Genomic DNA, 126,107 nt, shown 5'->3' on the forward strand with positions numbered 1-126,107 from the left:
TCTTATGAGATTTATTTTAAAAACACATGCCGAGAGGAACAATATACACGACACCTATACATGATTGGCAATTTACACTATTTTTTTTTAACTTCACGATGTGATTGGAGGGTGCCTTCCGCCAGCAGGAACTGGTACTGGCGGGGTGAGGACTGGGCAGACTATCGCAGGATGTAATACGTCAGTTTGTAAGCCATTAAAAAATTACTGTCAACTTCCCTGTCTTGAAGAATCATTTTTTTTATAATACAAACTCATTTTCAAATTTTGGAGCCTGCATGTAACTCTTGTAAAAAAAAAAAAAAACAAAAAAAAAAACAATTGTGCTCTCAATGCCATGTGACCGGTGTGACCGCAGGCACTGGTATTGATGTCTACATTCCGTGTTATGTTACGGAGAGACCTTTACGTAACGTCTTACTTTTTTTAAACACGCTGAAACGTTTTTGTGGTGGTAGAGAGTAGACACATTTTCTTTCTTAAATAAGAATATTTTTCCGTTTAGAATAGAGATAAACTTCGTAATGAAAGTATGTAGTTAATAATTAGTTTGAGTATTGAAATTTGGTTATGGCATATTTTGACAGATCTGTCATATTTGTTTTGTATTTTAGGTTGAAAATCGTGTCAAGGTGATGACAAATTAAGTCGCTGAAATGGCTAATATGAATACTAGCAAGATCCAGCAACTATGGGAGCTTTTTATTCAAGCTGATGCGGCTACATATGAGGTTAGTGTTTGTGATATTTCTGTTAAAAATATATTTACCTATATCTGAAACTTTTTGTTTGTTTGTAAATGTTTCTTGGTAATAGTAAGCCAAATGAGTTATTCTTATATTTTAAGAACTTTGACACAGGAAGTGAAACACTTGAGTATAAGTTAGCTTCGAATCCTGTATTCATTTCCGTAGAGGTACCATAGTTACAGAACCGTACCACAAAATTCGGGTGAGTCCACGAAGACTTTCGTGCAAAACAGGCCTAACACAACATGATGGATAATAAAAGGTTCTCTTTCGAAAAAATGAATTAGTGTAATATATGTCAATTACCTAACTTTAAATGAAAACGTTTTTCTACCTTATATAGATATAGAGTACCTTAACGTACACACACGTGGGTGTAATCCAGTGTATCAGCTTCGTGGGAACCTACTCTGGTTTTTATTTTAAGGCGCCTTTAATGTGGCACTTTATACCTCCATCAGAAAATAAATTGCCATGTTTAGGACGCCTTAAATATTATAAACAAATTTCTACATTATGCAGGCATAGTGGATATTTCCCATGATGGTTAAAGTGTGATACATAAAATTTAAACTCATAATGACTAGTCCAAATCTTATAGGTATTATTAGTGAGTTTAAGGTGTAGTGCAAAGTTTCTATAAACATTTTTGGTAAATATGTAGAGTAGCGGTATTTGCGAAAAAAAATGCAAAAAATCAGAAAATACTTATATTATATGCTCTTTCACTTCCTCTTTTCATTAAACCTGGCGGAGATAAGAAATTCCAAATACTTTAGGAGATATCGCCGTTCTTATTTTGCAATACAAGACCTGTGCAATCATTCGACTGTTGTGATTTTTTATTTTGCTGTGTGTTCGTGAATGCCTAATTAATTAAAATGGTCGATTAGGTCAGGTCAGTTACATTATAAATACTTTCAAACTAAGCGGACATTAAAAATAATGTGAAATAATTTTAATGGTTGTTTAGTTTTAAAGTATTTATAATGTAACTGACCTGACCAAACAAACCGGGAAAAAGGATGAACATTAGGAACTCATGTATTATTTTTTTTACTTATTATTTGAGCAACAATATCCAAATAACATATAAAACATTAAAATTTGAAATGTTAAAAAATTAACCTAAAATAGAGGCGGGTACAATTCCTTTGCAATTAGTAGAAAATGATGTAGTCGTTCACTTACGTCGCGGAAAAAAAAAATCATACTTGTAAACAAGAAACAATGTAGAACGTCGCATGAATGCACAGGTAGTGATGAAAATTAAAAAATTCGATATCTCCTAAAGTATTTGGAATTTCTTATCTCCGCCTGGTTTAATGAAAAGAGGAAGTTAAAGAGCATATAATAAAAGTATTTTCGGATTTTTAACTTTTTTTTTCCGCAAATACCGTCCAACTACATATTTACCTCACGAAAAATCACGTGACATCATTACCCAATAAAAAAAGTAGATACTCGTGCGTAAACAAGAAACAATGATAATCGCCACATAAATGCACTGGTATTGTGATGAAATTTAAAAATTCGATATCTCCTAAAGTATTTGGAATTTCTTATCTCCGCCGCTTTTAATGAAAAGAGGAAGTTGAAGAGCATATAATAAAGGTATTTTCGGATTTTAACATTTTTTTCCGCAAATAACGCTCAACTACATATGATGAAATTTTAAAATTCGATATCTCCTAAAGTATTTGGAATTTCTTACCTCCGCCTCTTTTAATGAAAAGAGGAAGTTGAAGAGCATACAATAAAGGTATTTTCGGATTTTTAACATTTTTTTTCGCAAATACCGCCCAACTACATATTTACCGTTCATGATAGGCCAGAATTCAAAGGAACCAATACGTGATTATTTAGTTTATTTATTGTTTAAAAGGGTGTTTAATTACCGCCTCCAACTTAGGTGAGTTTTTAACGTTTCTAATTTTAAAGTCTTATTTGTTATTTTGATATTGTTGCGCAAGTAATAAGTAACAAAAAAAATTTACGTGAGTTGTTACTGTGCATCCTTTGTTACGGGTTTGTTAAGTAAGGTCAGTTACATTATAAATAATTTAAAACTAAAGAATAATTAAAATTAATTCACATTATTTTTAATGTCGCTTAGTTTGAAAGTATTAATAATGTAACTGACCTGACCTAATCAACCATTTTATTAATTACGCATTGACGATTCACGTATTCACGAACACACGGCAAAATAACAAAAATGGCGTCGCTCGAATGGTTCCACAGGTCTTGTACTGCAAAATTAAAAAATTCGATATCTCCTAAAGTATTTGGAATTTCTTATCTCCGCCGCTTTTAATGAAAAGAGGAAGTTGAAGAGCATATAATAAAGGTATTTTCGGATTTTTAACATTTTTTTTTCGCAAATACCGCTCAACTACATATGATGAAATTTAAAAATTTGATATCTCCTAAATTATTTGGAATTTCTTACCGCCGCCACTTTTAATGAAAAGAGGACGTTGAAGAGCATAAAATAAAGGTATTTTCGGATTTTTAAAATTTTTTTTCGCAAATACAGCCCAACTACATATTTACCTTTTTTTCTCTATTTTTATTGCAAATATGCAATACTCAGCTATTCAGAATGCGAGTGAAATGAGCAAAGGGCATGCACACATCCTCCTGCTATGTTTATTATTTGGTTCAAGTTTTAAAATGAGGAATAAAATGTTGCAGGCTGGTGGGGGTACCTTCCATGCTTGCAATTCTTACACTTAGGAAACTAGAGTGGCAAAAATTTGTTATTAAATATAGGGAAAACCTAGTCCCAATTTAAAAATTCTTTTTGCAGGATTATTAACTTAAGATCAGCAGCTTCTTCTTCTATATTATGTAATCTGAAAATGCATTATTTTTTTTTATGACATTTCTAATAATTCTGTAAACTGGCATTTAGTTTTGCATTAGTTTACTGTTTTGATGTTAGGTTAGTTCACCTACATAACAATGTATTATGTACCTACTTGTTTACATACTACATAAATTAAGTTATTAACGAAGCCGCCCTAACACAACGGATATTTATTTTTGAAACAATTAACAACACATGCAAAAATCTAACTTCAGATACTTACATTAATGAAATAAAACTATCACCAATACTACAAATTTAGAAGAAACATTAAATGATTCACATTTTCAATGACTTACAACCTCTCACAAAGTCCACATTTAAATTGACTTGTGAACGTCTTTTTCCAAGTATTTGAAATGGTGGAAAACATATCCTTTTGTGCTTTTGTGTATCTATATATATGCAACTAATAAATACGTAATTGTGTCTTGGGTAGTAATTTTAATACTGTTGTAGATTTGCCATTATACTGAAATATTACAAAAAATTCAGGAGTTAAAAAAAATGTGTATTTATAGACACACACACACACACACTAGCTGCCCGACCCGGCTTTGCACGGCTATACTAATGGAAAAAAATTAAGCCACATCTCCCATTTATAGTAATGGTAAATAAAAAAAAATTAGTGAAAATTTATTACAATGCTGTATAATGTACCGTAGAGAAAATTAATAGCACCGATGGTTTCCCGACTCATGCACGCAACGTACAACTGATGTACCCATACTTCGCTACGGCAGTCTACAGGCAGATCACTCTTGCGCCGCTCATTATACATGCCCCTCCTTGTGGGTACGCCACTGCCGCGCGATGCCCGTTGCCATGGAGACGCAGAAGGCATGAACAATGCAAAATCATGTTTTCATGCAGACAAAGTACCCACTGTTGCCTGGTTTTAACCACTAATGGGATATAATTTTCGGAAAATGTCATCCTGCGTAACATAAGGAACATTACTGTGAAGTTTCAAGTCTGTAAAATATATACACTTGAAAAAAAGGGCAATAAAAAAACAAATTAAACACAGAAAGAGGAAAAAAACAATAGTGATAAAAAGTATTTAAATACTAATTGAACTCTTATGAGGGTTCTGATTGCTTCGTTGTTAATATCACAGGGATGTTTTTTACTTGTATGGGAAAATTAAGAATGATAAGGCATCTAGTGCATGGCAACAATGTTAATAGGTAATAGGAAATAAACTTCTAGCACCTGCGGCATTGTCAACACACACTTTGTACGTGTACTGCATGTTGTATCTAACCCCCTCCAATGCATTTGATTCTAAATTGGACTTTTAGTAAGGATCCCTAATGTTATTGATAATATAATATAGCCCATAGCCTTCCTCGATAAATGTACTATCCAACCCTGAAAGAATTTTTCAAATCGGACCAGTGGTTCCTGAGATTAGCGCTTCCAAACAAACAAACAAACTCTTTAGCTTTATAATTTATAATATTAGTATAGATATGTGTATAGATACGTTGTTTTGCCATATAAATTATTTCTAGGGAATTTCTAGCTGCAGTACCCGGCGTTGCCCAGGCTGAACACAAGGTGAAGGGTACCTTTTTCAAAATCAGATGTAGTTAGTAATTGTCTTCATAATTTGAATGTCAAGTGTGCAAAATAATTTATATCACTTTCAGATCCCGACAGACATTCTGCCAGTGTATAGTTAGTTACCTGTATATATCTAAAAATTGGTGGTCTGTATGTAGTCTAGACTCTATAAAGCACTATAGAAAAAAGCTGAAAAATAAGAGGTTACTAATACATATTGAAAAGATTCCATTATCTAGCTAATGCTCGGCATGCATTGCAATTCCTCATTCAGTTTTGTTTTGTAATATGTTTGAAGTAGTTAGTTACACATATACAAATCATATATCCATTTCTCTAAAAATATATTTATCTCTATCTACATCTTTATATATCTATGTATCTCTCTATCGCTTTTTATCTTTTTATATCTACATATTTACATATATACCTCATACTATCTCTATCTCTTCTATATACAAATCTCTATATAGCTCTATACATCTATATATCTCTTTATCTAACTCATTTCATTCTCTATACCTTGCTCTATCTCAACTTATCTCTCTCTCTCTCTCTCTCTCTCTCTCTCTCTCTCTCTATCTCACTAATATATATATATATATATATATATATATCACACTATCTCTGAATCTCTTTAATATTTAAATAAATTGTGTCATGCGTGCGCACTTATACAACAAAAACAGACAAAGTGCAGCTATATAATATGAAATAAACACATTTTTTGAAACGATTTGTGCTCCAACTATTGCAAAATGGTTATACCGTCTCAGAAACCTTTACGGGCATGCGCATAAAAACTCACCAAAATTTCATCACAATTGGATGAATTGTATAGGAACGCATACGGCCCAAACAAACGAAAATTAAAGACATGACAAACACATCAAACGATGGTGCGTTTAAAATTCAAGGCAACTAACTCTTATCTATTGACGAAGTTAAGAACAAAACTGTTATGAGCGCCTTTATTTTGCTAGCCGCTGCGAGCTCCACTAAGCGGACTGGTCTCACCAAGGAGAAAAATGTGAATTTGCCAGACCTTACTATGTGTATGATCGTGTGGCAGACATAAAGAAATGACACTCATTCACTATTTGTATGTCTATGACCTATGATTTTTTCTGTTATAAAATGAAATTATCACTTTTTCACTCCCTTAGGAATGAAATTTCATATTAATATGTGGTCTATGTGTTAATCCAGGTAATTAGCTCGCTGTAGGCGGTGAAGGTTGATCAAGTGTTAATAGATCAGCTATGGACCGGGGTTGAAAAATATAAAATTCTATTAAAAATTAGGGGTTGGTGATATAAGGGTGAAAATTTAGGGTGGTATGTATTTTTTAATGCCACATTATTAAAAAAATAAAATAAAAAATTTTGTCCAAAAATTAAAAAAAAATGTTTGGGGTGGACAACCCTTATCACTTAGGGGTATGAAAAATAGATAGTAGCCGATTCTCAGACATACTGAATATGCATACAAAATTTGATAAAAATCGGTCAAGCTGTTTCGGAGAAGTATGATAACTAACACTGTGACACGAGAATTTATATATATATATATATATATATATATATATATATATATATATATATATATATATATAGAGAGAGAGAGAGCAAAGTACTTGGTGTTTTTTGTACTCACAGTGGATTTAGAAATACTCACTAGTGGGTAGAAAATAGAAGTTCAGAATATTATGTAGAAAATATACATTGTAAATGAGAAAAAAATTGATTTTATTTTTCAAGATAAAATTTCAGTGACAGAGATTTCAATAATATTACATATGTTTACTCATTCATTTTTAATTTGCTAAATGACTCAATTGTCTTTGACTTTTAGGCCCTTCTCAACTACTGAGTTTCCCAGAATCCCCTTGAAACAGAAAAAAAACAAATTTGCAAGAAATCATACTGTTTCATGATTTTAGAGTATTATATCATTGAACTACCTTAACCAACCTTCCACGTAGATTATGATCACCTATACGTACAGAAATCCAGAGTTTCGGAAAATAAATAAAGAATTAATATTTAAACAACAATTTTACATGTTATTCATATAACTGACCTAACCTAACCAAACTTTCACTTTAGTTATAATCACTTAGAAGTACAAACACCTACTTAGGCATCTTAAAATTTTTTTTATTGAAAAACATAGTCTTCTTGAAAATTAACACAACGGGTGGGAATGTAAAATAACATAAAAATTCAACACACATAAAAAAAACTCACCTTTTTCGAAGTTGCTACCAATATTTAGCAATGCTCATTATACATTAACATATGTTGAAAAAATTATGGGTTTTTACACCATTAATTTGATCAAATATTAAATAAAATATGGAATATCACCCAAATTCACACAATAACTGCTGTACAGAATCATTATAAATTGCACTACTGCCTATCACAGTCTCTCACGACCATCAAAATACGAGAATAATTTTCAAACATATCAATTTTGACAACTCAAATCAATATGTTCTTTGGATGATTCTTGAAATAAAGGAAGGTTTGATTTAAAACTATTTTTGGTGATATTCCTTTTATGGTTTACACGGTGTCACTGAGAAACCTCAACAATGGCAAAGAGATGTACACGCAAACACATAGAAACCAAGCCAAAATCAGTAAATGTCAAAAGTGAAATGCATAGACAGCAAAGAGAATTCAGTGGAAGGAATAAGTCAGAAAAATATCACATCACAAATGAACACTGTGAACTGACAACGACGAGACAGGTCCATCGTGAACAATAATTACAGACAAACAACAACAACAACCTTGTACAACTCAGCAACGAACACAGGAATCCAGCGATGATACTAAACAGATAATCTGAATGATACAGCGATACACAAGTGAACCAAGCGATGAGACTATGCAGATATTCTGAACAACACGACAACAGAACAGACCAACACTTAAGCTATTCTGTTGTTTTGTTCACAAGATCTGTTTAGTCTCTTCACTGAGTTCACCTGTGCATATTAAAACCTAAAATATTGTACATCAAAACATAATTATTAACCAGCACTATTTTATTACTGTAAAATACATACATAATTATTTCTAACCTGTTTGTAAATTTGGCAACAGTTTTTTTCTTATTTCCATTACAGAAATTACAATGGCATAAACATTATTTACTGTATTCTACGTGGTGCTAATGGTACACTTATATAAACAAATGATTGAAAAATAACTTTTTCTCAGATAAAAAAAGTATTGCAATATTGCAATTCCTTTTTACAGAATCATCAAACATTATCTTTTTGTTCATAATTGTTACATTCATAAATTCAGATGCCCTTATTTTCTTGACAATACTGCCTTAAGAATTCCTCAATTCAATTCCCGCTTACGCTCTACTCTGTGTACTCTTCTTACTAATAATGATATTAGTATTTATAGACTTATAGCAAATTACAATAATCTATATTTGAATTCCAACAGTGTTTAATTATAAATTCTGATTTATGTCTGTCATAGCTATATTATTTTTCCTTCAATCTCTCTTAACATTTAATAATATGATTTTACCTATATGTTTTATGTGTTTGTGTAATGGTTCATTTACCTTTGTTAGTGTTTTGTCTGTTCTGTTATTATCACTACTAGTGTGTGGTACTCTTACTCTCGTTTGCTGGCCATCTGTAGATTTTTTCCTCTTATGGTACCGACGGAGGTAGGAGTCCATACACTGGTAGAGATAACTGTGTTCCTGTATTGCATGTAGTGCCCATCACTAAAGTCTACGACTGTTGGTGGGCATGTGACAAATTCAAATAAATAAATAAATAAAAATAAATAAAATAAAATAAAAATAGTAAAAAAAAAGCCTATTGTCAGAATATTATAAATATACATATTTTTAAAAAAGATAGTTAAGTTTAAGTGTTAGCTTTTTTGGGTGCTTTGAATATTGGTGACTATCCCACAAAAGTGTTTGTTTATTCTCACTGGTTTGTAAGAAACTCTATAGAGGAAAGCGAAGTTCAGGAAGTACAGGGAAAGTTTGGGGTAAAAAGTATGAAAAAGAGTGAGTCCAAAATCTTTACAATTATCATCATCCATGCAGTGAAATGACTTAAAAATCTACAAAAAATAATAAAAATATATTTAAGGGTTTTTAAATGAGTTTTATGTCCTGTATTTATCACAGATCTGTACCACTGATACTGTAGGTGTTCATGGAAACTGTATATTTTTCAGAGATCTCTTTGGTTGGATGTGTTTCTCGCTGAATTATTGGCAAATCTCAAAGATGGTGAGAGTAAGGAAGAGATGCTATCATTTGGGTAAGTGCATTGGAACGAGGGCAAGTAGGTAGTTCTGTATTTCACAGCTTTCTTGAATTAATGAAATCTATTAGCAAATAGTTCAAAAGTGTTCGGATTAGCTGTAATGCACTATAAAATAGCTCTATTAAACTGGGTAATTATTAAAATAATTTTTTTTTTCCTTTGAAAGTAGGCAAATTAATGAACTATAAAACTACAGTGAATTGCTACCTGAATTGTTTTGTAAGGAATTGTGGTGTTACAGGCATTATTTTTACCTGTAAATATTTTATTTTCTGGTAGTTCATTTATATTATAAGATGGCGGCCATTATATTGTCCACTTGTGATTGTAAAGCTTAATACGCACAGCACCTTTGCTTATTCCATAACAACAACATGTATGTTCATTCGACTTAGTGCAATTTAAGATTATTGGGAATTTATGTAATAATTCAGCTATCATTTTTTACTAATTTTATTGTAGGCCTATTTTTTTTTATTATTATTTTGTGCAATAGTTTCAAATAGGGTAACTTCAGACGGTGTTAATTGGTGAACAAATTATTATTTTTTGGTAATTTGAAGGAATGGCTCTAAACCATATTTTGATTTATATTACAAATTCGGGGTAAATTGGTATTCAAGCAACCAAAAACTTTATATGAAACACATTTTTACTGAGGAGGGGAAAAAAGTATAGAAAAATAAAAATTTAGATGGTACCTAGAAACATGAAAAAAAAAAAAAAAACAGATACTAACTTTTTTTTATAAATTCTATAGAAAGTTTTTGTACAGAAACCTTTTTTATTGATAACAAATGTAAACAACATTTGGATATATTTAAAATTAATCTAGTAATATAAAAGTGTGAAAATATTTTTTTAAAAAATCTCAGATTCACCCCACCACTGATTTACCCTATCCTAATCTATTTATTTATTTTCTGATTCAAAGATTTTGTGAATAATTTGAAGTTTGTTCTGGTAAATTCAGGGATGTGCATATATATCAGGTTTCTACTTTTGTATTTATGGTCCAGAGGCAAAAGGTGGTTTTCAAAGTTTGGGAACCATTATTTAAGGTATCAGAAATTTACTCACTGGTAATGCTCTACATAATTTTAATGTTTCTTAAACTATTATGTACTATTTTTTAAATAGAGTGCACACTACTTCCTGGTACTTTAATGAAACATTACCAAGAATTACTTCTTTTTTGCATTAGATGAGTGTTTTAGATTGTGTGTGTTTATTAGATATGCATATAAGCACATAAAAACAAATTAAAACAAAGTAAAAAAAATTAATACTGATCTATAAGAAATTTTATTACTCAATATTTAACTAAATAAATTGTGCCTGTCACCTTTTGATTGCTCTTTTTGGACAAAGGTGCATTATGAGACAAATCTGGACAAAATTAACCAACAGATGAACAGGTGTAAATATTTTTGTAACAATTACTGTACATTATAGTTATAGGTTTTTTTGTAACTATATTTTGCAATTTAAATTTCTTACACTGCTTTGTTCACATTTAATTTTAAATGTTTAAAGGTTTACCTTTTTTTAAAATATTAAGATGAACTAAATTATATTTGTTATTCCCTCCCTTGCAGTGTACCAGTACTGCTCCCATCGCATGCTTCACTGTGCACTGTTCATTGTAACAAACATTTGTGAAAGGGAGAAATAGTTAACATACAGTTATCAAAATTTTACTAGGCATACTCTATTTAACCCAATACAACACTTCACATTACCAGACTAAATCTTAAAATGAATAGTTACTTTGGAAAATGATGAATAACTCCATTTGTCATTAAGGATTTTTTTCTTAAAGATGATTATTTTCCTTAAAAGAATCTCTTCTATTGCAAATGCTGAAAACATTCTTGACCACATTTGACCAAAAAGTACATAGTTTTCTCAAAATGTATTGTCACTATTGATTTTTTTTGTAAATGTATTATTAACTTTGGTTAGGAGGAAACAACTTAAAAGCAAACAATTTGTACATTATTTCTTCATTTGCAACAACTTGCACTTAAAAAATATTTTGTTAGCTGCAAGGTATAAGTAATACTGTGACATCGGGATGGACCCAGTGGAACCGGAATTTCCCACATCCAGCTACTTGCTAGCCCGTTTTTTGTCATGTTTTATTGGGTTGCCACGCGCACTTGTGGGTTTGCTGAACATGGTGTGATGTTACTGGAGGTTTGATGAACATGGTCTGAACTGGGCCTATTGTATTTGTTTTTGATTTATTGTACAGAATGGTGCAATATTAAAACTTGTGTACAGATAATTTGGTGGAATGAGTTATAACAGCGAGTGTTGCTGTGGTGTGTTATTCCTAGTGCGGTGGGCAGCATGGCCACTCTTATCGGATGTGAACTGATGGCTGACATTCGACAGATCTGCTCTGGGCCAGGGGACAGTGATGATCTTGCACCGGTCTTGCACTATTGCCTCGAAGGGCGAGGCTGGAGGTGTCTTGCAGCACTGTGCTGTCTTGGTGTTGAGGTAGGAAGTTATTCGTGCACATCATTACAGGGTGTCGCCACAGAAATAAAACCAGACAGGTCTTGAATTACATCATTACTGATTTCTGTAGGCTCTCTCATAATTTGTGCATGTGATTTACATATATTTTGCAGTCCGTTTCTTGTTTAGTTAGAAGCACTTGGTAATTTAATTACATATTATTAGCAAGACAAGAGATAGTAGACTCCTGATTTTCCGGGTGTGGTTTATCCAGTTTGCTGATTAACCGAGCTATATTTTAACTTCCATAAACCATAAAAACAAAAATAATTTTTGACTTTTTAATTCCGCAGCGGCACTTGTGTAACATTAAATACAATGAAATGTATTAGTAATGCAATTAATTAATAATGGGACGAATCAACAAACACTATTTGGCTTTTCCTCAATAGCTGTTCACTTCTTTCATTGCATGATTATTTTTGACGACGCCCAAGTGTTCAGCAAACGTTTTTATTCCGTCATCCTGCATGTCAACCACAACTCTGGAGACAAAAGCCAGAAGCTTTCAGGGCTAGTTTACCTTCGCCACTAGGATGCACTAGTGTCAGATGTGCTATTGGCAGATCATGGTAGACACACGTTTAGTAAACAACAGAGTTGGGAATTATGTTAACAGGTTAAATAATTGTTTTAATAATGGAAAGTGTTAAGTTCATGGTTTTTAAATTCCTATTAGAACTGAAATATACCTCCTATATCAATAACATTATTATTTTGTAACTCAGAAATGTTGGTAGTGCTTACATAAGGGGAAAAAAATGTTATGCCCAAGCCCTATTATGTAAACAACACAGTATGTGAATTTTTAAATTTAATTTTAGGTTGTTTAATCTCTAAATGTTATTAAACATTAAGTTCAATGTACTTCAAATGTATTTAGATACGTATTAGTACTGTAAATTAATTTTAACGGGATTAGTGTCTTAATTCAAATGGAGTCAGCAGTCATACCTATCTATTTGGAAAACTAATTTTTTTGATTAAAATACTCTCATAGGAAAAAAAGTATGACGAGCATGTTTTGATTAGCACCCTGTTTTACTGGAACGAATTAGGGTGTTACTTTGAGGGACGGGTGTTACAGTGTTTGTCTAGATAGTAGGGATAAAAACATTGCAGTTTTTTTTACAGTGGTTTAACTATTTTTTTCGTTATCCATGGACCTCTTGCCAGTCATTACCCTGGATAATTGGGAGTCTTCTGTATTTGACAACTGTTCAAAAATTTTTCAAAGAGAATTTTTTTATTTAAGTCACCAAAACAATAATTTCTGAATATGCATGTGTTGCCAATTATATATTCCATTTATGTACTATGATTTACCAGATCCTGTATTCTTGTATATCTTTATCATCACCTAATAATTTTACACAGATATTTAGAATCCTTGTTTCCAAAAATTGTAATTTAGCTATTCTTCTTGAGTACTTAAGAATTAAGAAATATTTTCAAATTAAAAACTTATAATTCTATGGTTGAATGTATTAACTGATGCTAGGTTTGTCTAGTTTTTAAATAGAAATTTCACGTTCATAGTCTGTATCTTTGTTTTCAGTGCATATAATTTAAAATAAATATTTAATAACTATTAAAACTCAAACACAGAATATATTTAAAGTGTTATAATTACTGTAAACAAAGTGTGTTTGTGCAAATAATGTGAATAAAAACTGTGAAAATAGTTGTAAAAAATCATAATTTATTTGTATGATACTTGTACAGTAGTTGATACATATTGATGACATCCAAATATTTTAGCTATTAGTCACAGCATATTAATTGCTCTAGCATATTTTATTTTGTTCATATTTCATTCAGTATTTGGGTGATTCTACAATAAGAGGTAATTTGTGCGGCAATCAGTTTAAAACAGTTTTTTTTATTTTATATGTTGCTATTTTTTACAGTAAATCACATCACCTTAATGTATTTTATTAAATAACATCACTATTAAATGCCTAATTAAAACTTATTTTTCTGAAATTCCTTACAAAGTCTAAAAAAGTCTCTACCCTGGCCTGTCCCCTTACCGGTTTCAGTTTAACTTTCAGATAATACATACTTTTTTGTATCAGATGCTAAACTAAAGTATGTTTAATAGGTATTTAAATAATTATACTTTAGTATTATTCAGATGGAATAAATTAATTTTGTTTATTTTCAATAATTTTTACACTTTTGTCCCACTTTTTTTGTATATCTACCCTGCCAAATTTCGTTCCGCTACTACAAACATAAATTCAAGACGGCCATATTGCAAATAGCGCTCAGGGACATCTATCTACGTGAAGTTGGCAATACTAATCGCGTAAGCCGTTACAGCGTCGCCATTTTTTAGTTGTTTCGACGCGACCGTGCAGTGCAGTGGTTTCGCATGGTGGTTATGTCTTTCCACTGGTAAGTCATAAAACTTATATAATATTCATTTAATTTATTTGCATTTACTACCCTAATTTAATAGTACTGTGAAAATTAAAGTGAGATATACAACTAACCCAAAAAATAAGTCTGCTTATTAAAACAATTGAATTGGTCATGAAAACGTCTCTCCCCTGCCGTATTTCCCCTGTCAAGATAACTGTCTGGGGAGAGAGCCACTGATCAAGGGAGATAATATTCATCATAAGATGTTTTTAAAAACTAATGCAGACAAAGCTAACTTCTATTAACGTCACTTAAACGATTATTGCAATTGAAAATTGTTATGATAAAAAAAATAAAGGAGGGTCTTAGTTTATATCTTTATTATATTATTGTTATTATTACAGATTATGGCACCACGGAAAAATTTAACACTTGATGGAAGGTTACAGAAGAAACGTGAAGCAGGGAGGCTACGATATCAAAAGATTAAAAATGATCCCAAAAACTATGAATTGCAAAAGCAAAAAGAAAAGGAAAAATATTTAAAAAAGAAGATTAAAGGAACCTTAAAAACTGTCGAACAAATGACTCCTAGAGAGCACCGTAAGACAAAAAAGACATGGAAAAAGAAAGCAAGAGAGCGTAGGCAACGACTTGTTCTTCAAAATATAACTAATATTCCAGCAACACCATCTATTTCAAATTTTGATCATCAGATGCCGCAAAGTAATTTCCGTAGAAGAGTTATTGCCAAACTTAAATCAGACCGAGCTAGAAGACAAATATATTTAATTAATAAAAAAACGATGAGACTATAAATAAACTAAAGACTAAATTAGCATGTTACAAAATAAGGTTACAAAGAATTTTAAAATATGATTAAAACAGGTTCATTTAATGAACCGTATACCGAATGTGGCCAAAGCGCATAGGCATAGGCAATATGAAAATTATCCTAATTATCCAAGTCTGATTATCACTTAAAAAGCGCTAGTCTACTTAATTAGTATTAATAAAATAATATTTTATTATTTGTTGAAGATAAAATGGCATGTTAATTTATATATGTGTATTTTTATAAGTGAGACGTTCTTGTTTTAGAAAAAAAAGGCTGTAATATGATAGTCTGATTAATGATTAATATTATAGTCTGATAAAAATTATAGTCTGATTATATGTCAAGAACAGTGTTTAATAAAAGTTGATTTTATTGATTATATTCATTATTTTATTTTGTCCAAATCTCTCCCCTGGTGAATGAAATTAGTATCTACCCTTATCTTGATGTCTCTCCCCTGCCTGATGTATTTACCCTGGTCTTCGAAAAAGTAATAAAATATGTATAACTATAAAGTTACTTGCCCTTACGTGAAAAGGTACCTAAACAGGATAAAAATCGTAATCTAAAGGTTATGTGAAAAAACACCAACTTTTCTCCTTGGCCGTATTCTTCTCTATAGGCTTGAAACCTCCTATCGTAGAACTACCCATTTACACCTTGTAGTTCATATTTGGACAAAGAAAGCTGAATATGTTACCTTGTTGATGTGGATTTTAATATGTTTAGGTAAAGGTATTGATGACATGAAACATAATGTTGCTATTTAACTAACGTAATTGATCCATCACTGTAGTTTTGATTATATATTAAGATTGTTGTAGTTGTACTAACATTTTTTTTATAAAAAATATAAAATTAAAGGTTAAATAGTATTATATAATTAAATTAAATAATCTGTAAAACCTTCTATATGTTAGTGTCCATATCCTGCATCGCTTTAGATGAAATAATGGTAACAATCATTTGTGTACCACTTGGCAAGCCATTATTGTCAAAGGTCTTATATTAAGTGAATAGCTATGAAGTGATTGGTTTAGGAGACTTGGTGCATTAGTGTCCTAACTTTTTCCTTTGTTGTTCTCTACAGAATATGTCATGTGCTCGAGAATTGGCGGAGCTTCTCATCTTTATCTACCCTGTTTGTTTCGAGACTGGACAAACGAGACCACCTAATGAAAATCCGTACCTCGGGTATCACCGTATGAGAAACGTAGAAAATGTTTTGAAAACGAGAGTTCCTTTGAGACACAAGTTCCGCGCAAGCGGCCACTCTTCTGCGGCGGCTGTCTGCTCCCCTCGCGCCGAGTTCACGCGCAGCTTCAGCATCTCGTCGACGGGCCGTGCTCGCCGCGTCAGGACACAGAGCAGCAATGACGGAACCAAGAGCAGCTTGGCGGCTGCCACGAGTGATTCAGAACATCAGGGTGAAGACATTGACTTGTCCAGAAACAAATCAAATACCATCAAGATACGTCTGGATCCTTTGGATTTTGATTACTTCACGTCCGTCGTGCGAAGTGAGGATGAGGCTAGGCTGGACAGCATCAACTACACGCCTCATCGTTTGATTCACAAGCACAAAGAGTCTAAAAAGTGCGCAGAAGATTTCATGGATGAAAGAATTGAAGCCGTACTGAAATCTAAAGTAAATGCCTTTGAATTCATGCAACTTGTTATTGAAGTTCTCCAAAATTTATGTAGTACAAGTTTGAGTGTGTCAACAGATAACAGTCATCAGGTGTCTGTCCAGGTTATTAAATTTGCCCAGAAGAACCTTTGCTCTCTCCAGTTTGGTAATTCACCCCCGGAGTTTTTGACATTTGCGGAAAATGCGGAGCTCAAATCGGCGATGACTTGTTTGTTTTTGAGTGCCCTTGAAAAGATTTTGCTCTATTCTGAATTGACAACTACTGTGATTCATAATGGCATCCTACCAGTTATATTGAAGATTCTTGAAGATGCAATTTCAAAAGTAAGTGCATCTATCAAACTAAGTGAAGAGAATTCAGTGATGGATTGTGATGATACCTCATCCTGTGGAAGTTTTTTGAATGGCACAGGTGTGAGGCCAATTTTGGCAGTTGAAGCAGATAAAGTACAGGAATTCATTTTTGGAACCATCTATGGGATAATAACCTTTCAGTACTGCCTCCTTTTGCAGAAGTGCACAATTGATAAATTAAGAGATTTCTTGGAGATATTTCAGCTCTTCATGGAGAGCCATGGCGGGCATCTTGTGGAGAAGACAATAATTGTTATACTATCAATACCTTTTGTAAATCCGCAAGTTTCAGAGTCAAGGGCTAAGAAGGTGATAGACTTGGTAGGCCAGTTAATCGTAGCTTTGAAGAAGGTGCGCAGCGATATCATCCACTCCCACCAGTGCCATAGACCTAAACACAAGCTGTGCAACAACAATTTTTTATTGGAATACCATCACCATCAAGATATATTCGGCAGTGTGTATAGTACCTATGTGATGTCAAATACACAACAGTCTTGCTGCATTGCATTCCTCTTCATGGTGTTAGCGAGACTGCTGCAGAACCAAACTGTGCGCGTGGAACCTCGTATACTGAGAGTCATGTCCATGTGTGGAACCTGCTGTTGTCTGCCAGTTGGTAGCCTTATGCATACCTTGGTAGATTTGTGTAGGACTTCTAGCAGGAAGAATCGTGCGCTCATCTTTACACTGCTCGAGCAGACAGTGTACCCTGAACTGGGAGCGTTCGCAGCACCCAACAGTAAGTCGTCCTGCATCATCTGTAGCAAGAACAGTGACAGTAGCGTGGCCACTATGAAGTACTTGGAGTCGGCAGAGTACACAGTTGGAGAGAGCTTGTATGAGACTTCCCTAAAGAGGAGCATCGATGGCATTGTGATGCCTGGTGTTTCTGGTGGTGATTCATCCAAGGGACCCTGGAAATGTGTTGAGATATTTAAGGACCTCTTGGTGTCCCCCAACTCGAAACTGTGCTATGCCATAACCTTGCACCTTTTGAAAGTGGCTCCCAGATGCACCGTGTCTTTCAAGAGGGAGCTTATCTTTGGAGTGTTCTATCCTGTGTTCCTCTCTGCGAAGAATGATTACCTGGCTACCAAGTCACACATTTCCAAGTTCACAATCCTCTCTTGCCTGTCCATGTTCTCCTCGCTGCTGAGCAGCATATTATTTGCTGAACACTTCATTGGGAAAGGTGGCTTGATTCACATTCTGGAGCTGATCTCCCTGCCTCCGTTCTCAAAGCTCTGTTGTCACGTGCTGGAGATAATGGCGATAGTGGAGATAGCCAGGTTGGAGTGTGACTGGAAGAACCAAGGCAGTGTAGCTGATAGCGGGAAGGCGGATGACTTGAAGATGCTGCCTTCGTTGTCGATGCTGCAGCGAGCGCTCCAGGCGTCATGCAAGAAGGTGTTGGCTATGCTGGAGAAGGATGATCGTGAAACTATTCCTGTGGCCAGGGAAGTGGCTTCCTCCAGCGAAGGAGAAGACTCCTACGTTGATCTCCTTGGAAACGTGTCTGTTTTCTGGCGTTCCTGCGCGAACTTGGCCGTGTACAGCCCACTCTATCGACACCACCTTCTGGACGAAAATCTCTTGGAGGAGAGTTATCACATCTTGTTCCTGATACTGCGCAGAATTGTTTCTGGGAAACTTGTGACTGGTGAGTTATAGCTAACATTTCTTTCAGGGTTTTTGATAGAAGTTTAAAAAAATTAAGTTTAGAAACTTTATGTTCTACTTGAAACTTTTGCAGTGTACTCAGGCTGCTCATTGGAACATTACAGTAATGGAACTTCCTTCCTTTATACTGTAGTTAGCTTACTTGTGAGTCTCACAGTGTTGTTACTTTTTTGTACATTAGTTAACTATAATTACAGTATCATTACAACTATTAGTGTATCAGTTAGAACTATGTTAGTAGTTGAATTTATTGCCTCTCACTTTGGTGACCTGGGTTTTAATTTGGGCATATGTGACTAATATGTTTATGGATATGGGAAATATAGTGAATGTTGCAGTGATACACTAGTTTTTCTCCCCCAAGCACCACCTATTGGAGGGGAAAACTCAGGAAATATTCCTATTCGTAGTAAGTAGCCAGTAGATTAAACTATATAGGTTACACCTTCAGCTAAAACATAGTAACTGTAAAATTTAACATCAGCCATATCTAAAGAGAAAAAAAAATTTGGTTGAAATTTTTTTATAAAATTGGTAATAACTAAAGAAATATCTGTAGAACATAATTTATATCCTGTAGATTTCCATTGAGCTTTTAATACAGTTTCTCTGTGATGGAAATGGAGCTGTCATCACTTTTTTAATTTATTAATGTTTACAGAAATGTTACAAGAAATGTTTTATTTTTCATTTATTTTATTTTTTGTTCTTAGACCATACAAGTGTCTACACACTATGATATTGGGCATGCCACATATCAGTTTGTTACAACGTATAAACATTATATACACAATGTACAAATTATATAAAGTCATAAAACTAAAATAGTAATTCAGATGATACATAGTTACAATGTCCTTTCAGACTTTATAAATTATGCAGGACTAGGGTTTGTAGAAATTGACAAAAAGAAACAAAGTGCAGAAAAATTAGTATACTTTTATCTTATTTTATTAATTTTCCTCTTTGAGAAAAAAGAAATCATCATGTGAGATAGTTGTGCTGTGGTAGGATGTTGGAAGTAGTTAACATGAGGACTTAAGGAGTTTGCTTCTTTCGTACAGATCATTCTGCGCGCAACGTTGAGATTCATTTGCACATGAAGATGGTGGAGGCAACACTAACTGTCCTTATGTGTGGTACGGCTGCTAAGTCTGATGACAAAGGTGAGTGCATATTTTCAGTTTGAGTTGGATTTTACCACGATGGCCTTGCATTATATTTTAAAATGTGCATCAAAACATAGGCAGGAAAAATGTGATCATGTTACAAAGATAATTCTGAACTTGTTTGGTTTTGCCAAGAAAAGTAATTTGTGCAAAACATCAAGCCCAGAAGCCAAGCTACTTCATCAGGAGGGGTTGCCTTGCCTGGAATCTGATTTAGATTGGCTCACATCTTCGGCCAGTATGAGAAGCTAACATTTAATTTTAAATCATTACTTAACCTATTATTGATGAGAATTACAACTCATACTATTTACAATGGTGTGTGCTTGTTGCCACTGTTCGAACTCACTGCATGTGAATATAAATCAGTCTCTTCTTAGGGTTTTTGTATTTACATTAGTGAATTTTAATATGTTGGTAATGTTGAGATCTCTAAAGAATTTGCATTAAATGCTTGCTTTGTATATTATTGTGAATGTTACACTGAAGCAAATTTTTCTCTATGCTGGTAAAATTTGGTAAGATTTTGAATGATTGTATGTTTATGAACAGATGCACATATTTAAATACATCTGTTGTGAAAAAGCAAACTAAAAATACTAAAGTGATTTGTGTATGTGGTTGTGTGTGGTTTTTTTTTGTGTGTGTGGTGTGTACACACACACACACACACGCACGGGGGGGACCCCCATGAAATATAAACTTCAAAATCTACCTAAAAGCTTAACAAATTTGAATATAATATTTAAATTCTTTTGTGTGTTTTATTTTAATTGTATGCATTAAATTTTTTTTATATCTATATCCATCTGTCAATTAGTGAATCCATCTATTACATATAATTTAATTGCTGAATTAATAGATAACCTAATAAATGAACAAATATATCAATTATACACTTACACATATAGTTTCTATTGATTTAATGTATTTTTGTAGTACTTAAGTATTTAAAACACTCATTTAATTATTTTTAATATTTTAATGAACAGAGAATCACAGTTTAGATGTGTACATTTGGATCTTGATACATTTTGTATTGGCATTGTGATATTTCGATCTTTGCATAGCATCAAATTATTCCCTTTGAAGTGTTGAACTTCAGATAAAAATATTATTGATAAATTGATACACATAACATGTGAATATCGTGTCACACAGTCCAAGGTACAGCATGAATTAATGCTGGTCAGCTAGACTTGGGAGTAGAGAAAAATAGAAAAATTATTTGTAATGAGGAGAGCAGTTAAACAGCACAATGTGGTGGCTGCATATACAAATATAATAAAGTGGATTTAAAGTCTTTGTGTACAGTAAATATACTTAAATAATGGTGTGGCAGGTATGAGAACTGTCTCTCTTTTGCCTTCTCTTGCTCTCTCTCTCTTTCTGTCTTACGCACACACTCACTTCTCTCTTATTAATTCTTCATTCAGCTGAACATGTGTCGTGCTGGATTATGGTAATTATTTTAGTGGGAAGTTTGCTGCATCAGATGGCATGTGTTAGTGACGTAGCATCAGTTAAAACCACAAGACTAGTGACGTTCAGGGGCGTGCTATTACCAGTGCTTGAAACGTGCGTTCAGTCAGTACCTTATTATGAGATATCTAGAGTAGTTTCTCCTAGCTGTTGAGTTTATTGCGTTCACAACTTTTTTTATATGCTGCAAACTAGAAGTGATTTGGATAATTCTGTATGTTTTGATGTATTTACACTCAAGAAAGTTTTGTATTTAGTAGGGCTTTGAAGTTTTTTCACAACAATAATTTTTGTTGATGAGTACCTAGAAGGTAAGTATGTAACACTACAATTTAATTTTTTTGATTTGTACATAGCTTATAAATATATTACGCTGATATTCAGTATATATAAATTATTTAATAAACAATCAATGTTTTTTAAATGTAAAAGAAATGGGAATTAATTAAAAACCAAAGTTATTAGAAACCTGAATATAAATTAATAATGTTGATTTCCATACTGAAAATACATAGGTGTTTTACTTGCAGGTAGATCATATATTGCAAGCATCTTTCATTCTGAATATGTTGCAGTAATGGCTTTGCATGTTTTCACTATGCCATCCACAGTATTCTACCTAAATTTTGGCGTAAATACATTCTTTGTTCATCACGTGGAGTTTTCATCTCTGAAATTATGCAAGTTTAGCCTACATTGATAATGAGACTCTGTGACTTGAGCTTTAAAGACAATTTTGTTTCCAAAGTATTTGCCTTCAAATTTTGAATCAATTTAATGCTAAATATTTCAAGTATTTTTTTTATATTTGGGTTAAATTATTGTATGTTTTTAGCTTCAAAATGAGGTATTTCACAGAAGATTTTACAGTGTAGTTTGCAAATTATTGAGTGAATTATTAGGCAGCATGTAATTTTATTTTTATACACAGGTAAGAAAATTTGTCAAATTTACGAAAGATTAGCTAGAACTTTGCCTGTTACATTAAAGACTCCCTTCTGGACTGGGCATCACTGGTTAAAAGTTAATTATTTATTGCTTGATCATGATTGGTATTGAAGGGAAGGGTGGCATATTAGGGCTATTTTAAAGAAAAAAATGATTTGATAAATTATTTCAGTATTTTTATAACAAAGATAACAAAGATTTAAAAAAATTGGTTTTTAGGGTGAAAATGCTTTGTGTTAGGTACAGCTTTGAACTGGGATTAAGCACATAGTTTTTTTTTGTAGGAAGGTTCACTCTAAAGAATTTTTACCGTATTAGGGAACATATTATAATGTACTGTTTCTCCAAAATGTTTTAGAGGAATGCATTGTTTTTAGTTTCTATTTTTTCCCTAGTGTGAATTTAAGATTTTTTTGCAGACAAGATATTAACTATCAAATAAATGGGTAGTAACTTTGTTCACCAAAAATCCTGTATTGTTAGTTATGAATGAATGCTCTTTCATAGCTTTGAGGAAAAGACATATGTGCTTTTGAACTCCACCCCAAGTCAAATTTAATTTCATATTAAATTTTTTTATAGATAGTAAAACTGAGCCAGTTTCTTCATTTAAATGTTTGGACACCTACATGTCAGTGTATATAAAACTTTTAAGTAAATGTCATGTAGTTTTGTGAAATTTAAAGGATCATAAGGGCTGATCATGTGGCAAATATAGTAATGTAGATACCCGATACACTTTCATTAGAGTGTATTGTTTTTTATTATTGTTAGGCTCTAGAAGTGACTTTTTTGACAGCTGGACAATTTATATGTGGAATGTGTTTTTAATTTATTGGTTATTTATATTTTTGGTGAACATGTAATGTAATGTTCTGTAAATCTTAAAAACTACTGTTGCAGCACGACAGTTGGGCACCATGAGGACTGGCTTGGGAGGTGGTTGGATTGGTGGGAGATCGATGGTGGATGGAAGGATTATGTTTGTGCAGGGTGTTGACGAGAATGAGTCGTTTTTACTGGGGATATAACTCAAGGGGTTTCATCTAGGTAATATTGTCTCATACGTGGTTTATGTAAGTTTTCATCATACTTGAGTTGTCATACCGCAACAAGGTAGGTTATTACTGCAAAGCCATCCATGTGGTCTTGCTGCAGTGAGTCACCCGTGAAACAAAGTGGATACATAATATATTATATTTTAAAAATGTCAGTTTCTTCCAACTTTTGGCTTCGTTTAATCCATGGGCACGTAAGTGAAGCATTCAACAGTAAATATATTTGGGTAAATATCTACAAGCAGCCAGGGCACTCTGGTGGCTAAGTCTGCCGCTTTACAGTGAAGGACGTATCCAGGCAGCAGGTTTTGGTTTTGGGAGGTATGGGGGGGGGGGGGGGGAGTGAATCATACGTTGTATGTTTAATCAATTTTGTAAACTAATATCCCTTAATAGCATTCACATAATGGAATTGGTTCTTAAACTTAGTTAAATAGTTGTGGTGCTAGTTTGAATTTTTATTTTTTAAAATTTTCAGTTTTTTATTTATAAAATTTTGTAAATTGAAAAAAAAAGAAGAAAAAAAAAGAGGCCTGACATTTAGATGCAACTTCGATGACAGCAGCCATGAGAGGAAATGAAGTAATAAAGACGTACTGTTTAGTGTTATCAGTGTCGGATGAACGCGTGTGCTGTTGCAGGTGTCGGCATCAGCAGAGAGATGGTGTTGGCCAGCCTGCAGGATGTTCTCCTCGGGGAGGAGCTGGTGGAGCAGGTCCACCTGCGGCACTTGTGCGACGCCCTGCTCCGCTGCTCTGTGGTCGAGTGCAGCAAGGAGCCCGTCCTGCCCCCGTGCCGGAAGCCCAGGGTGAGCCGGCGTCGCTGAAGTGAACATTACGTTCAACTTCATTCAATTATTTTATTGAAAATAAGTTACAGATGCATCAGAAAATAAAATCCTTATTAGAGTGAAAGCACTGTCACGTTTGACTTGTTGTAAGTTTTTGGACATACGCCATTGCTTAGCACATGTATGTCTGTAGAAGAAAACTACAAAAAACACAAACGACAAAAAACACAAATTAAGCAAAAAATTGCTGTTGTCAGGATTTAACGCCACACAATACTCCACAACAGGAATATGGTCAACAAACAAAGAAAAAACAAAGAAAAATGGATTAACAGAACGAAAAAAAACCCACAAATGATGACAGCACAAAAATACAGAACCCAAAAAAATCGGCATTTTTGTGCTGTCATCATTTGTGTTTTTTTTTTCGTTCTGTTTGTCCATTTTTCTTTGTTTTTTCTTTGTTTGTTGACCATATTCCTGTTGTGGAGTATTGTGTGGTGTTAAATCCTAACAACAGCAATTTTTTGCTTAATTTGTGTTTTTTGTCATTTGTTTTTTTGTAGTTTTCTTCTACAGACATACATGTGCTAAGCAATGGTGTATGTCCAAAAACTTACGTCAAGTCATGCACTCCCATTGCACAAATCATTGATAATACTGTCATGTTTGTTTGAAAAGAAAATGTTTTCCTTCAATGCCCTGTTTTTATTTATTGTGCATCATGCTTTTTCGAACATTTGGTTCTTGTTAGATTAAGCGCATAAGATGTACATTGTAGCATTGTAGCATGTAGCATTGTTTTAGTATAAAAATAATGCTAACAAATTTTTTTTTTTTTTTACCCTAATGAACAAACACACATTCTGCACTCAAGTTGTTTGAAAACAAACAAGAATATGAAAGTTCTGTCACTGTAAAACTTTCTGCGTAAAGGTGTGCAACATTTAATGCTAGTTGTAAAAGAATCTGTGGTGAAGGAAGGGGTAGATTTTTGTACTCTGCGTTCCCATCTGTGTATAATTTGTAAGTTGTTCGTAACCCACCTCACTGATTTCTCACTAGTATAAACTTGAAGAGAGAGGAACTTTTGGTAGTCATGTATGTGGTCAAATCACTAGCTTCCTACTGATGTTATCTAGATTCAGTTCCCAGTAGGGTCAGGTCAGAGGGTTTTGATGGTGGGAAATTATGTGGATGTTGCGGTTAGCCAGTGAGTGAGATTCCCTGGAGCATTCCTGCGGACCTCACCCATTGCATTCTATAAATTCTTCATTCTCTTCTGTCAAGGGTGTTTGAAGGTCAAGCAAGTCACAGAAAATGTAAGGAAATCTTAAATAAATAGGAATGGCTGTCAAACAGTTCAGCCGTCCTTTGCATTTATTTTTTTGATGCCCAACTTTATAGTTTATAGTCGCACTTTAAATTTAAATTTTTGGAGACAGTCCTATTTAATCATATGGAAAATCATCCCTGAAAAGGTTTTAGCTTGATAACCTAAAAATAACTACGTTACTGCGTGTAGTATTTCTGTTTATTACTACGTGCATTTGCTCATGTTAAATTACATACCTGGAAAATAACAGTGTTAAAAAACATTAGAAAAAGTCATGGAATTGGTCGACCGGGAGTGAGCGAACATTCCGTTTGACGCCCCTGGAGTGCTGGTTGACTGGTGACGTGGTGCGCGGCAGCTGCCGACCCTGCTGGAGGCGACGGCCTGGGACGAGGGCCTGTCGGACGAGGAGGAGGAGGCGGCCCGGGACGGCGGGGGGCCCGGGGGCAGCGAGTCCAGCTCCTGGGAGGACGCCTACGTGACCGCGGACGAGGGCTACGAGGCGGACGTGGAGCAGCTGGAGGCCCGGGGCCGCCCGGAGGACGACTCCAGCACCGCCAGCCTGGAGGCGGCCCGAGTCCCGGGCTGGGGCAGGCACTGCAGGCAGCCGGACCTCTGCTCCCTCGCCGTCCGACTGCTCGTGCACTACACCGAGAGGTGCGGTACCTCTCCGCAGGGGCGTAGCCAGGGCCCCCCCCCCCGCCTTAGCACCAAATATTTAATTACTTTCTTATTCATCACTCAAACAAATTTCATATTAAAATAGATAAAATTTTTTACCATTACAATATTTAAATTTAAGTACCGAAAACTGCTAAAAAAAAAAGCACCATTTTACACTTTATAAAATCCAATTTTTTTTCCCGGGGAGATGACCCCCCCGGACACCCCCCCCCCCCCCCCCCCCCCGCTTTAATACCCCGGGGGGGGGGGGGGCGGCATACTTCTCAACACACACACCTCATACACAAATCCTGGCTATGCCACTGCGCTCTCCGGCTCGGGTTCTGTGGTCTGCCGCTTTGGTCGAGTTTGTGCATCACTTAATCGTGACGTACATTTCAGGCAATCCACTCACACAGTCTTTCTGACATCCATTTCAGCCCCTCGTGACACGTGAAAGAGAAGTTTGTAAATCGTGGAAAAATTGCAGTAGGCCGACGGGACAGCAGCCCCTCTATTCCTTCACCCCCATTTGGAAAGATACTGCTGCGTTGGCAGGATTTCTCCAGCGTAAACAAAATAATTCTTTGTGCTGAGATCCTGGAATCCGATCCGATCCATTTTTTTAATCCCGCTTTTTACTTGGAGACAGAAATGATCATTTTAACTGAAAGACCCGTGGAAAAATAACACCGGTTCAGTATATGTACTTTTAAAAATTTAAGATTAAAAATAAACTACCATGATTTATCATTGTCTTCTACTCATGAACTGTAGGTGTTTGCTACCACTTCTGCAGCCCTACTTCACTTTTAACTCAATCGACAAATCATGTTATACCCCTTTTTAACAAACCTTTGTTAAATTTAGGGTTAAATCTATTACCCATTATTATACATAACTTGCAAATGTTTTGGTGTGCTGCTACTGCTATAATAGTTTTTATAATTTTTTTTAATAATTTACTTAATCTCTTGTGAAGAGATGTTTACATTTTTTCAAGCAATTTTTTATGAGCCTAAATTAAATATTGACTCAGAAAAAAAAGTTTTTTTTTACATTATCTAATATGTATTACTAGATTTTTCTCCACCACAGGATATAAGTTCTGTGCTACTGTAGCCACCTAATGAACATGAAGCACCTGTGCTACCTAAGTGCTAAGTGACTTCTTTGTGGTAAAATCATGCTTAAGTGGGGCATTTAGAAGTCGTATTGATCTCTTAAACATGCCATCTGTCAGGACATACTGTATCCTGTATCTTCAATGTGATTGGAAATTGTGTGAGAGTTAACTTGGAATCGAGAACTGATTTTAAAGAACCGGAACCGAACAGAGAACTGGGGTAAAGTATAATCGACACATCACTACTACAAAAATTTAATAAACATATTAAGAAGGAAGATTGCTTCCATAAAATTTACAAAAAAACTTAAAACATTGTTATCTTACAAAAATGATTTTCCATACAACTAGTTACGAATAGATTAAAATGTGACAGAATGTGCTGGTTGGTTAATATGAATAAAAATGTGATAAATGGTTGGTTACAAAGAATTTGCATAAAAGTCAATAATAATATCATTACTGATCCTGAAATAATAGCTAATCATTTGGAAATTACTTTTTAAATGTGTTTGTTAAGCCTAAAGTTAAAAGAAAACCTAACAGATGTTGCTTCTAAAACATCTCAGTATTTAACTATTCCCAAAATTACAAGTATTTTGGTTTTCTGGATAATAAAAAGATTGAAATCTAATAAAAAAACTGGTTGTGATGATATACCTAATAGCATTATTAAAAAAATGTGCTAATTATTGACAGCTGTACAGTGAAATTCCGTTACAAGGTACTTCAGAATAAGGTATCTTTCAGTTCAACATATTATTTTAAATTCCCACTCAAAACACCAATGTAAACAATGTAAAAATATTTCACTTTAACATTAAAAACGTATCCTACCTTTCAATACAACGACCATTCTTTTCCAGTTATCAGGAAAATTTTACATAATTGTTACTGTGTTTGCGCCGGGGTTCTTTAATATAAATGTACATTATGATTAATTTTTATCGTTTTCAAGAATCGTTAACAAGTATAAAACATAAACAAACAATGTCTCAATGATTCATAGAATCATAGTACAGTATAACGCGCCTTTCTTCCTCCTCCATGGATCACACACTTTAGTGCACGAGACGATCTAAACAATCAATTGCTGTCTGGCCCCTCTTCAAGACAATTGTTTTTATCTGCGCAGCTTTTGGTTATTTGCAGAGCAAGTTTTAAAAGTTTTTATTAACGCAGATACAAACGTTAAATAAAAATTATATTTTAACTTATATCCAATGTTAATTTATGCAGGTTAAGTTTTGAACTGTTTGGTGTCACGACATGGCCGACACGCTTTAATTGTGTTGCCATGAAGATAGGAATGTCGCCTGGCACAGCCATGCTCGTGACGCGCACTACTTGTGCGGCACTATGGTTATCTATGGATGCGAGGTTTGTTTACGTTTGACGTGGCGCGAGGCAAACAATATTGTTGATTGAATATTTTAATCAGGATGGATGGCCGAAAAGATAAAAAGAAACTCAAGCAGTTCACATTGAAGGAGAAATGCAGATGTGGCACGGTCATTTGGTTTGGTGCCCACTGCACTGTCAACAATAATAAAAGATTGCTAAAAAGTTATTAAACTGTACGAACAGTCATCTTTATCTGCTGGTCGCAAGAGACTTCGCCTAGGAGTTAACAAGGGAATTCTGTCCCAATAAATGTACATATCTGCAAAATAGTTTAACCCATTTGTCATTTTGTGTTCGACAGATATAAATTTTGTATTACATATACATTCATTTAGGCTACCTACATTTAGGCTACTGTATTAAGTTCAGTAATTTTTTTTTTAAATTCTTGTTGTTTTGCAAATATTTGCTTCCAAGCTAATGTAACATTTGATCCCCTACTACTTTATTTTTAAAAATTCAAAAATACTACCTTTTTAAGGTAAATATATAGACTTTCAGAATAAAGTACTTTCATTACTAAGTATAAAAGTTGGGGCTTTATTGATGTACTTTATAACGAGATTCTACTGTACTAGTACGTATTGTTAACGCAAACTATTCTACTGGAATTTATTCTGAAATTTGGAAAACAGCATTGGTCATCCCAATTCATCAAAAAGGAGACGAATCTCACTTTAAACTCCATTTATAATGATTTTGAGAAAATAATATGTAAGAATGTTTCATTTCATTACAAAAAATCTTCTGACACCTCTGCAACCTAGTTTTTTAACAAGCAGAAATACCAGCCTTTGATACATGTCAATACTTATTGATTCTACAAAAGATCTCAGCATTTGATTTTTATTAAAGTTATATTAAATGGTTTCAAATTATTTATCTGACATATTTATTAAGGTCAGGCCAACTTCATATCTAATAAATATTGTGTTATTTCTGGTGTCTCACAAGGTCACCCCTTTTCTCTAAATTTTTTAAAATGATATTGTAGGGGTTATATTGCATTCTCAGATCTCGTTAATATGCTGATGATCTTAAACTGTATAAATCCATTTCAATTAATACTGATCACTTAAAACAGCAATGTGACATTAATTCTATTAAAAAATGGCATCACATTTTAAACTTATTATTTGGAAAATAATATTTTCATCTAGTAAAGAATACCAAGAATAATGTGTTCAGTGTTCATGTATAAAAATTCCTGTTACTATCGAAGAAACCTGAAAATAAAGTTGAAACAAATAAAAAAACTTGCTCTTCTGAAAAATTAGAATTTTGTTTCATGGTGTTCTTTAACTTCAGGGTACAGGAATGTGTTCTCTTATTTATGTAGGCATAATGGTGTTGTAATGTAAGTTAAGTAAAGTAGACTCTCAATTATCAGAGATAAAAACTGGCAAGGGGTCCACGGATAACATGCTCTTAAAGCAATGTAAAAAAAACTGCTTGGTTAAAAAAAATTATTTCGACCTTCTAGACAAACATTGTATATGGTTGTATGTAATAGCGTAATAGGTATTGAATAGTTGGACATAATTTTCAGAAAAAGATGTAGTTTATTACTAAAATGTAGCCTAATTTTACGCCTAGCTGGTCAATAATTTTTAATTTTGGTTGAATATCAAGTACCATTTGCTTGCGTTTATTATTGGACATTACTGTATAAAGATTACGACAGAAAAGAAAATAGTGCTGCGTTGTGACTGCTGCCTTGAAACTACTCGAGCCAGTTATCGCTTGGTGTGAGTCACGGAACAGCCAACCTGAGTGCGGTTCACAAGGGCTCGTGGAACGCAAGCGCGCACAACTTACAGGGGTGCTTTCATAATTTACTCTAGCAGTTTCGAAGTTGATGCATACTAACATTTAACAATGCACTATGCACTATGTTTGGCAGCTTATTTCGTCTTGAATTGCAGCATAAAATGATCTTGTCACATCAATTCATCACAAAAAAAAAATATAGTCTAAAATTAATCTTGTGTTCATGGTTTATGGAAACGAAATGTGGCTTGGTTAACCCGAAAACCGGGTAATCCGCACCCGGATAATCGGGAGTGTACCGTAAACATGAATAGTGGAAAATGTGAGGATCCAAAGTGGCGCAGTAGGTAGGCGGTGGTCGCTTGTAAAGCTGCAGTCTCTTGCCTGCACGCTGCATCTATGTGGTGGGTGCACTGTGGGGCAGGTTCCCAGGGCTGCCGGAGGACTCTACCCAGGTGTCGGCGGTGGTGCACTGCGTTCAGCGGTTGGTGGCGCTGTGCCGGGACAACTCCCAGAACTGCGTGTTGCTGGCCAAGCACGGCCTCATCACCAAGCTGCTGCAGGGCTTCTCCCACATTCTCGGCGTTAGGAGCCATAATTTTGCAGGTACTGTACGCCACGCCTGCCATGCATTCACGCTAACAAGCATTTCAAATATATGGAGGTTTTATATAGAAATATTACAGCGAAAAATTATTTTAGGCCTGGAGAGGCGATATAATTTTGTCTGTGAGTTTATGAGCATTCTGTGTACATCTTAAAGTGCAAAGAAATTAAGGGTGATTAAATTTTTTAGGGGTGGTAGTGGTTACAGATAGTAATATTTATTTATTTTACAATAATGTAGTATTTTGCTGTAATTTAACATTAGTTAATTTTTTTATAATTTGTATTGTTTTTTTTTCTTCCCCAAAATATATTTTGTTGCTGTTATTTGTTGTTGTTTCCACATAGTGATGATTTCATATTATCTCTTTCCTTTCCACGTATTATAATGAATCAGCTAAGGAGTTCATAAGAAATGCAAGATCAAAAATAGTAATATAGTTGTTTTATATGCATATTTTACATATATTTTTGTACAAACTTCAAACCAAAAAATTATAATTATTGAATCAAGTATATTAAAATATTAATTATTTAGCTTTCAGTTAAGTTTTTTAAAACAACTTGTAATTTAATGAATTTTAGTTGTATTTCAGAGCTATATGGGGTATTAATTTTCATTTCAGTGTTATATAAGGTATACTTTTTGGCATTATATAGTTTATTGATGTATTTTCCGATGTTATTATCGCAATTCACAATATAATCCTGGTGTCACTTTTTTATTTTATGATGTGTAAACTTCTTAGCTCTCTGTATACAGCATTTGGTAGGAATAATTCTATGAAAATTGAACGGAAATGTGACAAATATGGCGGACCCATGTGTAGACACATGAATCAGTAAATAGTAGTCACTTTCGTGAACATTAAGGTATAAACCAAACATATTTGTATGCCAAATGAAACTTTATGATAGTGAACCTATAATGGAATATACATGGTAAACTAAAATATTTTAGTAAAAAGTAATCTCAAGTTTTAAAATGTGAAGAAAGAAAACTGGCATTACAATGTTGATAATACATAGTCTCTCTTTCCCTAATCTCAATTGTCTCTATAGTGCAGTGATAGAACATGCGGTTGATAAGCTCAAAGTGAAATTTTTGATGTGGTTCAAACCTTGTCACTGGAAAAACTTTTTTTACTTTTTTTAATAACAGATAATCTGATTATATATATTGTGCTTTATGAATATATATATGAATATATATGTGAATATATATATATATATACACACACACACACACACACACACACACACACACACACACACACACACACACACACACACACACACACACACACACACACACACACACACACACACACACACACACACACACACACACACACACACACACACACACACACACACACACACACACACACACACACACACACACACACACACACACACACACACACACACACACACACACACACACACACACACACACACACACACACACACACACACACACACACACACACACACACACACACACACACACACACACACACACACACAGAGTAAACTCCCGGTATACCGCGCCCCGATAGATCGCGGAATCGGGTATATCGCGGGTCAAACCATGTCCCCCAATCATAAATGAATAATAATAATAATAATAACAGTAGAACCTCGTTAATTCGTGATGGTCGGGACCGAGATAATCACGGATTACAGAATTTCACGGACTAGTGATTAAAAGCCCGGAAGGTCTTGTCAAGCTTCTCAGACACCGGCGTGCAGCTGGGTTAAGGCCAAGGTCATGTGACGTAACATCTACCGAGGCTTAATGCGCCTTGGCAGCAGATGGATAAAAAATAGTAAACGCTCCATTATTCGTGTTAATTGGGACCCGCCGATGCCCGGATAATTAAAATCCTGTAAAAAAAAGTAATAAACCCGGATAATCCGTTCACGGTAAGGGCCGTCTTCGAATTAGTCTCGGCTTAAAAAAATACGGCACTGCCTAGCCATTAGTTCACGGTCATTTACAACAGCCGAAGAGAGAAAGATAAGATCGTGCTGAACTTGCACACATAAATTTTGGGTAGCCCCCCCCCTTTCTCACTCATCCCACTTTGTCCAGCCGAATGCCAGCCAGACACGTCACTCGCCAGGCGCCTGCCGTGCGTTGGCGGGTGGAAACAAACAACGGGAGACGGGAAGCAGAAGTCAGGACATCCCCCTCAAGTTTAAAGAGTGACAAATGTGACAGCTGAAAGGGGGACGACACAAAGGGTCGGTACAAACAGCGTTGCAGAGTTTGGCGGCCCATGCGAAGGCTTGCAGTGTTTGCCGGGCCGCCGGCCCGCGTGACGTTAATTTTAAGCGCTGACAATTTTTACTTCTCTTTTTTTTTTTTCTGCACTTTTAAATCGTCCCGGATTATCCGATTCCCGAATTAGCGCGTCACGGATTAACGAGGTTAAAGCATCGGCAGGGGACCCGATAAAGCCCACCGTCCAGCGACATTATCCAGCGTGACTCGGCTGGGGATTGATTTTGGATAGGTTTGGTTGACGGCAAGCGCTGGGAGGGGAGAGGCGAGCCGAGAATATGCGACCAAGACACCCGGGTAGACGGAAGGAGTGGAATATAAGCGCCAGTGATGAGAGGGGCGATTAAGCCGAAAGGGGGGAAGTCTGGTGACCTTGAGTAGTTCACTCATTTCCGTCGGCACACTTCTCGTGTTCACGTGTGTTGACAAGCGGAGACATATAAATGTTTTGTTATAACTTGAACCTACAGACGTAATATTATTCGTTGTATTATACACGTTCATCTTTTTACTTTGGTATAATGTTTTAACATTAAATAGTAAAGTAAATCAGCTAGCGTATTTTTAATCTTTGCCGAGGAATTCCCAGTGTTCCAATACTTACGTGAACCATACTGTACCACTTTTGCCGTGAAATAGTAAACAAGCCCCGGATATGTTTATGTGTAGCGGCCTCCCGACCTTTAACCAGAGGCTAGGGAATATAACACTTGCCGATCCGAGCCACACACACTCAGCAACTCGACACAGCGTTTGATGGAATAAGTAAAGACAACGTTTGACAGACTTTTTAATATGGCGCCACTGATTGCGCTAAAATTATTTTGGCGCAATTTTTGTATCCCACATGTGACCATTTATAATTTAATGTAAGCATGGATAACAAAGTTTAACCACTTTACACAATAGACGATTCTTTATTTTATATTGTACGAATGCTAGAATCATTTTTCACGTATCTGCTGCATACTTCTGCAAAAGACACGCTATCTGTAAGTACGTAAATCTAGAATTTTTATTTTGTCAATCAAACTCGGTACCTTGCGATTCATATTCGGTTTGAAGTATTACTATGGCCTTTCTATTTAGAAGACTTTGACCACAGAATCGTGTGTAACTGCACACACTGCACTTACGTTTTTACGGACACTCAGACGAAGCAGATACTGTGGCTGACACCACGAGACTGGCAGCAGCTTGTGTGCCGCACGTGTGTATGGCGGCGTGTGACGCGCTCGTAGGCCGTGCGACAAACTGTGCGCGGCATGCGGGAAAAAAAAAAATTCAACATTTAATATTTATCTTTAAAATTTATTATTTTTATTTTTTCACCCGCGTTCAGTGAAAACTGCGGATGCAAAGTCCGCACAAAGGCGGGCCGTCTATACTGTGCGTGCTTGCCGACCTATTAGAACACAGGCGGTGTTTTATGCCTTTTGACCTTGGTCACATCGAAACATCGCGGTTATGCAACAACGCGGGTAAAAGTTATGTCCCCCGACAACCGCGTTAAATAGGGAGTGTACTGTATATATTTTAACCAGATGGGCAGTATTTGAATAAAATTCCTTGTCAAAAATCAGGTATAAAACCAGGGTTTAGTATTTTATCAAGTATTTTTTTGCTTTTATCGGAGCAGTTTCATTAATATAGTTTCGCTCGGCAAATCAATTGATTCAATAGTTGGCGTAGCTATTCCGGCAGCAGATTCTAGCGGAGAAAGTGGAACTATGTGTGATTTGTGTCTAGAAATTTTGTTGAAAACACAATTTGAGAGTGTGTATTTATCACGCTCTGTATTATTTTTAAGATTTATATGTTAAAGTTTGTGTCTTGAGTTTTGTACAACATGAGAACACATGTATTTGCTCATTACCTAGGTTAGATATTTGCTATCACTGGTGAGTTCTGAAAGACTTTTTCACATTTTTTTATTAATATCAATGCAATTTTTGAAAATGATTTATTACAGATATTCAGAGGATAGTGTTGGAGTTGGTGGGTCTTCTTGCAAAGCACTGCATTACTCCAGAAGAGCTTGCACTTTACCTCAGTTTCTTCAAGACCAGGGACCCGCCAGTGGTGAGTGTGATCAAGCCACCGTAAATTTACTCAATTCAAATTTTTTTTAATATAAGTGGTAGGATTTTAAGCTCAATGAATTTACATGTTTTAGTTAGCTAGTAAGAATATTTTTATGCCATGAAATGTAAAAAAAAAAAATTAAACCAAAATTTTTTTAAGCTGTTAGTTCTGTTGTCTTCAATTTTCATATAAATTGTACTTATCATATGATGCATGTACTCAAGTGTTTGAAAATTGTTGTCAAATACTGACATTAATGACTGAATATTATTTGTTACTACGAATATAGTTTGATGTACTGTTCATAATATTTAATTAGGTACTGCAGTTTGTTTCGGAGTTCATATTGCTTACTATAACATTAAAATATTTATTCATAAAATATTTGCATTGAATTTTGTAACATTTTGAAAATTATTATATATTTTTTCACTTCTTGGTTTATCACAATGTATTTATATTCGGTTTGCTGTCTTTAAAAATTCAGTCTTCGTTAATTAAATGTGCCAATTGCACATAACTAAGTACAGGATGTTAACAAACTGGAGAAACAAAGCAGTATGTGGAGAGTACAGTCACTTTGGTGAAAACTGAAAAATAATTTTATCTCTGAATTAGTTTTTTTTTTACATGGATGATAAGTTGTGTTTGAGAGCTGCATTTTATCAGGTTTTCGTATATTTCATGTAACCTACCTTGATTATTTGTTATGAATACTTTAGGGGTAGTGCAGCAAGGAAACTTGGGGTGTGGGAGTGGGTGGAGAAGGTTGTTAAGAAGAGCAGACAGGCCAGGGCATTTTGGGATGGGTGTTTAGAGGGGAAAGCAGCATTATAAAGGAAAAGGCTTGTACATAGCACCATGGTACACTCCATGCTGGAGTATGCTGCAGCAGTATGGGATCCATATACAGCAGTGCTTGAGGGGGTGCAGAGGAGAACAGCTTGGCGGGTGAAGGGTAAGTGGGGGAGAATTTATCTCGATGAAGAGGAAGAGTATTTACAAGACCAATAGAGATGATGAAGAAAATGGAGTGGGAGAGTCTAAAGGACAAGGCAGATGGAGAGGTTAGTTAGGATGTATCAAGTATTAAGGGGTAGGAAGGTTTTTAAGGGGAGAAGGAGAATGGAAAGGGTGGATAAACTCAAGAACGATAGAGGAATGGAATGTATTGGATGAGGAGTGTGTGATGTCAGGTAGTGTGGCTCAGTTCAGGAGAAGAGTGTGAGGAAAGTAGGGTGAATGCTTGCCGCAGGGCTTGTGCCCAATTGCAGCAGTCTTAATAATAATAATAATAATAATAATAATAATAATAATAATAATCCTTATCCAGTGCTAGTCACTATAAAAATAATTACTGTAAACCAAAATATAAGTGAATTGTACTTCTACCTACTCCTAATTTTTATGTTTTAAAAGATTTAGATATAAAGATACATAGTAAAGTTTACACAATCCGTGGCGGCGGGGGGGGGGGGGGGAGGAAGGTGGTGGAGAAAATAACATGGAAATAATTAAGACATAAGAAATGTGGTGGTTGGGAGGAGCTTACAAGGTTATGAGCTTATTGATGGTGTGCTATTGACACTAACCACATTTTTTTTTATTACAAGTATTGAAAGGGACATGAGGGAATGCTGTTAAAGGATTGTTTTGCATAAAAATTCATGCAAATTGCTTGTGCACAGTAAACTGCCATCACGTATAAAATTTTCTTTTGCAATATATACTTGTTTACTCACCGTTGAGACGGCAGTGTATTCAGATTTTATCAGGGGCTGAAAATATTAAAATGCAGCCTTCTCTTTCAGGTACTGTGTTCCTGAAACAGCCACTTTATGTCAAACAAATTTCCCTAAGTTTATATGTACACCCAGAAAAACTCCTTTAAAACCTAGCGCTTCCATTTTATATTTTTTTGAGGATACAGAATGCCAATAGTGTTTCATAGTGTATGTATGTAATGTTTGCGCTGGAATACGTGCTATCTGGGGGCACAACCTTGCAGGAAGTAGTATAAGCATTTATTTTTTGTGCGAAACGCCGTTGTTGCGAAGCACCAGCGACTTGTACAGCGGAACAAGCGCTGTAGAAGACCACGGCACAGCTGGACTAAGCGGGCGCGTGGGCGTGTGTGCAGGACATGCTGCTGTCACCGCTGGTGAACCTGGTGGTGGGCAGCGAGCCGCAGCCCAACTACATCCTGTGCTTCCCCGCGGACCTGGACGCCGCGGAGGCAGGCTACGCCGTGCCGCCCGCGGACGGCACTGGCACGGACAACTTGGCCAGCAACCTGGCGAGCTCCGTGCGCCAGCAGCACATGCAAGCAGGTCAGAAGGCGCTGCCGTGCGTTCCGTATCGTAGCCGCATGCGAGGGATACTTTATGAGCTAGTCAAAAAAATTTTACTTTCTAGCCATCCATGCATTTTGTTATATTGTATCTATGCTTGGTTGTTAAATTAGACAGCAAAGAAAACTAAATATAAAATAAATATATTCAGTTTCGTGCTCTATTAGTAGAGACCCGGAAATTTCGTGGATTCACTTAGTCGCAAGCTAGAATGCAAACCTTCACACTCTCGCACTGTGTTCATGATTGGCACGCAGTTGTTTGGACACACCCCTCTACGACCGTGAGCCAATGATGCCCAGCTAGGAGAGAAGTAACCGAATCAGGTAGTGCCAAATAACAAGAATAAAAATGTTCTCGCTAAGAAATCAACCAATGGGAAAGTAAACATGGGTCGAGCACACCTATAACTTTGAATTCTATCCTGAGGCCGGAGGAATCCTCGAAATTTCCGGGTCTCTATCAGAGTTTTCTCGGTCACAGAGACATTGAAATACAAACCTAATTGTCCTACTATGATTACTGTAAATCATGGGTGATTCTCAATCTCAAGGTTTGGTAGACCATTCTAATGTGAATCGTTTCGTTCGCTGCGTTGCGCGTAGGGGTATCTTCATCTTGGTTGAATTGCGCGGTGGCCCTCCCCATCAACACGGACCTGGGTTGGTCCATGTGGCTGCACGGCTTCTCCCTGTCCATGTGGCTGCGGCTGGAGAGAGGTGGTGTTGTCGACACGGCGAAGAGCGAGTCCTCCGAGTCCCCGGCCTCCGAGGCTACCAGCTGCTCCTTCTCCGATTGGGGGATCATTTCCGACAACTGGAATAAAGAAAGTAAGTCTTCAAAGGGCGGTAATTTGTGGGAGGGGTAGTTTCCAGGGTTTGAAAACATTTTGTGATTTTGAATGTAATTTTAAATATTCAGCTGTAAGGTATTAAATTAAAAAAAAAAAAGGATTTATAAATGAAAATCAACTTATTGCAAAAAAAAAAGGTTTGTTCACTCTAAATACCAAACTGAAGTTTTGGTTGCAGCGTAGGACTGTTGAGAGGGAGAGTGATGGAGGTAAGTATTTTGATGTTCAAAAAATAATTTTTACACCCCGAAAAAATTACTTTGTCTGGGGAATAAAAATCAAGACGGATTAGAGTAAGTGCATTGTTAAGGAAAATTACCAGTTATTGGGAGAGATTGTGAAGGGGCAACAGTTCAAGGGCAGAGTACAGTATACGCCATATGAATAGCTTGATCCATAATTTCAGGACAAACTGCATGCTGAAGCCAACAGCTGTGCTTTTAAAAAAATATAAAACTATAAATTTAATTACTTTTTTATTTTCCATTTCAATAAACTGAAATATCTGAGAACCATGAACTATTGTAAAATTTCTCACATAGTGTGTGAGAATGTTAAATCCATATTTAGAGAATTATGGGAATATAGATTCATAGGGTGTGAAAACCTGAACATGTTTAGGAAAAGGAAAGAAAGTATGTAATTGATACAGTTTTATTTTCTACGTTACATTTTCAGTGGCCGTATACAAGCCTTCATCAAAACGTTTGTATGTATTTATTTCCAGAATATTTGATAGCATTTATGTGATTCCTATAAGTAATTGTAAATATTTTGATCATATTTACTTCACAGTAGATAATACACTCACTGCAATATGCCGACGTTTCTGTTGCATGGTTTCTCTGCAGATCCATTTCAGAGCTGCTCATCCATCTCTCCTAAGTCATTGGTGAACGTCTCACAGCTGCACTTGTTCAGCATTGGTTACGAGACTCTTATGCTGGAGGCATGGGTGGACACTACAGTAGGTAAATATAACTATGTATCTCCTTTGATAGCTGAAGCAGTGCTTGTTCTAAAGTTGAGCATTAGAAAGGAGCAAAGCATCAAGTGGGTAATCAGATGTGCACATTTAGTTATTATGTAGGAACATACTTTCACTTGGTAAGATGTGGCATGCATTTTGTTACCGGTACATAGTACAGTAGAGAATTACTTTTACAAAGGACCAAAATAATTATTTATTAGTACTATACTGTAGTGATGGGTGATACGGATAAAAACAGATACAGAACCAATTACCGATACATTTCTTTAACAGATTCGATAGATACAAAACTGATTTCAATACTTTTGTAAATAATAACGGTGAGAATCTCCAGAAAATAATATTTGTATAAAAAAAATCAAAGAAAAATAACTGAAATGTATGGAAACGTTATCTAACTGTACATATCAATGTAAAATAACCGAAATAATCAGAAAGGAATCAATTTAATTTGAATCGAATTTCAATGATACGAATGTTTGTATTGTAACGTAATAAATCAAAGGAAAAAAAGGGGGTTGTCTGTAAAGTCAGTTTATGGACGATAATTTTACATGATAACGTCATAAGAAAACATTGATGAAAATTTGCATACAAACCACATTAACTTTTCACTTCACTTTATAAACAGTTGACAAAACAGTTCACGTGTAGGTTGTGTGCTGCCGCTGTCTCTCTTCTACTCGGACGCATCGGCCGATGGAGTGGAAGAGAGATAGATGCGTCACAAGCCGATCATGACTCTCTATCGCTTGTTCCGCACTTTTGCTTGCACGCTCTGCTCGGGCGGAACGTGACAATGAGTCATGCTTGTTCGTGCGTGCAGCCGGCGTTCATCGATTTATAAGACGTTATCACGTCAAAAATAAGTCAGTACCTTAACATTCTTTATTAAAAGAATTTTTTTATGCAAAAAAATTTTTTCTTCAGCATATAATTTGTGCATAGTACAATACCCACTATACCTTGACTAATTAACAAATAAAACCTTTAAGTATAGCCTTAAAAAAAGCCCAGGAAAATTGAAGTAAAAGATGCCCACAGAATTATAATATAAACAAGTAAATAAAAAAAGTGGATGACACTTGAAGGATAAAATTGTTCTTTTTTCATGTGTATCAGTTTTTGAAGTATTGGTTGGAAACAATTACATTGGTAATCCAGAAAATTGGCAACATTGGCAGGTACTAATACTAAAATGATAATTTGATAAATCACTACTATACTGCGTGAAATTTCATTATATGGAATTTGTTCCATGAATAATTGCTAAAAAAAGCTAAGGATGAATTAGGGGAAAAACATTATTTAATTCTAATAGCAAAAAAATATATATTAATTAATATACATGGGCTATTTAACTTTAAAATGCAGGGCTCTTGTATTTCCAAATTATATATTGGAACAGATTTAAGACAGTCTATATTTGAGTTCCATCAGATATTGATTAGCATTTTTAGTTCATTGTGTGTATACAAATGTGTTGGATTAGAGGTTTATCTCACATATTGTAAATTTTCAACTATCACTTTTCATTTTTTTTAGTTTTACATTGTGTATATTTTAAGTAGTACATTATTTTGTGTCATTTTTAATTGGTACAGATTCGCTGGTACTCAGACTGACTCGCCCTGATTCCAAGAGCAGTGAAACCATAACGGAATCGACAGTAGAAAACATCCTGCCTTCGGGATATTGGAACCACTTGGCAGTCAATGTCAGGGACTACATGCAGAAGAGGAAGAATGTCATTGAGGTTAGTGACACTCTGCAAACAATTGCAAATATTAATTTCTCACTACTTATTTTGTGTTGAATGTATCATTACTATTATTTTCTTAACAACTCTTTCAACTTATACACACTAATCTTATTGAAATGTGTGAAGCATTTGAATTTTTTTTATCCTTATGTGATTTTTTGCTTAAAGATATATGTAAATGTGAGGCAAACTTTGAAAGTAAGTCTCAATCTTCTACAAAAGGATTTAAAAAAAAGGGAAATATATGTAATTTAGTTGTGCGTAATGAATACATCCTCACGTTATTTACCTATATCATCAAAATTTTGTTCCCAACACTTTTATGATGTAAAACAAGCTTTTTCAATATATTTGCAAAAAAAAATCCACTGCTTGGGAGCTCAGCCAGCTTTATCTTGAAATTTACAATTTTTCAATTTTCTTGAATCATTGCAATGCTTGCCTCATTTCATTTTGTTTGTTTGTGAGCTTTAATTTTTGTATAAACTATTGTATTTACCCTCTTAAGGATCACAGATGTTATTCTGATTTTTTTTTTTTAGTAAAATGTACTGCAATCCATATGCAAAAATTTCCATTTTGGGTTAAAAAAAAATAACTTTGCATTGTTTTGGTTGAGAGTATGTTTAAATAACTAGCCTGTGTTGGTTTTTAGTAAATATGTCACGAGTAAATATAAATTGATTAATTAAAATATCTTGGCAGTGAGTGTAAAGCTTCATGAACTGCGCTGTTAAGCTACGTCTGCCGTCTGTCGGGCGGCTACCCAGCCGGCGCCGGTAAGTGACATGGCTGACTGCTGCTCGGCAAGGGGGGAAATCTAAAAATAAACCAGCCAGAGAGAAGGGGGGGGGGGGGGGAGAAAGAGGGGAAGGGTGTGTGTGTGTGTGTGTGTTTATGATTTTCCCTCCCTCTCTCACCGTGAACTGGCACCATACACAATTATCATGCAACTGTGTCCAAACATTGTTTTTGCGTTAGATTTCCTACGCCTTTTACTGCAACATTTCATTCATGACAAAACTGCTGTAAAGGGTGTGCTTGTTTTTATTGAAGAAACTTTCAAAAAATTGACAAGGAAATAGCCTGCAGTCTTTTCTCTCTTGGGAAAACGGGAAGGGAAACATAGGTATAAAAAAATAACATTCTTTTCCTTTGTATTTTTCGTTAGATAGTGCTAGGGTGAAGGAGGAGGGGGAGGAAGGGCCAATAAAGGATGGAGAGGGGTAAGACGTAGGACATCAGTGCCCTTTCTTACGCGGCAATAAGCTGGGACACGGATCCTAGAGATATCACTTGTATTCTACTGGATACAGTTACTATATGGTGCGACTCATATTCGAGGGCGACCCTTATGGTGTAAATGTAAGAATTTTTTTTCCAAAAATTAAGGGTGCGACCAGACCGATGCGAAGGGGCGACTCTTCTGTGGGTAAATACGGTAACACCTATGTTAGTGACACACAGGATTTCATTAAAACAAAAATTTAAGATTTCTTGTGTAAAATGTCTATAAATTATGATATTTCATTTTTATACTGAAATGTCAGAAGATATCTTTAAATGCTATTATGTGCCTCTTGCTAGAGATTTTGTGAATGTTCAAGTGCAGTGGTGACTTTTGATTGACTACTTTATGGTGATTATTGCAAACTGCAGCTTGCTGGGTGAACTGGAAGGAAAAGAAAAAAAACATGCACTATTGAGAGAGGTGTTAACACAATTCATTGACACATTGTGGGTCTTTGTATGGTCATAGGTTGCGATGTTTGAACTGTTTTGAACTATGGAACTAATCATTTTTTCTTGTTTTATATTTATTTTACTGTTTATTCAATACTTAGCATTGCATTGTGTGAACCAGTCATGTTTGGGTACCTTAAAACTTGAAATTAGGTTTTTTTATATCCCTGGTTGAATACTCATGGAAAAATAATACAGTGTTTTAAGAAAAATAACTTGGCATTTTTCATAAAAATGAAAATCCTTAAGGGCATGTCATAACGATCCAATAATCCAGTAGTGTAAGTTGGGAAGAGAGGGTACCAGAAATCTACATAATTTGGTGCTTTATTGTAATATACTCTTGTGCCTTGTATTTGAATACTTATGCGATAATGACAATTTCAGTGACACAAACCAGTTTAGTTGTTTTGTGTGGTCGCCAGGTGGTGTTGATAGTGAACGGCTACCGCGAAGTGAAGGTGCTGATGACGTTCGGAGGCCTCCTGGTGCGCAAGAGCCGAGCGACGGTGCTGCTCCTGGGGCAGACGTCCCCCGCCCCGCCGCACAGTCCGCCCCTGGGGGCGTGCTACCTGGGCAGCGTGATGCTGTTCCGCAGCCCCGTGTTCACCCGCGAGCGGGCCATGTACCTGGTGGGGCTTGGCCCCAACCACATCAACCTCACGGAGTGCGACGTGGACCGGCGCAGCCCCAACTTCACCTCGCTCTTCGGCCCCAAGACCCTCAAGGCCGACATCGACTGGGAGATGATCCTGGACGGCAAGAGTGGCAATCTCAAGGAGTTGCAGGTTTCAAAGTTCCGTTCCATCGTTCGGCACGTTCTGTGATCTGGCTCTTGTGGGTTCTTGGCTGCCAGGTTGTATTACTGTGCTGTCAGCACTTTCAGTTCGCTCTGAGTTTATTGGATGTGTGTTTTCATATTGGCACAATTTTTTCTGTTGTCTAGCGGGTTACATTTCTGTTATGATTTTTTTTTGAAAAAAAAAAAAAGATCGGTATTACGGATGCAATTTGATATTAGAGGTTTTTTAAACTCTAAAGCTTGTCTGTATTATTTTAAAGTATAGTGCAGCTTATTTTAAATATCCTTGTACTATATACTAGGTTTTCTTTGTTATCATGTTAAAACTATGCAGACATTCCATAATCCAGCAAAATCGCTAATCTGGAATGGCCATGGTCCTCAACGTGCTGGATTAAAGACCTTCCACTGTTCATACTTGCAAGTTTTGTTACTTAATACTGTTCATGAAAAATAATGTAGCCTGCAATGTAGCTTGCCTAAAAGATCTTGATGTCATGTTATTCAGTCTTAATTTCTAAGTACCTTAAAAAACTTCTTAACAGGGTTTTAGTCTATTGTTTTTGTAAGTTTTAGGATGTAAACACGATTTTGATAAATATTGCCCATGAAGTCATAATGTGTGCTACAAATCATGCCTAATTTGTATGGTTTTCTGAACCTATGTAAAAACCTACTTAAGTTTGTAGTTGTTTCTTAGTAGTAGTTGTTAATAGTATGTTTCTTGTTCTTGTATGTACCAATTTATCATGTTGAGTTTCATACTTCATCAGTATTCACTCTCTCCTTTCTCCCTATCCTATGTCCCTTATCTCAAAACACATACCCTCTTTTATCACATAATCGTTGCACGCGCATAATTGTTGTACCTATATTTTAGGGCGTCCAAATTAGGATAAAAAAACCTCTCGTGTCAACGACGCATGATGTTTTTGGTCCCGCTATTAGATTCCGAGCGCTTTGTTCAGGTATTTTTTTTCGTATAAAACGATGTATTTTAAAGTAGAAATCTTTTATTTATTCGGACATTACCACTTACTTATTTAATTAATGGAAATACGAAGTTTTCTGATGTGTAAATTTTCTTTTAAAGACGTTTTTAAACGTTATAACCTTTATCTGTTCGTTTGCTTCGCCGCAGTGTACTGCTTATAAAAATGTAGCCAGTGCTAGTTGGCATCATTCATGTTTGGTTATGTTGCTTCCCGTATAGAGCATTCGCATGTAGTCGAATATCGATATCTCGCCAATTGCATGCAACACACGCTCTCTGTCAACTCCCGAGTTAGGTAACTACATTTGATGGCCCGCACTCTTTCGTGGTAAGTGTGTACTACGATGGTAGTTATGCGTTCGTTCAGGCTCGCATTCGGATCGCAGATTTTGTTTTTCTATTTAAAATAGAAGAAAGGTTTTTGTTGCATGACTTATTAATTTAAATTGTTTGGCGTGCTCTTTTATACTTCACTTTTTAAATAAACATACTTTAAACGTACTTTCCATGAATGGGTTTTGTTTTTATGAATAACATTACCTAACAAAAAAATTTTTTTTCTCACTTAAACGTCACACTCCTACTTTTCAAATTTGATTTTAGTATAAAATGTGCGACGATGATGCGATAAAACACGTTAATATGTTTTGACAGCACATTTGTAATTTTTACATATTACATGATTTCCTTGGGGAATCATTACTGTACTCTATTAAATGCAGAATTGGGTCAGTATAGTCGAAATGAGTCAATAATGCATCGGATATCTTTGGAACTAAAGTTATGGTATGTATTGTTTCCTTGTTGCAGGATAATCTACTTCTAATCTACTCTGCTCAAAACCCAACAGTCGTCAGTGTTTATCCTCAGGTGGTCACAAATCCCAACAGTAAGTTTCTAGCTTTTTAATACCAATGAAATACATAAGTATATTTTTAAAACACATTCTACAAAGATATTGGCTTTTTTGTTTATAGTTAAGTGAAAACTGAGTTGTAAAGAAACATTGATTCTAAACAAGTTGTGCTAGTAAAAAATGTTTTAGTGAAAAATATTTAAAGAGAGACATGATTCATAGAAAAATATTCTATTCATTAAAATTGTGTATGGACATATTAAGATCAGAGCAGGTGTATGAGCAGAGTATTTTACATCTATTTCATTTTGTATGTAGAAGGTTATGTGACTTTCATGTTGAATGATATTTTGTGCCTATAACCTCTGCCCCTCTCCTCATAAACTCTTGGTGGAACTGCAGTGAGGAGTGTTGTGATAAAATACAGTGAATAATTAATGAATAGTGGGAAAGGGTTTCAGGGGCACTGGCCTGCACTGGTCTTAATTTCAGTTATAAAATAACAAGGCATTGGCTACATTCCCAAACACCTAGTAGATTTAAACTTTGATGAAAACATGCAACTTAAACTTGGTCAGTTTGTGTTCATTGTAGATTGCATTGCGATCTACTAGAACGCAAGGCCAAAGTTAAGAAAATGATTTGAATTACTTTGATTGGGTTTCATGTAAGTATAGTCATTGGTTATGCTATTTCTGTAATGGGGCACCAATTGAGACTTCACGTTCAGATTTTTGGTGTGAATGCCAGCCGTTGATCTTGGCTGCCAGGTGGCGTTACTTTGCTTCTGGCTTTTTTTTGTTATTAATTTTTTGAATAAGTGATCTAAATCACGGATGCAATGCGATATCAGTTTTTGTTTTAACCAGTGCTCATCTGTATATATTTCTTTTTATATAGAGCACTTTGTTAAAACTTGTTTTGAACATCATTTCACTGTAAACTTTCTTTGCATTCCTCTTAAAACTAAGTTGTTACTCGATAATATGAGGAAAATGCTAGTCTGGCTCGGCCGTAGTTTCGAACGTGCTGGTTTTAAGAGCCGTTGCTGTAGATCCGTTGTAAACGAAGCTGCTGCTGCTGCTGCTGCTAGGGGAAGGTTGGCCCTTCATGTGACGTGCAGGCGACTGTGACGCAGGCATGGTGAGCTCGTTCTTCCCCGGGCAGCCGAGCTTCAGGGTGGTGACGCCCGACCAGCGGGCCAGCCAGCAGCTGCCCCTGCCGGTGCAGCCGGTGCAGTTCGCCGCCCTCAACTCCCACCAGTACCAGGGGACGGTCGCCGCCGCCACCCTGCTGGGCGGGACTCCCGTCTTCCTCTTCCTGTTCGCCCGGGTGAGGCTGGGCTCCCGTCAGCGCGGGTGCTGGTTTTGTCCAGGGCGAAAATAAACTGTGACGGGTCGGATCACACGATTCATGAATCCCTCTCATCTCCTCTTCAATCCCAAACCTAAATTTAAAGAGTAACTAGTAAAATGATACATGAGGGGAAAAAAAAACTTTTATTTTTATAAAAAATTTTAACTTATTTTTTAATGTACAAAAACATATTCATACGTTTAAGATCTAAATGATAAATTTTGTTTTCTGTCACACATATTGTCTGCAATTAAAAACATAAGAGCAATATGTATGCTGGTGGCAAACACAAAAATAGCTTCGATAGTTTCTTTAAAAGTTAATTTTTTTTAAAGTTGTTTTTCATCAACTGGCCCATCTCTGGTATAAAGTTATTTCTTATTTGCATTCGAGAGTATTCACATTCATAGTTGAGTTCGAGGAACCTCAAATAAAAGGTTAAGCCATTTTATTGACTGAGAAGACATGATAGCATTTGCATTACACATACTACTGAAATGTAGGCCTGTGCGAATATATGTTTTTTTAATTTGAATTGAATAATAATACAATTATCAAATCATTCTCGAATATGAATATTGAATTTTAATAGTAAGAATTAGAATCCCACTAAAAAAATTTTTTTCTAATGGAAGAAATACTTACTGAAACAAAAAGTAAATGTAAAGTGTAGTTTATGGGAAATTAGATAAATACATAATACTAAAGTGTAAGGTTGGCTAGGTTAAGTCAGCTACAGGTCTCTATCAATCTGGCATGGCAGTGGTCCAGAATGACCTGGGTTTAAGGTCTTTCACTGTATATGCATATTGCCATTTATGAAATCGTGTATGTGCAAGCAGGGGATCGTCCATTAATCACGTGAGGCTTGTAAGGGGGGGAGGGGGCCGGGAAAAATCACGAAATATCACAAGGGGGGAGGGAGGATGTAGAGAGATATCACGTGTACTTATTTTTTCGCCCGATTTCTACTAAACCGAAAAGGGACGCGTGACCTTGACTCGCCATAGCCAGGCAACAATATCCCTGCCCGCCGCAAAATGAACCACCCGGCTCGGCTTGCCAGTCGCCAGTAAGACTGTGATTTTGGCGTCGAATACATGTGTAAATCACATATAAGCCTTTCCTTTATTATTTTTATGCTAGTGAGAATAAACCTGCAACCTTAATGTGTGTCTGGACATTTTTATCACTGTGCTTAATTTTTCAGAATTAAATTAGATTATACCTATATTTAAAGATAATATTCTGAAATTTTTAAAAATATTTTGTACCAAAAAAAAATACACATTATTTATTGGGGGAGGGGGGGTAGTCTAAAACCTCACCACAAAACACTAGGGGGGAGGGGGTGTTAAAAATTTGCTAAAAAAAACATCACGTGATTAATGGACGACCCCTAAGTATATTTGTTAAAATCGGGAACTTAACTTTCATAACAATGTTAAAACCGAAATTTCTCCGCTCTTGCTATTCTGATCCGATATTCGTATTCGAAAATGTTTTTACACTAGTCACGGCCGTTGCAAGTTTCCGTGCTTGCCTCTCAGTGCAGCATGTGTGTGTTGAGTGGTTGTTCCTGAAGCCGCTCGGTGCGTCGACGGGACGGGCTGTGACCGCGGGGGAGTGGTGGTGTTCAGGTGGTGGAGTTGGAAGCCAGCCAGCAGGACCAGGCCAGAGCCCTCTTCCTGCTGCTGAAGCTGGTGCAGTCGGACAGCGAGCTGTTCTCCCAGTTCGTGAACCAGGACTGCTACAAGCTGCTGCACAGGGTGCTCTCCTCGCCACGCTGCACCGCCGGCCACCACGTGCTCAAGGTCAGCTCCACAACTCGCTGGTTCGGTTCCAGATCTTGTGCTGTGCCACAACACGCAACCAAATAAAATAAAGAACAGTCATTTATAAAGTGTGCAAGTTGCAATCATACAACTTGAAATTGTAAAATGGTGGAAAAACATTTTCTATTTTTCTTATTTTGATAGTTCATGTTTGTCATGAAAACATTTAAAATTATCAATAATGTGTGTGTGTGTCTGTTGTCTCTCTCTCTCGCTCTCTCTCTCTCTCTCTCTCTCTCTCTCTCTATATATATATATATATATATATAGAGAGAGAGAGAGAGAGAGATTATATATATATATATACAATATTGAATTATATTAAATAGATCACTGTGGCTAAAAACGGCAAACAAAGCCACGTTATCACTGAAAAATGCTAAAACTATTGGTCTCGTCAAAATATGACGCTATGCCGTATGCATATTATTTTTTTTTTTTCCACAGACTCTGCAGCAGTACTATAGGAACAGGTTAGCTAAGAGCAATGAAAATTTTACACTGTGAGCGTATGGAAACAGAATTCATACAGTGATACAGAGTCAGCAGTGAGTTAGTCAGCGAGTCAGAAATTTATATTTAATATGGTATTTATATTTTGTAGTATAAATAAAATAATAAAATACTATAGTACTTTTAATATAGACTTTCGTGGCTAGGGTCACTGACTAATTCTTGGCTTCTGGTCGTGGGCCCAACGCAGAGGCCAAGGAGTTACTTATCTTTTCTTCAGTTGTGTAACGCACGCAGCTTGTTTGTGAGTACGGACCGGGCGGACGGCGTTCTCGCACGATGTCCCCACAGGCAGTGCTGGACACGTGCTGCGACAAGCCGGTCCTGCAGTTCCACCCGGGCCTGCGCAAGTTCCAAGTGGTGCAGCAGTCGGACGCCATCATCGTCAACTCCTTCCTGCTGTCGACCATCGTGGGCTCCTGGCGGGACTGGGAGTCGACGGACGAGGCCTGCTGCGAGGACGACGGGGAGGGGGGAGGGGTGCTGGGGACGCTGTTCCGGACCCTGCACGTGCTGCTGCGTGATGACCACCCCTACCGCGAGTTCAACGCGGCCCAGCTTAACCGGGTGCGCATGGTCGACGCTCTGCTGCTCTTCTGCAAGGTGAGCCGGATGCAGCAAAACCCTCGTTAATCGAAAATGTTTTCGTAGTCCCAGGAAATAAATATTAGCTATAATGCTAAGCTGTATGTTTGATACAGAGTATGGCGGTTTATTTTTTTTGTTGCACTGGTCAACAATTTCGGTATATGCGTTAAAAATGGATAGTACTAACATCGCAAGATGATGATGAAAAAGAAAGGTTAGTGTAGGATGGGGAAAGATCTTAAAAAAATTACACATTAAAACAAAAATAATGGTTTGTCCCTTCATAGGTAATACCGTTCATATGGGTCGCACCCTTAATTTTGGGCAAAACAAATCTAACATTTTCACCTTAAGGGTCGCGCCTGTGTGGGTCGCAGCACCATATATCTGACTTCACTAGAGTTCCGTGGTACATAAGAAATACGACACTGGCATTGACCCTCGGTTTGTCTTTGTCTGTTTACTACAGGAGGGTGTGAGGCGGCCATTAAACTCCCACCTCCCCCATATTGACGACCTTTCCAATTCCCACATTTCCTACAAGACAAAGGAGAAGACTGCTATTTTTTATACCCTTGTTTCCCTTTCCTCCATTGTATTTTATTTTTTTACCCATCCCTTTGCCGCAGGGAGAGAAGAGGCGCCAAGCTACTCTTTGTCAGTTTCGTCTATAAAAACTAGCTCACAGTGTACCACGAGGCTGGAGGAATGTAAAAGGTGCACTTAGCACTTATAAACACCAGCTATGACTGCAGTTTTGTCACGGTATGTTCTGTTGAAAATGGGTGGAATCTCATTCAATAACAATTATTGGGCACAGTTGTATCATGAACACAAGATAGGCACGTTAATTTGTGTGGGTGCCAGTTCACGGGACATTTACATAGAAGAGAGGGAGGGAAAACAGTCAACACTTGTCATATGGCCTCACATACGCACACACAATTGTACACACACACACACACACACACTCTCTCTCTCTGGCAGGTTTATTTTTAGATCTTCCCCTCCTCGCTCTCCCCACGCAGCACAGCAGATATGTCACTTGCCGGCACTGTGACCGGTCTTGTGGCAACACAGCCCACGTACAATAAGTGCGCTGTTCACGGAGTTTCACACGACTGCTGAGATATTTTTATTAAACAGTTTATACTCGTGGAGTTATATTTATTAAAATCCAACATAGGTTAGTTATTTACGCACATATTTAACCACCCAGTACAATATTATATTTTTCTATCTCAAAATTTGCTTATGGGTCACAGTTTTTACACTAAAAATTGGTATAAAATATGCTATCCATATGCGGGTAAATAAGATAGTGAAACTGTATTGCATTAATGCCTGTTAACAATACTTAGTACAAAAACACTTTTTTTTAAAAAATTTTGGTGTAATTTATTTATACTTTTTTTTGGATAAATTATACAAGTAGTACCTAAATGAGAAAAAAATATTTGTAACTTTATTTGAATTTATTATAGAAATTACTTTTGGATTTAAGTACAGTAAACTCCCGGTATACCGCGCCCCGATAGATCGCGGAATCGGGTATATCGCGGGTCAAACCATGTCCCCCAATCAGAAATGAATAATAATAATAATAATAATAACACAGTAGAACCTCGTTAATTCGTGATGGTCGGGACCGAGATAATCACGGATTACCGAATTTCACGGACTAGTGATTAAAAGCCCGGAAGGTCTTGTCAAGCTTCTCAGACACCGGCGTGCAGCTGGGTTAGGCCAAGGTCATGTGACGTAACATCTCCCGAGGCTTACTGCGCCTTGGCAGCAGATGGATAAAAAATAGTAAACTCTCCATTATTCGTGTTAATTGGGACCCGCCGATGCCCGGCTAATTAAAATCCTGTAAAAAAAAAAGTAATAAACCCGAATAATCCGTTCACGGTAAAGACCGTCTTCGAATTAGTCTCGGCTTAAAAAAATACGGCACTGCCTAGCCATTAGTTCACGGTCATTTACAACAGCCGAAGAGAGAAAGATAAGATCGTGCTGAACTTGCACACATAAATTTTGGGTAGCCCCCCCCCCCCCCCCCCCCCCCCCCACCCACTCAATCATCCCACTTCGTCCAGCCGAATGCCAGCCAGACACGTCACTCGCCAGGCGCCTGCCGTGCGTTGGCGGTTGGAAACAAACAAAGGGAGACGGGAAGCAGAAGTCAGGACATCCCCCTCAAGTTTAAAGAGTGACAAATGTGACAGCTGAAAGGGGGACGACACAAAGGGTCGGTACAAACAGCGTTGCAGAGTTTGGCGGCCCATGCGAAGGCTTGCAGTGTTTGCCGGCCGCCGGCCCGCGTGACGTTAATTTTAAGCGCTGACAATTTTTACTTCTCTTTTTTTTTCTGCACTTTTAAATCGTCCCGGATTATCCGATTCCCGAATTAGCGCGTCACGGATTAACGAGTTTCTACTGTAATAATAATGGAATAAATGATTGACAGCCGATTAGGATAATTTTGCGTTGTAACTCACAAACTAAGCATCGGGCAGAAAAAAGCCTAGGCGTAGAAAATGTCCGCAGTGAAATTCTAAACAAGATATCTCCGTACATTATTCCTCTATCTTGTAGTGTTTTCAAATTATGATCCAATCCAGACCAGTGTTATTTTCTGAAACATTAGTTCTTAACATTTTTTTTAACCCACAAATAAAGCATCGGACAGGGGACCCGATAAAGCCTACCGTCCAGCGACATTATCCAGCGTGACTCGGCTGGGGATTGATTCTGGATAGGTTTGGTTGACGGCAAGCGCTGGGAGGGGAGAGGCGAGCCGAGAATATGCGACCAAGACACCCGGGTAGAGCGGTAGACGGGAGGAGTGGAATATAAGCGCCAGAGATGAGAGGGGCGATTAAGCCGAAAGGGGGGAAGTCTGGTGACCTTGAGTAGTTCACTCATTTCCGTCTGCACACTTCTCGTGGTCACGTGTGTTGACAAGCGGAGACATATAAATGTTTTGTTACAACTCGAACCTACAGACGTAATATTATTCGTTGTATTATACACGTTCATCTTTTTACTTTGGTATAATGTTTTAACATTAAATAATAAAGTAAATCAGCTAGCGTAATTTTAATCTTTGCCGAGGAATTCCCAGTGGTCCAATACTTACGTGAACCATACTGTACCACTTTTGCCGTGAGATAGTAAACAAGCCCCGGAAATGTTTATGTGTAGCGGCCTCCCGACCTTTAACCAGAGGCTGGGGAATATAACACTTGCCGATCCGAGCCACACACACTCAGCAACTCGACACAGCGTTTGATGGAATAAGCAAAGACAACGTTTAACAGACTTTTTAATACGGCGCCACTGATTGCGCTAAAATTATTTTGGCGCAATTTTTGTATCCCACATGTGACCATTTATAATTTACTGTAAGCATGGATAACAAAGTTTAACCACTTTACACGATAGACGATTCTTTATTTTATATTGTACGAATGCTAGAATAGTTTTTCACGTATCTGCTGCATACTTCTGCAAAAGACACGCTATTTGTAAGTACGTAAATCTAGAATTTTTATTTTGTCAATCAAACTCGGTACTTTGCGATTCATATTCGGTTTGAAGTATTACTATGGCCTTTCTATTTAGAAGACTTTGACCACAAAATCGTGTGTAACCGCACACACTGCACTTACTTTGTTACGGACACTCAGACGAAGCAGATACTGTGGCTGACACCACGCGACTGGCAGCAGCTTGTGTGCCGGCGCGCTCGTAGGCCGTGCGACAAACTGTGCGCGGCATGCGGGAAAATAAAAAATAAAATTCAACATTTAATATTTATATTTACAATTTATTATTTTTATTTTTTCACCCGCGTTTAGTGAAAACTGCGGATGCAAAGTCCGCACAAAGGCGGGCCGTCTATACTGTGCGTGCTTGCCGACCTATTAGAACACAGGCGGTGTTTTATGCCTTTTGACCTTGGTCACATCGAAACATCGCGGTTATGCAACAACGCGGGTAAAAGTTATGTCCCCCGACAACCGTTTTAAATAGGGAGTGTACTGTAATTTTGCTTAAGTTTTGTTTGTATTAACCAAACTTAACAAAGGTTTGACCGTATATGTTGAAATTACTCCTCAACGAGGAAAGCAAATACAAGTCGAGGCTAGGGGTCATGGTGGTGAAGTGGTCAGATGACTTACTTCCTGTAAAGCTGATACGAGTTTGATTCCCTGTGGGGTTGAACTCGGGTGATTTGCAATTGGTAATTGTGGCGTATGTTGGCTGTGAGACTGTGGGTTTTCTCAGAGTACTCCTGTTTCACGTGCCCGTTCATTCTGCCAAAGCTCCATTCTCTTCTCATCGCCCATCATCGTTTCTGATGACCTCAGTGTCCATGAGACCTTAAGTCTTAATTCATTTGTTCCAACACCTGCCAAGGTTTGTATTTTCCACATAAAAACACTGACTTAGGAAATTTGCAAGAAAAATCTGAATATGTGGAGCGACAACTGCTGTGGACAAAACAAAAACAAAATGATAGTGTTACTTTTGATTTATCCAGTGACAAAGGGCTATTTTAAGAACATTAATCACAAGTTCCTCGTGTCCGGTCACTCATTCTTGAGCTGTGACCGTGATTTTGGGTTGATTGAAAAGCAATAAAGTCAGCAAATGTATAATGCAAAGAGATTTGGTTGAGATGATTAGTCATTCCAGGCCTGTACACCCTTATAATGTCACAGTTATAAACAGCGTGGATTTCTATGACTTTAAAAAGGCAGCTGAAAATTGCATTAATACTATCAAACTTAAGATATCTACAGTGCAGTGGATTCCGATGTCTGCTGGTAACCCTGGACTAACAAAACCACATTGAACAATATGGAATCGTGGCAAACGTTTGACGTCCTGAAGAAGGGAGTAACCGTCAACAAAATACTATCTATGACATTACTGCAGCTGAAACCAATATTTCTGAAGAAAAGAAGAAAGATCTCGATCTGAATCCATACTTTGATTTAGATGAACAGCAGACCTTTTATTCCAACATCATCAGAGTATTGAAACTCTTAATTAGCTTCAGACATTATTTTGACAGTGTCATATACAGACTTATTTTAGAAATGACATGTGGACTTTCATCTTTTCAATTTTTCTGATGTTCTAATAGATTTTTCTCTTTTTTTTTTTAATTTTTAAACCATACTTTGTTTTCCAGGTACATTAAATACCAACTGTAATGTTTAAAATGCTTTTTTGAAATAAATTTGTATTCTGCAAGTGTTAACTTGATTTTTCTCATAATGTTTATTTGGCACTTACAGTTTTTTTTTTAATTTCCAGTCTTCATTTATTAAACAACAGAGTCAAGAATTATGCTAACAGGTAAAATAATCTTTGTGATATTAGAAAATGTTAAGTTTTTGCCTTTTTAAAATCATTACTGAAATATGCATCCTAAATCAATAACATTATTTTGTAATTCAGAAATGTTGGTAGCGCCTACTTGGGAATATTATGCAAACAATGTGGTATGTGAATATTTAAATTTAATTTTAGGTTGTTTAATCTCAAATTGTTATTCAACATTTATTTAAATATACTTAAAATGTATTTAGATATATCTTAGTACTGTAAATTAATTTTTAACGAGAAGTGTCTTCATTACAATGGTAGTCGGCTACTTACCTGATTGGAAAATGAAACGTTTTGATTAAAATATTCTCTTTTGGAAAAAACTTATTTGTCCAGTGCTGATTTGATTAGCGCTCTGAAACAAATTAAGGTGTTATTTTGAGGGCGATTTTACAGTGTTAGTCTAGATAGTCAGGATAAAAAAATTTTAATAATTTTTTTTTTGACATTGCTTTAACTGTGTTTTTCAGTAATTCGTGCACCCATTGCTAGTCTTTACCCTGGATAGTAACTGTACCTACTTTGGTGTTCAATGATCCAGCAAATTTGCTAATGGCCGGGGTCCCACGTATGTCTTTATTTTACTAAGCAACATTCTTGTGTTTTTAGTAAAATACGTATGTACTTAATTTTCAGGAGCGTTTTCTCTACGACGAGTCGCCCCAGCTCCACACCTCGGTTGCTTGTTCGTTGGTGGAGCTGGTGCGTTCCCTCATGGGTGCACCTCCCGAGTTCTGCCACGTGGTCGCGGTGTCGGACTTCCTGGTCTTGCTGCACCGCGCCAGTGCCACGTACATCACGCACGCGCGCTCCAGTTTCTACTTCCTGCTGGCCCCGGTGCCACCCAGCCACCCCACGCACGGCAAGAACTTACCAGGTGACCAGCATGCGTTAAGGCTCTGTCCCGCGCGACACGTTTGTCATTGTATTTGCCCGCAGAACGGTTGCCCCCTGCATTTGGGTCTCACCTGTCAATTTTGGACGTAAAAAATTTAACCTTTTTTACTGTAAGGGTCGCCCTTGAACAAGGGTCGCACCATGTATCTGTCTTCACTAGAGTTGCATGTACAAGTAAAGTCTGTGTGTTCCGTGTCTCAGCTTATTGGCACGTGAGAAATGCAGCACTGGTGATGATTTTTAAATAACAATTTTTTTAACAATTTTTTTACTTAAAAAAATAGTTGTATTGAATAATTGTTACATAGGTACTGTACTGTTAATATTATTAACAGCAGCAGAATTTATTTTTTTATTTTCTGAATTGATGGTGTGGTACCACTGTATATTTAGATTTTTTGTGAGCAGGTTTTTGAAAGTAACTTCATGTATCTTTGATGTTTCTTGTAGGAGTCATGCAAGCATCTGATGAAGTAAAAGGGAAACCAAGCCAGAAGAATGCTGATAAGCAGAGTGTTGGTGACTTCACTCAGGCAATTGATCCGCAGAAGCTGAGCAAAGCTCTTACAAACCTGCAGGTGAAATATAGCTCACAATTGCAATTCTCTAATGTGCATGTTTCCTTTTTAGAATTTTTGAAAATAATTATAGTTAAAAGCCATTAAAATTTTTTCCTGTATTTCTAGTAGTTTTGGCAATCTGTGGTAAATTAGTGAAACCTCGTACATAATTCTTATGCATAGTAAGTACAGAAAAAAAATTATTGGGATGAATTATAATTACTTGAGGGTAAAAGTAACTAATTTCATGTAAAAAATCTCCTTAGAAAGTAATCAATAAAATTACAAATACTATTAAAATACTTTGCATTAAATTCAAAATTGGTAGTATTTTTAAAACAACTGTTATTGTTTATTCACTACACAAAATAAGTACTTTACAGTGCTTTTTTTAAAAAATAGAATCTTGTTTTAGACACTATTATTTTCTCTATAGTGCTTTCCTGAATGTTTAAAAATTAATTTGGGTTGGTACACTTAAAAACATTTTTTTCCCTCATCGCCAAATTCTTTTGGTGGATTGCAAGAAAATCGTAATATTTTATTTAAACTGATTTCTACAACTGGTTTTGCAACTTAATTAAGTTTGGTGAATATAGTTTGATCATTATGTTTTGTATTTTAATACAAATATAAGTATCTTTATTTTATAATATGCTTGTGAAACATAATTACCTAATTCTGTGTTTATACTTATTATGTTATCTTTTCAATTAATAAACACCAAGTCATTTTGTCTTTTTATTATATTCTAAACTTTCCAACATATATTTTTTGTTCCAAAGACATATTATAAATATTGTAATAGCATAGAAAAATACCTGACAAATTCAACCAATTTAAATAGTGATTGAAGCTTCCCTTAAACAAAACAAAGCAGCACTTCAAATACAAAGTTTTACACATGTCAAAAATAGTACTGAAATTACTAACAAAAATAGTACCAAAATTCCTGTAATGATTAGTAGGGCCACGATTATATGGTGAATCGCTAAATCACGAAATTTTCCGCGAATTTATATGGAAAATGCGAAAAAAGCGATTTTTAAGAAAAACCGCTAAATAACACCGACATTACACAATACAGGTCTCTTATATTTTAATGTGAAAAGCTTGATAGTCAAGACTTGCCCGGGTCCTGGTTGACAAGCTGGAAGAATTTCTTGCCTAGCATTTCTAAGTGCTTCCTCTAATCAGCTTTAGGGCGCCGTCGGGTCAGCGTGCTCAATGGTAGTTCTAGCGCAAGGCTCTGAACTGGCGTGCAGTCATCTCATTCCCGTCAGATAACTGTGAAATTTGAGCTATGACCGTAAAATTATATGGCGTAAAAATAAAGATAAAGGTGTAATGCATTTCCCTCTGATACTTTCAAGAAATTTGTAACGGGTTTTTTACACCTAAAACTTCGAAAACATGCCTTTTAGCCATTTTATCTCCTCTAAATCCTCTTGATCCGATATCAAAAGAACCAGTTGGGCATTAAAAAATTCTTAAATGCTTTTCGTAAACAGACTCCAGTCGGATATCTAGTGTAGTTTGGAAATCACGTAGGTTTTTCGTGGCTGTGCGCGGCACACGACTGTAGTTCATGCGTCACGCGCCGAGAATGTTGTCCGGCAGGAAGGGAGAGTATAGTTAATTTGCGGTAAAAATGAATACTTTTACGTCCCTGCTAAATCTTTCTATTAAAGAAATTTTGAAGTTTCAGTGATTTTCCAGCAGAAATAATGTTGTGTAACTAACAAACAAATTGTATCAAAACAATTAACGGTAAATGGCTGTCGTGGGGACCCTTAAAAAATTTTCATTTTACCATAAATGGACTATACAAACCTGGATTTCGTGGCACGCAGTTTGGAGAAGGGGAGGAAGGATGTTGACAGTTTCACATGCCAAAGGAAGATAAGGGAGGAGGGGGAGAGAGACACGATGGTTTGTATGCCTGGGAGGGATGAACCTTGAAGTCTAGAGAAGGGAAGGAGAGGTAAGCCGTATGACGTCATGCATCCGCCGCCTGTGCTGCCGCCAGCCTGTCTAGCCGGATTCCCGCGCTCCCACTTACGTTGCACAAGCTACTGCTGCCGTATTTTTAAGCAGAATGTCCGATTATTTTTTTTTCTCTTCTTATACGAACATTCGTACAATTATTATAAACCCACACAAAATATATGCTGCGTGTTAAATAATGGCTTTTTATAAGCTTTTATTGTGAGTTTTACAATTTTTTACCCAATTATTTTTGTTTCAGATTTTTTTGACGGTTCCTGAGAATGTATGGTACTTTTTAAGAGAAAATGTTTAACCATAACATTAAAATGTTAATTACATGTGATTCTAAACAACACAATAGGCCCAACTGCTATTTTTTATGTCACAATCGTGAAATATATTGTGTAAGTACCATGAATAGCTTAAAAAAGCCATATTTTTTTAAAAGACGAAATAACGACGAAATGTGTGGTTTTAAATGACGAAATCAGGTTCAAAATAAAACCATATCATCTTGGCTCTAATGATTAGGAATTATTACCGGGAACATGATTACTTGAAATTTGTTGCATGTCATCACTGCCCGTGATGTAACAACCATCTCTCATACGAGTGAACTTAACTGCAGTTCTGGCACAACAGCTTCTATGTCACCACAAACCTATTAAAATAATTATGCATTAAGTGACTGTTTGGCTTTTACTAGAATTCCAGTTCTGTGTGATTTGTTAATTAATACTTCATTTTTAAAATAACCAAGGAATAGAGTTAACCAAATGCAGGAAATTGTTAACAAGTAAATTTAATATTATATGATGAACATTAAATAAGTCTACAAAAAATGGCAAAAGGGAAATTGAAATGTGTAAAATTAAAGCTTGATGAGCTAGAAAAATGTTAATGTGTAGATAAGTTATTAAAATTTGAAGTTTATGTAAAATTATATTAGTTTATAATTTTTTTGCACCATGTGTGTTGTAGATCAAGCAGAACTCTGTAGACACAGCTCTTGATGACTCCCACATGAATTCCTCGTACAAAGTTCAGAGGACCATGTCACTGCCCGTGGACAGCAACAGGGTGGAAGACAGTGGGAGGAATGTGGACTCGGGCATCTCTGGCAGCTATCGGGAGAGCAGTGTGGGGCTCTCTGGCTTCATGGGGAAAGTGTCGACCAGCCCAGACCATGATGGCTTCGTCCTCTTCCCTTCGATTGTCACTGCGGACATGAAGGACAGCGCTATGTCAGGAAAGCTCAGCCACAAGGACATGAAGCAAAACCACAACGACCGTGAGAAATTCACCAGTGAGACAGAAATGGTACACGGCATATTTATGTACCCATAACCACTTCTATTATTTTATGATCAAAACTTTTGAATCTTGGATCTGTCAGATTTGCCAAATTCAGTGGGTTTGATTATTTAGGTTTTAATTTATTTTTTATGTGAAATAGCAACCACTTTCAGGTGAATTATTAATGATAACAGGAAACTACCAGAGACAACCAAAATAATGTGCTTAGGACCCCAACGTTTGTAAATAAAATTACACTAAGGAAGAGCAATGCTAAAGTTATTTGTAAAAGTATGAAAATATGATAAAATTTGTTGTATCAATTGGGAAATTATATGTGCCATGTCATTTTTCCATAGCAATTTTATTTAATTTAAGAAAAGGGCTAATCCAATATTAGGTATATTTTAAAGAAATTATACCTTTTGTAGCCGTTACGATGGTGCGGCTTTCGGAAAATTTTTATGGAGTTTTTCCATTTTATGGTCCAGAGACCTCAAAACCATCGGCAACTCAAAAGTTTATATTTGTGTGTGTGTGTCTATATGTATGTATGTATGTATTTATGTGTGTGTGTGTGTGTATAATCACAATTTTCGGAACATGATAACTGTCACAATTTTTCAAAAATCACTTCCAAATTCATTCATAAAATCTAGTAGTGGAAAATCTTGGTCGAGATCATTAGTGGGCAATATCCTACCAAAGGGGTAGAAATGAGGAAGGTTTTTTTAAAAACAGAAACATCGCTGTAACTCCCATAATATGAAAGAGGTTTAATAAACAAGTGTTGGAGGACAAAAAAAAATCATAACTCTCTTCGTAGGAACAGCATCAAATTTTTTCAGATATTTTGTAAATATTTTAATTTTTATCTAAACTTTTGTCTGAAACAATTTTCAATAATACAAACCATTGGAAGGAGTTGAAAAAACCTGGGGTTGGAATGAGAAAATAAATAAAATTCCGTACCCAGTTCACTATCGAATCCATTCTATTTTTATTTAACTGTCTAAATATTGACAAAAATTATTGTTAAAATACATTTTTGTTTACTGAAACATCACTGCAAGGGGGGGGGGGGGGTGGAAATAACAAGATTCTTTAAATAAATATACTATCATATCCATTATAATTTATTGTATGAATCCTAAATTTCATCTAAAACTTAGCTGAAACAATTTTTTATGAAACAAATTATGTATTACTGTTAAAACATGGGTTGAAATTAAAAAAAAAACTTTCTTAGTAGTATCAAATTCGTTTTGAATTTATTTTAAACCATCTTAATATTATCCTAAACCTTGATGCGAAGAAAATTTTTATACGACCACATTATTAGTGGAAGGCCAAAAAATAATTAAATAATTACCTTAGTTTGCATATAATATGAAATTCGTTCTAAGCTATTCAATGCTGCGTTGTAAACTATTGAATGCTGGATACATTGAGTTAGAAATATTCGTAATATTTTTGCTTTATGGAAAATGAGCAAATAAGAATCAGTCATTTTGTAATATTGGAGAACATAAATATGTTATGTACGTTAAGTTCTTAAAATGTTCTGTAGGTTTATAGAAGTTTCCAAAATATTTCCAGAGTAAATAAGGACTTCTATATCTACCTACACTTGTAAGCTGTGCCAAAAGGATTTTTTTTATTTCATGTCAGAATCTAAATATCAATTTTGGATTGCAAAAGTAGCAGAAATGTGTGAAAAATGCAGAAGTTCCATTTTTTATAAATTACTAGCTGATGAACTCAGTGTTACCCAGGCTTACCACATTGTGAAGATACTTCTCTTAGTCAAATAAAGATTTATAAATACAATAATGCTGTAGCCGTTGCCACAAAAATAAAGAAAGCGTCAAAATTAAATTTTGTAAAACTTACCGAAAAACGCGAAATTGTAAAATTTAATTGCAACTCCCATTGGCAGCTGATTTTCGTAAAATCCGTTCTTAGCGTATATAGGTCTTATAGTTCCGGGGAATACGTAATGAGTTTGTCAGTGAGTCAGTAAGTGGTAGTTCACTTATATAAATTCTTGTTATCCTAACACTGTGCAACATTGGTTTACGATTTGCAAATATTACTATTAAATTTAGCTGATGCAAACAATGAAATGTACATTTCTTTACAAACAAATTACAGAAAATGCTTATTTTATGTTAAAATCAACAAATATAAAATGGTATTTTGACACAGAACATATTTAAATGCACAAATTCACTTTAGTATATAACCACCCAAGTCTAACGACTGTCGGTGGGCATGTCACAATTCTAAATAAATTTAAAAAAAATAAGGCTGGAATGCATACTCATTTTTTATAGCTAAGAAGTCAAATATAAATAAAACATACTGAAAGATGCAAAGCAATTTTGCTCAGTTTTTAATATCTAAAACACAAACCAAAATCAGTAAATCCATATAATCTAGCCAGGTAAATTCAATGTTAGTTTGTTCTGTCACTGACGTAAACTTAATGAAAATACTTCTGTCACTAAGGTAAAATAAACTAACTGCTAATCCTATACAGTTTTATCTAACAACCTGAACCAAAATACGTACTACTGTTTTTTTTTTTAAAAATACTGTTGTTTATTCCTTCTTTGAAATAAAATTGATAGAATAGATGTGGGAATGCAGTTTATGTATGTATGTATGCAAAAAATCTTAGCTTCTTTTTTGTCATTTGCTGCCTTATGGATAGACTTGTGTTTCATAAATACAATTTTTTATACAGCTTAATTTTTGAGTTTAATACCACAGTAGATGTAGACCTAAGTTTTTAAGAACCTACGAGCCGATGTAGGATCGACGAAACCAAATACTATCTGCTTTTTTTTAAATCCTGCCTGTATTTATTCGATGTCCGGACAGGTGCGGTGTGTAGCGGCGGGGACTCTGCCGTGCTTCACGGGAGTAAGTTGTTTGCGTAGAGCGTGGAGCTGGCGGCGAGCGGCGGCGACCAGGAGAAGTGGGTGGCGGGCAGCTCCCAGTGCCTCGTCGTGGAAGGGCTCCTGATGCTCCTGCGGGACACCCTCCTGGTGCTCCCGGACAACATGGCCCACCAGGTGCTGAACCACGTGGTCCGGGCGGAGTCCCTCCTCGTCATGGCCAACCACGCCGACCCCCGCGTCCGCACCGCTGTCGTCAAGGTACCATCTTGATTTATTGTGCATGACTTGTGGAACCTCATTATTGAAAAACCCTGTTAATGAAAGCTCTCATTAATTCAAAATGTTTTCACGGACTCTAAAAAAATTTACATATTAATTATAGTGCTAAGTAATATCGTACTGTCAAAGTAATACGTCCACATGTCAAAAGTAGAAACTTTTAACACAATTAAACAAGAGGCTACATTATTGCAATAACATGGTTAAATTTCAGACTTGCGTCCATCGCAACATCGTGTTTTGACCGTTATTTTTAAAAAAAAATTCAGGTATGGCCTTATTACATTGGTAAGATTAGCAGATGTTGTTTCCAATGGCGATCTTAACTCAATTTCACATTTTTTGAGATATGGCTCTATTACTTCGACAGTGCGATATGTTTAGTACAAAAGTATGGTCATTATGTGATACAAAGTTGTTTTTGTTTCAAGGGTAAACAATTATATTTATTAAAGGATTGTTATTGCAACTAACCCAGAATAATGAATAATGTAAAGAAATAATGTGAAGTTCCAACTTAAATAATATCTACTGATGCCATTGCTTGTGTTCATTTTTTTTGGGTGGTCAAGGGGGGGGGGGGGGATGTAGGAAAATTTGTTCTTCCAAAATGATGATGATATGTAATTTTTGTATATAATGTCTTAAATTATTTTAAATGTGATACAGAAGAAGTTATTTTTTTTTGTGCCACAGGTGTAGCCATTATAACATTGTATTTTACAATCCTTAAATTAAGGGGGGGGGGGGGGGGGGGAATAATCTGGTGTGGTATAAAATTGTGTGCAAGTTTTAACTTTAATTGAAATTTAATTTTGAATTCATACCGAAAATGTGATTAAATTTTGTAATAGTTTGGTTAGTATAAATCTCGTTATTGTAAAGTGACAAAATTATGGTCCCTTCAGGTTTTGTATATTGAGGTTTTACTGTTGCTATTTTTTTTTACAATTGAATGGAAAGAATGCATGTAAAGTTGTCATTTATTTGCTAATGGGTTTTAACTCGTAAACCCAACATAAAAAAAATCACATTAGTTGTCAGAAACCATCCGCATACTTGCCAACTTATACAATTTACCCGTAAAATATATGGAAAATCATGTACGATTGTATGACCATATATATTATTTTTACTTGTTTTTCAGACATTTTTACATTATTAAAATAAATTAGAAAGAGTTTGGTAATCCAGGTTAAAACAAAAAAATTGGTTGTCTGTAAAGTCAGTTTACGGACGATAGTTTAACGTGACAACGTCATAACAAAACATTGATGAAATGATTGATCCAGAAGAAAAGGAAATATCATATTCGGCCTGAGACTGAGCCATAATAGGTTTTTGCAACCAAACCATTTAGGCATTAAAAATATTATATTCTTTGAGGAAGAATTTTTTTTTTAATTTTTCAATCTTTTGCATGATAAAATCTGCCTCTGCATACTTTTATGAATAAAATTGAATCATTTTTATTGAATAATCACTATTTTGTATGGATACAAAGGAGTGAAATGAAATGTGCAATTGAATTAATAAATTTACTTTTATTTGCATTCATTAATTCAAATATATTTATTACTTTTGAAATGTTGCGTGCGCCGTATTTATTTTTACAAGTACCAAAAAAAAAAATTTGCAGCTGCCGGGTTTTGAACCGACAACAACCTTTAGTTTAACCGTTAGATACGCTAACCACACGCCCACGAGGCCATACTAAAGTAATGTAGTTTCAGATGTTATATATATTTATAAAAATTTTGTTCACGGTAGGGTTATAATATTAACACGATTTTATAATAAATATGCATCCCAAATACACAAAAACTTATTTATAATGTGTTACAATATTTTTTTAAAACATTGTGCAAAAGATCCCGGGTGTAATTTGAATTATGTGTAACTGTAAAACACCATTGTTGGTTCAAAACGTATTTGAATTTTCAACATAACTTTTAAATAACCGTACCGATTTTGCTGAAAATCGGTGGACGATTGTTAAATTACATAATATTAATAATTCAAATGACGAAAATATAATTGAAAAGTCAAATCGATGGTTGTTCCAATCGAGTGGAATTGAGATGCCTTGCATGCGTACAATGAGCATGAGTAGAGATGCCACGCATGCGTACAATGAGCAAACAGAACACATCCGTAGTGGGACATCCGTAGTGGGACACTTTTTCGTGCGTGCAGCCGGCGTTCATCGATTTATTAGACGTTGTCACGTCAAAAAAAAATCATCTGTGTCAGTGTCATTTGGCTGCTACAAGCCAGTATCATGTAATTTCATTTTTTTTGTTTATCTTTTGGCTTTGGCTGTTGGCTATCTATATTTATCTTAAGTCTTTGAGTAAATTATTGTGCAAAATGGCAGTGTTGTTTGGATAAAAAAAAATTAAGTTATATAATTGATTGTTTCATTTAGCTTGCATAAAACATAATGCTTAGTGCTATGTGAATAATTATTTTAGAGATGCGGTTATTATAACCACATTTGTGGCATCAGTAAGACTATGTATATAGACTATATTAATGGTCTTATAAAAATCAAGATATAGTATAAATAAAAAAAAAATGTTTAAATATATTACGATAAATGATGTTGTACAAAATAAGATAACTACCTGGGTAGTTACAATGTGGCAACAGTGTTTGCCAATTACTCTGTACTGCATTCTTAGCGTGGAACAGACTGTAGTATAAAGCAAGTATAAAAAAAGTAGAGGTTGCTTTTGGTGTTGGTGAATGGTTCGACGTGGTGCGTCGACAGGTGCTGAATGCGTACATGCAGCGCTCGACGGATGAGGAAGTGAACAAGTTCGTGAAGATGAAAGGTTTCTACCAGCTGGCCAACCAGCTGGCCATGTACCCCGCCACCCTGGACCTGGTGGAGGCTTGCGTGTGTCTGGTCACTCGCTGCCACACATCTCTGGAGGACCAGCTGGAGACGGCCCCGTACCTCGCCGACCCGTCGTTCCTCCAGCTCAGCAGCTTCCCCCCGCTCCTGGCGCTGCTGCCGCGGGCCGTCCACGACGTGGCCTTGGCTCACAACGTCATAGTCTTCCTCCGGGACATCGTCTCCCAGGTGCGTGTCTAGTTCCCCGGTGATGGCCAACACGGATGGAAACTGATATCACCAATACATTCCTTCAACAGATCAGATAACCGATACAAAACTGATTATATGCTTTTTGTGAGTAATATCAGTGAAAGTCTTTAGGAATTCAATATTTTTAAGTAATAAATCAGTACCTTAATAACACTCCTTATTAACAGGAAATGTTGGTCGATGACAAAAAAGTATTTTACGGCTTAAAATTTGGACGTAGCGCAATACACACTATGCCTTCAACTAAATTATCAAACACAACATTTAATTATAGCCTTAAATTACGGACAAATTGGAGTAAAAGATACCTACGGAACTATGAACTGGTAAATGGAAAAGATAGGTAACACCAAAATTGTACTTTTTTCAGTGTATTGGTTGGAAACAATTGCATCAGAATTCTAGAAAACTGGGATTATCAGCTGTTACTAACACTAAAACAATTACATCCGTAATTCACTAAAATTAACACTAAACCTTAAACCACGTTCAATGTGATATGAAGAAATGTTTGCAGTTTTCTTTATTACATGTTAACATGCTGCACAAAAGATTAGTGCATAGAAATATATCTGCCTTTAGCAGCTGTCTTCAATTTTGTGAATTTATGTTGTTGGCATGCACTTTGTGATTGATTATAAAATGCATGGTGACTTTATAATTATTGATAGCCCTTCTGCAAAGTAGGTAACTGCAATGTAGACCAATAAAATCTGTTCCCAAATTTTATCTAGGCAGCACCGTAGGGTTAATGAAATATTTAAGAGAACTAATGACCAAAAGTCAACATACACTTCTTTATTTTTCCAATAGGTATGTTGCTTAGAATTAAGTGTCTCATAAATATTGATAATTCTTGTTTTAAAGAAAGTAAGAAATGAAAGACTAGTGTGCTTTAAAGTTGGCGGTATTAGATTCAAGTAAATACAATAGGTACTTCTTATTTAGTTATTTTATCATTTGAGATTTTGATTTTTTTTGTGCAAAAGTACAAAGTTGCATGACCAACCTTCTATAAGTTGCTACCTCAGGATTCCTGTTTACTGTTCTCTTTGGCGCTACACAGAAATGATCCATAAATAGTGTACAGCATGTGATGGAAATGAGCTGCTTGGATTAATGGTATGTATTTTGATGTTTTTGTATTCTGTAATATGTTTTGTGTTTACTTTGTCTTAATCTATTTACAGTTCCTTTGAATAAAATTTCGTATTTATTAAGAGAAAGAAAAATTCTATCCGTGAACAGATGAATTTGGAAAGTGTGTGTTACATTTGATTTGTGTGTGGTGCTAGGGCTCTGCAGTTCACCAGTTAGAAGCCGTGTTGTGTTCAGGTTCCGAACACCATGAGGCCTCTACTGGATTGTGGTCTGACGGAGGTGCTGGTGAAGACTCTGATGGCAGTAGCCCACGGCTCGTGGGTGCCCACCGACGTGTGCAATGTTGCGGAAGAGGAGCATCTGATCAGTGACGTCCACATGTCCCTGGTGTCTCTGGCAGGTGTCGTGCTGCTGTCTCCACAGGCACACCACACTCAGGTTAGTCAGCGCCATGTGTAGGACAGGGCTGTCAGTTAGGCAGCATAAAGCATATGTTTCAATTAATTGGATTTTCCCTTTTAAATATGGAAGCGTGAAGCATAATTTTGTCGGTGAGTCCGTGCCACAGTTGTGAATCAGTTGATACCATGGCGGGATCAAAAAAATATGTTCACGACTCTGATTTTTTTTTAAATCCTTGCTATGTTCATAGTTTTAGTTTTAATAATATTTTAATCTTAATTTAATTATTTTTACTAAATTTTTAAAGGCAAATTATAAAAATTATTGCTTAGGCACTGTTTAACTCCAAGTAAATAGAAATGAAGATGTATACCCAATAAATAAGTGATGCACATTTTTCAATAAACTTGCTTTGAATTTAGATTTATGAAGAAAAAAAATAATTTCTCTAACATACATAGTTTGAAAAATTGTTTCAATTATATATTCACATAGTATGGCCAATTTGAGGTATTAATAGAGCTATAGGTGTATTGGTAGCGGTATTTTTTTTGAAACCTTGCCTGCAGGACTGATTTTTTTTTTTTTACAACAGAACTTAAATGATTTGGACATATGTTATTTGAATTTATATTTGATTCTAACTTTTCATTTGACCCCTTTAGTCTGATTTGTAAAATGTAAAAAGACTATCAATACTAAAACTTTTTCAGGTAGGTAATTCAAAATAAACAATTACATATGTTAATCATGAAAAGTAGTTTTCTGAATGCAGTAAATAACATTTCACTACTTAAAGTAATTTTTCCTCCTTATCCACATTTAAAAATTTTTCAATAAAATCGTTGATCTGGACTAATAATTATAGTATCATTACTCAAAAAAAAAAAATTTCTTGGGTTTTAAAATAAATGTTTGTTGACTTTTTTTACCCAGGTGTTGAACGACCTCCTCCTGCAGTTGACCTTCGTGGAGCAGTGGGAGAGGGGGTCTTGTGGCGTGGAGTCTTTCTGCGTGACTATTGCCCGCAATGCTCAGTGCGCAGTCCTAGAAGGAGCCTTGGATATCCTGTGGGACAAGCTAACTGCCACGTTTCAGCCAAACTCAAACATCAGGAACAACGTCTTCCTTGCTTCAGGTATTTCATCTCTGCTGTAATTCATTTGCGAGTTTTCAGCTTGTTTTATAGTTCAGTTTTAGAATGCTCTTGAATATCTGAACATCTGAAAATATTTTTTTTTTTTACTGCCGTATTCTCAGTTTCTTTCCGTTGGAAACAAATAACCGGATGGTTATAAATTTAAATTAATGCTCATTTCTATCTATGTGAATTTTTAATTTATGTGCATGCACATTGGAAAATACACCTGTGTCACATTTAATATGATGTAACAAATTAATATTGTTATGAATCAAAAAACAATATCTTACCGTTTCCTTAATAGTAATTCCCTTCCTTCATTACTTACTTTTTTAAGGCCAATTAAAAGGATACAATGATTTATAGTATGCTGAAATATGTTTGACACCCGAGTGTACTGCCACCTGGCTAGTCAGCAGCAGCTCTGATGAAAAAAGCCAAAAAATTTCAGGTCAGGTTCACCTCACGCAAACAAGGATGTTCTTGTGCCAAGTTATGTGGGTAGCAATTCAAGTGTTATACGTAGTTGGCAAGCATGCATTTAGTAAACAAAAAGTGTCAGTAATTACATTAATTTCATGTTACATAATCTTTCTGTTAATAGAAAATGAAAGAAAATGAAAAGTTTAATGTGGGTGCAGTTTTATTAAACTGATCGTCAACAAAAACATTTTAGTTTTTGGCAATGTTGGGAAACGTATTATTTTAATTAACATTCACTTTCCAGCATGATTTTCCTGGAATGAATTTGAGCAAGGCATAATTTTTTGCTGAAAAAATGGATACCCACATAATTTGTGGCTGTGAAGTTTGGTAACTAGTTTTCATGTATCTAAGTTTAATCAGGGTAGCCAGTTGTTTGCCCTGTGTATCAGTTTGATACACATAACTGGTATTTTGAATACCGTTGTACAAAATTATAAAAGTCACTTTAACAAATTAGCAAAGGAAATAGAAACTTTCAGTGTAAGGGGGCACAAAATAATTGTGTGGTTGAATTTCTGCCCTCCAGTTTTTCCTATTTTTTTGTTCCTCATCCATAATTGTTAATAAATACAAGAGAACATATGAACATTAATAGATCTACCTTGTGTTAGAATTGTTCGCTTATTGTGTACCTTAATAAGGTTCTGTGTTTCAACACACAATGTAAATTACACTTTGATAACACCACTATGAGGTTCACTTCATTGGATCTGGAGTTTATTTCATTCTAACTTGAATGTTGCAGTGTTATCAACAAGCTATGATGAGTTGCCGTTACACTCTGCCAACGAGAGACTGAGCAGCATGTCTGTCGCGTACCGGAAACCAGCATTCTCGTCCCAGTCCGGGAGCTACTCCAGCTTCATCAGTAAAACACACGCTCACAAAGAAATACCACGCTCGGAGCTGAATGAGCGATTTAAGTCTGTACTCGTCAAAGCAGTGGATTTTGTCATCAACATAGGTGTGTGTGTGAATAATCTGGTAGAATTTTATGTTTCCATCAGAGCAAATTGTGAAATGGATTTAATTTTAAAATTGGAGGATTTAATGGTTTATGTAGAAAGTAATAGTTTTGTTTCAGTTTCATTGCATGTGCATATAAAATAATTTTAAAATGTCTAAAATACATTTCAGAAGGTGTGATAGTGTGATGTTTCACTCGTTTCAGCCAAGTAATTTTGAAAGTAGAGACGAAAAGTGTCATAGGCGAGAAAACCGCAGGAAAGTTGTGCATGTGAGTGTGAGAGTGGAATAAGAGTGGCGGTGACCGGGTCGCAGGGTCGGCGGACGGGAAGCGCCCCGTGGCCAGCACGGTGGAGCAGAACTTCTCGCGCCGGCTGCTGTCCACTCTGCTGCTGGCGGTGGGCGGGGCGGCGGAGAGGAGGAGCCCGCTGTGGGCGGCGAGGGACGTCCTGAGGACGCAGGCCGGCCGCCTGCTGGCGTGGATGCTGTCCCCTGTGCAGTCGGAGCGCACCAGGATGTTCGCGGTCCACGCCCTGCGGGGCGACCCCAGGGCCCGTGACCTCCTCACGGCCTGCCTTCGCACGGGCATGCAGGTGCGCTCCTCTGACCCTGATCTGTGGCAGAACCATGGACCGTGCTGGATCTTTGTTTCCCCACCTATTTCAGATTTCATCATTTTAACCATAAATAGTAGAAGGAATCAGCAGCACACTATGTAAGATTTAAGTCCATTTTTTCCCCATTTTATTCTTTTTTATTTTGCACTGTGGCATTTAGGCTTAAGTAACTGTTGGATTTGTAAATAGTGCTTACCCTAGATTTATATTAACTAATCCAAGTGTTGGATGCTTCAAAATTCAAATATGGCACCATTTTGCTGCCATTAACTCAAGCGATCCTGGTGGCCACCAGGAAAGACTCAGTGGTTCATCTGGTACCGGCGTCATCCGACGTTCGGCTATCGTTTTTGATTTTCATGATATCTGGTAACAGTTTCATTACGAAACAGTAACTATTGCTAGTGTACCACACCCCTTGGCCCATGCTTCCCCTCTACTGCCTGTGTGCAAATTTTATTTATTTTAAAATATTACTATATATATTTAGGCACAGGGGTTGGGAAACCCTGCTCTAGACTCATCGTGTCTCACACTGAGGCCACAAACAATTAATTTATTTTTAATAATACAGTGAAAGGTGTCATTCCAGCACGTTCAGGACCACGGCTGTGCTGGGTTAGCGATTTTGCTGGATTATCGAACGCCATCGTAGTTTTGACGGGAATACCAATTGTGAAAATATGAAATGTAACCTACTAGAAAACAGAATACACCACTGAAATGAAAACTTATGTAAAATGATATAATAACTATGAGTGAACTAAAAAAAAAAGACAGCGCAGTAATGTGACTTGGCGGCTAAGGTCAACGGCTACCTGAAAAAAAATCTCAAAGCGAGCTATTTGATACTTGTCAGATTTTAGAATGAGCCATAGATTGCTGGAATAAAGACCCCCTCACAAGTGCAGATTTCAAAGATTTCCAGAATTGTGTAATGTCCATGATTAACCTTCTTTCCTTTCCCTACCTTTTCTTTTCCCTCTGCAATTCCCAGTTCGTAGGAGTAAACACACATTTCAGTTCTGACACACTGCTGACCACATTGGGAGGGATCTGTGAGCTCTGGGTTGTGCCAGTGGCTTCTGGAATTCAGTCTGTGCTTTTGTCCCTATGACTGAACTAATTCAATTTTAATCAATCATGAAAACAGTCTGTATATGCAGGTTCAGTTATCAGTCCTCCAAATTTTTTAATTTTTAATTTTATTAATTTTATTGTATTGTCATTTAAAAACAAAAGTGACGGATTGTGAATTTTATGTTTTAGATATTTTATTACAGCAAACCATTAAATAAGTTTAATTGTGTTGGGTATTTTTTAATTTATTTGGTTATAATTTTTTTTTCTTCTTTTGTTTCACATTATCGACATATTTGTAAATGTCAGTTGTGATACTCTACAGTGATAATAACTTCATCACAGTAATTATTTTAATTAGTTTCTCTTAGTTAATTAGTATAGTACTGGGCAGTGATTTTCATCTGGATGTTTCTAAGATTTTAAAGTTGACCTTACGTATTTGTCGAAGTCGTCGGATTGTTAATGCTACAAATACAAGCCCGTGTTTTGCCTTCACAGATGGAGCAACTGTCTATGTTTGTGTGGGAGCTGTTGCACAACTCTAACCTGCGACTGAACAGCTCAGAGCTGCACTACTGCCAGGAGTTGTATGATCGACTCTTGGTGTGGAATCTGGCATCTTCCATTCTGATTGAAAACTCTGTGTCTGACCTCTGCCTGGAAGAAGTTAGACTTCTGATTGGAGAGATGGAGAAGCAACACATTCTCTGGCAAAAACAGATCGATCTGGCTGTGTGCAGGTGAGTCACCTGTATTTGTTTTTTAGTTGTTTTGGCATTTGTTCTTTTATCTCGAAGCTATTTGTGGGTTTCTGTGGGTGAGAATTTGAGAAAAGTTTGGGAGTTAAAATGGTGTTGGACTTCCAAGAAAGTTGGGAAATGTGATACATACTTGTGGTGTTGCACTAACACTGTGACAAATTAATTGTGAATTCTACAATTTGTAGCCTACTTATTTTAAGTGTACTGTAGTTGCTTTGTCAACTGTAGGGTAGTGGCAGTCTTAAGATTAGTTATTTTTATTAATGCAAAATCTTTACTGGATCAGTTCCTCTATGATCCTAAAATAGTTTGTAATAATAATGCAGGTACCTGCATATGGGATGCACATTGAATGCTAATTTTTATTTAAAAAAAAAAATGTTGTACCATTCTTATGCAAGTTTTTCAATTTAAAAAAAAACTGGACTGTGTGGTTGAATAGTTGCATAAATGACTAGGTAACCTATGTTGGGTTTTAATAAATTTGGTTAATCAAAATATCTCAGAGTAGTATGACGGTACGTTAGCAGCGCAGTTATTTTATGTCTGCTGTGTCTGTCGCCAGCCCAGTCGGCGCCGGCAAGTGGCATGTCTTCTGCTACCGGTTGCTATCAGTGTTGATTTATTTAGTTTACTTTGTTTCCTCCAATATTTTTCTTGAAATCTTTTTCCCTGAATATTGAATCTTTCGAGTACTAAGTAGGTATTAGAGGATTTGAGGATTTTATTGGTCCATCCGTAGTATAATAATGACCTGTTGGCCAAGGTGATCACCCGGAATCCACCCGAGAAATTCTGAATGTGAGCAGCTCGATTGGCGATGGATGACAAGAATGTGTGGAACCATAGATTGCCTAATTAGAGACCTTTCAGTGTGCCTGTGCTGTAGTTGGCAGACTTGCTCAGCGCAAGGAAGCGTCCGGCTGTGAGTGGGAACGAGGAGTTGCTGCGTGCTTGCAGGAGCGTGTACAGGTTCGAGAGTCTGATGAAGGCGGTGGCGGACTGCGCCATGGCCATAACCAGGACGGTCGTGGAGGCCCAGAACAGCGAGCGCAAGGTCTTCATGGAGCACATCAAGGCAAAGTACAGCGAGGACGTTCATGTGCGCGTCAAGTGGCAGAAGATCATTCAGCAGCTCACCCACGAGAGAGCAGTCTGGTTCTTTCCTCAATCTTATCCCAGGTGCGGCGTACAGGTGTTAGCATCTGCAGTAAAACTTTGCTTAGTCGTCACTTGTTTAGCGGTCAGTTTCTGTTACCTGTCATAATTAAAAAAAAAAAAAAAAAAAAAGTGTGAGTATTAACAAAAAAAACACATCTCTTAAATTGTCCATGACTTATTTTAACACTCTTCTGTATAAAGCTGGATTAGTATGTATTATTTATTTTAAAAGTATTTTACTATCATTTTGATCCCAAGCCTGCAGTGAAATCATGTTACTGTACATATGTATTTACTATATATTTCTGTTATCATGTCCCTTCGGTTATCGGTCACACCCGTTGTCTGGACGGTGACGGTTATTCAAATTTTTACTGCATGTCTGAATTTAGGGAACTTGAAAAATTTTATTGCTTGTTTTACTACAGTCACTTTAATATTTAATAATGCTGCATTTACAATAGAAAATTTCTTTTCACAAGACATTAGCCATATTATGGTGTATTCTGTGAACTCTTGTTTTGTGTAAGATGATAAATTTGCTAAATGTTTGTGTACATATGTGTACACATTTTTCTTCGGTGCATATTTTAGTCAGTCAGATTGTTTAAAATGATTTTTCTCTTCAAACTATTTCTTAAACACTTAAATTCTTCTACAACATAGTATGTATATGTAGCACATTTTGAGTTAAGATTAACATTTTTGAATGGAAGTGTGATTTTATTGTTACATTTAAAAAAAAAAACATCTTTGTTATATTCTAAAAGAAAGTGTTTCTACAAATTTTGTTTGTGAACCTTTCACAGTTTGAATAGGTACCAGTTCTTTCTTGCAGTGTAATACATTGCAACAAGATTATAAGGTGAATTGCGATAAAACCGAAATAACATCTAAAAGCATGCCAGTACACCACCTAACACCAAAGAATAAGTTATTACACCGTAAAGCACCAAAATGCAACTGCTATCATGAATTAATCAGCAATTTTAATCAAACCTCAACTCAAATCACAGAAACGTGGCATTTAATATATTAAATTCAATTAATGTAATTTTTTCAGCATTAAGTTTTTTTTTCAAAAATATACATAGTAAATAGGTTGGAAAAATTTATTTTACCATTTTTTTTGATATTACAACTGTTATTAGTAACTTAATTCAACATTATGACATTGGTACATTTTTCAAACAAGTACTGGCAGATTTATTTGTATGCTGTTAAAAATAAAACCTTAAAATCGATTCTGTAGTAATACATTTTTGTCAGTTTATATGTGTGATGTAATTTGGTGACTGGTACAAGTAGCTTGTCCATCTGTACAGGTCCTGGCAGCTGGATGCAACAGAAGGTCCTGGCCGGGTGCGCAACAGACTGCAGAGGTGTCACCTGAACATAGGGAAGAAGTACCTTATGTCTTCAGCTCACGACAAACTGGGTACGGGCATGTTTTCTTCACTAGTTAACAAAATATCGTAATTACTTGGTTGTTCCCTCAGTTGTTTTTTTCTAAACAAACAGAATATAACTGATGTTAATAATTTTTATTTTTTATTTTATTTTATATATTTATTGTAATATGTCTGTCCACAGTTAAAAAAAAAAAATAAAAAAAATAAAACATCTGATAGGCACAACATGAGCAAACAAAGCACTTGTACGAGCGCTCTCCAGCAGGACAGAATCACAATCATGACCTTGAACCGAGCCTTTAATGGTGCAGTTCATGATGCTTACACGCACTGCTGAGAAATTGTAATTAAACAATTTACGGTGTTTTATGGCATAATCGTTGCACGCTCATAATCGTCGCACCGTTATTTTAGGACATCATTACAGTAGAACCCTGTTATAATGTTTTTCAAGGGAGCACAAGAAAAAAACATTATAAGCAGGAAAACGTTATAAGCAGGAAATCTCAATTTAGCACTTAACAATGTTCCAGCTTTGTACCAATGGACTCACCAAGCTATGTAAACAACTTTAATGTTAAAACCAAAGATAGTATACTTGATACATGAATTTTCTGAAAAAAAAGCCAACAATTTTTCTACTTCATCTTGTTCCCTGGTTAAATTTTGTTTGTCTTTAAAGATACACTGCCACATTTTTTTTTAAATCGTCTCACGATTCATGATGACAACATTAAGAGTGAGAACGTCTACTCCTTTGCCATCTGAAAATGTTTAATTTTGGGATTCCTACGTATGAATGAAAAAAAAAAATAATTATTTGTAAGCAATAGAAAACACTTTTAGTTATGCCCTCGCTCAATGGTTGGCAACTTAAATATCGTAGGACTATGTACGTGCATCTGAATACCCACTGGAATGGCAAGGAAGAGAAGAGTTGACTAAGGGTGCCAACTGACACGTAACTATGAACATTGTGTACCTTCAGTATATTGCATAAAATTGTATTTTAACAAACTTCATGTATTGTATGGCAGTGATTGTAAACATAAACATACATAAAGGAAACTTTTTATCATAAGTGTTGGAATAATGTGGTTTTAAAACATTTTTTCCCCATTTATTGAATGTTAGAAAGCTAACATTATAAGCAGGAAATTACACTATTTATGAACATTATATGCAGGAAATAAATACATTGTCCTTATGGGGGAAATATTGGGACTTTAAAAATATGACATTATAAGCAGGAAAACATTATATGCAGGAACATTATAACAGGGTTCTACTGTATTTTGAAAAAAAATTTTTTTCGCATAAACGTTGCATGATGTTTTTAGATTTCAAGCGCTTTGTATAGGTAGTTTTCCCGTATAAAACAATGTATTTTAAAGTTGAAATCTAATATTAATTTGGATATTACCGCTTAATTATTTAATTAACAGAAATACGAAGTTGTCTGATGTGTAAATTTTCTTTTAAAGACTTTTTCAAACGTTATAACCTTTATCTTTTTGTCTTTGTCGCTGTTGTGTACCACTTATAAAAATTTAGCTAGCGTAGTTGGCATCATTCATGTTTGGTTATGTTGATAGCGTATAGAGTGCGCGCACGTAGTCGAATATAGATACAGATAGCTCACCTATTGCATGCATAGCGCGCGCTCTATCCAGTGCCGAGTTAACTACATTTGATAGCCAGCACTTTCTCGTGATGTGTACTATGTCGATAGTTATGTGTTACGACTCACGTTCGCGTTACAGTTTCGGTTTTTCTATTTAAAGTTGAACAAAATGTGTTTATTGCATGACTTATTAATTTAAATTGTTTGGCGTGCATTTAAATAATCTACTTTTTAAATAAAAGTACTTTCCATGCATAGGTTTAGGTTTTGTTTTTACAAATAATTTTATCTAAAAAAAATTCTTTTTTCACATAATAGTCGCACCCTTACTTTTCAAACTTTATTTTAGTATAAAATGTGCGACGATTATGCGATAAAACAGGGTATATTTACTCATGACATATTTATTAAAACCAAACACATTCTATTTCTTTAAGCACATAGTGAACCACAACAATGCAATTTTAATTTATTTTTAAATAAAAATGGAAAATTTGCATATGGAGAACATTACATTTTACTAAACAAAATATCAGCATAATATTTACAATCCATATGTGGGTAATACGGAAGTACTGTTGGATCACTGGAAACAACACTGTTAACTTTTAGCGCATGTTGTTCATAAAAACTGACTTTCATTCATTTATCAAGGTACCAAAACTGTTTGGGGTTGGTCTTGTTTTGTTTAATAGTCCTGGTCCAATTAATTTTTATATGCTTAATTGAGGTCTTGACATGCTTCTGGTAGAGAGAAAAAGTAATTAGTAATACATGTTATTATTTCTTTTGTATAGTTTATGAAATTATTTCTTGGATTTTAGTGCTAGAATTAACTTACTGAAAAATCAGCAGGGGTAAGTAGGGGCTTTTTTTTTATAACCGGAATATAGCCTTTGTGTTAATACATGTACAAGTGGTTAATTGTTCAACGAGATGGTTAGGATCAGAGGATTTGTAAAAGTTGGACCAATCAAAATTTCTTATGGAATTATAAATTCCTAGCTAATCACCCTTTTTGAAGGTCTTATAGATAGTAGATGGAGTGATTGTGCAGGAAAAGTTGTCCCATTATAATTTTTATTATTAAGGTAGGATGATACATGTCTTTTTTGACGAGAGCTTCATCTGCTTGAATTACTGCACACTGAGGCAAATTTGTAAAACAAAGATCTAAAAGATTTTCTGATACTAAGGTATTATTTCACTGTAATTGATCAAGACTTGATGAAAATTTAAGCAAAGACTGTGCCTTATTTTTTGATGAACGTATGTGTGATATTATTTGTCTGTTTATTGGATCAATCCACACCAGGAACTTTAAAATCACCAAGTATTACTTTATCATCTTATTAACAGGTAAGTTTATCTTCAAGAGCCTCAAAATACAATTCATATGTATTTTTAGTTGTATGAGGAGGTAAATATTTCCAAGAATGACAAATATATTTGACAATGTTTTAATTTTAACCCACACAGTTTAAATTCTGGGGTGATCGAAGGTATTAAAAATACCTCAAAAGTAGTTTTGTTTTCCAAATCTAAGTGTCAAGGGTCAAAAATAAAATTATGTACAAGAAATTAAAAATATTAAATTTGGTGTTGAAGCATTCAACCCTTTAAATTTTTGTTTCACAAACTAAGTTTCCAGAATAAATAAATGTTGTAATTTTATTATTTTTATTTATATAATTACGTGTCATAAGTACAATATTTTGTGAAATAGTAACAGGATAGGCATGAAGAAAAACGTTTACCTGCCTAGTAAACTTAAGAGGTTATCAGTGTTGAATTATTTTAATTAACTTTATTTCTTCTAATATTGTTCTTCAAAATTTTTTTTTGACGTGCGCATTGTACGCTTGCGCCGCATCTCTCTTCCACTCGATTGGAACAACCATCGATTTGACTTTTCAATCACATTTTCGTCGTTTGAATTATTAATATTATGTAATTTAACGATCATCCACCGATTTTCAGCATAATCGGTACGGTTATTTAAAAGTAATGTTGAATTTTCAAATACGTTTTTGTATGAACAATGGTGTTTTACATTTACACATAATAATTCAAATTACACCCGGGATCTTTTGCACAATGTTTTAAAAAATATTGTGACACATTATAAATAAGTTTAGTGTATTTGGGATGCGTATTTGTTATAAAATCGTATTATAAAAACAAAATAATATTCCCCTACGGTGCTGTCATCTACGGTGACGGTCGCAAACCGAACGAATCGCGCTATCTATTCGCTTCCGCGGCAACGAGGCACTCGTTAATACATATTTTCATTTGTTTATCGCGAGGGGCGTTATTATTAATGAATTATAAATAAAATTTCGTGGCCGGGGCCACAATTGCATATCATTTTGAGCACTGGAAGACATAAAAACGTAAAATATTCTCGACGAATTTTAATCTCGGCCCCAGCACACCACGTCTGGGTTGTAGATTAAAGCCGAAATTCTTTCTTAAACTTACTAATACTTATTTTATTAACTGCAAGGGCATTTTTATTAAATTCTACATTTAATTTCACGACGAACAAACTTTGTCGTTAAATGTGTAATTGCGAAAAAGCGTAAAACATTCTCGACGATCTTGAAGTTAAATAGCAAACATGTATAAAAGTTATAGTTAAAAAAAATAATCTCTTCCTTAAAGTAATAAACATATTTGAATTTATGAGTGCAATTTAAAGTAAATTTATCAATTTAATTGTAGATTTAATTTTACTCCTTCTTTGTATCCGTACAAAATAGTGATAATTAAATAAAAATGATTAAATTTTATTCTTAAAAGTATGCAATCATTTTATCAATGTTTTGTTATGAAGTCACGTTAAACTATCGTCCGTAAACCGACTTTAGACAACCAATTTTTTTCCTCCTCGAATATTGAATCCTTTGCATACTAAGGATTTGATGGGATTTGTAGAAGTGATGGACCCAAATTCCTGTTTTCTCAAGTACGAATCTCGAATTTGAATCCCAAAGAGTACCTCGAATTTACCCCTCAAATTACAAATGAAGGGTAAAAAAGAAAATAATGCACAAGAAATTAAAATGTTAACTATGGTGTTAAAACATTTCAACCTTTCAATGTTTGTTTCACCAAATAAGTTTCCAGAATTTGTACATATTTTAATTTTATTTACATAATTACAAATTAATTACAATATCTTGGTGAATAGTAACAGAATAGGTATGAAGAAAAAAATTTACCTAGAAAACATGAGGTTATCAGGATTGTATTTTTTAATTAATTTATTTACCTAGATAATCAAATCCTTCGAATACTAAGGATTTTATGTTAGTCGAGGATTCGATTGGCTCATCCCTAACACATTTGTTTTAAATGCCTTACGGGAGAAATACGCATGCACTCAATGAAGCAAGGTATTGCAACCGTTGTTGCAGATGCTGCGAACAAATCACAACCTCTGGCATACCTTTTCGAGAGAGATAGCCAGTCGTCCACATCGTCTGTCCTCATTGAACGGTTGCACACAAATGAGAAGATCCAGCACATGTGCACTGCGAGAGTGGTCACGCCAGCCAATGAAGTACCTGGAGAGTTGCTGATCGGGGAGTCGTGCCTGTACTTCGTGGCTGATGACAGTGTTATTGACACTGACTTGCATCAGGTGTGATGTTTGTTTTTTCAAAGTTTGTGGGCAGTGAATAGTGTCGAATCCACCCCTCTCCAAAATAATCTAATTATTTTTACCAAAACAGTTAATCTAAAAGGAGGTGTCACATTAAAATCACAAACATACAGTACCCGTCAAAAGTTTAGGACCATTATGAAATTCGTACAAAATGTTCTTGTCCTTAAACATTTGGTGCAAAATTTTGTAATACATTTTTCTATCGTTTTAATTATAGAATTGTTTTATAAATTTTAATGATTGAAATTGGTTAATTAATTTACAACTTATGAAATTATATAGATTTTACAAAAGCTTTATTATGTGGAAAAATATGTAGACACAATAGATTTTCTGGTATCATAGTGTTATATATTTTCATACGACCCCTTGATATGTTCTTTAAAGAAAAATTAAAACAAAATTGGTCACTCTTTGCTTTTGTAGTCAAATACTGTGCATTGAAAAGTGAAGATAGCATTGCATAATTTCTGCCCCCTGCAAATAATAACACTTTAGCCAAGAGTGTGTTTGTTATGTTCTTTATGTTTTCTTAAGGTTTCATAATAATTCTATGATTATTATGCTTATTATGCTTTCATCTATTATGCTTAGGCATCTAAGGTAATTTGTTGGGGAATCTTAATTAATAATTATGCATTTTGGTTAGGTTTTACATAAAGTTGAGTGTATTTATTATTATTATTATTATTATTATTATTATTATTATTATTATTATTATTATTTTATTTCTCTATTAGTTTGGTTAGTTAAAATTGTCTGCTTGTGTATTTTTTAAGACTGTAACATTCTAGAAGCATAAAAAAAGAAAAATGGGCATGACACTGTGGAACCAACAAGTTATTATTCTTTTCTGTAAAAAGTGTGTTGCTGGGAAAACCCAACAGGTAGGCACATGACTGTGCAGCAATGGACCAGTATGTTTGATAGGCACTATTTAGGCAGCCAATCGGGATGGACTATGCTGTGGGGTGATGTGTCTTTCTAGACTTTCAAGGAACAATTTTAGCACATTTTTTTTCCTATATGAATATGTGTCTTGTGATTGGTGGACTTGCATATGGGGCTGTTTTCCCGTTGTTTCCAACTTTGTAAGTGAAGACAGCTACGTTGCCAAGTCGTCATACCAGTAGCTCATTTCGTCTGCAACTTGCCGAATTTACGTACGGAAATGTGTTGGGATAATTTCACGTCTGCTGGTCGGGGACAGGCTGAGTTTTTAAACTTTTTTTTTTATTTATACTTTTGGACTTTTCACAATTAGAAATTCAATCCCAGTCATTGGTATCGACCCAGGGTGACCATTGTCGACCCCCAAGGACGTAAAATCTCGGAAATCCTGTACCTCAGGTAAATAATTTTACTAAGGGATTTAATTTTTTTTATTGAGCGACAAACGACAATTGATGTTGAAAAAAAAAATCATCTGTACTTCTTATGTAAATAGTGATCTACATTTTGTTTTCTTAAAATAATAATAAAACAAAATATTTATCGAAACTATTTTATTTGACTTAATAGAAGTATGATTTTTTTCCATTCAACTAACTTTGGGAAAAAAACTAGCCTAAAAATAATTTTCATAGACATTGCAAGTGACAAAGTTCAAAAACATTTACTCAGGAATAAAAAATCAGGGCTATGTCTGCTGTATCGTACTGCTACTGTGTTACATTGACATGTGAATGTGTGATGTTATGACAGGTGACAGCTGGAAGCCTAGATGTTTCCTCAACTGCTTGGCAGTTTGACAGCATGAAAGAAATTCATAATCGCAGGTACCAGCTTCAGGAGAGAGCTTTGGAGATCTTCCTACTTAATGGAAAAACATACCTTATTGCTTTTGAGTCTTCAAAAGTAAGGTTCAAGCAACATCATTATTACTTATGTTTAGTATTTGTGTATTTTCTGGGCTGTGTCATATTTGCTTTATTTTAGAGTTTTTTAATATTATTTATTATGGAAAAAAAATTGTTTTCACTTGCTTATTATCTCAAGTACATAAAAGTATGTATATGCTAAACTTTCTCAGCAAAAATTCTATTAGTGCGTGAGCTAAGAAATCCTTGGTTATTTATATGTACCTAAGAGTCATATGACGGCTTAAATATCTATAAACATGAACATGTATTTGAGTAAATACTAAGAAAGTAACAAAACAACAAAACTCAATGTTTTTGTATTAAAATTAATAGTAAGTAATGATATGTTAGTCCTGGTTCTTGGTTCGGTTGGCTTGGTTCTTAAAAATTGGTTTGCATTTGTAGGTTTAACTGAAAACCATTTCTAGTCGCACCAAAGATACGCTGTGGCCTTATTAATGGCATGTTTGTGTGTTCAGTACGACTTATCAGCGCCGCACTTTACCATGATCTGACCACAGTCATGTCACCTAGCACCTAGGTAGCACATTTGCTTCAGTCTCACAAGGTGGCTAGAGCAGCACTGTACCTATATCCTGTGAGCATATTAACTATTAACAACTGTTTTTTGCTGGGTCTATATTTAATTTGGGGACCAATACAAAATTGCTGGAGAAAAAAATATATATATATTCACAAAAGATTAAGCGAATTATACAAAATACATAAGTAATAATAATGAATAACAGTAACAACACACCAAAGCCATTGCAAGTTGTTTATGTATTTTTGAAATTGATGTAGGTGCTGCCAAATAAAAAAAAAAAAAACTACAGTTCTTTAGTAGCAGTTATTACAACTATTGATCATTTAGTTTATTTTTAAATAAAGTACACGGAGAACTCTTTTGTTTACATTGTGACATTTCCCCGGCTTTATCTTTTTCCTTTCCCCATCTTGGTAAACTTTCTCTTGGTGGATTTGGGGGGGGGGGGGGGGGGAGTGGCGTAGAAGGAAAGGAGCTGGAGACTGCTAGCTGTCACCCATAATTTTCAAGGATTTATGAACTTTTACTTTCACTGGGTGCAGAAGTGTGTACGTGCAGATAGTGTCTATTCATCAGCAAGGGAAGTTAGTAAGACATGCACATGTATTGCCCGCAATATACATTCCCTTACAATGGCGTGACTTATAAGAAGTCTTCTCTATTTTCATTGGCAAAGGTTTGGCTGTTAAGATTTCCGTGGTACCGGGATTATACTGACGGTTTACAGTGCCGGTGTGGTTGATCAGAACCGGTTGAACCGAGAACCAGGACCGACACTCCACTATTAGTAAGAACTAAGTCATTAAAATATAATGAAAGAAATAAACATAACTGGCCCATGGTGTTCCTGCATGATCTAATTTTATATTCTCCTTGTTATATGGTTTCAGTTAGCTACTAGAAATTTTCATGAATATTAAGGACTTGATTATTTTAGGCTCTTTTTCCATTGGTGTTTCATGTTGTTGTTTTTTTTTTTTTTTTTCAAACACACATTTTCCCTCCCAACTCATGGCAATTGTCCAAAAGCAATTTTATTCTCTAGTTATAAATTGGGTAAGAGGTACATAAAATAAAACTGTAAATAAATGTTATAAATAATTTTTTATAATCAAATGAAATATATATACAATGCAAATAAAGTATGTTATTTAATAGCACAACAGCATATTAGATGTATAAATTATATCTAGTGTTAAAACCCATTTAGTAACAAGAGCTTTACAATTCTTGTCAGTGTTAGTGTACTTACTGAAGCTTACATAGAAAAATCAATTTGTAAATGTTGCCATCCTGTGCATAACACTTAATGATTCTAGTTAGCTGAAAATTCAGTCATATTCCAAAAGCAAACAACTTGCATAATCATTAATCAAACATTGTTTGGCAGGAACGGGACATGTTTGTTTCGGAGCTGTCGCAATGTCAGTGGATAAATCGGCAAGCATCTACAGGAGACAGCCTCTCAGACATTGTCCAGCTTTGGCGGGAGGGACTGATCACCAATTGGGAGTACCTCACTCAACTTAACAAGATGGCTGGTAGATCATACAACGATCTCATGCAGTATCCTGTGTACCCTTTTGTGTTGGCAGACTACCAAAGCAAATTGCTGGACCTTACCAGCCGCAGTGTGTATAGGTAACGTGTATAGCTTACCTGTGCTTTGTAATGTGTGTTACTTGCTTCAGTGTTTCAGTGTGGGAGTTAACATGTAAAAATAATTTTGTGTTGTAAATTTTAGTTCTAAGCATGGAACCTTTAGCTTGTGAGCTGCTGTTCAGAATTTATTTCTTTAGAGGTTTTATCTAGTGAAGTCTTATGAGGCATGGTGCCATGACATTTTGCAATATGTCTCCTTTATACGGTTTTTAAAACTTTAAAACTTTATACCATCAGTTCCAGTTTATGATTTGACACTGCAGCATTTTTATGTTAGATTGCCTCTTGGTCTTATGCATATTTATTTATATGGAATAAAAAATATTTAGGTAGATTTTTATATGGAAAAATGAGTGTTAACTAGAGATTGCTACCGGGCGTGTGTGAGGGAACGCGTGTACATTTGTAGGAACGAATCTGATGTCATATCTCTATGTGATGTTTTTCTGGTCCAAGACTCTTTTTTTCCAAGATTTCCTCTTAGTGCACATAAGTGTGCAGTAAACCTTAGTAATTCACTAAAATTATTGACAGATTTTCATGGATTTCCAAAAAATCTCCACAGCTCCAAGCATGTCCACACACTCCAAAATCAACATAAACCAAAATATCAAAACAAAACTGATAAGATAACCTGCCTAAGAGGTTACCACAAACAACCACAATACTACCAACATCACTTTACGAAATTTTCTAAAAAAATGTTTCAAGTTAGAACAGCATCCTAAGTTAGGGCACTTTCCTGTACTTTTTATTTATTGATGTTACAATTTTAATTGTATTCAGGGTGAACTTAAATCATGTGGATAGCAGAAAAACTTAGTTTTTCACAATTTTAGATCATTTATTTAGTTTCAAGATGATGCTGTTTTTTTTTCTCCAATGTATCTGGGAAAAGTGCCAAATGCTGCTGTCGACCAAGTAGTTTTTATAAGGTGTTCCAATTTTCAGTTTCCCCCACCTATGGCATTCTGCTGCTTTTTGAACCCCTCCACATCTCTGAACTCTGTTTTTACTTTGTTAGTGTTGTTGCTCAGGTTTGTGTTATGAATTTTTTTTTTTTTTTTGGCATATGTAGTTATGAAATCTATAAACTTTGGAAATGCCTTGTGTTGAATTCATAACATTACAATTCTTAATTTGAATCATTTCTGTTTTAGAAATTTCAAGAAACCCATGGCTGTACAGGATAAGAAAAATGAACAGCATTACATAAATTACTACAATGTAAGTTAAATAATTTGGATGGAACTGTTGATCTTTGCTACCAACATCCCAAGTGTAATTTTTAGTTTAAGTAATTTTAGTGATTAGCTTATCTGTGTTAGATGATTAGACATTGAAATTTTAATTCCAATTGGGGGCCATGGTGGCTGAAAGGTTAGATCACTCGCCTATCTTTAAGGTAATTCAGGTTTGATTCTCAGCAAGGTCGAAACCGCAATTTTTTGCAAGTGGGGAAATGTGGCAGATATTGCTGTGAGCTAGTATTTTCTCCCGAAATACTTCTTTTGCTCCACTAACGCATTCCGACACCGCACCATTCACGTCGGAAATGACAATGACCTATGTTCACAAGATGTTAAGATGCCAACCATTGATTCACTCCTTCTTTCGTTAATTCTTTCTTCGTTCATTCATTTTAGTAAATACTGTACTGTTTTGCAGTGGAGTTTTAGGATGTAGTCAGTATTTCTCAAGAGGTGAAACTATGTGTTGCTTGAGAAAAATCATTGCTGGTTTCACCAACTTGTTCTAAAAATTGGTGTCTAATGTGAGCAGTATGAGAGTGATTTAAATTGAAATGTATCCATGTACAAAAATGTGTGTAGTTTTAATATACTCTTTCATAAAGTACCAATATAGATAGGTGTTAATCTGCCTGTAACTGTGGGAACTAAATGTTGACTGGGTGTTTTGTGATGTTGACAGTACCTGAAGCAAGAAATGATGGAAGGACCCAACCTCATGTCATTGAACCAGGAGCCCCATCACTATGGATCGCACTACTCAAATTCTGGCACTGTGTTGCACTTTCTAGTGCGCCTTCCCCCCTTCACACGCATGTTCCTCTCGTATCAAGGTAATACTCCATTTGTGATTGCTCTGGGCCGATAACTGGCAGCTGATTCTGCAAATCTTGCAATTGTTTTCAAAACTACATACCTAATAATAACTACATCTGTTTTGAAAATTTTTATATACTCCAGAGTATAAGTAATACATAAGAGTGTAAATGAGTCCAATGCTTCATAAAACTAGAAGTCTGAAAATTTTTTGTATTGAGTCTATCAGAGTTGAGTTAGCTTGCGGAGTTGCATAATATTTGCAAGTGATAAGAGTGGTGACATATGCAAAATAAATATTTAAAAAATTAAAACTAGTGTATTTTAGTTTTTCTAATTATGTACTTTGATTATTCTGTAGTAGTGGCAATTTGGTTTTATTTGATACAGAAATTACTGTATGTAGTGTTAAAAAATACGGGCACACACAAAAAAAAATGAATTCACCATTAACAAGCTGTTAATAGAACATGTCAGTTATGTATTGCAAACTAACCATTTGTCTGCAAAAGTGAGGTATTTTTTATTCAATTTTGTTCTCTTTTATGGAGTAGTTATGCATAGTAAAAGAGAGAGTAAATAAATTTTACTGTTTTTATTACACCTCAGGATAGTTGTCAATGATTCTGAATAATTATCTCCGAAATGTTTCACAGACAACAATTTTGACCTGCCAGACCGGACTTTCCACTCGATCCAAACCACGTGGCGTCTCACGAGCACTGACTCCACCACTGATGTCAAGGAGCTCATCCCGGAGTTCTTCTACCTCCCAGAGTTTCTGGTGAACATGGAAGGTTAGTTATGAACAAAGTTTAATGGCAGTCTGTCATTCATACAGTACCTATTCAAGAATAGTGTAAGCATAATTTGTATAAAAATATGTATAAAGTTTTGTGCTTGTTATGAATTAAATGTGTTTTTATACATTTTATCCGTTATAAACTGTTTGTATTCAAGAGAGATTCACATGCTCCATCTTGAAGTGTTTGTAAGTTTTTTTTGCTTTAACTTTGATTTTGAATTATCCATCCAAATTTATAGCAGGATTTGACATATCATCTTCCCAAGCTTTTATTTTTGTTACTACTTGAAATTTATTAACAGGTAACTATCTAGAACTGCTGGGAGAAATTAACATTTTGTTTCACGTGTGGGACTACAATTGTTGTAAACGTCATTCCATGGATGTCAACTTCAACATGTGCCTATTTACTGAGGGGTCTGGGTGGTATGGAATAACCCCATGAGAGAGATAGAGTTTTGGTGTCCTGCCCCATAAAATGGGAAAAATTAACTGTTTTAAACAGCATTTTTAAACCAATCAGGAACTTAAATTTCGACAATAGTTTTGCTTATTTATTTATTTATTAAAATTATAACAAATGAATTTTAAGAATAATAAAAATGATTCTAACATGATTTAAATTCAGTAAATTACTTTATATTATATAATGCATAAAGATCCACAATTTAATAACATACATTTACATTATAGTGCGTCGATGAAAAAAAGGCCGGTTGCCTGACTCGCCTGGCCCTGTTGCTGCCCCTTCATGCTGTAGTTCTAATAATGGGTGGTTCTATTCCCAGGACCTAGATGCCAACCCCTAGATTTATCAAATAAATGAAAGTCAGTTTTATACTTTTTATTTTTTGGCATGAATCTTAAATATTGGTTAGCCAATGGCTATATCACGTGTTTTTGAGCCGTAGTAAAACTAGGTTACAAAAATTTGGTACTGAGCAGTCTCGCCCCCACTCTATTTCTATATTTACTGTAAGGCATTTGTAAACCATAGAAGAGGAGAGAAGTTTGACCTGCAGGTATCTAATGGGTGGTCACACCTTTGGGCAAGAATTAATCTCCCTGAAGTAGCAGTAGGTGTAAAGCATGGATGTGTCTCGCGATCCTCGTAGACTTCAACTTTGGAGCCCGCCAGAACGGAGTGTCCGTGAACAACGTGGAGCTGCCTCCGTGGTGCGAGAACAGCGCCCGGTTGTTTGTTCTCATCCATCGCCAGGCACTGGAGTCTGACTACGTGCGCGAGAACCTGCCTCACTGGATAGACCTGGTGTTTGGCTACAAGCAGATGGGCAAGGCTGCCGTCGAAGCCATCAACGTTTTCCACCCGGCAGTGAGTACCTGCTGATAACGTTGAGTTACATTTGCTCCTTGCAAAGTCACATAACCTTGGCATTAGCACAAACATTATTATTTTTTGCAAAAAGAATATTTATTTATAACAACTTCACGCCTATTGCATAACTTAATTGTAGCCAATGATAAATTGCATGTCTCTCACTATCTACCAGAAAAATATTATACTTAGTATTTAATTTTTAAATATATTGTACCACTTTTATACACAGTCTTTTATAATTATGTTATAACACTTATTTACATTTTGTGATGGTTAAATTATTTTTTAAAATTTATTTACTAAATTTTTATATAAGATTAGTTATTGGTGTATTGGTCCCAGTATACTAATCAAAAAGGGTTTTTTCCAGACATATTATGGCTTTGACCTGGAGACAATCAAAGACCCGTTGGAGCGAACTGCTTGGGAGACCATGGTGAGGACGTACGGACAGACTCCAAGACAGTTGTTCCGCTCCCAGCATCCGATGGTTGTTCAGTCCCTTTCGACCAGGGCGCCGTTGTTCGTAGTGGTGAGTGTATGCCAGTCTGCATTAGCTGAGCTGGGTTAGAACAAGTTATTTTGTATAATGAACCTACCTTCAAGGTAGTTTGCTATGAAATATTTTAAGTATAGCTGGATGAGATAGAAAATATTTATTCCGAAAAATTTTGGGCTGGAAAAAAGAATTTTCTGCAGGAATCGGCGCTGTATTGGGAATTATTTGAGTTTAAAAATTTCAAAAATTTCCATTTTATTTAAAAGTAAAAATGTTGTCCTATTTATTGAGTAGACCCAAATCTAGTAATTATTAGGGATGGGTTAAGTACACATTTTTATCGATTCCGATACCGGTACCGATTCCTAAATTTCGATTATCGATTCCGAGTCATTCCAGTTTTCGATTCCTGGTAATTCTGGTCACATAATTAAAACTACTTAAGAATTGAATGCATTACATAATGATAATAACATGTATAAAGGATAATTATAAAGTTAGGATTAAATGTTGAGGTTTTTTTTTTTTTTCAATTACCAGTGAAGCAGCATCTTCACATAAAGTTTGTTTGCTAGTAAGTACTAGGCTGTGCACAAAGAAGTTCAACATTTAGACAGGGTTCTTTAACAGGCGATAACGCCGATAACATATCTTTGTTCAAAATGGGTTCAAAGGTAGCACTACTTTTTTCTGTGGTACCTTTTGACTTAGTTGGTGACAGTGCTGTAAACAAAAGTTTGTTTTTCTTCAAAGACTATTTTTTCTGGTAGTAATGTGTGCCGGGATTTCAAATGCTTCATTAAATTGGTTGTAGATTTGTAAGTACCACTCCGTGAAATTTGCGCACTACCATGATTACAAATTGCATATTTGTCATTTTCACTATTGATGCAAAAATGTTCCCAAACTTTAGACATGTTGATACAATATCAGACCATTCGCATCGTAATTTGAAACGACAGTCGGCGAACATTTTTTTTACTAACAAACTAGCAAAACACTTGAAAATAGTTTTAGCAAAACAATATTTGCCGTAATTCACCGTCGTGCTATTGAGGTTACTGTGAATTGTTTCGCATTTATGCTATTTATTTGGCACAAATATTGTTTTGCTAAAACTATTTTCCGTAATTCACCGTCGTGCTATTGAGGTTACTGTGAATTGTTGCGCATTTATGCTATTTATTTGGCACAAATATTGTTTTGCTAAAACTATTTTCAAGTGTTTTTCTAGTAATTATTACGGTTTTCCTTTGCAAGAAATAAACACGAACCTCTGTTGGCGGTATGGCCAGAGAATTCTTTAAAATCGATTGTTTCTTTCATTATACAATTTGTCCCGTACGCAACGAATCGATACGTTTCGACTTGACTTTATATTTTATGGCCACCAGAGATTTTGTGGAGGCCATCATCCTTGAATGGCTCACAACTAAAATGGTGACGACACGTGATGTGATCTCGTTTCATAACCGTCACTTTCTTCACAAAAAACAATGGACTTTTCTTAACTGCAAATAAAATTAATAAGTCTTTTTACAATTTATTTACGTCTAATACATGAGTGAGGAATAATGTTCTTCGATCGTGGAGTTTTAATTAGAGGTTAAACATGCCCGGTAACATTGTTTTTATTTATTTTTATTCGTATAAAATTAATATTTAATAATAATGAGCATTATTAGGAATTTTATGCGCATACGGCAGGTAAGATGTATTAAAATAAGTAAGTAAAGTTCAGACGAAAATATATTACTTCTGTATTTTCTTAACTTAACCGATTCCTAACCTACCTTGCCCTTTTTTAGTACCCGATACTGAGTACCCAAATTTTTTAATAATCGGTGGTATCGAGGAATCGGAGAATCGAATCGACCCATCCCTAGTAATTATACATTGGGGCAGATAAATTTCAAGGATCACTAAATACCACGGATAAGGCTTACCTTATTTAATGTTATGATAACTGCGAAATTAAAGTAAAAGCCTAATTGTTAAAATACTGACTAATTCATATTTACACTTTTAACTCCAATTATTCACGCTGAGATATTTATGATGGCCACGTACCCATTTGGCAATACATATCTCAAACATATTTACAGCAACTTTCCACTCAATTTTGGCACATTTATTCACGTATAAATTTTTTTTAAGTTAACCAAATACCTAACTAATGAAAAAATTTTCATCAAAATCCATCAAGTAGTTTTTAATTGATGCTGGAACAAACAAGCAGACAACAAACAAAAATTTTATTTTTAAAATTTTTGAGGTTTAAATAATGTAAATAGCCATTTCCAAAAAAAAAGTATACAATGCATTTACTGTAAGAATTTTTTACTTCTGTGTTATTATTAGTATAGTTTATAGCTATTCTGAACATTTTGGAATTCTCACAGTATAAAAATTCATTTTCAGGGAAACTTCAACATCTTTGTATTAACCAAAATGAGATATCACAGAGATTTTTAAAACATGGTGATAAAAAACACTGCAATATCAACCAAAGCTAATGCTTAAAACACACTGGAAAACTAATAAAATTGACAGATTTATGTAATACAGAATGCATTAAAAATAAAATTGTATGTGTATAAATCTGTATTGCTTGAAATAAATTAAATATTTTATAAATGGTTAAATAAAAAATAAACTAAAAGACTCAAAATTGTTAAAAAAAATGGAATGGTTTATTTTAACCTTATTTTATATTTTGTTGGTACCGAAGAACCGTAGTGAGGTATTTTTTCTTAAAACATGATGGCGTGAATGTGTGTGCCAGCCGGATGTAATCCCTGGAGTGAAAGGCTTGAAGTGGGGAAGTTACGTGGGATCCCCGTCGGAGCCGGCGCCGTCCGTGGTGTGGAAGCAGCAGCACAAGACCCCGGTGGCCAGCCTCGTCTCTCTCGTCACCAACGACGTGTTCGGTCTCGCTCCGCACACGTCCATCCTGCTCACCTATAACAAGGAGAGAGGTCTGTCTGCGTCTGTTGTTGCACTGCTTGCTGGATGTGTGCAGTTCAATTGCTCACCTTTAATACTGGCAGTTTAAGGGCCCTGCCTACCTGGGCACACATGTGGTGGCCAGAGATTAAAAAAAATATATATGCAATTTGAAAACTGCTCAAGATGTCGGAGGGTTGTCTGCTTACAAAAAGGATTTAGGAATACTCTGAGGGCATTTGAGTAGTTATGTTTTTATATTTTGTTTCTAAACTGTAATTTTAATAGAGTGTAAATGGCTAAAAATAGTGTTTTCAGAATAATGTTTGCACCTATCCCTCACTTAGCACGACTAATTTGTTCCTAAAAATGCTTGTGTTATTCAAAATCTCGTATTCTGAAGCATTAGTTACCATAAATAGCAAAGCAAATTTATTTAATTTGTTCCAAAATTGTGTAGGAAAATATACTTTACGTAATATAAATGCATTGAATAACACTTAACTATAAATAAGTCACATAATTTATCTTTATATGCCTCCCTTCGCACTTTGTATGACAAATACGACACCGCATAACGGGAGATACGTGATTATATACTTTATCGTCAGTCGGTTGGCTGACTTGCCTGCCCGGGCGTGACCTTCAACTCACGTCACGTACCTCTCTAAACTATTCTTTACTGACAGTGAAACCGATATTACTATCCGGATGATTACATTTCAATTTTTCAAAAATTAAAGTGATTATTCGCGTATCAGCACCTGGTTCACACCAATCCTATAAGGCCAATGATTATTTTTTTATTGCAACATTCATTTAACAACCTTTTCCACATGAATCATCTGTTCATTTCAGTTCCGGTATCTAATGTCAAATATATTCCTGCGAGTACAACCAACAGCATCCTACTTATATAAACTTTTGGTAAGAGTCCTTATTTTGTACGATTAACTTGATTGACTTGATTAAAACTAAAGTGCGACCAACATACGCATGGCCTTCATGACAATCTGCACGCCGTAATACTTCCAGTTTTGTCTCGAATACTTGAACATGATGCATTAAGAGTAGGGACATGCAAATTTCGCATTTACGATAAAACGAATTTTTACGCGAAATTCGTAAGTTTAACACGAATAACCTCACTTTTACGTAATTTCTGATACTGCGAATTTTTTTTGCGAAATAAGTTTGTTTACCACGAATAACCACACTTTCCCGCCATTTGGTAACTTAAAAAAAGTAAATAAATAGCCGTTGTCACCACTGATAACACCATCAACGTAAAGACTACACTTGCCAATGTTTACGTTTCATTATTTATTTGATACGACGCGTTCTTGGCGAACTGCACTCGTGCACTAAACGCTCATGTCTCGAAGGCACGTTTACAGAGTCAAAGAGTAATGTACGGCCATTTTGTAGGATATTTTGTGCGTTACAGCGCTTGTGTCGCGAAGCAAATTATAAATTACGCACAACTGTTCATTTTGCATGTACTATGGACTGTGCAAACTGTTTTAATTTTGTTCTATCACGGTAAACAAACTTAACAATTACGTTTTATGTTTAAGAATGATAATTTTTGTTTAAAAATGTTGTATACAGTGCAACTATTTTATAAAAACTGTAGTTTGTGATAGAAAACGTCTTCAAATTTCTCAGCATAGGTTTGAAAGTGTAAAATATGCCGAAACCTCAATCAATCACCAAACTTCGTGAGCGCGAATTTCGTGATAGTGGATTATATGCGAGGGTAAATACGTAGTTGGGCGATATGTGTTAAATTTTTTTTTTTAATCCGAAAATACTTTAATAACGAGGCTAGAAGACTGGAGTTAGCCAAACGCTCATATTTTGCATAGTGAGCTTACCAAGTTGCAGCGCAACTTTGGAAACATGGAGTGCATTTTTTTTGACGAAACAAAACAAGTTTTGGACCACATGAACACCACGAAAGCAGCTGCTGTGAAAATAAGTGTAGTGCAAGTGTCTAAAAAATCTCTGGTGAAGCTTACCAGCTTGATGGCTACAGATCCAAGCAGACTTGACTTTGAAACACTGACTGTCTTTAATCCAAAAAATATTTTGATTACGGACATGAGCCCAATTTTGATTGCTAAGTTGTGTAAAGTTTCTACTCTGAAAGAAATGGACCGCCAGGAGCTGATCACCGGTTTTGGAGAGTTAAAACAGATAGTTGAGAAACAAATGAAGGAAAGCAGTGTGGATGTAGTGAAGGCACTTCAAGTTTTATAACTTTCACAACCTGAATTTTCTGATAAGTGCCTGGAAGCAGTGTGGATGTTGTGTGCAAACGTTGATTCGGAACGCTTCTTGTTACAATACAATAATGTTCTCACTGACAAGAGAACTAATTTGAAACAAGAAAATTGAGCTACAATGGCTATTTTTTCATTTGAAAGTTAAATGATGTGTCAAAGTACTTTGGTTCTGAAATCATTGGGTTGACTTAATTTAGAATCTGAGTTCTTAAACTTGTGTCTTTTTAACCTATATTTGTGTAATTTTAATTTATAATGTTTCAATTGATGGTGCAATTATATTACAATGTTCTCTTCATATTTCTTACACTTGAAATTGTAAAAATATAAAAAATAATAAACCCACTTTTAGGTAAAAATAACACCGATTTTAAGGGAAAATAACGCCACTTTTCATCACAAAATAAACACACCTTTTGCATGTCTCTAATTATGAGTGATCAAGCACTTACAGTTACCGGCAGCTGTATGGGCAGACGTTGCTTTTGTTTGAGTGAATTCCCTGCCACTGCTCCCAGTTTGTGGCCAGGCAACAACGGTACGGCGCAGCGGCATACGCGCGGACGTAAAAACATTGGTCCTTTACACTCCATAGCTAGAATTTAACTTGCCATAGCTGATGTTTTTACAACAGCCGATAGTGTAGACAGACCTGCATGCGCATCTCTTCCCCCCCCCCCCCCTCCCTTGTTTGGCTAACTGTATCCCACGACACATCTAATGTTTACAGAAGTTGATACAGACTTCGTGACGTCGTGCTCGACTTTTTTTTTTGCCTGCCGAGATTTCATGCTAACTGAAATTTACAGACGTGCTATTCAAGATTGGGTCAGTAAAATTCACATTGCGCTAAATGAATCCGTGCAATCTGAAGACGTGCTAAGTGAGGGATAGGTGTAGGCTTAAACATCCCCTACAGATTCTTGAAAGCACTCAAGGACTTACATTACACCTTTTTCTTAATTTCTCTGCCATATTATATTATGGTTACCACTCAAATCTCACAGTTGTCCTATGCACGACAAGAATCTCTCACTAGCATTAATGTAGTGGTAGTTTGAAGATGGCAGTCATTCCTACTCGGTCTTTGGTTGGAGGGTTAACAGAGGTGATCAATTTAGCAGTTAGGGGTCAATGGCTTAGCCTGTTTGCATTTTTCTTTTTGTGACAAAAGTAGTCATTGAAAGGTGAGGGTCGTGCAGATTCTAAACTGCATGACATAATCAAACTACTGCAACACATATCTCAGCTCATCAGCACCATGCTGCAGAGCTCTCTTCAGGATTATAAGGCATCTTGTGGCTTGATGTGTGGCCATCTAGTCCAGAGAGATTTTATAACATCGTTTACTTGTGTATACACATGATCTGTTACAGTCATTGAGTGGAGAATATTGAAACAAAGTACTATAAATTTATAAATACGATGTGCTGTTACTATTTTCATAATGCACAGAAAGTTATGACTTATGTAATGATATTATTATTTATAAAATCTTATTATTTTGATTGTTATTATTATTATTATGAAATTTTATTATTTAATTTGTATATTGTTCGCCCGCAAAAGTTATTTAAATATATTTTATTAATTATGTATATCTACGAGAGCTATGCTCTATGACCTGAAATGGACTTATATGGACAGTCAATTGAGTATACCCCTCTAAGGACTAATGAACTTAACGAATTAACGAGGATTTTATTCGGGGTATTACTTAAAGAAATTTTCATTGTTGGAAATTTTCGTTTTAAATTTACCGCATTTCTGTGTTTTCAATTGTATTAATAAGTGTTATTTACGGTATTTATATTGTAAATTACGCTAACCGATTTTGGTTTCGGCCAATGAGAGGCCGTGTTTTAGATGTGAGGCGTCTAGAACGTATTAATTAGGAGGTTGGTTGTATGAAGGCGTCTGATGCCGACGCAAAGGCGCGAGGCCTATTTTAAATTTGAAATATAGCTAGCTAGATTATGCCATCCGACACTCAGGATGAGCTTAAACGACGTATAAATAAATAATGTGTAAGATTATAAGGGCATATTCTGACGGATATGTTATTAGGAGTGAAAATCTGTAAGTAAAGATCTTGTATTTTGTATCGCCCATAGACATACCCAGCTGTATGTAATTTCGTCGTAAATAACTCCGATTTGACTACAAACTGATTAGTTTTCACGTAAAAGGTGTCAATTATCCTGAACTACGTCATGAATTATTAGTTCCAAGATTTAAATTATTATTTTATTTTGTGATACCCAGAGGTGAAATGGGAGTACAAGTTTCGTGTCTCTACCATATAAACTGAGTTAAGTCAAGGCAAATACGAACCCAAATATAAACATAAACAGTAATCATACTAATTATTAATTGTGCTATGATTTCAAACATTTTCTGGTATGTAAGAATGCGTCCGTAAAAACATCATTTGATTTATTTTCTGAACATACACTAACGAACTTTTCTGAACGATTCATGTGTGCTACGTATTTTCCTGATGTTTTAATTTACATAAGCGCATATCCACGAGTCATGTTCAGTATCGTTAGGATTGTTTTTCTGTGATTTTTTTTATCTAATTATATTAATATTGATTTTTATCTCTACACATATGTTAGTTGTCCCTGATGAATAGCAATTTTTATTATTAATAAAAACCTGAATTCTATCCCTATGTGTTGATATATGTTACCTAGCTACCTGTGTCCAAGAGTGTGTGTTTTATGATAAATAACATTTTTTTTTGCATGTTTCTAAGGGTCAGAGTACAAGAGCATAACAGTACCATTGACACATATATATATGTCTATATATATATTTTGAAAAATAGTGACAGCCAGTGTATATCGTCCCGACAACACACACACAACAAAAGGGTCTATATATAAATAAACGAGTACTATTAATGGTACTGGCACCAGCAGTAAGAACACACCGAAGAAGTTTAGCAGCAGTATAGTATAGAAAGTGGCGCACATAAACGTGGGGCCCGAGTGTGTTGACACTGAGTTGTCACACCTTATTTCAAGTTGTCATTTGATCCTGCATTGTGTATCTAATCCATTATAATAACATGGCACACAACCACCCCACATACTCGCTCAGGAGTAGGCATGACAGTATGTGTGAAGACTGCGATAACACAGGGAATTCAGGAAGTGACACGGCGACATCATCAGCAGGGGGTTCACCAGGGAACACTTGTGTGGAGGGGCCTAGTGATCACTCTACCACCGTGACTGAGAGGTTAGGGCGGCCCACGTCACCAGCAACAGGGGAGCAGGAGGAAAGGGAGGCCACTGTCCCTAACATCACACCATTGCCAGATAATACTTCTACATCACCTGTGACACTGGAAGCACTCATGCAATTATTACGGCAGAGTAATACTCAACTAAATGCAAAATTAGAACAGAACAATACTCAAATGGGGAGGCTTACGACTGAGTTGGGAGCGCTGAGGGATCAGACCAACTCAGGATTAAAGAGCCTGGAACACAGCATTGAGGTTAGGCTGGCCCAGCAACACGAACAGGTCCAGCAGATATCTGAGCAGGTATCACAGAACAGTAGTCGTGTGGACAGTCTGGAGACTCATGTAACATCCATACGAAACATGATCTCAAATGAACACCGCTTTGGGATGCAAGCTAGCCCAGGAAGATGGAGGAGTGGAGAAGACTGTGGCCTTGGCTAGTCGTACGCTAAACCAAGCTGAAAGGAACTATACTGTGACAGAGCGAGAAGCTCTTGCAATAGTGTGGGCTCTGCAAAAATATAGAGATTTGCTACTGGGAGAAACTATTGTGTTACTCACTGACCACCAAGCATTAACTTGCTTAAAGGCCGGAAAGTTATTTGGCAGCCGGTTAACCAGATGGTTTCTCTTACTACAAGAGTATGACATCAGGATACAGCACATCAAAGGATCGAATAATACAGCAGCAGACTACCTCAGTCGAATCCATGAGCTACAGGAGAATGCAACTTCAACTTCAGTTCATCCGAAGGAATTTTTAATTGCTCCTGTATCTGCTAAGATTTTCCAACACGGCACCAAGCTAAGAGAAATTTTGAGCAATCTGAATGAAAAACAGAAGGCAGACGAATACTGCAAGAAGATCACTGACCAGCTCAAAAAGCAGCCAGATGACCACAGGATACATCAACACTACTGTTTGTCCAACGACAACACCCTGTTCGCCAAGTCTGGGAAAACAGGATTGTATGAAGATCACTGGAAACCAGTGATACCAGCTGATCTGCGACAACAAATCACCTGGGAGACCCACACAGCGCTCGGACATGTGGGAAGCAAGAAGGTGACAGAAGCACTAAAGAGGCAGTTGTACTGGCCTAACATGCCCAGATGTGTAATCAAGGTCACAAGTGGTTGTGATCTGTGTCAAAAGGTGAAGCCGCCAGGAGAGCACCTGCATGGTGTGCTACAGCCCATCCTGCCGACAACGCCACTGGAATTAGTGTCGGTCGACTTGTTTGGACCCTTACCACAATCGAAGGGAGGAGTCAGACATGTATTTGTAATGCAGGATGTATTTACTAAATTCTCCAAATTATATGCTATTGTCAACCCAACTGCAAAAGCAGTGTTAAATAAATTGAAATCATTTGTGGACGAAATCGGTACGCCAAAAGTTGTGTTGTCTGACCGAGGTACGCAGTTCACTAGTGACCTGTGGCAGAAAGGTGTACGAAAACTAGGTATAACACCGACTACTATAAGCGTGAGACATCCACAGAGTAATCCGGTGGAAAGACTCATGAAGTCTATAGGCGGATTGCTACGAACATTGTGTCACCACTCGCAACAGTCATGGCGAGATAAATTGCCTTATGTAGAGTGCATTATTAATCATACTGTGCATAGCTCAATCGGAATAACCCCTAGCGAAGTTTTGAGCCTGGATAGATCGGCGGCGATCAACCCTGAATTTATACCCTATTGTGACAAGGAGCCCGAAAGGACAAGACTACCCACAGGAGAAGAAGTGGAAGCATTCGTAAGGATGAAGCTCACAGCAGAAGCTGATGTACGAAGAAGAAGGAAACCAGCATCCAAATTGTCTAAATTTAATCTCGGCGACCTTGTGCTCAAGAAAACATCTCCTGTCAGCAAGGCATGGGAGAATGTCACCAGGAAATTATTTTTGCTTTTCGACGGACCATATGTCATAACTGACATAGTTCAAGAGAACTGTTATGCTCTGGAAGACCCATCTACAGGCCGACCAGTAGGCCGGTATAATATTTCGCAGTTGAGAGCCTACAAGAAACCTGTGTCCCAGTGAACAAGTTCGGCACAAGCTAGTGAAACACCTGTATAGTACGAGTATAGGTACTATAACAGCTGAGCGCAATCGGAATGTCTAGGTCAGAGCCAGGACCTGACCAGTATAAATGTGAAAGGTATTAAATGGTTACTGTGTAATTTGATACGCCATGTGAGGCGTATTGCAACCACTGACAGGTACCTAATGTGTAGCGGAAGTGTGATACCCGCTTGGTACATTATCGTCGCGTCGATGCGGAAGTGCAATTCCCGCTTATTATTGCCTGTAGTGAGGTGAAGTGAAATGCCACCCACACAGATGTAATGAATCTTCGAATTTAATAGTGTATTATGTGTATAATATTGTTTGTCAGTTGGTCTGCATTATTCTTCGTGTGAGTATAAGTTCACTAACAGTAATATCTGAATCTGTGTAATGAGATGCGCCTATCTGTAAGTACTATCATACTAACTAGCAAAAAGAAATGTCAAGCTTATGTGTTGTCGACTAACTTGTGTGAGAGAAGTATGGCCTAGCTGTGTAAACATGGGTGAGCACTGTTCTACAAAGCATCTAAGAAGCACATGAACACTTTGCAACTACTAGCATAATAATAATAAGGTTACCTTGAATTACTGATGTGGTTACTCCAATTTTTCCGAAGCACAACACACCACTGAATTTATTAAGAATCGCCGAGATTTATCATTTTCTGTTATCAAACACTGCTGCAGAAGAAGATAAAAAAAAAAATATTCTTTTTTTTTGCAAATGTAATACTTTTGTTTTACACGAATTCTATGATTGAAGTAGGGCTTTGCAAACGATCTCATAGGGTTGCATTCTGCCCTGAATGCAGAGTAGAAAAGTATGCATTCCTTTCGCATACAAATCCACTCAGTATTAGAAAGCTATTTCTTTAAATTAATTTGATTGGTTATTTTAAATAATGATATTTATGAAATGATAACAAGATATATACGAGCGACTTTGTGTTATTTATTGTGAAAAAAAAAAAAAAAAAACTATACAAAAGACTTGTAATTTCATTCAACGTGGCACTTGAGATTTTGTTTGTTTATGTTTGTAATCGTCGAGTAGGCGAATATGATGTCAAACGAAGACCTGAAAAACTCAATGTCTAACAACTATGTCGCGGACTTAGTACACTGTTGCAATAAATGTCAGCAGGCTGTATTATAAACAAGTACTAAGTTACTGCAAAATTGAGCCAGCCAGAAAAGAAAAAAAAAGAAAAAATAAAAAATTTGCAAGCTATCATGAAAGCATTTTTTTTTTGTTTCACTTGGCTTTGTCAGGATAGAATTATCCTTTTCATCGAGATCATGAATCTCAAGTGATTTTAACAAGAAACAATTCCTATCAGAGAAATTTCTGAATGATATGAATACACAGTCAGGATCCTGCGAAGCCCGCATCGGATGCCTGAAAACGAAACTAATGGTTGAGATGAGAGGGAGACTGCTATACACTTTCCAAACAGCTGTTTGCGTTATATGAGAACCCAGCTGATTACAGAAAAAAAATACTACCTTGCGAGAAATGGTAGAAATAAAAGTTCACCAGACACTCGAGTAAAATAAAAGAAAAAGAAAGGCCGCCTTCGCCGAGCGAAAAGCTGCGATAAAAGAGAGATAAAAAAAAAAAAAGGAAACACTGTGCGTTCCCTTTCCAAGCACAAGTTACACATGATGCGTGTACTTAAACGAAATCCAAACTATTGTTGATTTGTTTGCTAACATAAACAAATGCTTTTAATGATGTAATATATGAAATGTTCCTTGAAGTGATATTGTAAATATGATTTTATGTATATGATATGAGATGTTAGTGAGAATTATTAATTTTATCAATTGTTGATATTATGAAGTTATGAAAGATTGTGAGATGATGCTTATGGAAATGTACGAGATGCATAATGAAATTGTACATAGAATAAAACAGGTACAACCTGAAGGCATAAGGATGCTTAACAATGATGTAAACAAACCATTTCATTAACATGAAAATCAGTTTAGTTAGTTATGCTTGAATGTTATCTAGCTAATGATACCTATTGTTAAGATGTAACAATTTCACTTTGAAAGTTATTGAATGTTTAGCCTAAGTTACTATACTTATTATTTAATATCTGATGTTATTTGATCCCATTAGTTACTATTTGTTTTAATAGATTTAGTTTATACTGAACTGGCTTGTGGATAGGCTACGTTAAGCACAGAAGATGTCTTAGCCTGCCGACATTCGTGCGTTACAAGTGCACGATTCACACATGAGTGAAGAGTTTTAAGACTGTTTAATGACCGGGACACTTGTTAGTTAAAATGTACACAATACGGTTCGCAACGGCTGTGTACCTATCAGTGATGGGACCCGACGAGTGCGTCCTTGTGAGATGGCGGTTCCGCCGACACGAGCAGCACCGCAGACGTCCCGACGCCGCCTCTCACGTGTTCGTGGGGTAGGGCGGCAGCTGCAGCCGCAGTTCGCCGCGGAGCTAGGAGCCGTGGTGTCCGGTGCTGCGAGCCGCCACACGCCAAACCCGCCGACGTCTGGTGTGGAGCAGGTGTTGGTGTTGGCCGCTTTGAGGTCGGGCGCTGTCCCGATGCCTCCTCAGCCGCCGCCGTGGATGTCGTTTGCACCGCGGGTGGACATTGATCCACTGCCGTGACGTGTCCTGGAGAACGTCACATTGTTGACTCACATGTACATACACCCGTTACAGCCATATGAGATTGCTACTTACAGTAAGTATGTCCTCCCACGTCCCTCTCAACAGGAGCGGCTCAAGGGAGTAGACGCCGTCGGAGAGCTGCAGCAGGTCCAGCAGAGAAGATTTTGCGCGGGAAAACCCGTGGACCATTCGAGCGCAGGTCTGCTAGCGGCGACGACCCGTTGCAAAGTGATTAAAATTGCGCGAATTGTCTGGTGTAACGGGCGAAATGACGATAGAAAAAATAAAAAAAAAGGAGGAGAAGAAGGAGCTCGGTCGCTCCAAGTTTTTTTTATGTGTGGTGCGCGCGCCGCTAGGCGACAAGGCTATTCGTTGTACATAGTGCGAGAGAGACGGTAAACTGCCAATCACATTGTACTGTTTTGAATAGGTCAACGATTGCAGTTCAATATGATTGACAAGGGCGGCAATTCTGTGCTGTTACTATTTTCATAATGCACAGAAAGTTATGACTTATGTAATGATATTATTATTTATAAAATCTTATTATTTTGATTGTTATTATTATTATTATGAAATTTTATTATTTAATTTGTATATTGTTCGCCCGCAAAAGTTATTTAAATATATTTTATTAATTATGTATATCTACGAGAGCTATGCTCTATGACCTGAAATGGACTTATATGGACAGTCAATTGAGTATACCCCTCTAAGGACTAATGAACTTAACGAATTAACGAGGATTTTATTCGGGGTATTACTTAAAGAAATTTTCATTGTTGGAAATTTTCGTTTTAAATTTACCGCATTTCTGTGTTTTCAATTGTATTAATAAGTGTTATTTACGGTATTTATATTGTAAATTACGCTAACCGATTTTGGTTTCGGCCAATGAGAGGCCGTGTTTTAGATGTGAGGCGTCTAGAACGTATTAATTAGGAGGTTGGTTGTATGAAGGCGTCTGATGCCGACGCAAAGGCGCGAGGCCTATTTTAAATTTGAAATAAAGCTAGCTAGATTATGCCATCCGACACTCAGGATGAGCTTAAACGACGTATAAATAAATAATGTGTAAGATTATAAGGGCATATTCTGACGGATATGTTATTAGGAGTGAAAATCTGTAAGTAAAGATCTTGTATTTTGTATCGCCCATAGACATACCCAGCTGTATGTAATTTCGTCGTAAATAACTCCGATTTGACTACAAACTGATTAGTTTTCACGTAAAAGGTGTCAATTATCCTGAACTACGTCATGAATTATTAGTTCCAAGATTTAAATTATTATTTTATTTTGTGATACCCAGAGGTGAAATGGGAGTACAAGTTTCGTGTCTCTACCATATAAACTGAGTTAAGTCAAGGCAAATACGAACCCAAATATAAACATAAACAGTAATCATACTAATTATTAATTGTGCTATGATTTCAAACATTTTCTGGTATGTAAGAATGTGTCCGTAAAAACATCATTTGATTTATTTTCTGAACATACACTAACGAACTTTTCTGAACGATTCATGTGTGCTACGTATTTTCCTGATGTTTTAATTTACATAAGCGCATATCCACGAGTCATGTTCAGTATCGTTAGGATTGTTTTTCTGTGATTTTTTTTATCTAATTATATTAATATTGATTTTTATCTCTACACATATGTTAGTTGTCCCTGATGAATAGCAATTTTTATTATTAATAAAAACCTGAATTCTATCCCTATGTGTTGATATATGTTACCTAGCTACCTGTGTCCAAGAGTGTGTGTTTTATGATAAATAACATTTTTTTTGCATGTTTCTAAGGGTCAGAGTACAAGAGCATAACAGTACCATTGACACATATATATATGTCTATATATATATTTTGAAAAATAGTGACAGCCAGTGTATATCGTCCCGACAACACACACACAACAAAAGGGTCTATATATAAATAAACGAGTACTATTAATGGTACTGGCACCAGCAGTAAGAACACACCGAAGAAGTTTAGCAGCAGTATAGTATAACGATCTGCTGCATCTCTTTATATTGACGGTTTAGCACCACTTTTTCAGAAGTTAAATGAAAAAAATGGTCATCACTATTGCGTGCTTGTAAAACTACAGGTTTGTGTGCCAGGTCCCAGTATGCTGAATGCTACCTCGGTGATGGGTGCCGCAATCGTAAGTTGGGGTCACTCCGACAGAGTGGTCAGGGTCAAGCTGAAGAAGGAGCAGCCTCCGTGGCCTGTCATCAAAGCTACGGGACTTGATCCGGTGAGTTAGGTGTTCTTTTAACACAGATGACATTTTAACAACATAGATGCACATTTATGTCGTCTCTCTAGTCCAGCACTGAAGAATGATGACAGACGGAAACTTATGAAAAGTATCACAATTTTGCTTGTGTAGCTTCAACTGTATCACTGTTCAAAATTTTACCTTATTAAGGAATTGCATAGCACATGTTTTAGTGGATTGTATTAAGTAAACAATTGGCTGAAACAAATCATGTTTCTTGTGAAATCATTTAATTGGGGATTTAGAGTTAATTTATTTTAAGGAAATACTCCAACTAAAAGAACTGTTAAGAATAGTCACTTTTTTACAGTCTCAAAAACATTTTGTTCTTGACAGATAGTGAACATAAAAAATTGTGATGACCCCTAAACTGTATAGTTGAACACTGCACGTGACGGTCAAGTGTGTGCGTGTGTTGCTCAGATCTGCCTATGCGCGAGCGCCCCCGACTGCAACCAGCTGTGGCTGGGCCACTGGTCGGGGAGGCTGGCCGTGTACCAGTACCGCTTCAACCCCGCGCGGGGCCAGCTCGAGTTCCGGGCCAACCCCTCCGTGCTGCTGGGCCACGCTGGCCCCGTGCTCTCCGCGCACATCTGCCCCGCCTTCAGCGTCGCCGTCACCTCTAGCCAGGACGGGTCCGCCGTCATCTGGGACCTCAACAGGTCAGCGTCCGGCGTTAGCATTGGTATATTATCAATAACATTAGGGATCCTTACTGAAAGTCCAATTTAGAATCAAGTGCGTTGGAGGGAGTTAGATACAACATGCACACGTACAAAGTGTGTGTTGACAATGCCGCAGGCGCTATACGTTTATTTCCTATTGCCTATTAACATTGTTGCCACGCACTAGATGCCTTATCATTCTTCATTTTCCCATACAAGTAAAAAACACCCGTGTGATATTAACAACGAAGCAATCAGTACCCTCATATAGAATACATAGAGATAGTGTGAGGTATATATGTAGATATAAAGAGATAAATACAGATAGAGAGATACATAGATATATAGGACAATAGATGTAGATAGAGATAAATATATATTTAGAGACATGGATAGATTATTTGTATACATATGTGTAACTACTTCAAACATATTACAAAAAGAAACTGAATGTGGCATTGCAATGCATGCCGAGCATTAGCTAGATAATGGAATCTTTTCAATATTAGTAATCCCTTATTTTTCAGTTTTTTTTTCTATATTGCTTTATAGAGTCTAGATTACATACAGAACAGGTAAATAACTATAAACTGGCAGAACAACGTCTGTCGGGATCTGAAAGTGATATAAATTATTTTGCACACTTGACATTCAAATTAAGAAGACAATTACTAACTACATCTGATCTCTAAACAGTTCTCCTTCACCCTGTGTTCAGCCCGGGCAACGCTGGGTACTGCAGCTAGTTAATTATAAAAATGCAGAAACTTTATGACACGTCGGAAATATAGTATGTGTATCAGCGTTTTGTATGATGAATCTCGCACGTAATAGTCAGTTGGCTGTTGGCTGCATACAGTTCAGCTTATTAGGTGTGTGATATAAAACAAATTCACCCCCAAGGAGATTCAAGTTTTCAAGCATGTAATGACTGCATGATGAAATGATAATCCAAGATAGATTTTTTGTGAAGTATGTAACATAAATATAAATTCTAATACTTTTTTTTTTTTTTAAATATTAAGTTGTTTTTAGACCGGTAATTTTTTTTTTTTAACTGTTTAATGGTAGGATTAGCTCATTACTGTTGAAGTGTATTAATTATTTTGTAGTCTTAGAGTTTGACATAAACATAATCATGTCAAAAAGGTTTTTCCAGACAGTATGGCTTTGACCTGTAAGTAGTCTTCTAAAAATATTGAGTTACTATGTTAGTTAATCCATTATATACATTTTGGGGAAAATACGGAAATCTCCAACATCTACCTGGTTAGAGGACAAGTTCACTTCGTAGGACGACTGTTGGTCAGGACTGTTCCCTGTTTGCAGCTTGTGTTACGTGCGCTCGCTGCCGGAGGCGTGCTCCCCGGTGTGTCTGTCGTGCGTGAGCCACACGTCGGGGGACATAGCGACGGTGTGCCACAGCACCACCTCCAGTGGCTCCGTGCTCCGGCTGCACACGGTCAACGCCGCGCCGGTGGCCGAGGTCTCCACTTCGGAGCGCATCACGGCGCTGTGCTTCTCCAATGCTCCAGAAGGTGTCTCGGTGAATGTGGTAGCCGTGGGTCTGGCTACTGGTGTTATCAGGTGAGTAACTGTGGTATGTTCTTCGGTGGTTTCCTACTCTAGATTCGTGTACAGAAATCAAAAGCTTGTGAGAGGTGGGGTCAGGTATCTGAATTCTAGGGTGGAGGTTTTCAATCTATTGAACTTTTCGTAAAGAAGTGACCACCTCTATTTAGGGTTCTGCCTTCTGGGAAGGAAAAATATAGATAGATAGTAACAATCAACTTTTTGTTTACAAAACATAAAAAATACATAGCTAATGAATACCCACTAGTATTAATGATGGTTTGTTTTAAAGTTGCATTGTTTCATGAATAACATGTGCAATTTTTTCAGAAAAAAATTCAGTGAAGCTGTGTTGGGACACACGGCCATTGGTGTAACGTTAAATGTCTATGTCAGTGAGTTGCTCTTAATATAATGGTCTAATGGATTTTAAATAAAAATGAGACATTGACTGCGTACGAAAACTTTTAATGAAAAAACAGACACTGAATGGTCCATAATTATTTATTTCTATTGATATTCGATCACTATACCATTTTGAAGCGTTCTTCCGTTGCATGCCATAGGTCCTGCATCACTCCACTTCAACTGATGTTCATATCCCTCAATATTTCCATTGGTACATGTACAAAAGCGGTAGAGTTGCTCACGGAGTCAGCGTCATTCACTGACCGTGCCGTGGCAGCTTTACGACGCTCCCGAAACAGTCTCGCTCGCTCGTCACCAGACATTGTGGTTTCTGTGTGTGGCCCAATGCCTACTCTTTCCAGTGATAGACGTGATTTACGTATATTTTCGGCTGGCTCTTGCACGGGCTGAGACTTACCTATTGTATTTTAATACTTTTTATAGGCTTACTTGACATTTTTACATTTAAGTATTGTCCAAAATACACTATTTTTGGCTTAAATTGATTGATCTAAACAACTCTACACAAACTCACAAATAACCATGCTAACACGTCTGAATCGTGAGCTACACTGAATAGAAAGGAGCAAGAGCGATGTTCCTCTTCCCCGCCAACCCGCCAACCTCCGACTCAAACTCAAGGTCATATCAGCGAGTTGACTATATAGGTTAAATATTGACACCACACTTATGTCTCTAAGACTAATAGTTAGGGAATTATTAAGGTAAGACGATATAGACCTTTTCATTATGGTACAAATTTCTGTTCTGGTACCCGTAGGTTTCTGTGTGATTTTAAAGACGTTTCATGTCAAAAATTAATTTTCTTTGAACTTAGATGGTGCAGCCTAATAAAATTATTTAGGGGTTCTGTGTTCTAGGTTAAATTACAATATCTCTGCTAGGTGCATTCTTTGTGCTGTGTTGCAACAGTAGGCTTTAAAAAAATTAAAAAAAAAAGTACACATTATTTCAAGGATACTTCTCCACCAAGTAATTTGAATTTTGTTGTGTGTTTGTCTTTGTGTTTGAGTGTGTGTGTTTGTGTGTGGGGGGAGGGGGTGTTTAGGAATGGTGACCCACCCTTTCTAACTTCCCTTTAAGCCCCTTGAGAGAGTAAAAAAAGGTTAGTAAATCTTGGAAAATTGGGGAGGGTTGACAGCATTTTCCTTCAACTCCCTTGTGCTAGCCTGCAGAGGAACTCCCCCCCCCCTTCCCAATCCCTCTTTTGTCCCACTTTTCACTAGGAGGCAGGGATGATCATTTTTAACTTTAACCAAAAGTATATCTATGGAATAATCTTACAAAATATTAAATTAAAAACAAACTATCATGATTTAAAAATGGTCTACTACTCATAAGGTGTAGGTGTTTGATACCACTTTTTCAGCCCTACATCAATGTTAACTTTAACAACATATCATGTGTTAATATATTCTTTTAACAGACCTTTGTTAACGTGAGGGTTACTACCATTATCCATTATAATACATAACTTGCAATTGCTTTGGTGTTCCGCTATTACTATAATAGATTTTATTGTTTATTTTTTATAACTTACTTAATTTCTTATAAACAGAAAAAAAATTTTGTAAGCTTTTTTATGTGCCTAGATTAAATATTGGTTCACCTAAAAAACAGTTCTTATATGTTTTACTAGATTTTGCTCTGCCACAGGATATTATATAAGTTCTGTGCTACTGTAGCCATGAACATGAAGCACCTGTGTTACCTAGGGGCTAGGTGATTTGTTTGTTGTGGAAGCATGTTGAAGTGGGGCACTCTGAAGTCATATTAAACAAATAAAAATGCCATCTATCAGGATCTTTGGTGTGACTGGAAATTGTTTGGTGGTTAACCGAGAACTGAACAGAGAACTGAAAAAATAGTCGAACCGACATATCACTAGTAGTAAGGCTAGTATAGTAGACATGATCCTGTTGTAACTACCTTAGATAGTGTACTTTTGGTAGGGTACATGCATATCACTTGCCTTGCAAGCACCCCTATAGATGTACCTTTTTTCATAAATTGTCATTACATGGTGAACCATTGTATTCAGATCCTGTACCTTACTAGATCCTTATCATTTAATTCTTTATTGATTTAGAGATAGCTGTGTGTTCATATCGTTGGCTAGCACTTGAAACATTGTAACTCTAAACTTTGTTAGTTTTCCAAATAATAATCACATAAAAATCCAGATAGTGCAACCAAATTTAATACCTGTATTTTAGCAGAGTGTTTGTTCTATTTAACGTTGAAGAAAAGTGTTTGGGATTTATAACAGAGAATCAGGATTAACCACCTTGTCCTTTTAATATGCATGTGTTTATGAGTTGTTTAAAAACATTTTTATGTATCCTGCCAATGTGTTGTACACATGTCTGGTATGTTTGATTTTCCAGGTTATTTAGTTCATGGGATCTGTCCCTTGTCAGGATGATAAGCAGTATTATCACCCATCCAATAATAAGGTAAGTGTTAATACAAGAATAACAATATAAATTTATAATTCAATGTGATGTTATGTATTCTGCAAAGAAGGGTTGGTTATTTTTTTGTGTTCTCAGTTTAATTTCTTCTAGTGTTTATTTAATTTAGGTCTAAATATGAATATAATAAGTCTACCTTTTATTTTGCCAATTTTGGCAATCTCAAAACTTGTGTTGGCCTGTAATCGCACTAAAGGCATTTATTGCAAAAAAAAACTACAAAATGTAAATTGATGATACAAAAGTTTAAAAAAAGTAGATGTTAGACCATTTTTATGATTTTATTTATAATTGTTTCTATAAACAAGGAGTACATACAAAAATTTAACTTTTAGCAATTTAGCTTTGAATGTGTATAAGTTTAGAAGTGACCAGCCCAGACTAAAAATTATACATAATATGGTCTTTACAGAATCCTGGGTAGTTAGTAGCTACCCTGCCACTATCGTCACCATCCCCAGGTATTGTTGAATCGCAGACCTAGCGGTGGGTGCATGGTAGAACTTGCAAAGATCTATTTGTAGTTGAAAATAAAACATAAATATAAATGTTCTAAAAGCAAAAAAAAAAAGATTGGCAGAGGCTTAATTGACTCATGTACAAGAATGAAAACTTGGCGAGGCTGGTGCGTAAGCTCTGTTTCTGGCGTGTTGGCAGCCTGACGTACTCCCACGACGCCCAGCACCTGTACGCAGCGGCTGCAGATGGCTTAGTGGTCATCTGGGAGGCCAGCGGACCGAAGGGTGTTAGCAAGACTCCCAAGTTCTTGAACCTCACGTCCCGCATGGACCAGTCCGTCTCCCTGATGCACAGTAGCTTCAGCAGCAAGTAGCAAGCTTGTACACTCTGTGTTTGACAATTGTTGTTTTGTTTTGCGCATTTATTTTTGAGGATACATTCCTGAAAGTGAAGTACTCTATTGTAAGTAATAATTAGTTATATCACACATAGTTTTCAGATTGTTAGTTTACGTTTAAAAAATACTCTATTGAACATGTGGAAACTGTTTACAAAAATAAGAATTAATTTTTGACATATATATGTGTAAATTTGATAATTTTAAAACAGATTTTTTTTATCTTTTGTCATGTTTCCTTACAGTTTGTATAAATTGTTATGAATAGTATAATGAATATGTTAATTTAAAAGGAATTGGTTAGTGGTTGCTGAGGTACCTGAATTCCATTTGTCCATTAGTAAATAATTTGTGGTGTCTGTGTATAAATAGCTTTTTTATTTTTTTTTTTACTTTAAGTTTTTACAAATATAATTAGTTGATAATGAAAGTGATTTTTTATTTTAATATATTTTTTTCATTTTTTGGTACTTTATGAGACTTAATTAATTTTTAATGTTTTTGTATGAGGTATTTATAGAATTTTAAAGAGAATGTTAAGAGTGAATTTTAAAGAGAGTGTTAGTTTTAACACTTCAGTGAAAGAATGACATCCAAACAAACTTTATTGTAGAATTTTTTTAAATTAATTATTGTGTAGAATGATTCTTGTAAATTGTGTAATTATTGTAGCAGGATTTATTGTAAATGACTTAATGATTGAAAAGCCAACATGAATATGAATTTGAATTCGCAATGTGTTCTTGTCTCATTAATTTTGTATGATAATAAAAATATACATGCAACAATCAAAATAACACAGTATCGAGACTATGTGCCATCTTTAATATCATTGTGCCAGTTCGGAGGTATTTTCATGTGTGTAATTTTTATGTATATTCAATATTATTTGGCAGTTTTCCTTTATCGACCATCTTTTGTAATTAATAATTTATATTGGAAATGTGTTTTTGTAAACTGCCTTATATAACGTAACATTATATACTGAAAAAAGAAAAACATTTATAATTTGTTGATTCTAAAGTACTTATTATATACATATATATGTATCTATGTATACTATGGCCATTATTGGGTTTAAAACATTTGTGTGTTCGTAATGATTGGAAATTTTGCAGTGTACCCTGATGGGACAGACCTGCTGTCTCACGCTTTTGTTCCGGCCGGCTGGTGACTGTAAAGTGAAGGTGGAGCAGTGACAGAATAGACAGGCAGATCAAACAAGAGCACCCTGAGAAAACCTGACTGGGCTCGTTGCAACATCCACCACCTTTTTTTTTTGTGAAAAACCTGAATTTAATCTCACTGGTGCTTGGGGCCTGGATTGACTTGATAGAAGAGAATGTGACAACTTAGCAACCATAGCCATTTTACATACGTACAGCGGAACAAATTAAATTCTGTAAAGAAGTTAACGAAGGGATGACTAAAAATTTAATGCCTTAATTATAACCATAAATATTAGTGATGTGTTGGTTCTACTTCCTCCCCCCCCCCCTCCTCCCCCCCCCCCCCCCGGTTTCGGTGCTAACCTCCACACAATTTCACGCTACACAAATCATATAAAATGTCCTGATAGATGGTGTAATTTGTTCAGTACGAATTATCAGCATTTGTGTTTACCTTAATCAGACTACAAACAAGTCACCTAGCACCTAGCTAGCACGATTATTTTCACGTTAACTAGATGACTAGAGCAACACAGTACTATATTTACCCAAAAATAATGTGCCCCCAAACTATTTTAGTGTGAGTCTAGGAAAAAGACTTGATACACAGCATTTAAAAATTTTAAAATAAGGGGATTTATACAGTATTTACGAAATCTTATCTGGTGCCACTTTCATCAGTACCAGTGATTTACATGGCTTATTTTAAAGAAGCAAGCAGCAGTTAGAAAAAAAAACTATTGAGTATTGTCTGCAGTGCTAAAGCTCTCATTCAGAAAGCAAAGAATGTGCAAATATGAGAGGGGGAGGGCAGTTACAGTGAAGTTAAAGCATTTCCCCTCGTCCTCATACCAAAGTGTTATCCCGTCTCATCTTTCACACCTGTGCCGAGGTTCAGGAATCAGAAAACAAACACTTTTGTAAGTGGCATTAGTAATACAGTTTAGATGCAGAGCATGTAGTTTCCCCAGTCTTATGCTCCAGAAGAATGTACAGAAACCCAACGTAGCACGAGATAATCGCACGTGGCATTCAAAATGTCATGGTGAGGACAGCTTCTCAGGGCAATTACTGCTACAGGCATTGAGACATGCCTCGGTGTGCTACAGGTTCGACAACTGACAAACTGCAATCAAACCACAGGAAAAATATGAATGCTCTAGTGGCGGGCTGACTCACAAGGTTAGTGCACCGCAGGCCGAAGGAATACAAGGAGAGGCCATAAATCCAGAGTACATGCTAGAGGTGAAACATCACTCTTAGCACCAGGTCATGAAGGCGACATTGCAAGCAATCAATTAATGTAAAACACAATTCTTTTATGAAAAAACAATGCTTGGGCCAAAAGGTATTTTGTAAAGGTGGGTACTGTAAGAAAATTGAGTTAAGCATATCCTGCTAGAACATAGGTAACTTTTTAGGAAAGGTTACTACAAGACGCATCTCACATTCCTCGCACGAGATATTAATGACCTACAAACCTGTCGTATGCTTGAGCCAACAGAATACTAGAACACGCTACTTGCTGGAACGATCTGGTGTGTACGCTCGGAGTCTCTCTACTGATGCCACTGTGCCGATGACTGGCACACACACCAAGCGACTAGGGGCGGGGGAACACGGAGCCTTTAAATGAGCCAGTTGGAGATAGTGGCAAGGCAAGACACTCCAAAAACATATAGTTTTACATTTACAGGTTTTAGTTTTTTTAAAGCACATTATAGGTATATTTCTGAAAGTGGAATTAATGGCCATAGTAATACCTATATATGCTTGCTTGTAATATCTGTAACTGATTTTTTTAACCATGAATTTTTGCATTTCATACTGCTGTTCATTTACTCAATATTTTTATTATTATTTTTATTTTTTAATGTCCAAGCAATATAAATTTCTCTTTGTTTACAATTTGTTAAATTTTGCATCATTTTTTACTGCATTAAAAAATGTCATACTGTAAATTATTACTGTAGTTTATTTTCCTTAGTGTAAAAAAACATAACATTCCTTTTAATAATATAGGACAAGGCTGACTTAGAGAGCTTTATTTTAATTTTATTTTGTATAAACTGAAATGTATGTTAATTAATTTTAAATAAATATTTCTGACACTCAGTACATTGTGATTTTTTTAGTTATTCTAAAATAAATATTTAATGTAGATTTTTAGTGACATTTATTAAAATACAGTATTCTTTAAATATTATACAAGACTAATCACAAAGAGGACAACACACAATGTCCACTCAATCAACTGTACTGTGGTTACCTTGACGATGCATTCTGCCACTGCTCCATCCGACCATTCCACCCTTCATTCGTATCTTACGCCCTTGATGTTGATGAGACATTAACCAGTATTCTGCGTGATTGTCTTAGGCCAGTCATGACTTGAGGCAGATGCTTATATTTGGATAAATTCATATTTATGGCTATTTACACATTAAATTAAGTTAAATTGTCTAGATAAAAAAAAATTTGTATTTTATTTAATTGTGAAATTTGTTAATTTTTCCAGCCTTGAAGATTTTACTACCCAGTTCTTAGTCTGGTTCTGTTGTGAAGTCAGTTGAGATCACGACCAGCACAGACAAAATAGCAACATTCGAGCATTAGTGATTGATGTGTTCCTGATGTAAGCAAAACAAATAAGATTTTGAGGACTAGTTTTGGCAGGGCCATTCATAAAATTAGTGAATGTAATTTCTGAGACAAAGAGAAGACAACCAAGAGTTACGAACTGGTAGCAAGTTTCATTGCTGATCATACAACAGCACCACCATGTAGCATTGCAAGCCCTTGCCATTTAAACATATAAATCATTGGCATAAATAATTTTATATTGTTTTTTTTTATATAATTTTCAATAATTGGTTACGTTTTCTGTTTCAGTGGAAATAATGGCTGTTTGAATGTTTCAGAGATGTCATATGTTAACAATGTTTTGTTTTGCTCCCATTTCTCATTAGTTCATGTTTTTAAGTATGTTAATTTACATAATTAAATTTTAAAAGCCACTAAAATGTGTTTTTACCTAATTGGCTGTTGGATAAAATTTTCAAGTGTAGTCATATATTTTTCTTTGCTTGGTTTGTTATTATTGTTTGTTTGAAAGCATGATGATACAATGTGATGGTAAAATTACATCAGTGTTAGAGAAAGAGAGAAGCAAGTGTGCCCTGAAGTGTAAGATACAGAAATGGTGGTTCCCCGCCGAGTGTGGGAACTCGAGGGCAAATGTATCATCAAAATTGGAAAGAGACAGAAGGGAAAGCCCCTTGTTATGCATATGCAGTTTTTTTTTCTTTTTTTTTTTCCCATTTCTTGTAAATTGTGTTTTGATTGGCTGATTTTTGAGTGTCTCTTGAGCTGCTATATGATAAGTGGGGGACATGTGACCACCTCCTTCCTTCGTGGTTGGAAGTAGTCAGGTTGAAGTTTTATGTATGTTCAATTCAGACTAAGGTTGAGCTAGCTGGTAGTTTGGGTTGTAGCAACCAGCTTGATGAGGTGAATGCCACACCATCTCATGTATGGCCACAGTACTATTGACTTAAGAACAGTGAAGAATTATGGCTTGGTGCAAGGTCCATTAACATCTCACCAGACATTGGGCTTGGCACTAGGGGTGTGCGAGTGTTCAAAACATATTTTATATTTGTGAATATTTAATTTTTATTCAATATTTTGAATATTTTTTTTTTAAATTACAGTAGAGCTTTGATTAACCGAGATTCCATGTTATCCGAGCAAATTTAAGTGCCATTACTAGCAAAGACTGTGGAAACATTTGCTTGAGGACATAGAAAATGATTCAACCATTGTCGGAGGCCTAAAAAAAATAACACCAAAAGTTGCCATTTACTGGTTGCAATGTGAAAGAATATGTACCGAAGAAAAGCTGGATAAACATCACCTGGAAAACAATATCACTGAACCAACAGAAAACAAAGACAATTTTCTTATTATATTCGTGTTATATTAGATTTTACTTATCCAAGGTTGCCGCGGTCCGCATTCACTTTGTTAGTAATCACTACTGTATTTGTTACTATTAGTTTCAAGTAGGACTCGGTACTAAAAAAAATTAAATGAAAAGAGCCAAGAAGGTTTATTGAGAATTTTGGATTGACACCAACGTAATGAAAGTGTATTGTTTTGTTACCTGCCTACATAACTCCATATTTGGTTTACTTTTAGTCTCCCTGAGAAGGGAAACAAGAGGAAGGGTTGATTAGAGCGAACAGTAAAACAGTGTTTTGAGAAAAACATGAAATGTTCATTTATATTATTACAAAATCCAACAAATGAACACTCATACATATATTCTTGAAGACATTTACAGCAGCACACAGTTACTGGGAGTACTCCATTAAGTGTATCTAAAAACAAAGAAATGTCCAAGTTAATAAAAGGAAACGTTATCATTAACATGAACAAATTATCAAAGCTAGTCTAATTGTAAATTTGAAACAATAATTATGCCACAGTAAGGAGAGAATACGTTTACAAAAATACAAATGACCGCAGTTGGTCTTATCAAGCCTCAAAGCGACTCGTTAAATATGGCTTGGAAACAACGTATTTTTACTATAAGAATATTTACAAGACAATTACTATTAACTCAAAATTAGGTAATAGACCTTGGAAAACATTTAAAACCTCATATCTAGCCTTTATCAAACCATTTATCAAATTGTAGTATTAGGTGTGTTCGGTGGAAAACGAAAGTGACACTGAAGTTAAGCCCCACGGTTATTCAGGTGGTGACTCTTACGACTCTCACCTTAGAGATCATTGAAAGTGAGGGTCTACTCCAGGTCTTCACTGCAGCAAGTCGTCTTGTAGTCGTGGTGCCTGCTGTGTAGTGCACTACTCCCCAACAACGCTGAACACGGACTTCGCTGGCACGGACAGGGTGTACAACACCGATCTCTGAAGATGACTTCTACAGTTGGGTGAAAGAGCAGCCACACCTCGCTCTTCCGAACACCTCGGCACTCGTGACCTGTCACACTCGTTATGGAAAATTATTATCAAGCCAACTTCGCCACTTTGTTCCCATTGCCATGTTCTGTCAGTGACGTAGACTCGTCACACTTCAGTCTTCATCGACACCAAAGTGCAGTGTTTGTAAGTTAAAGTCGGATGATTATTACTCTGCCGTAATATGTCATCCACTGCCCCAGTTACATACACAAAAGTCCTCTGTATAGTCTCCAACGACTGGTGCCCTTCTAGCACCGATACTCTCTTCCGCTGGCCCATTCGCACTCGCCCTGCAAGTAAACAAAACAAAGTCGGCGAGCATTTTTATGCCTTGGTGGTGACTTGCCCTTAAACAAAGGTAGTTAATCAGCTAAGTGGTTTTTCAGAATTTACTCGCTCAGCGAGTACCCATTCGTCTGTCAGTGGTGTCGATGGTAACTGAATGAGTTACCTCTTCTGCGGCTATCTCCTGCTGGCTGCACGGCGCTGAACAGGCTAAGTCCGATCTCACTTGAAAAAGTTAAAGTCCAATTTACTCACTTCTGAGGCTAAGTCCAATGTGCAGGTCGTTGTGATGTGGGGCAGAGTGACGTTGCTAGATGAAGTGGTGTCGGGCAGCGTGACGACTGGGTGACGTAGTTGGTGGTGAGAGCTTCCTCCTCTGCTCTCCGAAGACTCTGAAGACTGCAGGCAAACCCAGGGCTATATTGTCGCGGGTTGAAATTTTGCAGGGTTGTTGAAATCAAATTTAGGGACTTTACTGACGGGACTCTGGGCTGGCTGCTCTGTACACTCGTCAGCGCAAGTGGCGTGACCATGTAATTGGGGCACGGGGCCGGCGCGGCGCGCTGCGGGCTTGCAGAATTTTGTTTGTTTGTTTGGCCGCGCGCTGGCGCAGCCACGGGCCGCAGTTACTGGGGCGCGCTGTCGTAACAAGCCGCGCGGTGTGGCCTGCACATCGGGGTAGAGGGGGGTAGCCTTCCCAGATGTTCTAGTTAGTTGTTTAGTAAATTTGACTTCAATAACGAGCTTTTGTTATGGTAGGCGCGGCAGGGCGCGCGAATTTAAGCGCAAGTGATTGGTGACTCGGGGCTCACTCAGGCGGAGGCTATGCGTCTCACCTGTGGTCACGAGTTGTTAGTTCGTTCGTGATGTAGGAATTCAAGCTTTCAGGCAGAAGCTATGGCCGACGCCAGAGGCCACGAGTCGTTTAATTTAAGTTAGGTCATAATGTAGTCATCTTCAAGCTTTTGGGCGGAGGCAATGGCCCTCGTCACTAGTCGTTTAGTTATAATTTTTAAAATGTAATGTTCGTTCGGATTTTAAGGGCAGGAGAGGCCCCTACGTTAGTTTTAAGTAATCGATCAAGAAAGGCTTTTTGGAAAATGTGAGTATGGACTTATCTTTGTTTTAATTTTAAGTAGTAATTATGATTTGAGGTATTCGGAAGGACTAGGGAAGTGTTTAGTGAAGTTCTCTCATTCTCTCTCTTGTAAGGTCGTTCAATCGTTAAGGAAGTAAAGAGATTATTGTTTTAAATTGTAATCCCGCTATTTAAATGTTCTTTAAAATGATGTTGAGTATTTGACTTTAAGAATAAAATAATTTTAATTAAGTATTATGTTATTTTGCAAAATCTCCTTAGTTCAGCTCTCACCAGACATCCTGTACGGGATGACGAACCTATGATCCTAGGTACAGTAAAGTATTTTATGAAGTTAAGACTAGTTGATGCCAAGCGAGTTGTTTCTATGTAAAGAGCTACGATTCTCTCCCCCCTCTGAAAGTGAGACGTGACAGAAATGGCGGTGGCACCGGCTAGGTGCCACGTGACAGAAATGGTGGAGGCGCCGGGTAGGTTCTATTTCTGGAGAGAGAGAGGTAGATTTTTATGTTTATTATTAAGTTAGTTTCAGCTTCTGATAGCAGGTTATTAAGAGTTTACTTGAGGAGAGGATTACGGAATTTTAGTCTATAGTGGAGGAAGTCTTTGAGATTTTTTTTGACGTAACAGATGTTTATTTGAGGATACTTGTAAGGATAAAGTTTATAGTGATAAGTTGTTTTAAGTCGTTGAATTTATTGTAGATTTATATCGGGGATTATTACGTGAGGAGAATACGTTATAAGTTAAATGCTTATTAGAGATAATGCAAGTGGTTTAGTTTTATTAAAGTTAATTTAAGATTGTAGGTTAAGAGAATTATAATTTAAAATAAAAATTTTTTGTCGTAAATAGGAATTATTTTCAAGTGAAGTTTGTTTTGTTGTCGTGCGCGTAGGAGACGAGACGTACGAATTAAATCAGTCGAGGGAAGGATAAACGTTAGAAAGGAATTAAAAAGAAAACGAGAGTTTATGTAAAAGAGAGTTATAGAATTTATAGTGATGTTTTGTTTTAATTAGAAAAATGTTGAGAGTTGTTTCAGAACGACACGTCAGTGGACGTGGCAGAGTGAACACGTGACGGGGAGGTGCTGAGACCTAGCGGAGAACGGAGGAACCGCAAGCGAGGGTTGGCGCACCTGATGGAATTCGGTGACGTCACGAGCACGTACAGAGACGTGGACGGCCGTGACCTTGTTTTGATCAGCTGTACGGTAACTTAGCGATAAGAAAATAGACTATTGGTTAAATAAATTTAAATTTAAGTGTGTTTTAGGAGAAGAGGAACTTTCAGTATGTAAGTAATTTATTTTAAGAATGGTATGATGTATAGGCTAGAAGTGTTTCGTTGTAAGTTGTTTATGTTTTGTTAGTTAAATCCTACCTCGGTTTTAAAAATATTTTTTTGGGATTTGTAAACAGTAATAAGGAGGTACACTATAAAATCAATAAGCATTGATAAAAGTGGAAGGATAGTTTTTGTGTGTAGAGGGAATTTACTCCAAGGGAACAGAGAGACAAAATTAATGTTTTCTTTAGGGCGAGGGACCCTAAGGTGAGGTGTTGTGTCCCTGGGAAGTAGGGATTGTAGAGCAGACCCATAGGAGATGGGCTGGCTACGTGAATTAAGGGTCAGGAGAATCCTGAGAGTTGTGAGTAGTTTGGGGCAGGAGTTCCCCATGTAGTACCGAAGTGGCTATCCTGTATGGGATAGGGTACCATTTCAATGAAGTTTGTTGGTGGGGTTAGAATCCCTTGTTGTGTAGTGGGCCTATAGCAGATAGGCACTACAGTGAATTTGGTTATTTTGTGAGGTAAATTCCCTGGAGGTTAAGTAAGATTGGATTCAGTTAGGAAGGAGGGAAATGAGAAACATTGCTGTAGAGAGTTAGTGTACTTGCCTAATGTGAAATTGAATTTTAATAAATTAATTAATGAGAAAGTTTTTCTGGTCAAATAATAATGGAAGGGAATTAATTAATTTTTTTGAGTAAGGTGTTTTAAGTAATGAAATAAAATAAGGTGAAGTAATTTGAATAATTGGGGAGGAGTTTCTTTAAGAGTTTAGATAATTGTTTTTGAATTTATTGAGATATTCAGCCAGTGAAGTTTGAGTGTGAGAGATACAGTGAGATTTTAAGGAAATCGGTTGTTTATTAATTAGGACAAATGAGATTTTATGATTAAGAGTCAGTAAGCCTAGTTAAAAATTTACGACATGATATTTGTTGACAGTTTACAGTTATTAAGGAGAAAACAGAGTAATCTATTTATTTTTATTTTAATGGTTTGAAGATAAGATTATGAAGTGTTGGAATAATTTTTTTTTGATTTTAAGAATTTACAGAGAAAATTTAATTGATTTACATTAGTTTGGAGGTTTAATGTTCGATTAGCCCTAACTTGATGGTCGGATCTCAAAAGAATGCCGTAAAACCGATAGCCAATTGAGAGGAATGCGGTAGGCGTTTTTGTAGAGAGGGGTTGTGGGAAAACTCCTTGGGACTGATGGCAGATCAGGGGCCCTAAATAGTGTGTGATGCTGTAAAACCAGTGCAGAGAAAGCCTGGTATGCTTAAATTTTTGGGCACAGGTTATGTAAACCTGGGGTTCCATGGGATTTAGTCATGTTAGCTGCTGTGAGACATTAAGATTTCCAGGCTCCATAGTAAATTCAATGTAAATTTTTGTTTTCTTAAAATAATAAATTTGTTTTTAATTTTTTTGAGATATTTGATTTGTAACAGTGAATACAGACCCCGAGGAATAAGAGTTGTCATGCTGTGAGAGGAGAAGGTGGTAGGCCTAAAAGGGTACAGGCACCACAGAGGTTATGTGCATTGCATAATTTAAATATAAGGAAACTTGAGAATTTGAAATTTTGTTGTTGGTTTGTACACCCATAAGAAGAGTATAGGCAGAATTTTTATTGTTATGAGATGTCTAATTTAATTGAAAAGAAGAAAGTTTAAAGATGCAAGGTAACATTATTATTGTAATAATTGAAAGAGATTAAGAGGTAGAGAGAAATAGGCAGTTTTTGTTTGTAAGTACTAAAGTTTACAAATAGAAATTTAGTAACTAAGAATGAATAATAAGTTAAGTCTAGTGTAAAAGTTTTTTTTAAGTTTGTTAAGTTAAGAGTCATAAGTAAATTTTTTTTTAGAGAGAATGTCTTTGATAGGAAGTATTAGAAACTTATGGGAATTTTAGGGTAACATAAATAATGTAGGTAATGAATAATAAATAGATGGTAGGTCTTAAGTTAGGATTAACATTTGAAGCAGAATTTAATTAAGAAGAAGGAAAATAAATAGGCCTAATGAAAAGAACAAAAAAAGGATTTTATGGTAAAGCATTTTTTTTAAGTAATAAACAATGAATAATAATGTTGTTTCAGGGTAATGTGTACTAATAATACAATTTTTTTTAGGACCAAAGAACAGGAATTATGTAATTTAAATTAACATGTATTTTTGAAACTGTTACAGATTCCTTAAGATGAGCTGAGCAGCAGTCCAGTTTACAAGATGACAAGAGTTCGAGAGACAAGATACAAGATCACTGAAACAAGAGCCAAGACTGAAGATTCAAGAGAAGAGAAAGCTGGCAGCCATGGACTTACAAGTGGAGATTAATAAGGTCATGTAAAGTTTTATTTTTTTTATGGAAGACAGTAACTGGAGTTTTTTTGTTATAAACATTATTTACAGAACTTTTTAGGTTATAGTAATGTAATGGAACTAGTGAGTTGTGGTAGCTGTCAAAAAGAACTAATACCTTAAGTTTAATTTTTAAAGTTAATTTTCTTAATTTACAGAGGGATTAGTAGTTTTTTTTTAAAACCTTATTTAGGTTGGAATTTAAATACAATAGCTTATTATAAATGTGTACGAACAGTTCAAGTTCACAGTACTGATAGGTAGGTCAGATGATCTTATTGATTTTGATGATTTGTTGTTTTGAGTTGATTTTTAAGTGTTGTGAATTAGACAATGAAATAGTTCTGAAAACTTAAATTATTTCAAGCTAAGAAATAGTAAATTTAATTGTAACTCAAAGGACACCAGAATTTAATTTTTTTTTGAATTAGTAATGTTTGAAAATTTTATACTTTACAAGAAAGGTTATAAACAAACAGATCGGATGGAACAAGGATGCAGTAAATCACAATTTCATTTAGAATTATTGATTAGCTTTTGAGGTTATGAAGTAAAAGTAATTATAGTTTAAAAGTTTGAATAAAAAAATGGTTTTTTTTTTTAATTTGTTTGAAATAGAAAGTTTAAAAGTTAATTAGTCATGATCTAGGTGGGTGATGGGGTGGGAATTGGCCACTCTTTTTCCCTATAACCTCCCTAACATGGCCTTCTATTACAACTAACAGAAAAACAGAAGATGAAAAAGAAGACTTATTATTAGTCACTGTTTTCATGAAGATACCTGATGAACTTTTTTTTTATTGTTGGGAAAATTAGTAGTAAAGTTAATCAGATATTTTTACTCGAAAGAAGAAGAAGAAGATGATAAAGCTGTTTTATTGCTCGAAAAGCCAGAGAGTGGTGTTTCCCCTCTGAGCTTCTATTATTGACTACGTTGTTTACTCTCATGGGATAGCTGGTTCGGCACCATGGAGAGAGATTGGTGGGCATTGTGGTTGCCCCTAGAAGAAAAGAAGAGTAGAAGAGGTTATGGGTGGGTCATGTGAACTGACCTTCAACCCAGTTACTTCGTGGGGACTATTTGCTGTATAGAGAAGATCAAGACTCAAGAGTTAGGGAAAATCATTGGAGGTCATGTTTCCCTTCCTTAAGTTTTTCCTATCAAATTATTTGCCTGATTAGATTATGCTAAGGGTGGGATACTTTATGTTAGCAGTTGAATTAATTAATTTTATTTTTTTGTGTGTTTGCATCCTTGCCCATCGATTGTAGTTTAGTAGTTAGTTTTGTATTTGTCAGGCGTGATGGTAATGCCTGTTGATGATGTTTCAGAATTGTAATCTGTTCGTGATGAGGATGGCACAACTCCGAAGCAGATGTGGGGAGAAGTTGTGAGCTGCCCTGGAAGCCAGTCCAGTAGCTGTTGGAGTTGAGTGGTGTTTGCTGATGGCCAGCCCAGGGAGCTACTCTTCTCGACAACACTGACTTCGAGGAGTTGCACCAACCTTCACGAGATAAGAGTTTAATTAATTGAAACACTGTAAGGACACTTAATTTTTTTTGAAGAACGAAAGAAGTATGGTAATAAACGGAAACTGAAAAAAAAAAAAAAATAATTATCAAGAATTTGCACATTGTTTAACGAATACTGAGAAACTAAGAACAGTAATTTAATTTGTAAAGAGAGCTTCACTAACAAACAATTTTTTTTAGAATTGAGAACTCGAGCCTCTGAAGGTTCCTGTGAGAACAAACCAGATAAAAGTTTTACATTTAATTTTATGAATACTTGTTGTTTTAAAATAAATCTTATGCAGAATCTAGATGTATGTTCAGACAGCAAGGAACTAAGAAAATTATTATTTTTGTGAAATGAGGAATTTATAGTTATGGTTTAATGGAAAAAGACCATTTGTAATTTTGAGGTAGCTCGATGGGGCTCGAGCTCTGTGAGGGGAGGGTTATGTCGCGGGTTGAAATTTTGCAGGGTTGTTGAAATCAAATTTAGGGACTTTACTGACGGGACTCTGGGCTGGCTGCTCTGTACACTCGTCAGCGCAAGTGGCGTGACCATGTAATTGGGGCACGGGGCCGGCGCGGCGCGCTGCGGGCTTGCAGAATTTTGTTTGTTTGTTTGGCCGCGCGCTGGCGCAGCCACGGGCCGCAGTTACTGGGGCGCGCTGTCGTAACAAGCCGCGCGGTGTGGCCTGCACATCGGGGTAGAGGGGGGTAGCCTTCCCAGATGTTCTAGTTAGTTGTTTAGTAAATTTGACTTCAATAACGAGCTTTTGTTATGGTAGGCGCGGCAGGGCGCGCGAATTTAAGCGCAAGTGATTGGTGACTCGGGGCTCACTCAGGCGGAGGCTATGCGTCTCACCTGTGGTCACGAGTTGTTAGTTCGTTCGTGATGTAGGAATTCAAGCTTTCGGGCAGAAGCTATGGCCGACGCCAGAGGCCACGAGTCGTTTAATTTAAGTTAGGTCATAATGTAGTCATCTTCAAGCTTTCGGGCGGAGGCAATGGCCCTCGTCACTAGTCGTTTAGTTATAATTTTTAAAATGTAATGTTCGTTCGGATTTTAAGGGCAGGAGAGGCCCCTACGTTAGTTTTAAGTAATCGATCAAGAAAGGCTTTTTGGAAAATGTGAGTATGGACTTATCTTTGTTTTAATTTTAAGTAGTAATTATGATTTGAGGTATTCGGAAGGACTAGGGAAGTGTTTAGTGAAGTTCGCTCATTCTCTCTCTTGTAAGGTCGTTCAATCGTTAAGGAAGTAAAGAGATTATTGTTTTAAATTGTAATCCCGCTATTTAAATGTTCTTTAAAATGATGTTGAGTATTTGACTTTAAGAATAAAATAATTTTAATTAAGTATTATGTTATTTTGCAAAATCTCCTTAGTTCAGCTCTCACCAGACATCCTGTACGGGATGACGAACCTATGATCCTAGGTACAGTAAAGTATTTTATGAAGTTAAGACTAGTTGATGCCAAGCGAGTTGTTTCTATGTAAAGAGCTACGATTCTCTCCCCCCTCTGAAAGTGAGACGTGACAGAAATGGCGGTGGCACCGGCTAGGTGCCACGTGACAATATACACTCCTTGGGCTGGTATCGAGTTTATGGGAGAACCCTCCAGAAACGTGGAGTTACCTTCCCACCTCCTGGAGAGGGTAGAGGGGTGTTGAGGTCAGGTGACTAGTCATGTGGTTCCCCCCCCCCCCCTTCCTACCCCCTTATGCTGTGTATGAAGCATGCTTGAGAGGTACGCACTCAGAAGTGCCCTGCTGTCCTGCCGGTGGTGTCACTTCCAAGGTCTGGCTCACAAAACATCATTACGATCAGTATTACGTTGCTGGTGGAAAACCAACCGCAACATACTCAGCAGTTCCCGACGCCTTTAAAGATAAAAATTAATTTGAAATTTAACAAACAGTT

General features: G+C 36.1%; 1 protein-coding gene across 3 annotated transcripts; it reads left to right on the top strand.

Moving 5' to 3' along the window:
* Nucleotides 1-379: 379 nt before the first annotated feature.
* LOC134530338 (lysosomal-trafficking regulator) lies at nt 380-114,749 on the top strand. Of its 3 annotated transcripts, none has more exons than XM_063365078.1 (45): nt 380-530; nt 615-731; nt 9,426-9,511; nt 11,860-12,028; nt 16,342-18,919; nt 20,004-20,105; nt 24,238-24,404; nt 26,081-26,379; nt 31,110-31,291; nt 35,554-35,663; nt 37,807-37,996; nt 38,623-38,847; nt 39,722-39,841; nt 41,466-41,617; nt 43,792-44,154; nt 45,973-46,051; nt 47,142-47,350; nt 49,015-49,188; nt 50,014-50,325; nt 56,350-56,590; nt 57,061-57,188; nt 60,141-60,479; nt 63,401-63,619; nt 66,414-66,728; nt 68,088-68,291; nt 69,192-69,393; nt 70,628-70,846; nt 71,164-71,441; nt 73,047-73,288; nt 74,270-74,491; nt 75,796-75,908; nt 80,929-81,155; nt 82,884-83,036; nt 84,979-85,229; nt 86,411-86,477; nt 87,183-87,333; nt 87,973-88,113; nt 89,237-89,454; nt 89,831-89,992; nt 92,745-92,937; nt 105,308-105,444; nt 105,892-106,130; nt 107,463-107,720; nt 110,522-110,590; nt 111,266-114,749. In XM_063365078.1, exons 2-45 carry the CDS (start codon nt 657-659, stop codon nt 111,438-111,440), a joined length of 10,755 nt encoding a protein of 3,584 aa, XP_063221148.1. In that variant the 5' UTR covers nt 380-530; nt 615-656; the 3' UTR covers nt 111,441-114,749. The 3 variants fall into 3 exon arrangements, with proteins under 3 accessions (XP_063221148.1, XP_063221151.1, XP_063221149.1); XM_063365081.1 differs by having other exon boundaries at nt 47,157-47,350; XM_063365079.1 differs by having other exon boundaries at nt 11,860-12,025.
* The last annotated feature ends 11,358 nt before the right edge of the window (nt 114,750-126,107 follow it).

This window comes from Bacillus rossius, chromosome 3 (genome assembly GCF_032445375.1).
Source record: "Bacillus rossius redtenbacheri isolate Brsri chromosome 3, Brsri_v3, whole genome shotgun sequence".
Lineage (NCBI taxonomy): Eukaryota > Metazoa > Arthropoda > Insecta > Phasmatodea > Bacillidae > Bacillus > Bacillus rossius.

Bases quoted from the DNA above. Each gene is read 5' to 3' on its own strand.
- LOC134530338 (XM_063365078.1), top strand. From the start codon at position 657: ATGGCTAATATGAATACTAGCAAGATCCAGCAACTATGGGAGCTTTTT. The intron at 74,492-75,795 runs GTGCGGCGTACA...CCATCTGTACAG, and splicing joins TTTCCTCAATCTTATCCCAG to GTCCTGGCAGCTGGATGCAA. The intron at 89,993-92,744 runs GTGAGTGTATGC...TGTGTGTGCCAG, and splicing joins GGGCGCCGTTGTTCGTAGTG to CCGGATGTAATCCCTGGAGT.